At 39.2% G+C, this 113,688-nt stretch overlaps 5 protein-coding genes across 11 annotated transcripts; 4 read left to right on the forward strand and 1 right to left on the reverse strand.

The window, feature by feature from the left end:
- The first annotated feature begins 1,169 nt into the window (after positions 1 to 1,169).
- Positions 1,170 to 17,241, forward strand: LOC119790176 (transmembrane protein 237A-like). The gene is made up of 11 exons (XM_038295602.1): positions 1,170 to 1,442; positions 4,574 to 4,655; positions 4,739 to 4,867; positions 6,827 to 6,932; positions 7,897 to 8,051; positions 10,710 to 10,830; positions 14,361 to 14,552; positions 14,636 to 14,709; positions 14,803 to 14,890; positions 15,727 to 15,848; positions 16,914 to 17,241. The coding sequence occupies exons 2-11, from the start codon at positions 4,586 to 4,588 to the stop codon at positions 16,979 to 16,981; spliced, it is 1,125 nt and encodes a 374-aa protein (XP_038151530.1). The 5' UTR covers positions 1,170 to 1,442; positions 4,574 to 4,585; the 3' UTR covers positions 16,982 to 17,241.
- Positions 17,242 to 18,428: 1,187 nt separating this feature from the next.
- LOC119790187 (abl interactor 2-like) lies at positions 18,429 to 68,957 on the forward strand. Of its 7 annotated transcripts, XM_038295613.1 has the most exons (12): positions 18,432 to 18,601; positions 38,050 to 38,217; positions 50,328 to 50,504; positions 52,926 to 52,943; positions 53,574 to 53,674; positions 57,285 to 57,440; positions 61,356 to 61,480; positions 63,074 to 63,385; positions 63,745 to 63,909; positions 65,587 to 65,667; positions 65,799 to 65,978; positions 66,079 to 68,957. In XM_038295613.1, the coding sequence occupies exons 1-12, from the start codon at positions 18,485 to 18,487 to the stop codon at positions 66,252 to 66,254; spliced, it is 1,776 nt and encodes a 591-aa protein (XP_038151541.1). In that variant the 5' UTR covers positions 18,432 to 18,484; the 3' UTR covers positions 66,255 to 68,957. The 7 variants fall into 7 exon arrangements, with proteins under 7 accessions (XP_038151544.1, XP_038151543.1, XP_038151541.1 ...); XM_038295615.1 differs by lacking the exon at positions 57,285 to 57,440 and having other exon boundaries at positions 18,430 to 18,601; XM_038295614.1 differs by lacking the exon at positions 52,926 to 52,943.
- A 2,756-nt stretch (positions 68,958 to 71,713) lies between these two features.
- On the forward strand, positions 71,714 to 77,651 carry cnot11 (CCR4-NOT transcription complex, subunit 11). The gene is made up of 7 exons (XM_038295612.1): positions 71,714 to 72,462; positions 72,620 to 72,784; positions 73,521 to 73,673; positions 73,827 to 74,029; positions 75,090 to 75,292; positions 76,653 to 76,749; positions 77,221 to 77,651. Exons 1-7 carry the CDS (start codon positions 72,147 to 72,149, stop codon positions 77,416 to 77,418), a joined length of 1,335 nt encoding a protein of 444 aa, XP_038151540.1. The 5' UTR covers positions 71,714 to 72,146; the 3' UTR covers positions 77,419 to 77,651.
- Positions 77,652 to 80,208: 2,557 nt separating this feature from the next.
- On the reverse strand, positions 80,209 to 91,516 carry lcp1 (lymphocyte cytosolic protein 1 (L-plastin)). The gene is made up of 16 exons (XM_038295611.1): positions 91,358 to 91,516; positions 85,795 to 85,891; positions 85,411 to 85,559; positions 85,198 to 85,321; positions 84,940 to 85,072; positions 84,779 to 84,860; positions 84,521 to 84,686; positions 84,257 to 84,399; positions 82,411 to 82,506; positions 82,132 to 82,327; positions 81,960 to 82,038; positions 81,773 to 81,887; positions 81,562 to 81,695; positions 81,359 to 81,479; positions 81,087 to 81,211; positions 80,209 to 80,965 (listed from the first exon to the last, which is right to left on the reverse strand). The coding sequence occupies exons 2-16, from the start codon at positions 85,856 to 85,858 to the stop codon at positions 80,833 to 80,835; spliced, it is 1,860 nt and encodes a 619-aa protein (XP_038151539.1). The 5' UTR covers positions 85,859 to 85,891; positions 91,358 to 91,516; the 3' UTR covers positions 80,209 to 80,832.
- Positions 91,517 to 105,890: 14,374 nt separating this feature from the next.
- On the forward strand, positions 105,891 to 110,501 carry LOC119790196 (GDP-Man:Man(3)GlcNAc(2)-PP-Dol alpha-1,2-mannosyltransferase-like). Its single transcript, XM_038295627.1, has 6 exons — positions 105,891 to 105,978; positions 106,223 to 106,444; positions 107,039 to 107,241; positions 107,494 to 107,662; positions 107,773 to 108,416; positions 109,002 to 110,501. The coding sequence occupies exons 1-6, from the start codon at positions 105,920 to 105,922 to the stop codon at positions 109,280 to 109,282; spliced, it is 1,578 nt and encodes a 525-aa protein (XP_038151555.1). The 5' UTR covers positions 105,891 to 105,919; the 3' UTR covers positions 109,283 to 110,501.
- Positions 110,502 to 113,688: the final 3,187 nt, after the last annotated feature.

The following is a 113,688-nucleotide window of genomic DNA, read 5'->3' on the forward strand; positions in this document are numbered from 1 at the left end:
GCTCTTCCTGGCATGATCGTTCAAGTGGAGTCAGACTGAACGAGCAGAAACAACCTGTTTAAGGTAACGTTAGTTTGATTGGATTACAATCCAGTGGAAGCTTAAAACCCCAAACTGTTACCAGGATGTTCTCCTTCAGGATTGTTTCTGCAGCCATGAAGCAACTTACAGTCAAACCATCACTGCTGGTATGATGGCCGTTCCTGAAATGTCCCAGTTTTACAGCAAATGTCACCTTCTAACAGATACAGATGTCACAGATATCTCCATCATGGGGGATGTTGATGTTTTCTAACAAATACAGCAGGCTTTTGTGTTTCTTCTGGACAGCAGTGTCTTGTTTTTTGGGGTTTCTTTGTTTTTCACTGCAGAAGTCTGTCATGGATCTCCCTCATGCCCGGTTCCTCACTTATAATAGAACCCTAACCTTTATGAAGGTGACTAAACAGCTTTCGAGATTATTCTGCATTTTCCTCTAACCAGTTGGCATAATGTTGACCATTCATTGATGTTCATTTATAATCAGTGTTTTTTTTTTCATTTACGTATGATCATATACTGTAAACAACAACATTATGAAAAGGTTCATTTATTTTAGAAACTTAGTCCACTAACTGAAACAGATTATTGACACACTTCCACTTACAGCTAAAAAAAAAGGAAAATGAATTTTTAACACATAGCCTAAATATGGATGCTATGGAAAATGTTTAAAACCCTGCAGACTGTGTATGACACTGTGAGAAGTATGTAATGATTGCATGAGAAGTACCGGTATGTAGTGATTAAAAGGAAAAAAAAAATCAAAATAAAAAAATAATATCTATATATATATATATATATATATATATATATATATATATATATATATATATATATATATATATATATATATATATATATGTAGATATAATTTTTTTATTATATATATATATATATATATATATATATATATATATATATATATATATATATATATATATATATATATATATATAACAAAATAAAAGAAAAATCGTTGTAGAACAATATTCTTCTGTGTGATGAAGAGCAGGATGATTAGCATTGATGATTACATTTCAGTGCTGTACACGGGTGACATCACATCTGATCAGCCAATCACAAAGCTTCCAGAAGCTGTCAGGGCTCAGCACATGATCCATTCTAAACCCTGAGAGGAGTATCAGCTGTGCAGACCTCCTGTGTCTGTGTTTCCTTTAGGCCGTGGTTTAACTCCTCACCTTCTGTATAGGAAACAAGTTTTCCATCACAAGATGGAAGAGGCGAGTTTTCTAGGATAAATCAAAACCAGAGGACTGGAAGATAAAGTGAAGGAGGAGGAGTTTATCTCCTCTGTGTAGCTCTAAGACACTTGATAAGATCAGACACACAGAGGGACCATCTGCAGGATTTTATCTCTACAAACAGACGCAGCTGCTCAGGTGAGAAACACAAGGGTTTATTTTGTGTAGCTATAACAGTTTGTCGTGAGTGCAAGACAGGTTTTATTAAGGTTTAGTTTCCTTTCCATTCCTTTAAATTATTTAGAAAGGTATCTTGCCATGGCAATTATTTCAATTAGCACTCAAGGCTCACCTGATTGATTGTGAATGTTGATGAAAGTACCGGCCGGAATGACATTCTCACATTACTATAACTGAGTCTGGTGGTTTTTATATCAAAGTTTAAAACTTAAAGCAGTACCATGATCATGGCTTTTCTTTGGCACTAAATTTGTATTTGAGCCACAACCAAAAAAAAACTTCAGCTTTAACTTATAGTCACCCTCCAAAAGCTTGAGGCCTAAGTTAAACTCATAATTTAGAGCTCTAGTCTTTTTAGAAACATATCTCCCATGCAGTGGATGGTAAATGCACTGTATTAACAGGAAAAACCTCTGACAACCTGATGCTCCACATGTCTGTTTCCTGATGTGAAATATTTTACTGGATGGATTAGTTTTTGGCTTTCATTGGCTGAGTGTTTTTCACGTTTGCTACTACGTAACCCTTTATTAAAAGACTTTAGGTCATTTCAAAACAGATTAAAGTAGACATTGAAGCTTGTCAAAATAAGAGCCTCTCCTCTTCCTTCAATAATGTGACAGCAGTGTTTTCCTCTGCCTGCAAAGTGGGGAGGTTGCTGTAATAATAATAATAATAATTGAACTTTATTGATATCACAATGGAGAAATTTAGCTCTGCATTTAACCCATCGCCTTTGCAATAAGAGAGCTGCCATCTTGGGGTGCCCTTGGAGAAGTGTGGGGTTAAAGGTCTTCTTCAGAGACCCAGAGTGGCAGTATGTGGGAGCTGGGCTCGAACTCAGAACCTTGGGATTCCAGAGCTAGGCCCTTACCACTAGGTCGCCACTCCCCAACCGTGCAGAAAGAAGGTTCTGGATCAATTTGGTTTGCAATAAGTTTGCATATTCCTGTGCCAACCAGAAGAAAAAAAAACAAACCAATATGGCCAGACCCAAAAAATAATAGTAATAACAGGTTTAAGGCAAAACCATAACATGAAGTTCTTAAGACCTCAGGAAAAACACTAAAGATGTTAAAAATTAAACAAAAAAGCATACTTGAAGCTCACAATAAAAATAGGAAAAAAATAAAATACTAAATGAAGTCAAAGGCTCGAAGGACCCCAAATTACGACCTAAAGGTAAATGATACCAGATTCTGATTCCTGTCACACAGTGATGCTGTCTTATAGGTGAACCAAAGCACTTTCATTTCATCAGACCATGCTCCTTTAAGTCCAAGACAGGCGTCTGCAACCTGCTGCACTGGAGCTGCATGCGGTTCTTTGAACACTTTACAATGGCTCTTAATAATTGCTAAAAATAATTTTAAGAACTAACCAGTGTAGTGTAATCCGAAATGGTGTTTTTTAGAAAGAATATTTGAATAAAGGGCTGCTCAGTGACATCGTGGATAGCACTGCTGCCTTTCAGCAAGAAGGTTGTGAGTTTGAATCCTGGCCCTGGGTCTTTCTGCATGGAGTTTGAATGTTGTCCCTGAGCATGCTTGGGTTCTCTCTGGGTACTCCTGCTTCCTCCCACATTCCAAAAACATGACTTTTAGGTTAATTGGCTTCTCTAAATTCTCCTTAGGTGTGAGTGTCCTGTTTGTCTCTGTGTTACCCTGCTATAACCTGTACAGGGTCTCTTAACGGTGGACAGGTGGAGATAGGCACCAGCACCCCTTGTGACCCCACTTGGGATTAAGTGTGTCAGAAGATGGATGGATATTTGAATAAAATCCTCACAACAGAATGACACTGAAAAGAACAGGAAACATGTTTTCAGGGCTATTTTTTTTTAGATATCTTGGAAATTATGTGTTATGTTAATTTTTCTTTTTACATAAAATAATAGCCCAAAGAAGAAAATCAATGCTTCATCTTTATGAATTGTTTAATGTTTTTTCATTGTTTTCACAAGCTAAAAATGCATATAAACTGTTGGTTGTTCAAAAATTCCTACGGCAGATACTTAACAAAAATAATAGGTTGTGTTTTATTATAAGTTCTGTAATCATTTGTGACTTTAAGTTGGCCAGACTTGCGACAAAATGGCAATTTTGGTTTAAAAGGTTGCCGACCCCTGGTCTAAGAGATTTAAGACTTTGTTGCACAGAATATAGATTAATTTTTCTCATTGTTTCTTTATAGAATAAGTAATCCGTAGTTAAAACAGTCAGGCTGTCTGAGAGCATTTAGCTACAAAGCTGCACCTTTAAAACACTGTTAACTGTATGGCCATGATATGTGGTACTCCTTAAGTCTCTACATTATAAGTGTCTCCCTTGATAGTAATATTTCAGCCAGCTGAAGATCAATGCTCAGCGACAGTGAAAGCTTTGTTACTTTGCACCTTTTTAAAGCCAGAGTGAAAGTATGACACAATATATTTGTGGCTTTTGACACGTTGCGAAAGACCTAAATTCCAGAACATTCCAATATGGGCTCTGTTAGACCCGGAGGATAAATATTAATACAAATAAAATATTGTGCAGGTTATTTTCCCAGTTTCCTTAGCATACCTTTTAAAGAGACAGTAATAAATGGCATTTCTTTCCTCAAAAGCAATACCTCACAATTTCTATCTTTTCTATTTTGCTTAGAAGGTTTACTCAGGATTCATGTTAAGTCATTGAAAATCTACTTAGAAATGCTGGTTCTCTTTAAATTAATTCACGCTTTGTCTTTTCTTTTTATCGGATGCTTTAGAGGGTGAAGGTGAAACAGGATGGCTTTGGCTCTCAAACTGAATGAAGAGCAGATCTAATATCTAGTAGTATATTAGAGATTTGGCAGATGAAGCTATGAAACTCACCCTGATGGAAAGTGCACAGTTTGTGCTTTTTGATCTGTTTCCTAAAGCTCTGCTCCACCACCTGTTTTCAGGCTAATCCTGTTAACTCTAACATGCCTCACCACCTGGCTACCTCAAAATCCTCATTAAACGTTCATCTTCTAAAAAGGTGGTGACCTTGGAAACAGTCATAAGGGGTCTTCAGCATTATTCACACAAAACCAGATCAAACTCTGGCCCTTTTATTTTTCAAGGAAGCTTCAACATGCCGACAGTGAAGAGCAAGAGGAAGAAAGTGAAGAAGGAGGTGATCGAAGTGGAGGAACAGGGTGAAGGTGAGCATGGAGCACCTGCAGCTCCATCTGCACGTCTGCTTTGTTTAACTCAGCAGCATCTGTTCTTTGCCGCTCTGCTGCAGTTGGGATGGAGGTGGAGATGGAGGATATAAGCAACAGGAGTAACTCCGACAACAGAGACCATCTGACCCCAGATTTGCACGACACAGCTCCGCACAAGAAGAAGAAAAAGAAGAAGGCACAAACCATTGGTAGGAACATCTATACCAACTAGAAAGAGGATTCAGCCAATACTTTATAAAACAATAACTAGCAGATGAAGAACTAAAACCACAAAATATTCGCTGTATTTCAGGACAACAAAAAGTAAAGCAAAATAGAGCTGCATGTACAACTAATTTAAAACTGTTTAACCCACACCACTAACTAGTTGTTTCTGGCTAAAATATAAACTAGTTGATGTTTGCAGAAAATAACTCGAGCAGGAGTGGAACATACACTCACCGGCCACTTTATTAGGTACACCTGTCCAACTGCTCGTTAACACTTAATTTCTAAGCAGCCAATCATATGGCGGCAACTCAGTGCATTTAGACATGTAGACATGGTCAAGACAATCTCCTGCAGTTCAAACCGAGCATCAGTATGGGGAAGAAAGGTGATTTGAGTGACTTTGAACGTGGCATGATTGTTGGTGCCAGAAGGGCTGGTCTGAGTATTTCAGAACCTGCTGATCTACTGGGAGTTTCACGCACAACCATCTCTAGGGTTTACAGAGAATGGTCCGAAAAAGAAAAAACATCCAGTGAGTGGCAGTTCTGTGGGCGGAAATACCTTGTTGATGCCAGAGGTCAGAGGAGAATGGCCAGACTGGTTCGAGTTGATAGAAGGGCAACAGTGACTCAAATAACGCACAGTACGTCGAACTTTGAGGTAGATGGGCTACAGCAGCAGAAGACAATAGAAGATTGGAAAAACATTGCCTGGTCTGATGAGTCTCGATTTCTGCTGCGACATTTGGACGGTAGGGTCAGAATTTTGCGTCTACAACATGAAAGCATGGATCCATCCTGCCTTGTATCAACGGTTCAGGCTGATGGTGGTGGTGTCATGGTGTGGGGAATATTTTCTTGGCAGTCTTTGGGCCCCTTGGTACCAATTGAGCATCGTTGCAACGCCACAGCCTACCTGAGTATTGTTGCTGACCATGTCCATCCCTTTATGACCACAATGTACCCAACTTCTGATGGCTACTTTCAGCAGGATAATGCGCCATGTCATAAAGCTGGAATCATCTCGGACTGGTTTCTTGAACATGACAATGAGTTCACTGTACTCAAATGGCCTCCACAGTCACCAGATCTCAATCCAATAGAGCATTCGCTTCATGGATGTGCAGCCGACAAATCTACGGCCACTGTGTGATGCCATCATGTCAATATGGACCAAACTCCCTGAGGAATGCTTCCAGTACCTTGTTGAATCTATGCCACGAAGAATTGAGGCAGTTCTGAGGGCAAAAGAGGGTCCAACCAGTTACTAGCATGGGGTACCTAATAAAGTGGCCGGTGAGTGTATGTTCCACTTTATTAAACCTGGCTCTCAAAAAGAGTAAAATGATTCAATTTATTTCAGTGTATTTATATAGTACCAGTTCACAACATGTCATCTCAAGGCACTTTACAGAGACAATTCAACCAGAGTGTTTCAAAGTTTTCTATCTAAGGAAAACCAGCTGATTGCATTGACTCATTGATTCAAAGGCAATCCCTTCAACTAAGCATGCTTGTAGTGACAGTGGAGAGGAAAAACTCCCTTTTAACAGGAAGAAACCTCCAGCAGAATCTGACTCAGCGTGAGCAGACATCTGCCGAGGCTAACTTCTCTAGAAAAGTAGAAGAGCAGCCACTAAAAACTCCAATGAACAGCTTTTCAATGTTGGTTTCCTTATTTATCAGTTTTATTTAGTTTTTTAATAAAGGCACTGATTTGGTTGGTGAAGTTTGTTATGATGGTGGGTGTGCAGTAGTAACAAATAAAGGTCAATGCATTTTCTTGATGATTGTTTAAATGTTGCATCATTATTAAGATGTTTTGAAAGGGTAGAAAAATACAAGCTTAATGATCCAAAGAAAATATTGAAGAGCATTTTTTGACTGGATTAATAAAGAGGATCCTTCTTCTAATGCATGACTGTGTTGTTTGGATAGACCAGGAAACAGAACACGGGGATGTACCAAACGGGGATATGGCCGAGATGGTCGGGGAAGGAGACGAAATGGCTGTTTCTGTCATCAGGAAGACCAAAAAGAAAAGGTAAGTACCAGATGGGTCAATTAATGGCTTTAGGACTTAAATTATCTGATGATTTAATCTGATGATGTCAGAGAAAGTAAAGTGGGTATTGATCAAAGCAACCAAACTTGTAAATCCGAAAGAAGCAAGGAGATGATCAAAAGGAAAAATTAGGAATAACTATAAAATGTACTGATTCAAAGGCAAATAAGAGGTGAATCCACTCATCTGATGGAAGCACATTTGTTTTAACTAAAGCCATGCAAAAATCGAAATTGAAAAACATAATAAATGAAAGCACAGCAGTATTATATATGCGTAAATTAAATAAGCTGAACTACTGAAAATTGGATTAAATAATAAATATAGAAAAGGATTCAACATTTTGTTTACCAACAACAAAACATCTATATGTTTTTCTTTCCTTCTACACATGTATGTCTGGGGTTGTTATTCTGAACCAAAGCTGCTCTGCTCATCTTCAATACAGAGACTCTTTTCTTTGCCTATGATGTAACGTTTGGGTAGAGGTTTTTGAGGACCCACAGGCAGAGATCAAAAGGCAGAGTTGAGTCTTGCAGAATTGATAGGCAACTGAGGCAGAAATCCAAAAATACTGAGAAGCAAAATACAGATAACTAAAATGTCAGGAAAAACTCACGTGAGGAACCAGAGATGAGGAAGCAACAAAACAGCAAACCAGCACTGAGTGACTGCAGAGGGTGGGGTATATATTAGAAGACTGAACCAAGAAAAGCTAATCAGCAGATATGAGCAGGTGTGGTCGAACTAACAAGAAGGGACCAAGAGAGAAGGAAACAAACACCTGAGGGCAACGAGGAGCAACACAAGAACTAAAGAACTCAGAAACTAAAAATAAACCCAAGTAGAGGGCAGAACTCTGATATATGATCAATGTAATAAAAAACAAAAACAAAACCCTATTGGCTAATTTCAAACTTTTGTTCACCTTTCTTCCTGACAGGAAGGCAAAGACAACAGAGCATTACAGCACAGAGCTGGAAGCTGAAGATGAGGATATCATCACTGATGCTCAGTCCCCCATCCCTCAGCATTCCTTGTTTTCTGCTCCACACGGACACAGTCAGCCGGCCGGCAAAGTTTTTGTGGAGAGGAATCGTGAGTGAATCCATTATAGCCTGAAATAATTGTCTGACATTTTTGAACATAGAACTATATTAATCAACTTGTTTATATTTCATTCATATAAATACACCCTATAGGCTTGGATCTATTATGTTTTTGTTGTTTGTTGAGCCTCCTATCAATCATAATAATAACCAACCCTAGAATACTAACAGCCATTTTTTATATCAAAAAGTGCTGCTACTTTAAGGTTTGCAGGACCCAATTTAAGGTTAAATCCACACTTTCTGCACAAAATACACAGTGCTTTTAGAAAATGTTTTGTAAAGGTTTCCAAATTATGCTTTCAACCATGACAGGGAAAAAGGTAACCGAAACCATTCTGACCTTATGTGAGAACATCCTTTGTAATGTCTCTATGAAATCACCATGACAATGCAGCAGATAGCGTTTCAGGGAGGAGAGAAAGGAGGCCTCTGATTGGTCAATTCAACATCCGCTCTACTACGCCTATTTCCTGTTTGGCACCTTACCAGCTTGTTTTGTTTGTATGACCGCCATTGTGGAAAATGACTCATGAAGATGGACTAGCTACAGGTCCTTCTCAAACATTAGCATATTTTGATAAAGTTAATTATTTTCCATAATGTAATGATCAAACTTGAACATTCATATATTTTAGATTCATTGCACACTAACTGAAATATTTCAGGTCTTTTATTGTCTTAATACGGATGATTTGGGAATACAGCTCATGAATACTCTAAATTCCTATCTCACAAAATTAGCATATCATCCGACCAATAAAAGAAAAGTGTTCTTAATACAAAAAAAAGTCAACCTTCAAATAATTGTGTACAGTTATGCACTCAATACTTGGTCGGGAATGATTGCTACAATGCAGCGTGACATGGAGGCAATCAGCCTGTGGCACTGCTGAGGAGTTATGGAGGCCCAGGATGCTTCGATAGCGGCCTTTAGCTCATCCACAGTGTTGGTTCTCGCATGCCTCAACTTTCTCTTTACAATATCCCACAGATTCTCTATGGGGTTTTGGTCAGGAGAGTTGGCAGGCCAATTGAGCACAGTGATACCATGGTCAGTAAACAATTTCAGGACTGTGAGCAGGTGCCAGGTCGTGCTGAGAAATAAAATCTACATCTCCATACAGTTTTTGAGCAGATGGAAGCATAAGGTCCTCCTAAATCTCCTGATAGCTAGCTGCATTGACCCTAGCCTTGATAAAACACAGTGGATCAACACCAGCAGCTGACATGGCACCCCAGACCATCACTGACTGTGGGTACTTGACACTGGACTTCTGGAATTTTGGCATTTCCTTCTCCCCAGTCTTTCTCTAGACACTGGCACCTTGATTTCCAAATGACATGCAAACTTTGCTTTCATCCGAAAAAAGTACTTTGGACCACTGAGCAACAGTCCAGTGCTGCTTCTCTGTAGGAATGCAGCGACTGTACCCCATTTCCTGCAAACCCCTGTGCACGGTGGCTGTGGATGTTTCTACTCCAGACTCAGTCCACTGCACCCGCAGGTCCCCCAAGGTCTAGAATCAGCCCTTCTCATCAATCTTCCTCAGGGTCCAGTCACCTCTTGTCGTCATGCAGTGTTTTCTGCCACACTTTTTCCTTCTCACACACTTCCCACTGAGGTGCCTTGATACAGCTCTGTGGGAACAGGCTATACGTTCAGAAATATCTTTCTGTGTCATACCCTCTTGCTTGAGGGTGTCAATGATGGCCTTCTGGACAGCATTCAGGTCTGCAATCTTACCCATGATTGGGTTTTTTCTGTGATGAACCAGGCTGGGAGTTTTAAAGGCCTCAGGAATCTTTTGCTGGTGTTTAGTGTGAGTTTGTTGATCCGGATGATTAGGTGCACAGCTCGTTTAGAAAGTGCGCATTGGTTCAGTCGCCATTGTTGTTGAGTGACCTCTGTAACCGGAAGAGAAACATGCCACCCACCACACCTTCAATCCTAGTTGGTCCGTTAGTGTCCCTCTTGCATTGTGGTGTGGAATAACAGAGCAGACCACGCATAAAAATTGGGCATAAATCAAAAATATCATACCTGCGACACAAAGGACCATACACAGCCCTTTAGTCAGTGATTCAGGATGTGGCCTCTGGGTGTGACATGTTGCACGCTCTTCACCACCATTAACCAGATAATTACGTATCTAAACAAAAGACCTTTGTAGCCGCAGCAGCAAACTACTGTGTTTTTCCGCTTCTTCCATTCTTCCATGTCTCCACAAGAGACAAACCATCAGCAAAAGCACATTCTATCCTCCTTCAAGGTCAGGGATCATGATTTAATAATAAGAAACTCCAAAAAACACTGCTGAGCAAAAGAACACATTTACCAAAAATCCTTTTGATGATCTCTAAGACCTTTAGAAAACAGATGCCCAGTAGGTATGTGTTGTTGGGTTTTTTTTTTGTTTGTTTGTTTTTTAGAAGGATACCGGTGAGTGGCTCACTACCATTTCACAGTTATGCTATTGGCAAACAGCAGACCTCTGCTGACCGTTGACATTTTCTTGAATTCTGGGTTAACTGTGTTCGTATCGGACAGACACTCAAAAGGGAAAGAAAAAATGTCTCCAACTCCATGTATAAAGGTTGTTTTTATGATGTTTCCTCTGAGTTTGACGGTAGTTTGCATCCACAGGGCGTTTGCAGGCAGATCGAGTGGAGCAGCTCAGACACTCAGAGCTGACAGATGACTACTTGGATCCCAGGCAGAACTGGACCACAAGGGATGTTGCTTTGAAGGTCCACAGCAGCTTCAGGTTAGCTGATACTGTCAACATGTATGTAATCCATCAACTAAAAAACACAGGCTTTTTTTCATATGACAGGATGTTACTAAGAAGTATAGACACAGCAAAGATAGACCTGTTACTATTGTTGGTTTTGGGACAGAAAAGAAAACAGAGACTGAGCCTTTCTAAGCACTGTGTTTTACACACAAAAAAACTCAAACATTGCTGTGGTTCATTCAATGTTTCTGCCAAAGGCCTCAGTCAGTCAATTAAATTGTCCTGTAAAATTTTAAACATGCAGATAGAGAATTGATCCCACAGAAAAATCAGTTCTATAAACAAATCAAGGCAGTTACAAAATTTACATGCAAATTATTACTCTGCAAATTAAGCCCTTGTTAAATTTTTTCAGCACACTTAGAACCCCAAGTATATTTTCCTGGATTTTTATTTTAAGCACTCAAAAAGAAAAATCTGTCTATTATAATACCAATAGAATTTTACAATGGAATACTAAATGGTGAAGTCATCTTATAACTGGTCTTTTCCGAAGGTTTGCATCCCAACGGTGCCAAGCTGGAATTCACTGAACTCTGTCTGCCTGTAGGCGCTGGATCTCGTAGACCTGTGGTTGTCTTATGGTTAAAACACCTAAAATCAGTTTGTTTTAAACTGCAGCTCATGTTAGACTCCCTCGTCAGGGCCACAGAAAGAGCTTCAAAGGCTTTGCGTTTCTTAAAAGAAGTTTATATATATATATTTATATATATATATATATATATATATGTATATATATATATATATATATATATACATATTTAATTTTTTTTGTATATTTTTTTTACTTTCATTCATAGCACTCTATGATAGGTTATGTACAGTTTCTTCCTGTTGGTCCACCTTAGCAACCAAACAAGGAGTTATCAGTATCACGCCCCACAGTTTTCTCCAGTGGATTTAACATTGTGAGAAAGTCCAGAAGGCTCAGGTAGGGGCATCAACAATGGATCAAAGACCACCTGACAAACAAACCACATTCCAGACCAATCTCATTCCTATCTCCTTCTCCCAAAATTGTTTTTAATACTTGGAATGAAGATTGTCAGTATATTATAAAATTCACTAATTTTCCCTTTAATTGTGTTAAAGAATAACAGAGTATCCTCCTTTTCTGATACCTTTAATCACAGTTTATTTTTCTTGAGGATTTGGTAAAACTGTGAATTTGTGATTTCAAAACGTGTTCATTAGAGATATCAATTTTTAAGCTTAAATCAATAAATTGCCATTCCCACTTATTCCAAATGGGTGGACCCCTTCGTCTATTCCAGTTTGCATGTTTTCAAAAAGGCTTTTTTGGGCTAATGTATAAAACCTTAAACTCAACGCAAATACTGACAATTTCAATTGAAAAAGCTTCCTGGATGGGAAGCAAAATATCTTCAAACTTGAAAACAAAGTCCAGTGGATTGTTTTTCATTTTCTTTTTTGGAATGACTATGACCTGGATGACTGAGAACCTTCAGTAGCTTAAATCAATAAACAATTTTCATCTATTTTAATTTAACAGATCTTTGAATCATTGTAAATAAGAATACATGAACATTATTATTTGTGATTTGATGGTTAAGTCTAGGTTTAAAAAAAAAAAGGGCGAGTATATTGAAGTACACACAGTGATTCCACTTTTTTTCCTACAGTCTTTCCAAGTTTTCAGGGTATTGATTATGCAAAAAAATGTCTATATATTTAATTTCCTTAAAATGATTTACAAATAGAAAAGAAGTGACAATCTGACGTACAAATATCTTTAGTTCAATCTGGACCCGTCCTTTCTCTTTATTAACCATGACACTACATTCCCTAAATAAGCTGTTCAGAAATAATATGGGTAATCTAAGACCCCCTCATTTTTTCAAGCTTCATTAGTCCTTAGAGTAATTTGAGGTAATAATAATGGGTCCAAATAAATCTAAATAATTAACAAACAACTAAAAGAAAATACAATACAAACAAAAATCAAGGAAGCATTTGGAAAAGGAAGGTAGATCTTGGAAGAATATTCATCTTAATTACATTTATTTTGGCCCAAGAGGGTAGAATGGGAGGTTTTCCTTCCATGGGAGGAAAGACAAATTTAGCAAGTCCGACTTGACCTTTAAATATGACTTGACCTTTGTTATTGAAGCCAGTTCTTCTGGTTTCATATTTAAGAAAACAGCATCAGACCTATTGATGTAAATCTTACCTTGGACTTCCAGCATCAGACAGAGTCGTCCTGTCATCTGCAGAAATATTTGGATTACTCTGCAGTCATTGGGTGCATCAAAGCTGGACAAGAAGCTGAGTCTAGAGAGCTGGTTAACCCCTCAGTTAAAATTAAAAACAAATATTGGATCCTGAATTTCAACAAAAAAAGGGCGATGATTGTAGATTTCAGAACAAACAGGAAGAAGATGAATCCTGTTAACCGTTGCTCCTCACCTACTACACTTTAATGTTAAAGTAAATCCACCTGTATATAAGCCATCCGGATTGTACATATGTCACCTCAAACCTCTGTGCTACTACCTTGTATTTTTTTATCTTTTTATTTTTTATTTCTTATTTTTATTTTATTTTGTTTTTCATTGTGTGCAATACATGTGCACTTAATCCTTATTTATCTTGATATACTGTATATACCTAGATATACTGTATATATATATATATATATATATATATATATATATATATATATATATATATATATATATATATATATATTGTTTATTCTTCTTAATGCACCTTTTTCCTCCTTGTTTGCACCTTCTTTAATTACTATGCCAATATGTGACGAGTGAATTTCTCCGCTGTGAAATCAATAAAGCTCATCTAATCTAATCTAACATCATGGAAGAAGAAATAGAGGTGGTAGAGGAGTATAAGTACATTTGTGTTCACCCGCATAACAAACTATACTGAAGATGCAACAACTGTGAAGCCATCTACAAGAAGCTTAGGTCGTTCAGTGTTTGAAGAAAGATGCTACATATTTTCTACAAGTCTTTTGTGGAAATTGTGACCTCTTCTGCTATCCTCATTAGAGCAGATCATGTAACAAAAACCTGTGAATTACTAAAAAATTATTTTTTTCTTTTGGGATTAATAGTGGGTTTTTTTTTACTGAATTGAACTGAATATAATGACATTTAGTTTTATGATTGTTATCATTTTTAACATATTATTGTAATTACTACCTAAAACAAAATGGCTTAGAACTTCCTCTTTCTTTCGTGGCGTCTCAATCTGCTAGTAGAGCCCTCAATCTGAACCAAAGCATGATGTGCATCTTCACATTATTCACAAAAAGTATTTGTAAATCATCTTAATCACAGCCACTTATTTAATGTGCAAAAAAATTATTTTGCATGTGCAATTTAATGCACCTTATTTGGAATCGTAGAATATTAGGCCCATAAAGTACATTAACAGAACCAGGCAATCCAGGCATCCTGCCAATAAATGAAGAATTAGGGGGATATATGATAAATGAGGTGTTTTTATTTCATCTTCAGGGTAGTAGGGCTGTTCTCTCATGGGTTCCTGGCTGGCTTCGCTGTGTGGAATATCATTGTCATGTACGTGCTGGCAGGTGAGCAGATGACCACGCTGCACAACCTGCTACAGCAGTATCACCTTCTGGCCTATCCAGCTCAGTCTCTACTCTACCTGCTGCTGGCCATCAGCACTGTGTCTTCCTTCGACAGGTCTTTGCACAAATTTGGACAAAAAAGTATCCAGAAGTTTACATTTCTGTCTCATAACATTTGAAAATCTGTTTGTGTTGCAGAGTCAACCTGGCTAAGACGTCCATGGCCCTGAGAGGCTTCCTCACTCTGGACCCTGTGGCTGTGGCTTCCTTCTGTGAGTGAGACGAGTCAAAGGAAATGATCTTGCCATTGATAAAGATGGTGGAGAAAATAACCAGCTTTTCATAACATCTCTGTGTGTATTCAGTGTATTTCATAGCCCTGATACTGTCCCTCAGCCAGCAGATGACCAGCGACCGCATCAACCTTTATCCTACTGCCAATGAGACGCTGTGGTGAGAACCAGGGTTGATGTTTATCATACCTTAGTGAAAACTCAGCTGGTCACAACTGAGAACTCTTTTGTAATGATAAAAAAAAATCCAGATGGATCTTAGACATCTTAGCCAGTAAGTATTTACCAGCACCTGTAGCCACTCATGTAATCTAAAAGCAGAAACCTTAAGGTCAGGTCACACCGCCTACATCCAGCTCTCCAACCTTTAATGTAATTTTTTGCTGTCAATGCACAGTTGCAGAGAAACATGTGCATTGACAAGCATATATCATAGCTGCAGGTGGCTGAGCGGGTTTTTGGACCGTAAAGCATATCCAATAAACCATAATGAGCTCCACCTACTTTTTCATATTTATTTATAACAGTTGTGACAATCAACTGTGCCTCAATAAAAACCAATTCACTTATGGATAATACTGAAAAATGAAAGTGAATGAAAGTGACATCTAAAAAAGTTATCTATCAGAAGAAAAACTTTAATTATAACAAAGATGAGGAAATGGCATCGACCAAAACAGATGGTCAACAAGGAAAATCTGCAAAAAAAACCTCAACATACAGGAAAATCTGAACACCTGATCCACAAAAACAAATAAAATACAAAACATTCACTTTGTACCAACCACAGAGCCATAAAGCAACTGTTGGCTTAAAGCTGTAGTTTGCAGACCCCAAATCTAATGGGTGAAAATCACTGTTTGAGTAAAAGCAGAAAGGTAAAAATTAGATTTGGTCTAAGTAGCCAATCAGTTGTGGTTTCTGTCCCAGTGCTTATCACCACAAGATATTTAGGAACCACCAAAGAAAGACGTCTCTTCTCCTTCACTCTTACAGGCCTCCAGGCTCAGAGCAGCAGATCTTGCGGCCGTGGATTGTAGTCAATCTGGTGGTGGCGCTGCTGGTGGGTCTGGCCTGGGCAGTGGTTTCCACACGGCCAGACATTGACTACACAGAGGGTAAGTATGGACAGGATCAAATCTCATAAGAAATACCATTTCCTTCACTACTTTTTTTTGTTTGCTTTTATTAGTAGACTTTCTTGCAAGATAGTCTCACTATGAGAATAAAATGGAAAAAAAAAAATCTTTGGTAAATCTTTGTATATCCAAAAACTCAGCTGGAGTGTGCACATTTTTTTTCCACCTTACTGTATTTAATCTGTTTTCCCCTGATATTTAGGGAAGATTTTCATACTATATAGATTAGTTATAATGGGGCAGCTTTTCTGACCTCAAATAATGAAAAAATATCGGTATGATTATTATTATTGGAAAAGATGTAATATCTGCATCATGTTTGTATGCAAACTGCAAAAGTAGCATGCAAAGTAAATATTACTTTAAAAAAAATACAAACTATTGTTTGAGAAACAGGCTCTCCCTGATGCTCGTACAGGGATTTCCTTACATCCAGAGGTGGGTAGAGTACCCAGAATCCTAGTCAAGTAAGAGTAGCACTACTTCATATTATTTTTATACATGTAAGAGTTAAAAGTAGCTGTCCAAGGAGGTAAAACAGTATTTGGTAAAAATGCTACTCAAGTTCTGAACACTGAGTAGCATCTTATACTATTATTTATGTTATAAAGACAAAAAAATCCGAAGTTATGTACAAATTTTGGTCTTTTAAAGAATATAATAAAAAATTATGACAATAATGTAATAAAAAAATAACAATCAAGGACAATTTTCCAAACCAACTGTCGTTTTTTTTTTTTTTTTTTACCATAAAACCTATGAAATCAGTGTGCTTGAAATGGAAAATATTTAATTCTGTAAACAAGTTTGTTCTTACTTAAGTTACTCAAGTAACCATAACACAGTAAATATAACTAGTTAATATCCACCTCTGCTCACATCATTAGTGTGCATTATTACGGCATTGTTTTCATTGATTTTTATCATAATGAAATATTCTTTTCAACACTAGGTGGCAGTAAGAGTGAGCTTATATCCAGCATGCTACACTGAAAAAGATCCTGCTTTTTATGTGTGTGTGTTTATGCTTGTTTGTGTGAACAGACTTCTTGATGACAATGGAGTTGGAGGGATTCCAGAGAGGAGATGAAAACCTGGACATCCCTGCCTGAAAGCAGTCATGTTAAATATCTGTCAGCTGCTGTATTGGACTAAATAAAAGAGATGGTTATTCCCATCCATCCATCCATCCATCCATCCATCCATCCATCCATCCATCCATCCATCCATCCATCCATCCATCCATCCATCCATCCATCCATCCATCCATCCATCCATCCATTTTCTTACATGCATATGTATGATTTTGTACCGGTATATATGTATCCATTGTTAAATGTTATTTTGTTATATAAATAAATATGTTTATCTACAGTAATGCATGAATTGGTGGCCTTTGACTGCAGGAGAACCCGTCCTACACTTCAACTGGAGCATAAAGACCAGCAATGTGGAGGATGTGCTTATATTTTTACTGTGTGATTTCTGAATCTGAACAGTAAACTAAAAGGTGGGATTTAGTTATCATGGATCTATAGACACTTGCTAGAGTGAACAAATAATAATTCATGTCGAAAAAAGGGTTCAATGCTGCTAATTAATCAAAAACAATAAAAACTTTCGTTACACACAAATGCCAAAGTTAAGAAAAGCAGTTTCTTCTAGGTTTGGTTCAAAAGCTGCACAAATGAAATACCATGAAACAAATCTTGAGACCAGTTTATTGCATGGTGGCATGTTGAAAACTTTATTTTTGCACTTTTCTAACAACATCTATTATTTAAAAAGTCTTCTGACATGCTTTGATTTATAGATATTTGGATACATTTCTCCCAAATCTTTCTGCAACTCGTCTCAGTTTTTATCATTCTTCTGTTTTGTTTTTGTCTTTAAAGTCTCTCTGGTATATAACAATATTTTAACTTCAGAGGTGTTTTGGTCATCTCTACAGTTGGTCATGGCTTTCAGGATCTTATTAGAAGTATTCCAGCTTGCCTTCCGGTTATTTATGATTTAATATCTTGTCAAATTAGGCCTTGATAAATACTGCATCTGTTTACTTAGGCTCTGAGTCAGTTTAGCCATCATAGTTTCTGGAAACATCAACCTCAGACCAGAAGTTGCTTTTGACATTTGCGATATGGCTGAGGGCGGCAGAGCTTAGACTTAGAGGTTTGCATGTCCTCTCGTTGTGGAATGGAGACTTTGCTGTGTTCTGCATGTAAAAGCAAATGTGAAAGTTTCATTTCTGCCAAGTAATACCAACCTAGATTCATTTGTATTTTCAGCTTTGGCAAAAAATTAAAAGTCTATATCTGTAAATTAAATATTAAGTTGAGCTAAAACTCTTTAAGTACGTGCACACATTTGGAGGAGTGGGTGCATGTTTGCTATAGTGAGGGACCTCGAACTGGAGGGACTGCCCAGGTTTCCATTTAAACAACAATGGCTGTCTACACACACAAGTGTTCATCCATATGAAACCTAAAGCTGACCTTTCCAAACATTTCCAAAGTATCGCACGGTGGTGGTGAAATTTCCCACAGCCATGGAATGCAGCACGGAGCATCCAGTGAGCGCGAGCCGCAGCCGTTGGTAGTAAGGACTATGTAAAGATGGCGGAGCTACAGATGCTGCTGGAGGAGGAAATTCCAGCCGGACGCAGAGCTTTACTGGACAGTTATACCAACCTGGAAAGAGTCGCGGAGTACTGCGAAAGCAACTATGTCCAGGTAAGGGAGCGGCTTTAAAAACCCAAAATGATAGTTTATAAAAAACAAAGGAACCCTGTGAGCGTTAGTGTAGAGAGTGGGCGGTGAGAAGGAAAGGAGTGATGGAATGACTGACCGTTATGTTACTGTCAGCAGAAAACAATTCCCTTCTAAATAAAAAATATGATAAGGCTACTTTACTATAAATAGCAACTTTTTTTTTTTGTTGAGTTTTTTTTTTTTTTACTTTTTCCTCGGCATTACAGAGCATTATATTTGAGCCAAACTTATAAATTAAATATGTGACAGCTTTAAGTGTTAAAAGTTTTAATTTACTCTCATTAAGACATCGCATTCTCATTACATCCTAGTCGCATAAAGAGGCTTTTCGTTTTTATGGTATGAAAATGACTTAAAGCGCAGCTTACATGATGTGACTGTTTGGAGATAATTGTTTATATAAAGTCTATTGTCACTCATTATATTGGTGATTATCACCTAAAATGTGTCAATATTTTAAATATAACATGAAAGTTTCTGACTTTCCTAAAATTAAAGGGTATGAATCAGATTGAGATGAAGAATGCCTTAGATCTGTGTGTTTCATAAAGTAAATTCTTGATTAAATCAGGTTATAGTTGGGTGTTTATATGGTGGTCCTAATGTTATGCCATTTTGTGACTGAATAGCCCTGGGAGCATGGACTACTGCAAAGCCCTGAATGTTTGCTCTGGTTTCTGGAAGCAAGATGCTGGCAGCAGATTCTCTAAATCCTGGAAGATGTGAAGTGGAGCCTCTATGGATCAGACCTGATTATTATTACAATTCACAAACATTCAATAGGTTTTATGTTTTAGAGACTTAGACAAACGTTATTGTCATTTTGTTTACACAGAGCGTATACATAACAAAATTTTGTTTATACAGCTTTCGGACAGTGACTAAGCAGCAGTTTAGCAGTGAAATAATAATCTTTTCATTTGTCAAGTGCAGCAGTGGTTAATTGTACACAATGTGGGAGAGAATTGGTGCAAAAAGGCATTGATGTTGAAGGTTCAGAGCAGTGCAAAAATAAATAGATATGGTACCATGTCATGCAAGTATCATGTTATCAGTGTGATGCAGTCTCGATTTGTGACTTGATTGAGGGGTTTTCAATAGTTTATCGCAGGCATCTCCAAAGTCGGTCCTCATTGGCCGCAGTCCTGCAGGTTTTAGAGGTTTCTCAGCTTTAGCACATCTGATTCTGATGATTGCAGTTCAGCACTGAAACAAAAACGATCTAGAAATTAGTAAAAAAAAAACTCTTAAATTAAGTGTATTTATCCTTAGTTTGAGTAGGTAAATGAGATAGTTTGCCAATGATGAGTATTTTTACTCTTAAAATAAGTTATTTAGTTGTAATAAGACAATACAATTGTGTTTTCTTATTTTAAATGTAAATTGCCTTGTTCCATTGGCAAAATGTCTCTTCTATCTCTTCAAGAACAAATGCACTTATTTTAAGAAAAAAATGACTTATCTAGATATGTGAGCAAAAGCCTGTTAATCAGCAATCAATGGAAATCAACTGTGCTGGAGCAGGGAAACCTCTAAATCCTATAGGACAGCAGCCCCCGAGGACCGACTTTGGAGATGCCTGGTTTAACAGTAGGATGGCAGTGAGGGAAAAGCTGTTACAGAACCTGCTGGTCCTGCATCGGATGCTTCAAAGCCTCTTCCCAGAGGGCAGCAGGGAGAACAGTCCATGGTGGGGCTGTGAGGGGTGACTGATGTTACGGGCTCTGGACCAGCAGCGCTGAGATGAAATGTCTTTAATGGAGGGAAGAGGATCCCCGATGATCTTCCCTGCTGTTCTCACCACTCTTCTCACCTTCTTCCAGTCTGAGGCGCTGCAGCCTCCACACCACACAGTGAGACAGCTGGTCAGAATGGTCAGACTTCCTTACTCTATGGTGCTTCTACAGAAGCACCATAGAGTAAGGAAGTCTAGCAGCCAGTTGCAGAGGGGTGTATTGAAGCCCAGCTGTTCCAGTTTTCCTATCAGATGCTGTGGGATGATTTTGTTGAAAGCTGAAATGAAGTCCAGCAAGACGAGCCGCACGGGGTTTCTTTCTCCTACAGGTGTGCTAGGCTCAGGGGAAGAGCAGAGGAGATGGCGTCCTCAGTGGAGCGGGTTTCCATCGTTAGGCAAACGGGAACGTTTTTGAGGAATTTGAAGCCAAATCATGACCTTAGACTTGTCCATCAGAGAAAATCTCTTCAGCCTTGACTGATCTGCAGCGATATGCTTACATGCAAATAACTGGGTTTCTGATTCTGATAAATCAATCAGGATATCCGCAGATCATGATACTCTCAGGACAGAAGAGCTCTGTTTGCTTTAATGATATCTGTTTATTGTTTTAAATGTTAAAGTGACTCCCCTCCAAAAGACTGTACATGTATAAATGTATAAATAAAGGCAACATTTAAGGTCAAAGGAAGTCATACAATCAGTAAATCATCTTAACAGGACAAATTCCATTCTGAAACCAAATCTGCAACTGTTAGGGTTCAATTTGAGTCTATTTGTTAAATTAAAAACAGATGCTTTTAAAGTGGTTAAACTTCCTGCTATTCAAGAGATTTTTAACCTTATTTCAATTTATTAGTGAATTAGACAGATAAGGAATTTTCTTTGATATCCAGACAGATATCGATCTTATAATCGGATAAGCGCATCTGTATTCGTTAACTTTTCATTCTATAAATCTTTTCTTTTTGTATTTGTTTATGCCTCAAATGAACTAGTGCTGTTTTTATTTTTGTTTGACTCTAAATAAAAAACAATTTCAGAAACTAAATCTAGTTTTAAACAGCACTTTAAAAAGGATATTTAATTAGGGATGTAAAAAAAAGAAATGTCAAATTAAAATTAACTGCTAATTGGTGGTTTATAAGATTGAAATATTTTCCATCTGAATAATTAAAAAATTTGGCTTAGAAAGAATTTCTTTCACTGCTGCAGTGTTACCTCTGTCTTTTAGAGAGTAAGAATGAACAGTGGCCTTCATTCTTAAGTGGGAGCTTACTGGTATTTGCTGTAAGTAATGTCAAAACAGAGGCATGCTAGTGTCACAGGCTCTGTCCAAATGTCCGCCCTAATATATATATAGGGCACTATATAGTGGTTACGCCATTTTAAATGTGTCCGAAAGTCTAGTGGAGGAAAAAGTAATAGAGTCGAAATTTCCCATAATGCACCTTGAAAAGTAGTGATCATCCATGGGAACTAGATGAGCAGATTTATTCAAGAATACTTTGCTAGGAGATCTCTCCTTGCAAAGCATTATGGGATTTGTTGTCAAAGCGGAAAGTTGACGCATAAGCTGTGCCACTACCCAGTCTGTCCAGGAAGCATGATCCGTACATCAGGTCATTTGTGCATGCGCAACCAGATATACATCTGGGTCGCCCTTGATTTTACTTTGTAAAAAAAGACTTAAAGGTGCAGTAGGAGAAGTTTTAAGGCATTTTTTTTACCAGTTCCCTATTTTTTTTACCATTTGTTCCCTACTCCTAAGTCCACAATAGTGGACTTAGGAGTAGGGAACAAAAAAAAATATGAATTTAGTTCAGTAGCTGTTAAAATATATATGTTATTTGTGTTTTTATAGTTTTCTTTTTATATGGAACATTTTTCAAAATTGTAAACATTTCTACTGGGCCAGAAAGTAATGGTTTATGTTAAAATGAACATTTGGGTAAATTTGTTGCTACCCAGTTTTTATTGGGAAGTTGGTCTTAACTTTTTATTTCAAGTGACATTAAAAATTATTAGAAAGTCTTTAATCTCACTTACCTTATCCTGTAAGAACCCTAAGCAAAACAATAAATCATAACTATTTCTGAATATCACTAAAGTCTAACCTTAAATAAACCCTTCTTGTTAATGTAGGCATCACTTTACAATGAAAAGTTTTTTTTTTTAGATCATCCTGTTGAAATAAAAAAAAAAATAACCAAATTGTATTAACTCTCATTTTCCATAAAAAACTAAATAGATCCCAGGCTATTTTTCTGTACAGGGGGCACTTTATAACACTTGGAATTTAACGAAAGCTTTATCTCAGCAAGTCTCTCAGTCAAAACAAAATAATCCATTCATACATCCCATAATTTCACAGGATGCCTCCCTGTCAGTGGTGACAAGTTTTGCTCATACTCTTAAGCTTTGCGACCAGCTGTTGCTTAACTAGGGCCAAACTTTCTAGATGGTCTGCACGCATGAATCTTTTTTCTCAGCTATCAGATACATTTGAGGGTGCAGGTAATTCAAAATTGGAGGTTTAGGCACTAATTTTGTAGCTAAAACCTACTTTGTTGAAGCTTAGCAGCTGGGCAGCACAGCCTGCAGCTGCAGAGCTCAGCTGTTTGTGGTGGACGCCATCGCTCATACAGCCGATATGCTGCAGCTCTTTATGTTTGGCTCGAATCGCTGGTCACGTAACCACTGAGTGCAGCAAAATACCGGATATGTGTTCAAATGTCATATTACTGTCATTGAATCAAATTCGTAAATTTTTACAGTCAGTCGATAATATTGATCAATTTCAGATTCATTCACTAATCCATAACTTACATCCCTAACTTTAATATTAAGTTAGTGATTAAGAAAAGTATAAAGATTTAACTAACTTTTCTGGAATGGCTCTGTTTCTAAACATTTCAGGAGACACTTTAATATCACAACCAGAAACCTGATAAAGAAAGGATGGTTACTCTTTTACTTAAACAGTTATTATATGCTGAAATATGCTGAAATATTATATTTGTATGTTATGTAGAAACATTAATATACAAGAACAATTTACATTATTAACAAATTCTTTTATAAATCCAAAGCGGTGAGTCATTCGTTTCTCCTTTTGTCAGCAGTACAGCATCCAAAGAAAGCTGGAATTTGGTCATTTGGCATCATGTTGTTTTAAGCAGAACCAAAATAAATAAAATGAGAGTCTAAATAGGAAGGCAGTTGCTGTGGTTGGCTGCCGTGTTCCTTCATGGCTGTAACATGACTGCGTGGTGTACGTGGGCAAGCAAAGCTGCTCTGAACAACTGTTCTTCCTCAGTTGGCTCACGACACACCTGCTCTAAGACACATTTCATAATCGCATTATACAGCTGTGGGTGGGAATTTCACTGTCAGTCAAGAGCGACTAGGAGAAAAATAATTACAAACAGTGGCTGAGGTGTTGCTTTGAGCTGATCCAGGTAAACGTTGCAGTCAGATCACATCTTAGCGGGATTTCTTATGGATTCCACCAATTTTACTGATATAACAGCTTTTGTTTTTTACATTGGAAACAAAAAAAAAAAAAAAAAAAAGGGAGTGTTTTTATTGATGGGAATTTAATGAATAAATCTTTAGGCAGACTCTGCTGTAAGTCATTGATTCAGGACTGAAGTCTTAAGCAGTACACACCAGTAAATCCATCCTTATGTATATTAGTCTATGTATACATAGATTTTACTTTATTTTTACATTTTGTTAAAGTTAACTGAACAACTTTCACAGAGAATTTGTACTTCACTTGGGTTTTTCATATCTCATTTAATTTAGAAATATTTACAGAAGTTTTTGAGGGTCTTACTGCAGATTTGTAGACTTTTTTCTCAGTGTTTTAAAATCAAAACTGTTGGAGGTTTCAATATACAACTAAGTCATGGTAGGAAGAAAAAAGATTGGCCGCAGCAGAGAAAAACAGCACCGTACTTATTAAAAGCAAAATGTTTTTTTTAGGTTATTTAAGGTATTTGCAAGATAGAAACCCTAAAAAAATAATTTATGGGATTAAAGCAACACTGTTTAATTTCATGCTGTTTAAAAACAAGACAGAAGGAGTCAAGTAAAACACTGCATGGTGTCACACTGATCAGCTGTTTAGAAGTTCATAGTAGGCGTTATGGTATTCCACCCAGACCTCATAGGATTCATTTTCTCCTGAGAACATGAAAACACCTGCATGTATATGACACCCAGATAGCTGAGTCCCATTGTTTCGACAGTGGTGCTTCCAGGCCTGTCATTAAAAGAGCAGAAAAGGGACAATTTTCAAGGCTGAATCAAACCATAATCTTAAAATGTTGCTGATGCTGGGCCACGGTTATATGTGCTATTAACTAACTATTAAATTATGCCATTATGGAATGATAATTTTTAAATAATTATTCCTGATCCTTTGCTTTTGTTTGATTAAAGTATTCATACAATCACATGCGAATGGCCCCAGCAGCACTAACTTGGTACTTGGCCTGTATTTGTTCTGCAAGCAGATGATGTGATCTGTTATGTAATCTTGTGCAGATCCTGTCTTCTTAATTGTGTTACTTCCTGTGTGAAGTTCTCACTGCATCTAAATCTGACTTGAGTAATTAAAAGCAAGATGCCTGCTGATTTCACAGCTGAAGCACTTAAAGTCATAGGGAAATCCTATTTAAATGTCAAATCATTCTGGCTTAAACATGTATATAAAAGTACTCTTTATTGGTTTATATTGTCCCACAATTTAGAATTCTTTTTCATTATCTTATGCAGGCCAGTTAGTTATACGTCAGCCTGTACACCTAAATTCGGCCAATCATATATCAATAGTCATAGGCGGATCTACTGGGGTGGCATAGGGTGGCAAATGCCACCCTAAATGACAGCCTTGCCACCCCAGCTGCCACCCCAGTTGGCGGTAGGGGTGGCGAGGCTTATAAATTATGGATCATTTGAGAATTACGACCGCTAATTTCAAATGTCGGACTGCAGTGAATGCAGCACGAGATGACGCGAGAGCGACTGAGACTGATTGTTTTGAAAACAGAATGGGGCAAAGGGAGGGAGCCAGGGGTCATGGGGAGAGGAAAACCGGAATGAAACAGGTAAAAACTAATTAACTATCTATCGAGAAAATAAATCATAATGAAAGCACAATGTTGCTAGCATAGCTGCAATGTTGATTTTGAGATGATAAAAATCAGGTTGCAGAACGTTTTTTCTCTAACTATGATGTTAGTTAGGCCTGACGTCTCAGGCTCATAAAGACATATTTGCGATCAACTATAACAGAAAAGAGACTATCAAGTTTGGTTGTACTCAAATCAAAACGCACAAAGGCATTGGATCTTAAAAAATTTGTGAAGCATCTTTCTGAGCAACATGGAAATCACCGCATTCAGCTGTTATAGTCATGTTAACTTTATGTTATGCTCTCTGGTGAACCTTTACAGAGCAGCTACATTTTGTTTTGGCACCTGAGAAAATCTGATATTTCCTTTAATAAAACCAAAAGTGTTAAAAGTTAAAAATGTGATACTGGTGTAAATCCTGCTTAATATGAAGCAGTGTTGTTGTTTCTTTTTTGTATATATAGTATGAAATTATCCAGAAATTACCTGTATGAACCTACTCACAAGCAAAATGTATTTTTATGTTGCTTCTTTTCAGATTTGTGGAGATTTTGATGTAACATACAGAACCCGCCTTTTTGTTGATTTGTTGATACAGCAGTATGGAGGACCAACTCTGCCATATTTAAAAATAAATAAACAGTCATAAAGGTATATAACTGTTTTTATTTCTTTGCCTTTTTAATATTTACCTTATTTATTTTTTTGTCATTTATTATCTTCAACTTCATTTTTTAATTATATTTTTAAGTATTTATTTATGTGCATGTTATAATATTTTTGTCTGTTTTATTCTTCCTTTGTATTTTTTTTACCCTAGTTATTTCTTCGCCGCTATTTCTTTCTGCCTGCCCTTTTAACATTTCTGCCTGCCATTATAATTAAGCATTTATTTATATCTGTATTTATTTTTAAATATGGCAGAGTCCTCCATATACAGCTCTATCTACAGCATATTTACATGCATGAAATGTCCCTTTCATGTTGCCGTAACTGCTGTATGTCAAGTTACTGAGGAAAAAATGGGGTAAATGTGTGTTTAGAGTAAACATTACATAGATAATAATAATAATAATAATAATACATTTAATTTAAAAAGGCGCCTTTCTGGACACTCAAGGTCACCGTACAAAAACATAAAAAGTGTCAGAAAAAATAAAAATTATAATTATAAAGACATTTAAAAACATTTAAAAAATACAGAGGCTGTGACAGTGAAATTGATATTTTTAAAGAGAATAAGCAATCTTGAACAGATGGGTTTTGAGTTGTATTTTAAAATGGAGAATTGAGTCCGTATTTCGAAGTTGGGGTGGTAGAGAGTTCCAGAGGCGAGGGGCAGAGCGGCTGAATGCTCTGCTCCCCATGGTGGTGAGACGGGCGGAGGGGACAGACAGGTGCAAAGCAGATGAGGATCTAAGAGCACGGGAGGGGGTGGGAACATGCAGGAGGTCTGACAGATATGGGGGGCAAGATGGTGAAGTGCCTTGAAAGTCATCATGATAATTTTATATTGAATGCGGAACTGTATGGGGAGCCAGTGGAGCTGTCGGATGTCCAGTACCTTGTTCGGGTGCCTTGACCCATTTATTTCTACTGTGTAGTTCTGCTCACTTTAGTGCAGCTCAGTCCATTGATCTCTGATGGGTAACTTTTTCTTTCTATAGTTTCTTCTTGTGCAAATGCTGCAAAGCTGCCTCTCTGACAGTCAGTCTCGCACATCTGAGACTCAGCACCTGTGTCTTACCTTAATACCTTTCCTGTCATAATGCCCCTCTAGAAGTAGTGTTATCATTCTTCTATCTCCTATTAAGTGAGATCACATTGTACGATGTATTATTAATATGAACTGTTTCACATGAAACACTAGTACTGTACAATCTATTCTCACCAAACTGTGATAACTGTGATTAAATTTAGTGTAAACAAATGCCATATGTTGCCACCCCTAAAAAATTCCTGCCCCCCTCTTGCCACCCCCATAAATATTTTTCTAGATCCGCCCCTGTCAATAGTCATCTGTCAATCAAATTTTTTCGGTCATAGCATCTTGATTCATCTGTCAAAGCTAATATACGCAACGGATGAAATAAGAATAAGAACTATTTACACTACCATTGAGTTACGTCCCAGTGTTCGCTGGGATGGACGTCTTTGTCTTCGGCAGGCATAGAGCTAATAGAACTGGCAGTGTTGTGAGGCAAGGGCTCAAACATGTACGGCTGTAAGCCTTCTACACCAAACCAAGCTTCTGCCGCCCTGGCGTCCTCTTCCACGACATCTTCGTCCACACTTTCCTCCTCTAAATAAAAAATTTATGACAGAGACTCATCCACGACCTCCGACACAAAACTCTATGACAGTGTCATTTCTAAGTCACCAATTTAGTGCTACTTGGTTCCAGTTCTATTTGCCATTTGGAACCTACTAGCACTAAGTTGCTAACTGGTTACCAAGATGCTTCCGAGAAAATGGCTACTATTAAAATTGCTTGCGAACCTTCTGCCACAGCAATCCCGTCCTCTTGATAAACGACCAATTACATTCACTTTATTCACTCGTGTAAAATTGGGCACCACTAGGGAGAATTCGGGAATGCAACGGTTGGAACGGCCGTTTCCCTACGACTTTAACTGTGAAAGCAGTGCTAAAAACTCATCTTGACAAAGAATTTTTGAAGATAAATTCACAAGACATCTTGTCTTGAATTAAAGGCAAGCAGACTTTTGCTCAGTGTAGTATTTTCAGAACAACTGAGTGAAAGTCCAGTGCCTCCGATTTGAGTCTGTTTTGTGGTTTCCATGACCTGGATGACTGAGACTGTACACTGAAAACTAATCTAGATTCCTGTTCTGTAGAGTAACCCAGGGTTTTCACTGGGTCTCTGTCTCTCTTCTCCATAATAAAGAAATGTCACATCCTGTTTCAAATACTATTAATTAACCCAAACCTTTCTAGACCATCCTTCTAAAATGGAATTTTGCCCTAAACTGATCCTAAATTTCACCATTTCCTCAGATTTGATTCTTTAATTTTTTTCAAATGTATTTTTAAATTTGATCTTTTAGACATTTTTTTATCAAGATTTTTTATTTTTTAGTTTTACTTTTCAGAAAAAAACATTTGTTGCAGCTTTTAATCTGTCATTTCTGTTTTTCAGATAGAGTTATACAAATTCGTATAACTCAAATTTGAAAAAAAAAAAAAACTGATTGTAAAATATAAAATCTCACAAGAAAAGATTTGAAATATAAAAATATGATTAATTCAGCTGAAAGAAAAAAATGAAAAAATACATAGACCAAATGTTTTCTCAAAACCTTTTTTTGAGAAAAACGTTTAAGTTCCTGATTGTACTTTTTTTTTCAGATATCCATTTACAAAACACGTTCTTTTCTTGCAAACATACAAAAAAATGTCTGCTTGTTTATTGTTCAGTCCTGAGAAGTCTTAGTGTTTTGGTGCACCGTAGCCCTGCTGCTTTGTTCCTGTAGTATTCAGCTGCTCCTGAGGAAGAAAAGTATCCCACAGCATAATGCTGTTAAGCTTGTAAATAGAGCTGATTCTTTTAGCACACAACCAAAGAAATCCCACTGAATACAAGCTCATCAGAACACAATACAATATAAAGTATTCAGTAGATTAGAATCTGTTCTGAAGTGAGAAGCTAAACACCTATTAAATAATAAAATAATAAATCATATAGATAATAAAATAATAATAAATAAATCATGAAATAATAACTTTGAAACAGGTACTAAACAAATCCCTGATTAGACCAACATTTCTGCTTTTAAGTCGTATCTGTTTGTCTGTCTTTTTCACAAAGAAAAATTGTGATCTAAGTTATTTATTTTTTCTTGAAATAATTCTCTGGATTTGAGTAGAAAAGTATGACAATTTATGAATGGAATAAAATTAACTCTGCTTAACATAGCTTAAAAAAACACAGCGCCAATTTAATTATCCTATTTTAATGGGAAAATGCTTCTTTTATTGGCGTAACTTATTTACCTGGTAAAATTCAACATTTTTTTCATGCTTATTTAAAATCAGTTTTTGCACTGTGTTTTCTCTCTCCCCCTTTTCCATCCTTCATACTGATCTCTCATCCCAAACCGAAAAGCTGTTCTTGTAGTTTTACACTCTTTTATCAACTACCTGCAGTTCCACAATGAGGGCTCTTCTAATGAAAGCTCACATTTTTATAAATTATGGACGTATTCAGGGTCAGGGCAGTGAAACAACAGACTCTTATGTGAAAAGTTCTTATGTGAAACCAGGAATGGCCAGATCTTTTTAGACTTAGACAGACTTTATTGTCATTTTGTACACAGAGTGTATACAAAAATAAATTTCGTTCAGTACAGCTCTTAAGACATTTCCATTTTTAAAGTGCAGCAATGTTGAAATGTAAGCAGCAGTGATAAAATGTAAACAGTGATCAAACTTCACTTTGAATATTAGCTTTAGAGGTAAATTAAATCTCGGCAAACATCAATTTATCTGCGTCTCTTTTGGTTAAAAAAATGGACGGCTATTAACTAAGCTTTCAATAAGGCCAGCGAGGAGCATCTGTCTTCCCCCTCTAGTATCTCACATCTTGATCTATCACAGCTGGTACCAGTTAGCTGTCAGCAGAGGTAGCTGGAATTATGCTAAGCCTCCAACTGCTCATTAGTAACACATGGCACCGCTGCAGGAGGCTGCATGTGGAAGCCCAGTGTGAGCACGTGTGTATTTTGGGTTGGAAACCATGGTGATCGCGTTCTCAGTTGAGTCAGTGTCAGCCTTCACTTTCAGTGCCAATGCCAGGAACAGCTCCTGCGGGGGCAGAACCGGCTGAGCATTTGGAAACATGGGTTTGTGACTTTTGGCAAACCAGGGATGAACCATTACACAAGCTGACGTGGGATTTAGTTTCACCAAAGCAAGAATCGGGCTGATTTATCCAAACCAGTTAGTGTCAGTCATGTGATCCAGTTCTCGCTGCTATGAGGTTAAACTTTCCTCTATAAACCTTAATTTATCTGTGATTTCCTTTTATGCCTGTTATAGAAAAGTGACTCTAGATCTCTTAATAATTGTTCTTTCCTGCAGTAGGACTGTTAGGAAAAAGTATCAAACACACATACTGTTGGCCAGCTGAGAGACATAGTCCGTCCAGCGTGTCCTGGGTTGTTCCCTGGACCCTTTCTCCTAGTGGAACGTACCTGGAACACCTCTCAAGGGAGGCGTCCAGGGAGCACCCAAAAAAGATGTCTGAGCGACCTCAGCTGAGTCCTCTCGAAGTGGAGAAGTGGCTCTACTCCCCTGCAACATCTAGCCGGTCAGCCAGGCCAACAATGCCTCTAACGACTCCCCCCTTTCAGAGGCACAGTCCAGTGTTGGGTATTGCAAGCCAACAAAAGACCTTAATGACTCCCCATTCCTAAGAGGCGAACCTGTTCTTCTGGTTCAATTTTCATGTTTTCTAAGCTAAAACATGGATCTGTTTGGGCTACTCTATAAAGCTTGGAATTCAATGCTAAATCTCACAATTTAAATTGCAAAAGCTTCCTGGATGGGAAGCGAAACGTCTTTAAACATGGAAAACAAAGTCCAGTCGATTGTTGTTTAACTTTTTTAGGAATTACTGTGACCTGGATGACTGAGAATCTTCACCAGCATAATTATCAGATCGCTCTCTTGTCTTTTTGCATAAAAAAAAAATTCTCCTGACTCCTGGAGTTTAACCCCTTTATGTATGTAGTCATCTTAAATAGATTTATGCTGACAGCCCTGTAGAGGTGAATTCAGATAGCTCCTGAATTAGTTTTTGTGATTGTTTGATGTGCTGCATCCAGCTTTAAAGGTTTAGATTTCCTAACCGAAGCTTCAGCTGCTCTAGACGCTTGGATGCCTGGTAAACCCTACACCTGATGGTGACAATACTGCAAGACTTTCCTTATTAAAATTTTGCCGCTGGACTTTTTGACTCACCTCAATGCCGTGTCCGACAGACTTTTCACGTAAACCAGACATCCTGATGCTCAGAGCCCATTTGGTGTGAACGTACCATTAGACTTTTTGGATTTTGTAGCCGCCATGCTATTAGATCCTGTTCATTGAGATGGTTCTCCATCATGATGTAAAACAAATCAAAAGGTGTAGAGCAGAATCCACCATAAATAAATTGGGTAGAATATTTACTAGTTGAAAAGGGGAACATTTCTTCATGCAGAGCTAGGGATGCACAATATAATCGGCCCCCTATCGGTATCGGCCTGTATCGGCCTTAAAACTGAATATCGGACATCGGCCACCCCACCGATATTTAACCCGATATTTGATCAGCTTCTGAGTTTCTAAAGTCTAAAAAAAAAAAAAATACTACTTCTTTTTCCTTCTCAAAAACTTCTTTTTTACAGACTTAAAAACTTCTAAAGACGAGGGAAAAAATACTGATACATTAAAATATCACAATATCTTCATATGCTGATATATTGCCATTTAAAAACACCATATCAATCTCTTTCACTAATGAAATATTGCTATATGTCATCGTTATGCTACGAAATCCCCCGAAAATTCACAAATTTTGCCATATTTTTATATGTTGATATATTGACGCGGTATCGATCTATTTTACTAAAAAAATCTCACAAGAATTTGCAAATAGAGTTAGTAAAAGAACGATGAAATTTCACGAGATTTTGAAAGTAAAATACATCGATACCACGTTTTTAAAAATCAATTTCATATCCGCATATGAAAATATATTTGAGTATATTATTTTTCAAAGTGTCAGAAATGGATAACAAAACTGCTATTTTCAATGACTACTTATTTTTGTCCAGCTTTAACATCGGTATCGATATCGGTTATCGGCTACATGAGTTTTAAAATATCGGCATATCGGATATCGGCCAAAATCCCAATATCGTGCATCCCTATGCAGAGCGGTTTTCTGACGTGGCAGTTATTGTCCCAATGATAATTTGACATGTAATATATTTCCGCAAACCTGCAGAAAGAGGAAATCCTGGTGTATAACTTAGCAGATGGCTTCAAATGTTGAAGTTTCCTCAGGAACTCTGATACCAATCAGTAAATCTCAAGTTTAAATAACATCATCTTACTGCTTACGTTCAGTTATTAAGCTTTGTTTTCAGCTTAGTATAATGTCCATCCATCCATTGTCCTCCGCTTATCTGAGATCTGTTCAGGGACAACAGGTACAGAAAGGAATGGAAGCTTAGCCATCCATCTCCAAGCTGATTCTGAGAGATCCCAGCTATTTCCTGGACAGACAAGATATACGGACGGTCCTACCATATCCAGCGGGCTGTGCCTGGTAAACCTCTGATGCATTCCTCTGGGTGGAATATTCACCAATCTCTCATAGTTTACACTCATGCTGATCACACAGAACCATTTTCTACAGAACATTTCATAGAAAGGACAATCTCTTTTTATTCCAAAATGGTTCTAGAACCAGGAAACCGGTGACATACCTTCTTTTACAAAGCAAGAGTTTACTGCACACAGGTTTCTTCTCTCTAAGGAGACAAAGAGTCACAGACCATTAGCCATAAGTCTATATCATCCTACTTTTGAGCTACTGTTTTGCCCGAAGTGTTACAGTAAACCTTAAGTGATTATAAAAACATTCAGGCTGTAAACCTTGCCTGCCACAGAGCGGGACATTTCCTTCTACGGTCAAGGCAGGCAGCAGGCTGCTGGTGACTGTCTCTGAGGGCTCTTTGGCACCAACATAAGTGAAGAACCAGGGTCCACAGCTACTTTAGTAGATATGCATTTAAACACCACTAAGCTGCATTGCACCTGTTCTAACATACAATCTAAACTTAGACAAAAGGACTGATTTTACAATGTAAACATGGCAGTGATGGTGTTGGTTTGGTTTGCTGCTTCAGGACAAGAATAACATGTGGTAATTGGTAGGAACTTGCACTTTGCTCCTGAAGGGCTGTTTGACGACCTTGTTCTGACTTTAAGCCCATGCACACCTAGGTTGCGAAGCTGAAAGTTTATCTCTGAAAGGTTTGAAAACAAAAAAATTCCACTCGACTTTTGTTTCCAAGTTGAAAGACGTTTCTCTTCCCATCCAGGAAGCTCTTTCAATTCAAAATGTTTCAGGATTTATAAAGTGGACCAAAAACAAAGTCTTATTTTGGCTTAGAAGACATGCAAATTGAACCAGACGAATGGGTCCGCCCTTTGGAATTGGGGTGGTTTGTTTATTTTGTTAGCCTGTAATACCTGATACCTGTCTATGTCTCTGAAAGGAGTGTTGTTAAAGGAAATTGTTGGTCTGCCTGAACATGCAAGACTTCTATTCCCCTGTAAGGTGGTGGGAGTTGCGATGATAGTAGGAATGAATCAACTCAATCGCTTAATATTAGATCTTTGAAAGCTGAAAAAACTTTCTATTCAGCGATTGAGTTGATTGCATGTTTTCTGAGCCAAAACAAGGCTTTGTTTTGGTCCACTCTATAAATCCTCGAACTTATTGCTATTTCTGACATTTTCAATTGAGAACGCTTCCTGGATGGGAAGCAAAATGTCTTCAAACCTGGAAAAAAAGTCCAGTGGATTATTTATTTACTAACTATTTTGGAAAGAAAAAAACGAAGGTGTTCTAATGGCCTGCTAAAGTTACACACTTAAATCTATTTAGAAAATGTTCTATAGACAGATACACTAGAGACTGGTCCTATGTTTATGTTATTATTCAGCATTTTCCCTACTTAGATAATGTTTGTTGTATCCTTTCAGGCAGAAGCTTCTTTAAATTTACAGCATCAGTTGCCACACCCAAAGCTTTTTTGTAGGTAATTTTTTGTTGTTGGTGTTTTTGATTCATTAAAAACCTCAATATGCATCACAATGCAGCAAGAAGCATCAAAATATGATTCATTGGATTGTATACTTTATGCTAATAAAGTGTAAATGAATTTCCCTTCGGGGATTATTGAAGTATAATTGAATTGAATATGCCTTCATTAAAAAAGAGGTCAGAGAAATCAGAGCGTGCATAGGAGTCCATGTAGATCTAATATGATTCATGTTTGTGAACTTAGTTGGAAATAAAAATCGGTCTTTATTAACAGCATCTGTACGTGTCTATATGTGTGTATGTGTTGTCTGCCCTTGCGCTAGGCCAAATAAGGCAGCAGCCCAACTAGGTCAGTGCTAACGGGACATTAGAGGGAAAAAAAGGCTGCAGAGGAGATGTAAAGATGTCGTAATACATTTATGGAGGATTTCAGACAGAATGGGAAGGAAACATGCTGAAAAACATGAGAAAAAAACATTTAACCAACTAGTGCAGAATGGATGTAAACAAAACAAATTCCTGAATGTCAGGATATTATTTCTTTTTTAGTTTTTGGGGACTCAAATGAGCTTCAAGCTTCCCATCATACACTTTAGTTATTTAATGCAGCATTCAAAAAAAAGAAAAGCAATGAAAGGTCATGGTACTATTGTTACAGCTGAAGGCATGCTCATGGCTGAAGACCTCCACTGGTCAGCAAAATCAACAATGTCTAATACCGACCTTGTTTCCATTTGAGTCAAGGTTAGACGTATATCTCAAACCCATAAGGTGCAAATGATGGACTTAAGTGTTTTATACGTGTTTCACAGGATGCTTCTCTCTATAGCGGCAATAGAAACAAACAATGCTATCAGGCTGTAGCACATAAATATCCATACAAGGCCTACAGTTCTTACACAGTAATATGTACTACATTTTCCCATCAATTTGCATGACCAACAGAAAAAATGCTTTCACCCAATTTTCCTTTCCATCAAATAGAAGGAGCTCCTGACTTCTAAACTAGCAAAATTAGCTTTGTTTTCACTGCAGGTTTGGCCTCTTCCCTCATTTTAACTATTAACACTAATGGCACCATTGGCATTGCTGGAAACTAGTTTCGCTCCTGAACGCCCCTCTAAAGCAGTCAACGGTAAAGGCAAAGGTCATTACTAAGGTACAAGGTCATCATCTAAAGTATGAATTAATGAAATTTTACATATAGTTTAAATACAACAAATATTGTTTTCATCATGATTTAATATTACATACACTCTCATAATAATGATAGATTGATGTTACATAATGAAGCCCTCTTATAAAATTAATTTCATGTAACTGCAGTTTAAACCGTCTCCACTAATGACATCAAAATCTCACAATGTTCCACCTTTGGAAAGTATACAATATACAATAAAAATATTGTATGTATTTGGGAATGATTTAAGGGAGCAAGCAGGTAGAGAAACTGCTGTGATGGGACAGAGAGGCAGATGTTTTTTTTAGTTTATATAAATACTACGTAAAGGTCGAGAGGAACTTGCTTATTCATAGATGTATAAATACCAGATTGAGGGTAAAAAAAAGAACTTTATAAAGTAGAATCCCATTTAATGAACTGTTGGGCTTGCTTGTTACCCAAAGAAGGATGTTAATTCAGCCAGTTATAATAATGCCTTAACTACTGCTGTGTCTCTGTGACCTCAGGTAGCTTCCACCGGCAGTTTGCCGTATATAAAGTTTAAGCTTTTCTGCAAGCTGCTGGCAGGACTGAAAGCAGATTTTAAGCACTTCCTTCTGCTGTTATCTGGTTCAAGAAATGTGGAATTCGCCTTGGACTGCAAATGTAGGGCAATGGGTCATCTGAAGTCATGACACAAACTGGGTGTGTGTGTTTCTGTTTGCATTGTCAGTTATAATATGTCTTGACTCCATGTATCTGTGTGTGCAAACACACACACAAACGCACACCGTCGCGTTTCTCTGTCCTAGTGGGGACTTTCATTTATTTCCAACCCATTTCTCTGACCCTTACCCTAAACCTAACCAATACAGATTCATAGCTTACCCTAACCCCACCCTAAAATCAATTCACACCTTAGTCCTAAACCTTACACCCAACCCCAAACAGCATTTTTACCCATGGGGACGGGGCATTGGTCCCCACGATGTGCTATGATCTATGGAAAATGGTCCCCATTAAGAAATACCCACCCACACACACAAACCCACACAGATAGATACACACTTGAGTGTCAGTGTGTTTCTTGTCAACTTCAGGCTTGAATGAGTTTGCACTGACCTATATTGGGCTTCAGCACACACACCCACACACAGATGATATTTTTATGCTTGTGAGGACTGAAATGGGTATATTTTCCATACATCCACTCAACGTGATCTCTTTACATTTAGGTTCAGATTATTTGACTCATGATGCTTCAGAATGCTCTGTTTATAATTCAAGAATGTTATCTGTGTTTTATAATAACAAATAAATCCACCTTGTGTGCATATACATGTTCAATTCAGTTTATTTATATAGCGCCAAATCACAACACATGTCATCTCAAGGCTTTTTGCAGGGACAATTTTCCCATTTCATACATAAATGTACATAAAGTGTGAATATAGTTTAGTTTATTGGTGTGATTCCGAAATGTTCACTCCGATTCTCAGCATCTAAGCAGCCACTTTAACCATACACTTTTTTACCTTCGCTCATACCATTTGTTTTATTTTTTATTTATTTGGACCTGAGTTGGATATAGTTTTGCTACACTCACTCAGGTCCAGTTATTTGGCTGCTCCGATACGTGTCAGCATATTAGGCAAATCAACAGCACAACTCGAGACTAGGATCCAGGAGAAAATTGACAACCTAAAACTCCCACATCCATGAGCAAGACTCCAATCTTTAGCTCATATTTCCTTAACCAGACATCACATGTCGACAGCTCTAGTTGTTTAGGAGACTGATTCCATCCTGATGAAAGATATCATAAATCTTGGAACATTGTGATTTATATAGAAAGAAAACCACCCATAGATCACTAGTTTCCCGACATTTCAGCCTCTAACCCCAAAAATAACAATGCAAACTGACGACCCCATAAAATTATGTCTCTTTATTAAATAATACATGTAAAATACTAATAGTATTTTTTATACCATTTAATAAATTAACTGTGGAATTTAAATGTTAATGGTATAGTAAATGTTTGAATTATGTATTGGATAAATAACTAAAGGGGGTCATTGATGATGTTAGGGGCTCAGGACACGCAGTGCCTGGATGAAATGTCTTATGGAGGGAAGAGGAGCCATAAAAGACATTTCATCCCAGAGCTGCATATCACTCAGCAATCAGGTTGCATTGATTGTGTTAACCATCTTATAACCACGACTTAGTGTCTCGCTTTCCCCGACCCCCGACTTTGGATTTTATTGGTAGATGAGCCAATCAAAGGAACTGCATGTTTTATATTGATATCTTGTCCTTTGTGTTTGACCCATCTCATAGTAGTAGTGGGCCGCACATACTGGCTTTCTTTGCTCGAACATTAATGGGAGTAAAGTTATCTTAGGTTTTCTTCATCCCCTAGTTTTTTTATTTAGCTGCTCTTAGTTGCTTGTATGTTTTTTTAAGTTGTTGACCCTGTCTGACTCCAGTCCCAAATCTGTCTGTTGCCCCCTCTACCCACAGTCTGCAGACAAACACCGAGCGCTGGAGGAGACAAAGAGCTACACCACCCAGTCTCTGGCTAGTGTCGCCTACCTTATCAACACCCTGGCCAACAATGTGCTGCAGATGCTCGACATCCAGGCCTCACAGCTCCGCCGCATGGAAAGCTCTGTCAACCACATTTCACAGGTCAGATGATCCTAAATGTTCCTCTTTCAGTGGTGGGAGGGGTGACGTGTCCCAAGTGTATAGTAAACTTCTGTTTGCACAATTCTTTCTTATTCAAACAAAAAACTGTATGCATTTAATCCTGATTTCCTCGGATATAGGAATTCTTAGTCACCCATATGTAGAGTCCATTTAAGTGTAAAACTGCTGAGCTGTGAGGGCTAAATATAAGCATTAGATAGAAAGACTTTATTCAGAGAACTGCGAAATGGTGACTCTGTTGGAGCTGCATGGAGCCTACTACTAATATGTAGATGAAAAAATCCCTAATCTGGTCTCGAACACAGACATTGATATATGTCATGAAGTATGGCGGAAATTTTTTTCCATTATTGTTCTTTTCAGCAAAGAAAACATTTTGTAAAAGAAAAAAAAAACATAACCCAGAAATGAAACGTTGAAAAAGCTTTTTAAAATCATTTTAAAATTAATGATAATAATATATGATATTAATATATTATGATACATTTTTATATTTTATAATTTTTTATTCTATATTCTATAAATTTATTCTTTCAAATGTTATTTTCCAACCTTTTTTCTTTTACTAATTTTATAGTTACACTTTTTAGTTTTTCAAATGAATCTTCTTGAGATGGATGTTTATGAAATTTTCTTTACTTTAAGCGCAAATACAAACATTCACACTTGACCCATAAAATGTTTTCGCTAACATCCATGCAGATCAGTACATCTGTGTCTTTTCTCCTCACTCCAGAGAAAAGCCAGTCCTCAGAAGTGAAGAGAATGTTATCTGTAAGCCCAATTTTAAAAGATTGCAATTTAAAAAATGTATCTGAAAAATAGATACTCAGAAAAAAAAAAATTTGGAAAAAACATTTAAAAATAATACAGTAAAAAGAAATTGAGAAAAATAAATGAAAAAAAGTAAAATCTTAGAAAACAGAAAAGTTTTTAATCAAAAGGTTTTTGATCAAGAATTTTACACTTTTTTGTTCCTGGATTTCATTTTTTTTTTTTTTTTGCATTAACAAAATATGTCCTTTCCCTGCAAAAATACAGATTAAAGAATGGTTCTGCGTTTAACCTGCAAAACAAGGGTGTAATGTTGTAATTAAATTTGGTGGGACACTCGGTTGGTGGCTGATGGAACCCGAACGCTTATTTTAGGTTTTTGTATTTTCCAAAAAAGAGCTCAAACATATATTTATTGAATGCTTTCCTATTATTGAGAACACAAGAGAACCATAATACACTGATATTTATATTTATCGATAGTTAGAGAGATGCCCTTTAGTGCATTATAAACTCACCGGCCACTTTATTAGGTACCCCATGCTAGTAACGGGTTGGACCCCCTTTTGCCTTCAGAACTGCCTCAATTTTTTTTCTATTTCGGACCATTCTCTGTAAACCGTAGAGATGGTTGTGCGTGAAAATCCCAGTAGATCAGCAGTTTCTGAAATACTCAGACCAGCCCTTCTGGCGCCACGTACAAAGTCACTCAAATCACCTTTCTTTCCCATACTGATGCTCGGTTTGAACTGCAGGAGATTGTCTTGACCATGTCTACAAGCCTAAATGCACTGAGTTGCCGCCATGTGATTGGCTGCTTAGAAATTAAGTGTTAACGAGCAGTTGGACAGGTGTACCTAATAAAGTGGCTGGTGAGTGTATATATAGGGCCCAAAAACATTCATGTATAAGAGAATAACGAATAACAGACGATTCTGATGCCAAAATCGATATATCTCTCATCCCTAGAATGTACAATTTCAATTCAATTCATCCATCCAGAAAAATATGGATATGCTGCATTTTAAATATAGCATTTTTTCCCTGTAAACCTTCTGGTAAACTTGGAGATATATTTTATTTTTTCTTGCATATCCCAGTAAATCTGATTCATCCCTATTTCTCTCTGTGCTGTTTAAAAAGATTTATGAGCCCCTTTACTAATATATTGATTAGGGATGCACGATATTGGGATTTTGGCCGATATCCGATATGCCGATATTTTAAAACTCATGTAGCCGATGACCGATATCGATACCGATGTTAAAGCTGGTCAAAAATAAGTAGTCATTGAAAATAGCAGTTTTGTTATTCATTTCTGACACTTTGAAAAATAATGTACTCAAATATATTTTCATATGCTGATATCAAATAGATTTTTAAAAACGTGGTATCGATTTATTTTACTTTCAAAATCTCGTGAAATTTCATCGTTCTTTTACAAACTGTCGTGATATTTTGCAAATTCTTGTGAGATTTTGTTAGTAAAATAGATCGATACCGCGTCAATATATCAACATATAAAAATATAGCAAAATTTCGTGAATTTTCGGGGGATTTTGTATCATAACGATGACATATAGCAATATTTCATTAGTAAAAGAGATTGATATGGTGTTTTTAAATGGCAATATATCAGCATATGAAGATATTGTGATATTTTAATGTATCAATATTTTTTCCCTCGTCTTTAGAAGTTTTTAAGTCTGTAAAAAAGAAGTTTTTGAGAAGGAAAAAGAAGTAGTATTTTTTTTTTTTTAGACTTTAGAAACTCAGAAGCTGATCAAATATCGGGTTAAATATCGGTGGGGTGGCCGATGTCCGATATTCAGTTTTAAGGCCGATACAGGCCGATACCGATAGGGGGCCGATTATATTGTGCATCCCTAGCTCTGCATGAAGAAATGTTCCCCTTTTCAACTAGTAAATATTCTACCCAATTTATTTATGGTGGATTCTGCTCTACACCTTTTGATTTGTTTTACATCATGATGGAGAACCATTTCAATGAACAGGATCTAATAGGGGGCCGATTATATCGTGCATCCCTAGTAATGGTTCCAGAAACAAAATTTCAAGATATGTAGAAGCTCTGCAGTCGGATTCTGTCTGTTCAATAAGAAAACGTGTACATTTTTCTGAGAAGCGAAGCCTTTTTTTAACTAGTAAAGAAGAACAAAGCATGTATGTTTTCCAAAGCTTCTAGCATTATAATACTAACTTGTATAAACTTACTCTCTGTTGCCATTTATAACTGAAAAAGCTCCTCATGTCTAACGAACAGATTTTTTTGTTTCATCTCAAATTTTTTTAACCAACCCGTCTTCTATCTTTCACTTAAACATACATCGAAGTAGCTGCAGGTTAATGCTGCTGTGTGTCTTTCCTTCAACCTACTTTGGAATGCGACCAGAAGTCAGATGTCTCAAAGTGACAGATCTGATGATGTTACACCGAGAGGCGGGACACTGGGGCAGCACGAGAGAGAATAAAAACACTGACTAAAAATGCTCTGAAGACAGCTGCATCCAACCTCTGCTACCTTTGTCTTAAGTAAATGAGCAGAAATAGGAAAAACAGCATAACTTTTAGGTGGGGACTGTCCTTCAGAAAGTTACGCCTGTGCTATAATGGATTAACTCTGAGCACAATTTCTCATCACAATCTTCCAGTTTTTGTTTGTAGAAATGCTATAATTTGTCATTTTTATCTCACTTCACAATTATTTACGACTTTATTTCATTTAATAAAATCCAGCTCAAATAGTTTCAGAAAACGAACACCTTGTAGTACCAGTCTCTATCCACCAGCACCTTATAAAACAGAAAATTGTCTTCATGTTGGGTCATTTAAAATGTTAATTTTTTGAACGCTTTTAGGCACGAGTGTACATGGGGAATCAGACATGGTTCAGTCATCTAAAGGAAAAGGACTCATGGGTGTCAGCATTTAGGAATCATGTATGCATCCATGCAGGTTCAACTCTGTTAGCTGCTCTCTGGACATCACTGTGTGCTGCAAAGTGCAGCAACCCTGAATCTAAGTGAGGCTGAAGTGCAGAAACATGTTTTCTTTCCTCAGACATAAGTGTTATAAGCTTGATTTGGAAAATAAATTTTTTATCACATCATGTTGAAGTAGACCGAACAGTGTTGAAACATCATGTTCTTTTTTTACATACAGAACAGTTTTTTTTATCATGGCTTTTAATATATTAGCTGTTCTTCGAATCTAAATGTCATGATGTGAAGATGAAACAGAAATTGGTGCATTCTGGTCATTTCAGTAAAAAATGGCCACGATTTAAGTTTAAAAGCACCAATAAACCGAAATCTACAGAACAGAAGTCTAAAGTCCCTGTCACTTCTTGATGATTTAGATTTGAATAAGTTATGAGTATGTTTTGTATAAGTTGCTGCTGAAGTACGCTGGAAAACGCTGAAACACGCTGGGACACATCGACATAGGGCAAGTACGTCAAGGAGTTTTAAGCATGCTCAAAATTTCCCGACGTACGCCAGCGTCTGCTCATACAGGGGCCATAATTTACAGGTAAGTTATTTAATAGTTGACATACGTTAAGTGAAAGTTACTCATAATTCGTGGTGTCTGGCTTATCCAAAACCTATGAGCAACATGTACATAACCTATGTTTAACTTATCAAGACCTTATCTCCAGCGCCTAACGTATTTGACGTGTTCCAGACGACCTCTGAACGTGTTTCTAAATCACAGCTACTGTATAATGATGTATTGGATGCATTTTGGTATAAAAGGGGGTTCACAGGAGGAAACCATCAGTTCTCTTCCAGACTGCATCCCATCATAGGGTGATGGATCCACCCTGCGTTCACGCCCACGGTCACGACCAACAAACTTCCTAGCTGACAAAAAGCTGAATCTGCTGCAACTCCGAAGCTTCTTTCTTTCTTTCTTTTTTTTTTCTTTTTTTTTTTTTGAGGGGGGGATAAAAAAGCCATTTACTTATTATACTGTGATCAAAGACATTTTTTATTAGGGTGCCTCCGGGCGCATGGCTGCCCCCCTCAGGACACTGGCTTGTGCATCATTTCATGGGCATTATGCTATCACAAAAGTTCTGGACTTTCTATGAATACACAATGTAACTTGAAAAAATACATCAAAAGTTCGTGTATGCCGCGTTTTAGGAGATTCTGGGATGTCGGGCATACGCTGTCTAAATCGGCAAGGTGTGACAAAGTCCTAATAAAGGCTTAAACCTTTAGAGCATTTTGGTGCGACAGATTCAATTCCAAGCTTATTTTCACAAATGGGAAAAAATCATATTTTTTAAATCCTCCATACAGCAAAACATTTAAACTGGCATGAATAACCATGCAGATCCTGGTGAGTGAGTCTAAACTGGCCACATTAATACAGTTCTTTCAAAGGGAAATAATTACGTCATGCACCAGGCCCAGGCACAAAGATAAAAGAGGATTCTGAGTGTTTGAATGATAAAGAGTTTCATAGTAAACTATTTAGAGCTAAATTGATTGTTAATCTGATCTTCCTGTTGGAAATTTAGATTGTTCCTTTATAACCTTCAGACAGTTTAAACCCGGGAATTTTTTTAGAATATGATCAAAAATATAGGGTTTGTACATTCAGTAATACCAAATCTGAAAAGATGAAACAGTCTTTATTGTGTTACTCAGCTGTGATATGTGAGCATCCAGTGTTGTCCTAGGTGTGAAGCATAGTGATCCAGTGAGTTACACTCAGCTGCACTCCTACACAATGGCAGCTCTGTCAAGAGCATTTATCTTAGACAAACCCAGTCAGCTTCAATAAGAAAGCAAGCTGGCATGTTTTTTTTGTGTTTTTTTTTTTTTTGTTAGACTGCATAAAGGGATACAGATCTACCTTTCAGTGCTATAGAAGGTTCATTCTCTTGCTTTGACTTCTGGTTCATCCAGATGGTCTCCATGCAGTCAGAACAAGATGCTGGCTGAGTTTATTTGTTATAATCAGCACTTTCTGTTCAGAAATGGTCACATCTGTTATGTAGGCGAATATTTTGCTTCTTCACTTACAGAAACACTAACAAGCTCTTAAATAATGCCTTTTTGGTTTTTATGCAGCTATAATCAGCCAAAACATTATTCATGGAACATCACAGACTGCTAAAAACAGCCATTGCTCGGAGGAGGAAGGATATAAAGCTTGTTTTCCATCAGAAGGACTCAGTGCTTAAAAATGGAATTCCTTCAGTCTATAAATGTCCATTATGTGCATGCCTTTGCTTAGATAATGTTCAAAACTACAATACGTTTTATCCCAACACTATAAACACTATGAGAAACAAATATTTGTTTTCATTTTGAGATTCTTTAACAGGCCAACTCAGGGACATCTCTCTCTCCCATTTTTCTGACCCCAAACCAGCTTCCGGCTGACGAGTCTAACTAAAAGATCTGTGATGTTGTGTCTCACACCATGATATCAACCAAGAACCTTTAATCTCTGAGTGCAATCACTGGGGCTGCATATCTGGCTTATTCATGCATACCTACCTTCACCCATGGGACGTACATTGAAGGAAGATCAATTGATCACTGAGGCTGACCCTGAGTGGAGAATCAAACTTCAAGCTTTGATTTTTCACTCCCTTTTTGCAGCTGTCAATACATCTTTGGATTCAGAGTCTCTCAGATTCGGATTTTCTGCATAAACACTAAATCACCTGAAAACTAATTCTTTCTTCTTTCATAATGTTTAGGTTTCTATCAGAAAAAAACTTCTGGGTTAAATACAAGGATTTTCCAGGGTATAAAAACATTTTTCTGCACCTGTACTTGCAGCTGTAGTGATGTTTTAAGCAATTTCTTGTGCTTGATAGAATAAACAAGGCCTGGGCAATAAACTGAATTATATTGTTATCGTCATTCACTATGACAACCGGCGACAATTTTCCCATGTTTGTTAAGAAATAAACTTAATTTTGCTGTTTTTCCTGTCTGCGTTGGTGGCGGTATTTCCATTCCCCTTTACGACAGTGCCGCATGTGTGTAATCACGTGGCTCCACCCATCCAGTCAGTAGTGTAAACAAAGAGAATGGCGAATGAGCCCACTGAAGAAGCCCTAAATCAAATTACATCTGTTTATCCTGTGAAGCCAAGCGAGCGCAGATAAGAAGCTGAGCGAGTAGAGAAGAAATCGAGCGCGCATTGTCAGAGTTGAGCGCAGGGAAGCCAGATTTTGAGCGGAGGTGTGTGAGTTTAAAGCAGGGCTCCCGCGGGTCCTTAAAAAGTCTTAAAAGGCATTGAATTCTTCAAAATAAAACTAAGGCCTTAATTGGTATTAAAATGTCTTAAATCAGTCTTTCGTAGGTCTTCATTTTTAAAACATCATAAATAATTTTTGTAATCTAAATAAAACATTAAAATTGAGAATTTTTTTTTATTTAAAAAAAATAACGACTTGCCATTATTGCTTCCGTCCCGATAGTGGAACCAATAAAAGCAATGTTGCGGCCGTGACATTTGGGAGATGCACCATTAACTTTTTGTCTGGAAAATATGAGCAAGTGTAAATGTCACAAAAATTGGCTCCAGCCAAGAGTTTTCTCCATGGCTAAAACCAGTACCAGGGAACATACATGAGGCACAGTGTATTTGTGCAAGAAGCGATTCAAGCTCGGAACCATGGGAATTAAGGCAGTGGAGTCACATGTGAAGCGCGAAACACAAATCGTCAAAATCGAGTTACAGAGAAACAGCCGGTATTTCTCAGTTTTGTTTCCACCCTTGTCTCTGCAACGCCTCCACTTATCACCAAATCAAACATACTAAGAAAACGATACAAAGAAAAATAGCTGCAAAAAAGACTTAGCACTGGTTATGTTGTGGCTTTAAAACTGATTTGTTTTGTTCCCTGCTAAAACAAAGTTTGTGAATTCAGTTAAATAATTATTAAAATATATCTGTCATTTCTGTGTTTTTAGCTTTCTTCCTGTATGCTTTTAAATTTTGAAACATTGGTGCAGTGGTTTATGTTAAAATAAACCTTTGGGTTAAGTTGTCGCACGCAGCTTTTTCTTGTGTTTCTTGTGAATTTGGTCTTAAATTTTTATTTCAAGTGGCATTAAAAAGTCTTGAATTTAACTTGCCCTATGCTGTAGGAACCCTGTAAAGATTCACATCGTTCTCATTGCATGTTCAGTTTGGTGGCACAAAAATGACTCCATAGATGTTGAGCAAAAGAACAAGAAATGCAAAGTTTGTCTGAAAACTGTCGGGACTACCCAAAGTAACACATCCAACCTCCACCTCCTACAGCACAGCTACGCTGTTGAGTTCAAAGATGTGCAAATAGCTTCATTACCTTTACACAAAAATGTTTGCAAAAAAACAAATATTTTTCTCCTGTTCAATGAGACAGTGTTGAATGTTTAAGTTTGAATGGTTACAAGACTTTTATATTTTATTGAAAGTAATGTTATGTAATCTGATTTATTCAATAAATAAATGAAAAATAAATCAGGTGCATTTCCTGCACATGCCATTATTTTTCACAAAAATTTATCATGCATTTATCAAGGTAAAACTACCTAATTCATTGTGATATTGATTTGAGGTCGTGTCGCCCAGCCCTAGTATTAACCATGAATTGCAATTCTTTAGGTAACCCATGCCACTAATGTTGATTCAAAATATCATATTTACAACACAATTTATGGAGGCTCATTAGCAAGTGCGAAAGCAGCAGATGGAGCACTGGAACTGGCTTTGCTTTAACTCCTCTTCTCCGCTCAGCTTCCTTACAGCTGATCTTCCCTGTGTGAGAATTCTTATCTAGGAGATCAAAAGAACACTTCCCAAAAAATGGTTGCTATTGCTAAATTATTACAGTCTCATCATGTCTGTTTCACATTAGAAACACCCCTGTTGTCGTCACGGTAAGACTGCAGTTTGTGTAGCAGTTGCACTATTAGATAAAATACTGGCTGCATGTTTAATGTGGGTAATCCAAACATACAGACTGAAAATGAATGCACCAATATGAGCAACAACTCCAGTTTCTCTGCATGCAGTATATTCATCCAACACAGAGCTTAACTCCTGAAAAAGGTTTAGATGTCCAAAAATGGAAAGTGCAGCAGTTTTATTCTTTTTAAAATCCATAACAGTTATTTTAATCTGACGTCCACATTGTTCTCTGACTTTTACTGTACGAACAATGGAATCCTACTGTTTTGCCATAATCTTCCATAAATGATCAAAACTGTTTTGTATGTTTTTTTTGTCAGAGAAAACCCTTAAAAAATCTCCTTTTTCTTTAAACAAACTCGACTTTCCTTGATGAAGAATTTCTGCTGTGAGCTTGAGCAGTTTTTTTCTATTTAGAGATGTTTTCTAGTTTTATAAAGAACTGCATATAGTAGTTCACCTTCATACAAAGCTCACATGGATTGTGCTTTTAGATAAATCCTTCCAAATCCACTAAAGTCTCTTACCATTTTTATCCAAAAGCACATTTTTCTGTCTCCAGGCTCCATGAGAAGGTTATCATTCATCTCAAAACTCTCCAGAAATATCTAGTGTGAGAACAGAGAGCACTTTTTTCTCACACTGAATACTCTTCAGGATTTGAACAGCCAGTAAGAAAATAATTGATTCCAAGAAAAGATTTGAAAATAAATGTCAAACATGGAAACAAAAAGGATTTTTTTTTTGTTCTGTAATTTTTTTAAAGTGATAAATATAAATATCATGCCATTTATGCATAGGTGGGAGATGTTCAGATAATATTTTTAGTAATCTATAGTGTTTCTCATAAATAAGAATCATGCCGCCAATCAGCCAAACCAGTAAGACTGCTTGTTGTTCTTTCCATCTAACATGAACATTAGTTGATAATTGTTTACTGACTCCTGTGTTACACCATGTCACAATCATTGTGCTTCTTTTAGCAGGTGTTTGTGAATCGTTATACCCCTTCAAAATAAAAGTCAGCTCTCTGTGGCCATGTGGAATCATGGAGGGCATGAAACCAGTCGTCCTGTGCTAGGAAGTTGATCATTATACACTATATTGCCAAAAGTATTTGCTCACCCATCCAAATTATTGGAATCAGGTGTTCCAATCACTTCCATGGCCACAGGTGTATAAATTCAAGCACCTAGGCATGCAGACTGTTTTTACAAACATTTGTGAAAGAATGGGTCGCTCTCAGGAGCTCAGTGAATTCCAGCGTGGAACTGTGATAGGATGCCACCTGTGCAACAAATCCAGTTGTGAAATTTCCTCGCTCCTAAATATTCCACAGTCAACTGTCAGCTGTATTATAAGAAAATGGAAGTGTTTGGGAACGACAGCAACTCAGCCACGAAGTGGTAGGCCACGTAAACTGACGGAGCGGGGTCAGCGGATGCTGACGCGCATAGTGCGAAGAGGTCGCCAACTTTCTGCAGAGTCAATCACTACAGACCTCCAAACTTCATGTGGCCTTCAGATTAGCTCAAGAACAGTGCGCAGAGAGCTTCATGGAATGGGTTTCCATGGTCGAGCAGCTGCATCCAAGCCATACATCACCAAGTGCAATGCAAAGCGTCGGATGCGGTGGTGTAAAGCACGCCGCCACTGGACTCTAGAGCAGTGGAGACGCGTTCTCTGGAGTGACGAATCGCGCTTCTCCATCTGGCAATCTGATGGACGGGTCTGGGTTTGGCGGTTGCCAGGAGAACGGTACTTGTCTGACTGCATTGTGCCAAGTGTAAAGTTTGGTGGAGGGGGGATTATGGTGTGGGGTTGTTTTTCAGGAGCTGGGCTTGGCCCCTTAGTTCCAGTGAAAGGAACTCTGAATGCTTCAGCATACCAAGACATTTTGGACAATTCCATGCTCCCAACTTTGTGGGAACAGTTTGGAGCTGGCCCCTTCCTCTTCCAACATGACTGTGCACCAGTGCACAAAGCAAGGTCCATAAAGACATGGATGACAGAGTCTGGTGTGGATGAACTTGACTGGCCTGCACAGAGTCCTGACCTCAACCCGATAGAACACCTTTGGGATGAATTAGAGCGGAGACTGAGAGCCAGGCCTTCTCGTCCAACATCAGTGTGCGACCTCACAAATGCGCTTCTGGAAGAATGGTCAAAAATTCCCATAAACACACTCCTAAACCTTGTGGACAGCCTTCCCAGAAGAGTTGAAGCTGTTCTAGCTGCAAAGGGTGGACCGACGTCATATTGAACCCTATGGATTAGGAACGGGATGTCACTTAAGCTCATATGTGAGTCAAGGCAGGTGAGCAAATACTTTTGGCAATATAGTGTAGAATAGAATAGAATACCATAGAATAGAATACCATAGAATAGAATAGAAAATCCCTTTATTGTCCCAAAATGGGGAAATTCTGGTGTTTATAGCAGCAAAAAAATTATAGAAAAAAATTGTCAAACAAATTTAGACCTTAGAAAAGTGTATAAGAATAACATAATAGTGAAGAGTTAAAAAATAAACTATAAAATACTGTACTTTAAAGTGTTTTAACAGTATAAAAACTGTGCACCTGGATAATAAATAACCAATATTCAGCTGTGGACATTTTTACTGTAATGGGTATTTGAAAATAACAGCAACATCAGAGATGTGCAAAAAGAAAGCAGCATGTTATTTAACTGAAGGGAGAAACTGTGCAAAATCAGCATGAATGTAGCAACTTATTGAGGTTGTTGGGAACAGTGGTGGTTATAGAGTCTTCCCGCTGCTGGGAGGAAGGATCTGTGATAATGCTCCCTGGTGCATTTAGGGTGCAGCAGTCTGTCACTGAAGGAGCCTCCAGTTCTGCAACAGCTTCATGCATGGGGTGGGAGACATTATCCAACAGAGATGTTCATTTAGTTAGGATCCTTTCGTTTCCCACCTCCTGTATTGAGTCCAGTGGGCATTTTATCATGCTGGCCATCCTGATCAGCTTATCCAGCTGATATCTCTCAGCTACATATAAGCCACTGCTCCAACAGACAGCTCCATAGAAGATGGCTGATGCCACAACAGAGTCATAGAAGGTCCTCAGTCTCCTCAGCAGGAAGAGTCTGCTCTGACCTTTCTTTTACAGTGTTGTGAGTCCAGTTCAGTTTGTTTTTCAGGTGAACATCTAGGTACTGATAAGAGTCCACTGCCTCAATGCCCCTTCCCTGGATGTTTACCAGTTTCAGTAGGGTGAATCTGCATCTGTGAATTTCCACCACTAGCTTCTTGGTTTTCCCTGCATTAATCAGAAGGTGGTTCTGCTGACATCAGAAGTTCAACGAAGTATAACAGTCTCATCTAACCCTAACCCTTACAGACAGTCGACATCCACAAGGAGAAGGTGGCGAGGCGAGAGATTGGCATCCTGACTACCAACAAAAACACTTCCCGCTCCCATAAAATCGTCGCTCCAGCCAATCTGGAGAGGCCTGTGCGCTACATCAGGAAGCCCATTGACTACAGCATGCTGGATGACACTGGACATGGAGTCAAGGTAGGCGGCAGCAGAGAGAAACTGGTTACCACTGTTTGCTATAACTTCAAATTAGACAATATACCCCATGCTGGGTCAGAGGTTTGAAAGGGGAGGCAGGAAAATCACAATAAAACGATAGCCTAGCTGCATGCAGTTAGCCAAGCTTAAATGATTACAGTATATAAACTTGTCAATCACACTTTATGTTAGAGTACTGTGACGTCAGCGCTGTGGAAGGAGTTGGTGTGCAAATAAGTTAGTTTTCAGCTCTGGATGGTCTTTTCTTTTGCATTTAATAGGAGCAACTACGCATGGGCAACTTTTAATGAGAGTCTATGGGCAAAAATGTTTGCGCCCCAGGGTGGAAAAACGTGACCAATCCGATGATGAACGAAACAGCTTTACTCAGCATTAAAGATTAAATATTTGTCCTGCACATCTAAAAAATATATTAATACATTTCAAAATATTTTATTGGCCAGCCGCCACTGATTAAACTCCCAATTCAGTTTAGATTAAAGTAAAACTGCTAAGTAGCTCTTTAATTTGATCATCTTGAATAAATCGCTATTATAAAAGTCATTATGTAGGATGTCATATTCGCTTCTAAACTGTATACTGTAGGGATGCACGATATTGGGATTTTGGTCGATATCCGATATGCCGATATTTTAAAACTCATGTAGCCGATCGCCGATATCGATACCGATGTTAAAGCTGAACAAAAATAAGTAGTCATTGAAAATAGCAGCTTGTTATCCATTTCTGACACTTTGAAAAATAATATACTCAAATATATTTTCATATGCTGATATCAAATAGATTTTTAAAAATGTGCTATCGATCTATTTTACTTTCAAAATCTCGTGAAATTTCATCGTTCTGTTACAAACTCTCGTGACATTTTGCAAATTCTTGTGAGATTTTGTTAGTAAAATAGATCGATACCGCGTCAATATATCAACATATAAAAATATGGCAAAATTTTGTGAATTTTCGGGGGATTTCATAGCATAACGATGAGATTTAGCAATATTTATTAGTAAAAGAGATTGATATGGTGTTTTTAAATGTTTTTAAATCAGCATATGAAGATATTGTGATATTTTAATGTATCAATATTTTTTCCCTCGTCTTTAGAAGTTTTTAAGTCTGTAAAAAAGAAGTTTTTGAGGAAGAAGAAGTAGTATTTTTTTATTTTTTTTAGACTTTAGAAATTCAGAAGCTGATAAAATATCGGGTTAAATATCGGTGGGGTGGCCGATGTCCGATATTCAGTTTTAAGGCCGATACAGGCCGATACCGATAGGGAGCCGATTATATCGTGCATCCCTAGTATACTGTGCAGAATACAGTTGACATCCAGTCAACATGGTGTCCTCTCCCTGTTGATTAGACATAATTAGACATAATTCTAGGTAGACAGCCATGCTTTCAGTTGCAAAAACATTCATTCTTTAGACCTAAGCATAACTATGGTTGTTGTTTGTCAGTAGAGTATACTCTAAATGATCTACTTCTGTTTTCTCAGACCTTTATTTAGTTGCATTCTTCAGTATGCTGCTTCAAGTGTGTTTATCTCTGATTGGAATGAAATTTGTTCAATTATTGTTGGAAACAGAAAAAATACATTTTTTGAATTTAAATATGGAAAAAATTGAATTGTTTGATTGTTTTTTTTTTCCTTCAGCTTTTATTCAAAATTCCCTCTTTTCATTTAACTCATCCCCTTTGAGAGCAGTGGGCTGCCATTGTGCGGCGCCCAAGAGCAGTGTGGGGTTAAGGGTATTTGCTAAGAGACACAGACTGGCAGTCTGTGGGAGTGGGGCTCGAACTCAGAACCCCAGGGTTCCAAGCTCTATGCCCTTACCGCTAGGCCGCCACTCCCCCAGCAAATCTGCTGTTTTCTCAGATGTTCTCAAACTTATTTTTTTGTATTTTTCAGGGGGGTATTTTTCAAATTATTTTTTTGCAGGTTGAGGTTTATGCATTCCTGATGGTCTGCGTGGATGTTAGCAACAACATTGTACTGAATTGAATTCAGCTTATCGGTCAATGTGCACATCTACAAAGAGAGGTTGTAAGACTCAATATAAAAAAGAGATATATATAAACAGGAAAAATGTAATTGAAAAATAAATATATGGAAAATAAAAAGATTAAAAACCTTTTTCAAAGTTTCAATTCTGGATTCCATTTGTTTCAAATTTCAATTTATTATTTGTGTTCTTTTGCTTTCAACAATAATGGAACAAAGTCCACTCCATATGTTTCTATCTCTGTCTGTTTGTCTGAAGCTCTTCTTCTGCTTTGCATTTTCTGACTTGATGTCTAATGAAATGTCCAGCATGCAGTCGCACTCTGCCTAACCTTTAGATTAAAATGTCTTCTGTTTCTTCTTCCTCCTTCTGTCCCGTCTGCTGTCACTGATGTGTTAAGTGGTTGATGAGGTTCAAGGTAAGGCTGTACAGCACACCTACACACAATGCAGAAGCAACTGCTTCTGATGTGTCTCAGCTGGTGATGGGAGGGGGTGGAAGAGGTGTCAGATTTTATACTCCATAGTATATGACTATATGGAACAAAATATGGCTTAAAGCTCTGAGGAAACTTTCTGACATGATTTATTGATGTGATTTTATTTTAAATCTTAATGTATTCTTACTTTAATAGGTGAAAAATATGCTGAGGTTCTAAAATGTAAACTCTGCTGTATTTCTCATTCATAATGGTTTAATCATAAAATAATTGTTGGAATCTGAATGTGCTCTTATATAAAGTAGCCTAATCCGTCATCATTGTTATTACTCTGTAGTTCGTCCCCTGGCCTCTACAGCTCAACATATCCTCCAACCAATAGTGAACTCTGGAGTGATCTGTCAATCAAAGAGTAGGAGCAGCAGTGTGGGAGAAAGAGACAATGTACTTTTATATATTATTTAATGTGAAATCTTTTCTATGGAACACAAAATATCATACTGTTTGGCCTCAGGGCTACAGTGTGAAGAGTTTTGGGTCAGGTTGGTATTTTTTATTATCTATGCTGGAACTAAGCCTTTGTACTTCAGGCTGTTTTTGTTGCCACAGGTAAACGGCCAGCAGAGTTTAAAACTAGGAGGTCTGTCCCGGTCCAACCCACCGACCCAGAAACCGCCCAGTCCTCCAAGAGCAGGGAAAGGAATTCTGGGGTATGTACATTTATTTGTTTTTCTGAATTTTAGCCAACTTAATCTCTTTACTTTTCTGTAAAAAGTTTTTGTTTTACAGTTTCTGTGCTCTGATAGATTTATGGTTTATGTCAGCCTCACCTGTTCATCTCTGCTTAGGATTTATAGGAAGGGATGTTTTAAAAAAGGCTTCAGCCTGTGCACGTTTATGTGCTGAGAAATGCCGGTGTCCTGTGATGAGGTTTTTACAGATTTGAGGCGGCAGTGGGAAATCGCATTCACTCACACGCCCACACAGACTTGTTCTGAAACGCAGTGCTCTGAGGAATAACGTCATCGGTTGTGAAAGCTTGTTGTGTTCTCTGCCCTTAAACATCTGGGTCACCAAGCTATGTCTATCCTTTTTGTCTCCTTATGTCATAAAAGGCAAAATCATACCTGCGAGGAAATAATGCCAAGGTAGTATTAATCACACAATATTTTATGGTTGGGTTTTTTTCTTTGTTTTTTGTGAGTGATTGGAGACAAATAAAACATATGGGTATATTTAATTCATTCCACAGCCCTGCTGTAAAGTTATTAATGGTAATATAAAACCAATCAAGGGATTTTGAGGCTTTTCCTCAGATTTAATTTTTCTGTCTGTCTACATAGCTTTTAATCTAAATACAGTAGCAGCCATTCAAAATGGACCTTCCCAGCAAAAGCCACCCGAATGGCAGCCGAATGGCAGCAAAATCCCCTCCAACCTCCAGTCACTGGCCTTCTCATGGGCATATATATATTCTTTTATTCTGACTTCATCCTTTCACTGAATTAAAGGATCTGACCAGGAGATAACGCTTCTCTTTAGATCTTGATGTCCACAGATGTTTAAAAATGTTTAAAAAGGAATTGTAGGGGTCTGGCCAAGGAAAGTGGGGAGATTTTGAATGGCTGCTACTGTAGAAACATGTTTTTCGTCTGCAAACACTGTTCTAGTGAAACATAAACCAGTTAAAACACACCATCTCTAAGGAATCTCTGAATAGCTTCAGGAATTTTCAGAATTGAATCATTAACATCATTCAGGAGATTGTTTTTACTACTGAATATTTCTTGGGTCTGTTTGTTGAAGGTTTTAGATTCAGGGATGGTGGACCTCTGCTCTAGTCTTTAGTCCTTCCAGTATTGAAGTAAATCTGTGTCGCTGGGATTTGAATTAAAAATGCCACTGAAATTTAAATGTTGTATGTTTGTACTTGCTGTTTCAGTGTTAAAGTATATTCAGAACACATTTTTGACCTAAAAAGAAGTTAATTGTCATTATTTCTACACAGTTGAAATTTCATTTGTTATTTTCTCTTCATGCTAAAAATTCACATTACTATTTCAAAGTGATTACATTTTCAATACTTATTTTTCAGTTTAATTTTTCAGTGTTAAAAAAAATCTGCATATAAAAAAATTCAACTTTCATTCAAAGTCAGTATTTTCAGCCTCCTGAGATTCAACTGTCTTTATTTCACCGTCATAAATTTGGCATCTAAATTCAGTGTAAAAAGGGAAGGGTTACTTCAGGTCACAGACATTAGCAGTGGATTGTGATGTCCAACACCTAGCCAATCCCGTTACGTTTTCTAAGTCATTTGAAGTGACGCTTGTGGCGCTCATAGGGAAGGAAAACCAGCATGACGGAGCCGGTCATGCAAGCTAACGCTAACTCAACTACAGAAAAATGAAAGTAATAAACTCACCGTTGAGTTAGCATTAGCTTGCATGACCGGCTCCAGCATGCTGGTTTTCCTTCCGTATGCGTCACGTGACTAAGAAAACGTAACGGGATTGGCTGGGTGTTGGACACCACAATCCATTGCTAATGTCTGTGACCTGCCCTTTTTACACTGAATTTAGACGCCGAATTTAAGACAGTGAAATAGAGCCAGTTGTATATATTTATTTAACACTGAAACAGTAAGTACAAACATACAACATTTAAATTTCAGTGGCATTTTTAATTCAAATCCCAGCGACACAGATTTACTTCCATATTCCAGCCTCTAACAGGTATTCTGCCAGGATGTGGTTCTATCCAGCTTCCCTGTCCTAGGTGAACTGGTGCAGTATGATGCTGCCATCACTATGTTTCACCACAGGGAGTGTGTGTTGAAGCTAAAATCCAGAAGAATGTTTATGCTACTTATAACATTTTCAACTAGGCCAAATAGTTTTCTTTTCGATCCCCTATGCGGAGAAGAGAAAACTGATGATGCGACTTGTTAAGGCTTTCTTTGAATAATAGTTGTCCTGTTAAAGGCTACCTTCAGAGTCACAGGGGACTCTTAGCTGCTTCTATGATTAAAGCCCTCCATGCATATGGAGCTAGAGCTGCTGAGCTGCCAGAGTCAGCGGGCTCCTCCTGTTGTCTCTTCCTTCTAGTTTCCTGTTACCTGCTGATCTGCCGCCTGTCCCCCTGAATCAGAAGCATAGGAGGATTATTTTCTATCGTTCCTCACCACAGCACCTTTAATCCATCATACTCCATTAAAGGCTGTGTTTTTCTTGCTTTATCTCATTTCCAAAGGTGATTAATACTCTAAAAGTGGAGAGACTGCATCTTTTTATTAAGGTCTTTGCATCTTTATATTTGGTCCAACGTGTGGCCATGTTTCTAGGAAAGACGAACAGAAGCAGCTTAGCAGTTGGTCAGAACTAAGCTGTGCTCATCGAGCCAAGTTTGCCTGTCTGTGCTCACAGACAAACATACATGGGGAGCAACGGGACAAACACACAGCAGAGAGCTGGCAGCCTGCTGCACACAGCCATCTCTCTCACAGCTCACACCCTTTTTTCTACATTAACCACTGAGAGGAACATTCTGTCAGTTTGTTCATTCTGAGTCTGTTCTGTTCCTGTGAAAAGTGCCATTCAGACGGGATTAAAATCTTCATTTATGAGACCGATAATAGAGACCTCCACCCCCGCCCCGGGGCTGCTCAGACCAAATGGATGTTTTTTATCTTGCCAGAGAAATGTTCCATTTATCAACAGCTTTGCTTCTGTTAGTAATGACTCTTTTGTTCAGCGTTCTGTTTGTTCAACCATGGGTGCAGAGTTCTAACTGTGAAAATGTTTCCTTTATATCGATGTCTAACTGATCTCCGCTGGTTTAACTTTGGCACCTAAATCAACTTGAATGTATAATCAAACTTGGTGTCTTTAACGTTTTTTTTTTTTTGTCTTGTTCTGCTTCTATTTCTTTCTTGGATGCTGCAGGAGTTGATACTGTTTAAAAATACTCCCTGACCTTTAAATATGGCCTTAACAGATTTCTGTATTTCTTTTGCAGCAAGAAGGAGCCAACCCCTGGCCTGTTAACTCTTTCACACTGCATTAGTTATTACCCTCGCTATTAAACAGCAGGAGTTGTTTTTATAGTTAACTTTGTATTAGAAATGCTTATAGATTCTTTTTCCTAATGGGAGGAAATAATGTGACTTCAGCTTTTCAGCAGGATATGGTGCATGGAAATGTTCCCAGCTCGCTTTTTGCATAATAGCAGAAGGATGATCTGAATAATGGGACAGGTCACCAGCACCACCTTGTTTTCCTGTACAAACGTCTTCCCTACCTTTACATCTTGCATGCACAGGCACAAGAACTCCCCCTACAGGACACTGGAGCCAGTACGCCCCCCTGTGGTGCCCAACGATTACGCCTCCAGCCCGACAAGAAACAATATGGGTGCTGGACAACTTCCCAGTCCCGTCCGCACCGCCACCCTGAACCAACGACCCAGAACATACAGGTAGTCGGGTCAGAGTGTAAACATGGTGTCTTACTAACCAGAAACTTCTGAAAAAACACAAAACTCCTGAAATGGGTCAAATCACAGCTGACAGGGAATAACTGATATGACTGAAAACAAGGGAGGTCAATAAATTAGAGTATCATTTAAAAAAAATCAATTTATCTGAGTAATTCAATTTAAAACTGGCCATATTTCATTTTATATATTATAGCTATTTTTTTTTTTTTTTTTTTGATGACTGTAACTTACACTGCCAATGAAAAACCCTATTGCACTGACTTGGAGAAGTTTAAATTAAAAAGGACCATTAAAAATATAATTTCTTATACATCTGAGATCACAGTAATGGAGAGGACTGCTAACCTGACGATCACTGACCCCCCATAATCAGGTCAGAGTCAAAGAATCTGCCTATACACAGAGTGCTGTATCCAAGCAAAGAATGGAAAGTTAAGTGGAGGAAAAAAGTTTGGAAGAAAAATGTGCCAAAGCATAAAGACAACAATATCTGCAGCCTTTAAGGGATATAAGATGTATCATAGACATGAGCTAAAACTGTTACGTTGAATAAAAAACCTTTTAGCCGTTGACATGTTGAATATATAGTTTGCTAACATAATGGCTCAGCTGAGGCTGATAGTTGCATTTTAAATCATCCTTATTTGCATCTTGCATGTTTTACGCCTCTGCTTCTCCATTTACAGCCAGTCTAACCAAACAGCAGCTGGGCTGAAAACATGAGCTAACATTTTGAATCTGACAGACTCACATTTTTAGACAAAAGGTATGAAATTCTTCCACATCCACTGATATGTTTGAAATAGGTGAAAAAGATCAGACTTATGTGAAACTGGACAGATATGAGGAGAAATTCCCTCTTTATGCTAAGTAGGCTGAATTATACTTCCAAAAAGCTGATATTGAAGAAAAAAAAACACAGAAAAAAGCCTTGAAAGCTCCTTTATATTATTCATCCTAAAAGATTTCTTCCCAAATCTTTGCTCATGGTTCCACCATCTTCCTCTCAGAGTTCTTTCAGCCTGGTTTCCTCACACTACGCTGCTGCTTCCAGACTTTCCTCCATTGTTTTGCTTCTATGCTTTTTTCTTCCAGTTTTGTTTTGCTAAACTGTCTGAGAACATTAAGGTCATACTTTCTGTTTGCTGACATCCAACTAACCAATTTTCTTTATCTTCATGGATTCATCTTCAGTTGTGTGTTTATTCAACCTCATAGATTTTTTTCTTCTTTAAGGAATGCTAGAAGGCCAAAGTAAACATCTTTAGTTTTCTACATAGCTGTAACAAAAACAAGTGCCTTTTGTGATTGCATAGTTATGGCCTGAAAACAACTGATTTATATTTACTACATGCTTGTTTTGATCAAGTGGCATACATTCAAGTTTTGCTTACTTTAAGCCAGTAGGTATTTCCTAAGGTATAACTCTAAGGCCCTTTTTTCAGTTTGTCTTCTTATTTGTCAGCACGTGGATGAAGGATTAGGGTTTAACTGTGTCATTTCTGTTTTCTCATATCCAGAACTTTAAAGATTAATGCTTTAAGTGACACAGCCATTTGTTTTAAAGGTAGTGATAACTGCTGCGGTTGACAAGGTGAAAACCTTAAAACGTGATATTTGCTACTCAACGCCATTTTTTTTTTATGCCACAAATAATAAAGCACACATTTCAATAATGATATGACAACAGTTTAGGTGCATTCATTTGGGCCAAACTAAAAAGCAAATATTAAATTCAATTCAACATATTTATATAGCGCCAATTAACAACATTTCGTCTCAAGGCACTTTACAGTTCACCAGATCATACAGTCAAATTGATTCAAAGTTTTCTGTCTTCGGAAAAACTGTTGATTACATCAACTCATTGACCCAAAGGCAAATACTCACACTAAGCATGCTTGTAGCAACAGTGGAGAGGAAACCTCTGGACAGGTGAGGTTTCCTCCAGCAGAACCACTGAGCCTGGTTCTGCTGGAGGTTTCTTCCTGTTAAAAGAGAGTTTTTCCTCTCTAGTCTCGCTACAAGCATGATTAGTGTGAGGGATTGCATTCAAGCCACGAGTCTAGTTTTCATTAGATAGAAAACTTTGAACCAATTTGACTGCATGAATTTTAAAGTGCCTTAAAATGACGAGTTGTGAATTGGTGCTATAGAAATAAACTGAATTGAAAACTGAATTGAAAGAATTCTATGGTGTAAACTTTGTTCCATTGTTGTTGCAAAGCCACGAACAGGTTTTGGAAATGGAAAATTAAAAAAATATGCAATGTAGGAATAAAACTTTACAACACTTCTTTATAAAAACAAAAGGTTTTAAAAGTACTTTGCTCTTTTCTAAGATTTGTAGTTAAAAAAAATGATGTTTTTTTTCTCAAATCAAATTTAAAAAATCTAATCAAATGAAAAATATATAAAAACAATATATATATATATATATATATATATATATATATATATATATATATATATATATATATATATATATATATATATATATATATATATATATATAAGAAAAATAAAATATGCTTTTTGTTTAAAGAAATAAACATCAAAATCTGAGGAAACTGAAAAGTTACCTTCAAAACCTTTTTTGATGAACAATTTTCAGTCGTTCATGCAACAATTTGCATTTTCTTTTTTATTTCCGTTTACAAAATGTGTTATTTACACAAAATTCACTCCACAGAATGTAGTCATGTTATTATTTGATATGTACACATGGTGTGTTTGCACTGTGATGCTTGTGAGTTGCAGCTCCATTTATGTGGTGATCATATGCTATATGCTACAGTTTCACATGTAGTAGACGATAGTGAACTGCTGTTTTTTTTTTTTTTAGCATCATCCTTCCATACAGCAGTGAAATGAGAAGTATTACTTTGGGCAGGAGTAGAAATACATGGCTGTCAGTATTTGTTCTTTGTTGTTGGGTCAGATTCAATTTGGGGTTCTTAAAATTTCTCTATTGCACTTCTCTTTGAGTACATGGTCTGATCACATAATTCTTGTATGCTTTAGGTGTTATTTATAAACTGTATGTCGATGGAGAGACAGATGTCTGCTGCATTGAATAATTGATTCATAGTAGACTAAATCACCTCATTCTTTCATCCTGAAGCCTTTAACCAATCAGTTTGCACTTTTTCTGCTTATTTCATTGCTCCTTTGCTGCTGCTGTTCCCTCAGCTTCTTCTCATCAGGCGCCTGGCTTGTTTACCATCCCGCCTCCATCACTCGGCCGCTCGCTTTGATGTTTTCCAGTTTTTCCCAGTTTTGTTCTGTTTCTGATCTTCTGTGAAACCACTTAATTAATAGCAGTTTTTGATCAGCAAGGCTTTTGAAAATTTTTGAGGTTTGAAAAATACCTGTTACATCTAAGAATGACCTATTTCTGCTTATCAAACCTTTTCATGTTGATTCAGGACATGTGTCGACAAGCATATAACTTTTTAGCTGTTTTCAGTGTTTCATTCCTAATCTGATTAATATCATAAGAGTTAATTTAACTGACTTATGGATTAAAAATAAGTAGTGCAGATGATACCATCCAACCTAATCAAGCACGAGTCTTATTTTCTGTCCCTTAAAGGCTTTTTTGTTTTCTTAGACTCTGTGGAGGTTTGTAATCTGTTCTTGTCAGTTTATTTAGCCGAAAGATGGCGTGTTCTGATCACAACCTTTTAAACTCAGCTTTATGTACTTTGAAGCAAAATAGACGAGTCCAATATAACATGAGGGTTAATCAAGAAACGTTAGTATTTCTAATGTTTTTTCCGTTTGTGTTGCTGGACTCGGAATAGAACACATCTCCATCTGCAGCACTGATTTTCTTGTTTGGGTGTGTGTGTGTGCGCGTGTCTGTGTGTGTGTGTGTGTGTGTGTGTGTAGTGGTAGCAGTGGAGGCAGCCACCCCAGCAGCAGCAGTCGCAGCAGCAGCAGAGAAAACAGTGGAAGCGGCTGTGTGGGGGGTCCCATCGCCGTGCCAACGCCGTCTCCACCCTCTACCTTCCCAGGTAACAGGGTAACACATTGGCATGTTACATTATTAGTTCCTTTACTGCGTTTCTGTAACAAATGTTAATGAAAAGGTAAATATAAAAGTTCAATACCTCACTAAAACATAAGTCAGGGTTAAACTTTTTCCGGGCTCTTCTGCTGAGAGGAAGCATCAAAGCTGTTGGAACTATGCCTCCGAAGAGAAGCTCAGTGTTTAGTAGAAAACTTCATTCAAACCTTCAAACTTTTGCAACCTAAGTTAGGATATTTATGGAAAACGGTTCTCTTACCCATGAATGATGGATGTTAAAGGCATCGACTGAAGCCTCAGATTAATCTTCATCGTCCTCCATGTCTGCCGTCATCATAGTTATCTGTTGCTGTATGCTCATTCAGGAGGAGCAGATCCTGCAAAGTTGATGACTGGATGCTATCAGCGGGTTTCCCTTAGATGGAAAACTTTAAGCCAATCTGTCTGGATAATCTGATTTCTATATAGAGTCTTAAGATGATGTATCGTTAATTAGAGCTTCAGAAAAAACTGAAGTGAACTGAATCTATTTGTAGGTGCAGCATTGCACACTGCAAATAGGATTGATGGATGTTTATGTGTGTATTAATTAAATTCAGACTAAGGCTGAAATAATAAATCGGATGATCAAGATCTATCAATTATTGAAATAATTATCGACCAGTATCAAACTATTAATCGTAAACTAGAGTGTAGAGACAAACATGCTAGTAATTGAAAGAGCAACTTACTCAGAGCAATAATTGTGTAAAAATTGTTTAAAAAAACACATGCATTTTAAGATTTTGCATTTACGATGAAAATACATTTTTGTCTGTGAATATATGCTCTATGCAGAGCTCCTCATGTGGCAAAGTTTTAGCTTTTAGTTTAAATTCTGTGAAATGAGGCACCTTTCACTATCTGATTATTAAACTAAAAAAAAACTATTGCCAGATTCATTGACCATTTTGATAGCAAAATAATTGTAGTTTGCAACTCTAAGTCCAAACTTGAACAAAGACGAAACTGAGCTAATTTTAAGAAATGCTATTTAGAAAATCCAGCTCAGTTCAGATGATTTGGGACCAAAAGAAGCTGCATGTGAGCATGTAGAGACATCAAACCTTTGATTTAATTTTTTTGTTGACTATACAGTAATCCCTCACACTGAGCATGCATGCAGCGACAGTGGAGAGGAAAAACTGAACTTTAGCAGGAAGAAAACTGCAGCAGAACCGGAACCAGGCGCAGTGAGAGCAGCCTTCAATCGAGGCCGGCTACAGGTTCAAGGAGATAGAAGCAAAAATAGAAAAGGATAGAAGCACTGATCTATAAATAATTTCTATGTTAGAAGTAGTAATTGTAAACTAGCTCCATAGGAGGCTCTGTCTGGCAGCTCTGTCGGGGAAAGATATGGATACGCTGAAGAGCTCTGAGTCAGTTTTCATGTTAAAAGGATAAAAAAGAGAACATCCAGTCAGTAGATGTTTTTCTATCAGCTGCTGCAGTGTCTTGTTCTTCCCCTCCTCTCTGCTCTAACCCTCCTTCCTTCCTAACTGGTTCCTCTTCTTTTTCCTTCCTCCTCCCCTTTCTAAAGTCTCCCCGACTGCCGGACCATCTAGCTCCTCCTCCACAGCTCCAAACTCCTCCCCTTCTCCCTCGCCAACTCCTTCCTCTTTCTCCTCTTCCTCCTCCACCACAACCTTAACCAAACCTAATGTACCTCTGGCACCAAACTCTCCTGCTCACCAAGCTGACTCGTCTCCTCACAGAAACTCACAGACAAACTTACCAAACACCTCCCCCCCTCCTAACCCTCCACCTAGCACCTCAGAGGTCCAATCACAGCTGTCTTCTCTCCCTCCTCCTGCTCCTCCTCCTTCACTCTCCTCCTCATCACCTGCTGAAGGTGAGTGTGTCTATAACACGAGTGGCCCCTAACCTGACTCTTGTTAGTTTGTTCTGCATTTTCTTTTCTTTTTTTTTTTTTTTTTTTTGATAGCTCTGCATTAAAAATATTTTTTTAAAACCTTAAAAAGAAAAAAGCTGAACTTTTTGTGTTTCTCATAGACAAACCAGATCTCTGTAGGAACTGTAATTGCTTTCTTTACCATAAGAGGGAGGCAAAGCTTTGATATTACAGCTCATTCACTCCACCTCTAAAACAGCCTTGTTGACCTGATGCTTTTATGATAATGTAAAGATTTCGGTATATTAGCTGTGTTTAGGGATTCTAGTTTCTAACAGGGTTCCTCTCTGCTGCCTCAGGTCCCATCGTCCCTCAGTTCTACAGCATGAATCGCCCTCAGCCTCGACAGCAGACCCCACAGGTGGGAGGGTCACTTCCATACCGCCGTCCGCCCTCTGTGACCGGTCAGCAAATACCTACGCACAACCACGTCAATGGAGGACCCTACTACAACCAGAGCCCAGGTTGGGTCGCTAAAACAAACTTTTACTCCAATGCAAACACAGAGATGCAAGGACTTGTTTAAAAAAGATTTTTGAGTCTTTTAAAGATGCTGAGACTTGGATGGCTCTACGTATTTTGAAAAATGACAAAACAGAAGTCTGTTATTTTTGGAAGGAATGAAACTTCAGTTTTAAGTAACTATGAGGTTTAAATAGAGATCTGAGAAATGTTCTGGTCTCAGTTTAACCTCTAAGCTCTACCTTCTCCCTCCCTGTGTCCCTCACACCCCTTTCAAATTACCCGTCTTCTTGGTCCAAAATAATCACATTTTGGATAAAGAAAACAGCTGGTTTGAAAGGAGTGTGAAGGAAGCCATTTGTTAAGAGAGAAAAAGCTACCTTACACGGAGGGGGGGGGGACTCAACTTTCAGCTCACAAAAACCTCCAACAGATAGATAGAGTTGATTCCTTCCCTTCTATCATCTCAAACCTCATCGCCATGCAGCGGACCAAGACATCTGGCCTGGTCAGTCAGGCCAACAATGACCCTCACAACTCCCCTTTTCAGAGGAATAGACCAGTACCACGTATTGCAGGCTAACAAAGACATTAACAACTTTTTATTACTAAGGGTTGGACCTGGTCTTCCGGTTTAATTAGCATGTTTTCTAAGCGTTAACAAGGCTTTGTTGGGCTACTCTATAAAGCTTGAAACTCAACGCTTATCCAGACATCTTGAATTGAAAAAGCTTCCTGGATGGGAAGCGAAAAGTCTTCAGACTTCGAAAGCAAAGTGCAGGGGTTTGTTTTTTGTCTTTTTTGGAAGCTCAGATATCTGGTAATGTCAAACCTCTGAGCTGAGAGTATTGTAGGTGGAAGGCTGAAAACCAGCAGGTTGTTCTATTTGTTTTTCTGTTGGCAGGAAAGGAAAAGGTCATATAGTCTGATTTGTTTGCTTCTCTGGTTATGTGAGATAGAAGTAGTAAAAAATGGTTTATGACAACAAACTTCATACATGTTTCATATGAATGGCAGCCATGGTGCTTTCACACCAAATATGTATAGTCGCTCCGAACGACTGATTTACAAGTTCTCCTTAAGTTCCGGTGTGCGACAGGATGCATAGTGATGCAACAGACAGGTTTCTAGCGTCGCCATGGGAACAATTTTAGTTATCCCATTGATGGAGAAGTGAACTCTGGAGCTACAGGAGGACAAGTGATGAATGATTGACAGTACTTCTAGCGCTAAACCTTTTAACTTTTATTCCCTACTTCATTCAATGTCAACATTATTGGTTTTATTTCTTCGCTGTTCTCCTTTACTCACATCACATCCACATCCGTCCCTGATTGGTTGGCACGCTAGACACAAAAAAAGGAGATTAGAAAAGTGAGAAACTCCCAACAGCCGTCGCTTTGTTCCCATCACAGGTGTCTTGCTGCCGCATAGCCAAAAACTATGCCTGCCGTATCTCTAGAACTGCGCCTATTCTACAGCTTAGCATCGCATTGCTCCTGAACGCGCCTCTACAGGATAACATGTAAATCTGTTGCTCTAGTTGCTGTAAAAACACCGAAAGGTTTATTTTGTTTATTTTAAAGTGGGACCTCAAAAAGCTTAACTGATTAGATCTTTTCCAGTTTTTACTGAATCTTATTTTCTTGATCCTAATTCCCCTCTGAATGTGTCTGCAGCCTCCCCTCCGCCCCCATCGCTCCTGCAGTACACCCCTCAGCTGCCTCTGATGGGCTTCGTCGCTCGAGTTCAAGAATCTAGTGAGTCTGTCCCTGTTGACTATTGTTCACTCCACCAGCCTGTGGTAGTTCTGAATGCGCTTATGTGGGGTAACTAAAACTGACCGTTAGCGTCTCAGTCCTCTCACTGAAAAATATCCCTTTGCCAACAGTTACAGACACTCTTCCTCCTCAACCAGCAGCAGAGAACCAATCAGGGCCTGACGACTCTCTGTCCACGCCAAAGCCTTCAGAGGAAGGACACGCTGAGGACGACTCCAAAGTGGTGGAGTACAGCGATCCATACGCTGAAGAGGACCCACCATGGGCCCCCAGGAGCTACTTAGAGAAAGGTTTGTCTCTGAAGGCCTCTCAGGGTTTTCAGTTCTGGTCAGTATTCTTTTAAGACGGTTAGTGTTGAGAAAGAAACGCTGGCACTTTGTGTCCTTCCAGTTGTTGCCGTATACGATTACACAGCAGACAAGGAGGATGAGCTGTCCTTCCAGGAAGGAGCCATCATTTACGTGGTGAAGAAGAACGAGGACGGCTGGTTTGAAGGGGTGATGAACGCCACCACCGGCCTCTTCCCCGGGAACTACGTAGAGTCCATCATGCACTACGCCGACTAAAGACCCCGCCCCTCCAGGTGGACCTCATCGAACCTGCAGTTCTGTTCATTTGTCCAGAACCTGAACAGTAAAGGTGACTTTGTTCTACTTTTATATTTTCCTCCTGTGGTTCAGTTTATCATAGTTAATATTCATTTATTGGAATATTCTTATTTATTGGATCAGTTTAGCTGGTTTGTCTGAAGCCTTCTGGATTTTTCTAACATCCACTATGTTGAAAATGTTCTGTTCTTTAGGTGAATATGGTGTGAATTTCAGGTAGTTCAGCCTGGTCCAGTTTCCAAACCCTTTTCCTGATAAATAAATCAATAACTGCTACAGATACAGGATGTTTTAGCAGTGAATAAAACCATCGGTCAGGAAGCTGTTTTTCATTTCTTCTGGTTTAGGTGAAGAAGGATCTATTTTAATGCTGCAGACACCAACAGTAATGTTACTGATTCTTTGTCTTTGTCTCCTGTACAGCAATAAGAAAAAAAGTTGTATTGTGTGCCTTTTAAAAACCTTTTCATGTTTTCTCATATTAAACTTCATCCTCAGATTTTGTTTCAGAGAAAAATAACACTTGTGCATAATTGGAAGGTTGAGGAAACAGGATTCCAAAGTTTTCAGTTTCATTTTTCTTTCCCTTTACATTCATGCTCTACTTTCTTTTGTTCTGACCGATAAAATTAAATTATTAATACCTGAGGCATCATCTGAGGTGTTAGTAATCCTGCTTTTAGTTTCTATTGATTTTATTCAGATAATTTTTCTTGTTTTAGTCCTAAAAGTAAAATTCAGACAAAGAGTCTTTATTCTAATGAGATGAAGACAGCATATCTGCTGTGTTTGATGAACCTTTTGAAGGAGTGTGAGGAACTCAGTTTAGATTCTGTCCGCTTCATCTTTCCTCAGTATTAGACTTAGATTTAGACAATATAAATGTTACTTTACATAACTTTCTATTGTACATTTTTTTTTTTTGCATTTCCACATCTATAGAGCCAAATGATAAACAATTAAGATGAAAATCAGAGGATTCCTGTCAAACATATCTGTTCTTCAGACGGTCTTCTCTTCCTGTGAAGGTTTCTGTTTTTTTCTTTCCAGTAAATAACACTAAGATTTTACCAAACGAGCCAATGAATCAGAACACAGACTAAATTATCCTGCAAAAAACAATCTTATGTTTAGTCTGTGATTCAATTTATTATGATTTTAGCATAATTTCAACCCTGCAGACTTAATTCATTGAACAGCAACAGTTGAACCGAAGGAAATGCTTCCTTCCTGTTGCTACAGAAAACTCTGATGAAGGAAGAAGCTGCTGGACGAGTCCACCATGTTAAAGACAACCACAGCTCAACTTAGCACATTTTAGGCTGCGCTGCCTTCACACTTAAACCTCCAGCACTTTTATGAACCCAAACCAACCAATGATTGGGAAAACAAGCACTTAAACGTTAGAACGAGGACGTTTTCCTTGCATGATTTAACCTGTGATCTTTTGCACCACCAGATCCCTCCATTTTCTCAGAGCACAAAAAGAAAGCAGACGTTTTATATTTAAAACACCTCAAGAAAAAATGTGAATCAAGGTTACGATCCGGTCTCAGGCTAACGGCGAGAAAAAAAAAAGCACCAGAAAGCAGAACTTCTCCTGATGTGTGAACTCTGAGCCTCTTGTCTTTGTTTGTGGTGAAATGAACCTGAACCAGTTTGCCAGGTGGAGATTCTGTTGCCAGTTTTAAAGTTTACAGTGTGCTTCTCTGCATGCCTGATATGTAACTGACACATGTATTTACATTTTTAATAGTATTTGTCTTTATACTGTTTGTTTTTTTTTGTTACTGACTTTATCGCATTATTTTCTGATTCTTCATCTAAAGGGTCGTTATGTTCTTGTGAAGTTTACTGTTTGCTCTTTTTATTCGGGCTGTTTACGTACACAGGGCTCGGACTTTGCATTGTATCAGAGAGAGAGGAGGAAACTTTGTGCCAAATGGATGTTTGTGTTTGATGTGATTGTGATGTGAATGCAGATATCTGTGTGTGAATCAGAATCAAACCTGTGAATATGGACCTTAAAAGAGTTCATCCCTGTGCAGCGTATTCAAGAGGCATTTCTCAGCAAAGCTATAAAGTATGATTTAAAAAGCAGAATGCAACCTTTAGGAGAAGCTCATCTGGTTTCTGATCAGCACATCATCCTGGAAGCTCTTCTTCAGCCGCAGCATCCCTTTAAAGAAAGATGCAGATGGAGAAATGAGCTTTGAAATGTTCAGACTTCTTCCCCAGCGCTGATGTTCAAACACATCATCTTTAAAATGTTTTCTGCATCCAGGATCTTAATAATCATATTTAAGCTTGTTTAGGTTGTTTTTAAATCAATGCTAAATATGTTTTGTATTTTAAAACAACTTTGTGATTGAAGCATTTTTGACTTTCTGATTTGAAATCAGTATTTGTAGATTGATACAAAAAAGCTTTAAACTGAATTTTTTTGCTTCAAGCTAACATCTAAAAATCATCACCTGTGTTTGTTTTTTGGGGAGATTTCCGTATCACCTGTCCTGCTGTGTTCCCTCTGTGCTGCATCTTCTTTTTAGAACATGTTTTCAAGACAAGTTTCCTTTCAAAGCAGAAACTTAAATCTCAGCGTGTTACTGTTTTGTAAGACGGAGGGAAAAGGAAATAACTAATAAATGTTTTAACATCCTTCCTCTTGTCTATTTGTGTCATATATTTACTGCATGAAACCGAAAGCTATTCATAATTTTTTCTATAGATATTCAGCATTTTATTAAGCACCACGTTCCACTGCCGCTCATAGTGAATTCATACCATGTTTTATTTTATACTTTTCTCATTTTACAAAGTTCCAAAGTCAAAAGCTACTAGCCTGAGTTTTCTTTAAAATCAGCAAAAACCTTCAAATAGGACATTTCCATTTCAGTGGAAATTGTTAACTTCTTGGTTTGCTTTATGAATCTTTTAAATCAAGTAGTTTCTTGAACACCTGAACTTTGACTTTACTTAGTTTCAGGAAGTTGAAAAATAAGTATACTAATCACCATTTAGTAACATCAACATGTTTCTCAATAATTTGATGTCATCGACCCAAACAGGAAACTCAAAAGCAGAAACTCTCCCTTCAGATTACATTTTTGTTTTTTTCCAATGGAAATTAGTAGCATTTCACATCAGATTTTTTTTCTTTTTGGCAATGACAAAATTCACATTACTGAACACTCTGTTTAATATTTCTTGTCCTGCAGCTTAACAGATTTGTGTAGAACAGTAGATTCCTGATGCCGTCTCCAACCATATCCACACAAGTATTTTGATGGCTTCTGTGCCCCGCAGTTCCTTTTTTTAATGTTTGAATTTTAATGTGGAGCATTCAGTTTAACTCAAGAAAGTGGATTCTTCGGTCTATTTGTTGTGGATGGCTTATAGGCTCTTCCTCTGTCTCACTAGTGGTACTTATTCTGGGTAACTTAAAAAGGAGCCTGGGTCCTGGTTCTGCCGGTCTTACAATTAATACAGTCGTTAGGAGCTTAATTTCAAAACGCTGATTTTTTGGTCCTATTGTCCAAACTAAGATTTTATTTTCCTTTTTGCAGGATGGTAATGGGTACAGTAATGAGGCCTGGATTATCTGTAGTAGGAGGCATCACAAGCTGGGCTGGAATGTCCACCTGTGTACACGGTTTGGTGTCAAATCGTGCCCATTTCTTCCTTACTGAATTCTCGTCATTAAAATCTGTCATTCTTTTAGGATTCCTTCTCAGGATGTTATTGAATCTGCCCATCTTCATTGCAGCAGTGAATAAATAGAGATCAGCGAATTTGACAGGAAAAAAGGGAAACACATGGGAAATTAAACCGCAAGGACCCATTTTGAGAGCCAAAAGTTTATTCGACTACTGTCACCCATTCCAGGTAGGCAATAAATAGTTCTACTGGATTCACTTTGTTTTAGTCTTTTTCCTGCTTCACAAAGGTAGGCAGCAGCTTGACAAAGCCATGATGGCAATTATTTTACATCCAAGTAGTATGCAGTTCCTCATATATATACACACATCAATTTCAAACAAATGGTATCGGTATCGGTCAATACTGCAAAGCCAGTAATCTGTATCGGGGCCAAAAATGGCATCGGCGCAACACTAATAATTACTAATAAAGTGATAATTAAAAACTGTGTTACAGTCTCTGACCTATAGGGGCTTTCTTCATGAGAGAGCTATATCTTTGTGTTTCAGTTGTGGCTAAAACAGGTGCAATATGTTAGAGCTGGTCAGAAACCCTAAAAAGAGCTTCATACCAAACTGTATTCACACTGGGTTGATACTGTCGCAGAATACTGACACCTGCTGGACCTTTAAAAACACTACAGGCATCTTATTTGATTTTATGATGTATATATATATATGTATATATATATATGTATATATATATATGTATATATATATATATATATATAGTATATATATATATATAGTATATATATATATATATATATATGTTTAAATTGAAGATATTTTTAGATGCAGTCAATAAATAATGTAAACATATAATGTGAAAACTCAGTGGAAGCTGTGAATGTGGATGCTTGTGGACTAGGATTTAGAATCATATTTTTAAGATAATAAGTACATGAAAAACAGTAAATAAAATAAGACTCCATTTGAAATTTTAATTAAGATAAGTTGAGTGATAACTGAAAATCAAATAAAACGCAATGGCTGAAACGTTGCCATTCCTTTTAGGCGGCTCCAAAATTGTTGATAATTGTAATGATAAAACTGAAAAGATGAGACATTTTTTCAGCAGATGCATCATGTTGACAGATCAGTTTTTAAACACAGTTTAGTGAGTCAGTCCAACAACTCCTGTATCAGTTACATGTCTTTCTTCAAACAACACATGCACAGATTTTGCTCTATAATAATTAAAAAGAAATAAATCGAAAGATGGCAAAAAACTTGGGATGAAGATGAGAATGAAAGAAGATTATATAGGGTTCAATCAGACTAAGAACTGGACACACCTACTTTAATGAGTTATTGTTTATATTAGGGAAGAGAAACAATGATTTATGTGAGGGTTGTGAAGGAAAAGAAAATATGGATCATGCTTTGATGAACTGCTATAAATATGCAACTGAAAGAGAGGATGAGGGAAGTAATTAGGCAAAAAAAAGGAGAAAATTTAACATTAAAGGAATTTTAGCGACAGATGGAGATAGGGATGAAATTAGGGTCATTAATAAAGCATTATTTTTACATAACACAAAATAAAAAAAAAATAGAAGGTGGAACCTTAAGGGTACACACTCTTGTACAGTAGGTGGCGGTACGCACCTAGAAGTTGCTTGCAATCCGCCAATCAAATGAAAGAAGAAGGATTTTGCTCTATGGGCTCGACGCATCGCTGTTGCTGGACCAGTTGTCGCTACCTTATACTTAAAACTACATATCCCATGATGCATCCTAACGGAAGTGTCCTATCTCGAATTGAAACGACTAGTTGTTACTGTTTGAACTTTTAAGGCCGCTAAAACGCGTTTTGACTTACATAGCCCATTCAAATTGAGTATTTTGCTTTTATACGAGTGGTTGTACTCACGGAAATGTTAAAAAGGTATTTTAGGGATCGGAAAGTAAAGTTTTGTAATGACTTCTACGCTTATTTTTAGTTAGCATTAGCATGTAAACTAGGCTAAGGGGTTGCTAACAGTTCCGGCGTGGGAAGATTTATATTGGGATGTTTTTTCCAGATTTATTCAAACATGAATTGAGTTTTATTCGCGGACAAATCATTCTACAATCGTTTATTTAAATAGAAGCAAAAGGAAGCTAATTTTGCTAAAGGAAGACTCCTCCGGTTGAGCAGAGCACAGCCATGACCCTCGCTCCGAAGGAACTGACCAACCTGCTGAGCATCATCTCAGAGGAGGCCTGCTCCAACACCTTTGAGAGCCTCTCCACCCACTTCCATCATTACTTCGGGAAGGCAGAGCACTTCAGAGTGGGCTCGGTGCTGGTGATGCTCCTTCAGCAGCCCGATCTGCTGCCCAGCTCCCCGCAGCGGCTCACCGCCCTCTACCTGCTCTGGGAGATGTACAGGACCGAGCCTCTGGCTGCCAACCCGTTCGCTGCTGTATTCGCCCACCTGCTGAACCCTGCACCCGGGGAGGAGCAGGAGAAGGTGCTCTCAGGTACAGATCTGGTTGGTTTTTCACAAAACTCCATGAGATGAAGAGAGTGTAATGAGATTTTAAATCATCAAGAGGATAAATGTAATCTTTAAGATGTTAGCATTAGTTATTTTGTCCCGTGTTTCATCTAAAATTTTCTCCATTTGGTCTATTTTAGGTTTCTTGCCCCCCATCACCCAGCCTGAGAAGTTCTTCCTCTCCCAGCTGATGCTGGCACCGCCCAGAGATCTGTTCAAGAAGACGCCCAGACAAGTGTCCTGCATGGACATCACCAACATGCCCCAGTCCATCGACATCAGTGGGCTGCAGCTGGCGCTGGCAGGTCAGCCAGCATCATTCCTCACTTGTTTGGATCCCAGCATTAAAAGTCATGAATAAACCTAGCCTAATAAACTAGTCCCTGCCGCCAGCGGCCAAAATCATCTTTGTCTGTGAGTTTGGTCGATCAATGCCCCAGGCCCTAGAACTGGCTGACCAATCACAATGCAGAGATGTGATTTGAATTTCTGGATGAGGGCATGATGACAAAGCTGTGCGACGCTGGAGAAAGCACAACAAGGAAGATGGCAGCAACTATTGAACAGTTCTCGTTTTTATTCAGCTTTGGAATCAGTTTTGGAAGGATTAGACTTTGGGTTTTTGTTGAAACGTGAGCAGGAAGAGGCTCAACGCTCATTCATTTTTAAGAAGGACGTATTCGCGGTTTTACCGACAGGCTGTTTGTTTACACTCCCCCACCAGCTTTCTGTTGCGATTTTTTATCAGAATCAGATTCAGAAATTATTAAAGTATTTCTGATTCTGATGACTACGTCACAGTCAATTGCACTCATTAGTCAGAGCGTTGGCCAATAGGCACAGACATGGTTTGAAAAACAACCGGTTGTTCTCATCAACAATCTTCCGATGTCTCATTCATCGGGGCCAGACTTAATTACACATTTAATCTTGCATTTAGTCTGGTTTATCAGGCTAGAATAAACCTTGAAGAACTGATTTGTTTTTCTGTTTTAGTTTCACCTCATCCTGAATGTTTTCTATGTGTTTTTCATCCTGCAGAGCGTCAGTCAGAGCTCCCTACCCAAAGCAAAGCCAGCTTCCCCAGCATCCTGAACGACCCCGATCCAGACTCCTCCAACTCAGGCTTTGACAGCTCTGTGGCCAATCAGATCATAGAGTCTTTGGTCACAGGGCCACGCCCTCCCCTGGAGAGTGAGTGTTTGGGACAGAGTTCAGTTGATTTGATGTGTTTTTAATAACCCTCCTGTGGTGCGAAACGCCTGTATGTTGAAAGCGGCTGATAAATCGGCAACAAGTTCACTGTTCAGTAAAGTGATAAATTCTGATCAAGTGTTTTCTACTCAGGTCACTTCCGGCCTGAGTTCATCCGGCCTCCGCCCCCCCTCCATGTTTGTGAGGACGAGCTGGCGTGGCTGAACCCCACCGAGCCGGATCACAGCATTCAGTGGGATCGCTCCATGTGCGTGAAGAACAGCATGGGTGTGGAGATCAAACGCATCATGTCCAAGGCCTTTAAGAGCCCGCTGTCCGCCCAGCAACAGTCACAGGTAGGTCACCCCTGCATCATGGCGGAGAGGGGTGTCATTTAGCACAGACGCCACAGGACAGAATGTCCTTTACAAAAAAACGAAGGGAGCATCAGCTGCATGTTTCTGATTAACAAGATCCCTAAAAAATAAACTCATAACTTCATATTCAAATTCTGAAAACTATGGATGTAGTTACCTTGACTTTCTTTTCACTTGCTCCAATTTCTAGTCTGTAAAGCATTAGCTTTCTGATTTCAGAGATCCATTTTCTCTTTTAGGACTAAGGAAACATAAAAATGGTTCTCTTGAAAGCTTTCCTGCCTTGAGCAGTCAGTGGTCATTTATCTAAGAAGCAGAGGCTTCTAAGAAATTTTGCCTTTCTGAGTCTGTGAAGGCAAATCTGTGTTTTACATGGTCCAAAATTGTGTCATAAAACCTAAAAAAAAATAATGTACCAGTTTAATAATGGAGAATCTATTTTATATCTTTTTAATACATAAAAAATAATTATTTCCTGAAAATGTGTTTATTTAAGAGCAACTATGCAAAGAAAAAAAAAACAAGCATCTAGAAAAAGGACACTATGTAATATTATTTCCCATGTGGATCCCAGATTGTTCATTCTTCTTTGCCTTTCTAAAACATGCTTTAAATCAGTCCAACCTGACTTTATCCATGCTGGGTCAGATCCTAATGTTTGAAAAAGGAGGCAGAGAAAGCAGAATAAAGCGTTAGCCTCCCTTCATGCAGTTAGCCAAGCCTTCTTGCTAAACCAGCTCCTGGAAAAGGATGTTTCTTGCGCTCTCTCTCTTTCTCTCTCTCTCTCCAATCCGACTAAAAATTATGCTTTACCTCTGATTAAAGATCAAATATTTATCTTGTACAACTAAAAATACATAGCAAAATATTTCGAATTATTTTAGATTTTAATTTAAAATTGAATCATAAAAATCAGGGTCGTTGAGTGGGGGGGGTGGCGTCCTCTATTGGCCACTGAGGGACGATAGTTTTTTGAAAAGCCTGTTTTGTTAAATCTTGTTGCAGTGTCTTATTTTAGCTGTAATTTTTCTGCCTGCAGCTGCTGGCTGAACTGGAGAAGGACCCCAAGCTGGTTTACCACATCGGCCTGTCGCCGGCGAAGCTGCCCGACCTGGTGGAGAACAACCCGCTGGTGGCCATCGAGATGCTGCTGAAGCTGATGCAGAGCAGCCAGATCACAGAGTACTTCTCAGTGCTGGTCAACATGGACATGTCTCTGCACTCCATGGAGGTTGTCAACAGGTGAGACGACGGTTTACTGCAGAAAGGAAACAAAGGCCAGAAAAACCGCCTGGGTGTCGATTTAAAATTCATACTTTCCTAATTGGATTTCTGGTGTTAAAAACATTTGTTTCTTTTTTTTTTAGTTACCTGAATTACACAAATGTATAGTTATGTAACAGCAAATTGATAAAATAATAAATGTTGGCTGTAGGGACTAGCCTGGACAACCAGACACAGGACGGTCTGATGAGGCATAATGCTCTCAATCAGACCGGACCAATCAGAGCGCAGGAGGAGGGCCCAGAATGTTGCAGTACGTCTCTGTATAAATAACAGTAAAGATTGCTGCACCAACGCTGCATGACAGTTTAGCCTAAGAACATGCTGGCCAACATTTGATATGAAAGTTGTTTAAAAAAAAAAAAAGAGTCTCTAAGATTAGTTTGAGTTATTTAACTTTTCAGCCAAATCCGTCAGGTCTGGATTACATTCATATAAACTGCAGACTTAAAGGTATTGTGGAGGATTTTTGTGAATTTCTTAAAAAGACTCTCCACTTTAAAAAACAATGAACGTGTGAGAGCGTGCAGGAGCCCATTTCGCCTCGTGCACACTTTAAAAGTCACTGTTTTTATAGCTCATACAAGCTTACTGTGTCTGAATGTCCGCTCTAACCCCGAAATCCCTCAAATGCTACATAGAGCGGGGACTATATAGTGGACTTTATGTTGACTTAGTAAACTCCTCCTCCTGCACGCGGTGCTTGCCTCATCTTTGTTGTTAGTAGCTGCTGTAGGTTAGCGACAGCGGGCTGCTGTGACAGTGAATCCTATAATGCTTTCGGAGGATAGCTCATTCTGGGATATATCTGCCTCTTCTAAGGCCTTTCTTTTCTTAAACACCCTCGTAGACACTTTTTCTCTTACAACCCTCGGCCATTTTCAAAGAACGGCGATGAGAAAGGTGAGCTTCATTGACTGTCTGAAACCGTAGCTCACCACAGATATACGCCTGAAAGTGCGCACACGCAGAAAAAGATCGCTAACGGGGCGAACACGTAGGACGGCCTTACGTAAACATATCACCAGAATGATTGACACGTAGGAGGACCACTTAGACGATCCACCCGGACATACAAGATTGTCCTCTATACCTTTAACTCATGGTTTAATGATTTAAAATGTCTCATCACCTCTAGATTCTGCTTTACATTTTAACCTGATGCTGTTGGTAAAACCTGCTGAGAAGAAATGTAACTTTAGGTCCTTTGAAACTTTTTCATAATTTTTAACCGTTCAGGGTTACTGGACCGTATTTAATCAATCTCTGAAGGAGATATTTAGATTTTTTCTTTCTCTTTCCTCATTCATTCAATCAGATTGACCACAGCTGTGGACCTTCCTCCAGAGTTTATCCACCTTTACATCTCTAACTGCATCTCCACCTGTGAGCAAATCAAAGACAAGTACATGCAGGTACGTCCATCATCAAACCTTAATCAGGAGTGAATGTGATAGATCAAGTAGAGCTCTGTAAGGGAGAAGGACAGACTTATTTTCCACATGAAACATTTGTGAACAAACGGCTTGATGCAGAGCAGAGCCATTTGTGTCTCTGCAGTGTCAGGAATGATGCCGTAAAGAAGTACAAGCAGAGTTTTTTTGTAAAAGCAAAGTTTGTTTCTGACTAAGCAAGAGGAGAAAAAGACTGTAACCTACATAAAAATGGTTGAATTTATTAAACAGAGTAGGCAAGAAAGAATGAGCTGCAGAGATCCTGCAGAGTTACTGCTGCTCATCTGGAGAATCATCAATGAGTTAATTATTCAGCTGTCCTGTTTTCTCCAAAGAAAATACTGAAATCCATGGTGATGATGCTCAGAGGTGTGAATACTTCTGGAAGCCATTATCTCTGGTTCCCTCACGTTCTGTGTCTGTATGTTCCAGAACCGGCTGGTCCGACTGGTCTGCGTCTTCCTCCAGTCGCTGATCAGAAACAAGATCATCAATGTTCAGGACCTGTTCATCGAGGTCCAGGCCTTCTGTATCGAGTTCAGCCGTATCCGGGAAGCCGCCGGCCTCTTCCGGCTCCTGAAGACTCTGGACACCGGAGAAAACCCATCTGAGGCCAAACCGGCCAAATGAATGCAGATCGACAGAGACGTTGCTCTGACGGAGGGACATGTTAGAAACATGGCTTCCTTTAGGAGGCTCACTATAAAACCTGTGACTCAGACCTGGATCCACCTCACTGTACTCAGAGTAAATAGTGTAAATATGTATTTTTTTATCTGACACTCTTCTGACTCATATCTCACCAACTGCAGTTTGACCTATTTTCTCTCTTACAAAAGTAAAGAACTCGTCCTCCTCCTGAATTTTGTTTAATGTCTTTTGATTCTGAGCTTGTTACTGAAATATTTTCTGAAACCTGTTAGAGGAAAAAAGCTTTGAGAAAATTGGAGCTGCACGGACGAGTCTGATCACTAACCAGCGCTTCAGATGATGTCCGATCGTTTGAATCACCAGCATGATTAAAGGAGTCGAAATAAAAATCAGATTTTCCATGAATAAAAACAGAAGATCTGAGTCCAGAAAGCAGCTAAGCTTAGAAACCAAACGGGTTTATGAGACCAGATTCAGCTTTTCTGTCACATTTCAAGGTTTTAGCTCAAACAGGTTTAATTTCAGATGAGACGTAATTCTCGTGTCATTTGCATCACTGGAGGAATTTCAATTCATTCTTATTTCCTTTTTTTTTTTTTTTTCGACACATTAGAGACTTAAAGGATAAATGCTGTGATTAAGCTTATACCTCCAGATTTAACTAGACCAGAGATCTTCAACCTGTAAAAGCACCAGAAATATGATTTTAGAGTTTCTCCTTTTAATTAGCTTCAAAATTGTGTTTTATTATCATTCACTTTAGCATCAAATAGTAGCCTATAGAAAATCTATTATTCAGCTTTATTAGTTTTGGGGGTTTTTTTGTATTTTAAAAGCTTAAAATACATTTAAGCTGTTCCATTTCCCAAAGAGAGTTTACTCAACCTCTGTTTCTGTTACAATAGTAACATTTTCCCCAGAGCGAACCTGGTTGTGAGCAGGTTTTCCTCAATACTCTGTCCTCTGTCTCCGCTCTCCTTAAGCCAATCACATCGTTTTAATTCCTGATTTATTCAGGAGAGTGTCATCATCTTGTATGAACAATAAAAGGCAGTCAGTAGGTCCATTAGGCATATTGGGTGTTAAAAACACAAACCTAGCATGTCCATTTGACAAGGATCCAATTAAAGAATGATCAGCATTAATTCAGAGTATTAAATTTAAAAGAAGGTTCTCAGACTGCATTTAAATGTCCTTTATATTCAGGTAACTGCAGCTACCGATTAACCTCACAATGTCAGACTGCACAGTCAGGCGCTTATTTACTATTAAATGGAAGACATAAATAAAATGAGGAATCCCATGAAATGATGCTCATGTCCTACCTGTTTGAACCACTTTTATATACTCCGTCTTCACCTGCTGACAGGTGCGCTTCTTGCCAATGACATTTCACCTAAATAGATGCATCGATCCACTGCCATTGGATCACTAAATACATTTTTCTCAGTAATGTTATCGTAATTAAAACAGGCTATGGCAGGCCATTTAGATATTTATTAGCTTGTCTGAATAGGTATTTTTGATATCTGAAATACATTTTTCCTTGTCTAAATGAACTTTTTAAATAAAATGACACTTAATTTCTAAGAAAAACATTCTGGATGTCTTAAAATTAATTCATGATCTCTATATTCCTATTGTTACTGGTTGTAATTTGTATTATTATGATCAGAAAGAAACATCAGATATAAATACATATTCAGTCAAGCTGATTCATGTCCAAACAGCCGCTTAAAATGTATAAAAATTTCAAGGTATATATTAAAACCTACACTTACAAACATATTAAGGCTGTTCCATGTGGCAGGACTTTAAAACTGGCAGGTTATTTAGAGACAGATAATCTCTGTTTAACTTTGTATTGGGAGAAAAATAATAATGTCCTGGCTTTAATGCTAACCTGTAAGCAGTTTGAGATTTTATAAGAGTTTTTTATGAAAGAACATCAACAAAAACATCCGGGGAAGCAGTGGACCACTCCTCACTATGAAGCTGGTCCTTGGTTCGGCATCAGACACATTTATGGATCACACCTGATTGAAATGATGGTTCATAACCAGAGTATCCCCAGAATATCTGATTTAACCCTTTAAATCATCTGTATGATGGTGGGGACACATCTGGAACAGAGCCTGCTGCTGTAGCTGCTCCTCTGAAGCTCTGAGGTCTGGATGGCCAATCACCTAAACCTTGTTTATTAAAGAAGCCATATTCAGAATTCAAACTTCAGAAAAAGAACTTTACATATAAAACTATTACATACTGTTCAATAAATGAGAAGGGCTTTTAATTAAGAGTAGTTTTCATTTGAATGTGCTTTACTGGAAGCATCCAAGAACACTACTGCCACCTACTGGTTTGTGACGTCACGTGGCGGTATCAGCAGTTGAGCAAGTCCCAGAGCTGTATCTGGTGTTTGTCACAAAGCGCCATTATCCAAGTCATCTTGCAAACATTCTTCTTAGAAATGTTGGCTACATCTACATGTTTTTTTCTCTGACCAGCAGTTCTATGGCGAATCCTTCTCCTTTAATGGCTGCCTTGCTGCTGGAGGGAGAGGAAGAACGTTCCTGTCCACCACTCAACCTCAGCCTCCCTTCCACCTCTTAGATGGACTTTGTTTTGGATCCTACCATCATATTTCTACCATTCGCAGTGATCAATTCTACCAGGAGTTAAATGATGGACTGTCTGTGATCTGATCTGCAGCAGCTAAATTACTGCTTTTAGTTTCTACCTGCAGGATACAGTCACACAACAACAATCTTCTAATAAAAAAGTCTCTTTATTTGGTTTATACACTTGTGAAAAGCTGTAAATCAATGATGGAGTAAATTTGCTCTGGACCGGAGTAACAGGAACTCATGTTTCGAGCTGTACAGCTTTGGTACTGAAAGATAAGACTTAGTGAAATGAAATGGAAGTAGAAATTCTTCATGTTTAAAAAGCTAATATGGCACCTTTAAACTGACAAGTCAGATCAGCTGGACCCAAACAAATAAATAATACTGAGTTTAAATCTGAAGCCTTAGATTCCTTCCTGAGGCGGCATCAGGTAGCCATGGGTGATCGGCCTGGTTGGACTGGAACTTTTGGAGGGATTTGTTCTCTATGTTTTAGGCAGAATCTGACTGAGTTTACAGATGTTCAGAATTAACTTCATATCCCTTAAAGAAACGTTTTAGACGCAAGATTAATTCTGCTTGATGAGCGTCGACAGAAATCATCTGAGTCCGGTCCGTGTTTAAGGAAATGACATTTAGAAATCTAAACGTATGAAAATGTAACAGACTGTTTTTAAAATGTGTCAGAGCCTGCATGCTTAGAAAGAAAAGAGATCTTCGCTCGGCTCTCTGGTTCTGGATGCGTCGGGTCAGCGGTCCGGTCCCTCTAGGCCCTCCTCATGCCGCGCGCCATCAGGCAGGCGAACACCGTCATCACCATTTTAGGCTTCACCTCCACCAGGTCCTCTGGGAGCGCGTACACGCGGGCGCCGATCTTCCTAGCCATGGAGATGGCGTACCTGGTGGCAAAAATTTCACAGCTCAGGTTCTAATGTGACCTAAATCGGCCCTCAGACCTAAACCCATGGAACTGGCTATGATTTAAATCTGCTGCAGGGAACACAAAAACTCTCTTCCTACTTTGCATTGTTGAGTTTCTCCTCCTCTTTCAGGTCTTCGGTCTTCAGCAGGTCGTATCTGATGGATCCGGGCTGGATGGCGTCGATCAGATCCAGAACCGGTATGCTGTTGCTAATAGACATGTCCTGGACAGACAGAAAACTTTTATGTCAAAACAACTAGAGTCTCATTGGATCCTTCATAAGAAACTAGAAATTTTCTGGAATGTTTTGGTGAACGGTACCGCCATTTGCACCTTGTTAGATCTTCCAAACTTAAGCCAGAAGTTTTACCTTAAAGCTGGAGATGGTGCCTTTTCCAGCATTTGTGAGTGTTCCGTTGACCCAGGAGACGATGGTGTCATCCACCACTTTCTGTCCGTCGCCCAGATCCTCCAGGATGTTGAGTGTGTATCTGAGGAAGAGACGGACGACGTGGAGGAGTCTGACCTCATGCTGCTAAAGATGCTTAAAAAGTCTCCAGATAATTTTGTTACCTCCTCATGAGCTGCCAGAGCAGAGCCAAAGTGAGGGTTCGATTCCCTGCATTTAGGTCTTGACCGGCAATTCCAACCAGAGAGAACTTGGCCTCCTTCTTGCCGAGCTCCACTGCGTAGTTACAGTTCTCCAGCTGAAAACCAGACAGCAGGTCATCCCTTTAGGAACCTTCTACATGATAACTGGAGCAGACAAAGTTTCCTGCTCTACCTTTTTCATGTTGCTGCCAAGTTTAGGGTAGGGAGGCTTGTTGACTCTGTCCCAGTCTACTGGTACTTTGATCTTCTCGTACAGCTGGAAGATAACCAGGGCATCATCGATGTCTCTGTAACAAACGGGAGACGTTAGTCTCTGGGACATCCAGCTGGGTGGCTGACAGGCCGTGGAGCTTTCTTACGCATAGAGGTGGTTGACGCGAGGGTTGACGCCCAGAGAGTTCATCCAGTTCCTGAAGGTTCGCTCCTCCCGGGTTTCACCTGCAGGAAAATGAGTGGAAAAGGATCAGGCCTCCACAAATAATCTGAAACACCAGAGAAGATGGGAGTCTCTGTCTGAAAGAGAGGAATGACCTTCGATGGAGCTCCAGTCGATGTCCTGGTTCTCTGGCTTCTTCAGAGCTGGGTACTTGTTGAACAGATTGGCAACAAAAGCCAAGTTGAGCTTGGGGTTGCCGCGGACGACGTCTGCGGGCATGACGAACTGCCTGCAGCCAAGCTTGTCGGCCTCATCCAGCATGCACTCGGCCCTCTTCAGGTCATCTTTCTCCTGCAGAGGCAGCAAGAGGTGGGGGCTAAGAGAAGCGGCGGTCTCTTTGTTTCCAACGTTTCTGATTTGCTGATCAGTCTTACCCTGATTCCTGACATGTCCACAGCGATGGGGGGGATTCCCTCCTCGTCTCCTTTGGGGGCCACCTGGTTCAGGATGTTGTAGTACGCCTTAGAGTCCTGGAAAGACCAATTTAAGTGTTACTACTTCAACCAGACTCATGTCAGCTTCTAACAAAGTTATTTTCTCTGACTGTTCACGGTAGTCTGAACATCTGACATTACCTCACAATATTTAAGCAGCTGGAACAACAGAAAGTAACAATACCCCTAAAATCCACTGCAACCAGATGCCTTGAAAACATCTAGTTAGTCAATAAACACTGGGAAGTTTAATTTGGAGAGCCTCAGTGTGAAAAACTGGAGGCTGAGGATAACTGAGGAGCTGCAGAGATCCACGGCTCAGGTGGAAGAATTTGTTAACTGCTAGTCAAAAAAACCTGAGCTTTATGGAAGAAAGAAGGAAACCATGTGACTGTCTAGTTAGACGTTTGCCAAGAGTCATGGTGGGCACTCAACAAACGTAGTAAATAAATTTAAGATTATTTCACATCACCCAGAACACCTGCTGTAACATAAAACGATGGCAGGATTATGCTGTAGGAAGTTCAAAGGAGAAGTCCGGTCATGTTCAAAATTTAAACTTCTAAAAGGACTTTAAATATGAAATTATTACATACAGGTTAATAAATGATAAGTGTTTTTAATTAAGAGTCATTTTCATTTGAATGTGCTTTACTTCCATGTTTGTCAAAGAACACTACTGCCACCTACTGGTTTGTAACATCACGGTGCGGTATCGGCTGTTGAGCAAGTCCCAGTGCTATATCTGGTGTTTGTCACAACGCGCTATTATCTAAGTCATCTTGAAAACCTTTATAAAACGAAATGTTGGCTACATATTACGGGTTTTTTCTCTGGCCAAAAGTTCAATGGCAAATCCTCCCTCTACAAGTTGGCAATCCAAAGATAAACCCGTCCGTGGAGGATCATGAATTGGAAAGGTGAAATAACACATTTTTTTGCACTCTACCCGATTTATTGCACATCCAACTGTCATTCACGTGCGCATTTTCAGTTTAACTATAGCTCTGGTGAATTAAAATGGTGAAGTCCTCTGGAAATCTTCATAATTGTTGTTGATTGCAGATGTGTCTAGTAGTTCCCATTGATTTTGCTTGTAAAGCGGGGAGAATGGCGCTAGGCTTACCGCACCGTGACGTCACTGCCGGAAAATGTCAGGAGTGAGGTGTTACTATATTTGGGCAAAAATGGCCGCTCCCAGACTCAGTGATCGCAAAGAAAATTATTGTTTGTATTTTTTACTGATTACAGCTAAATTGATTAAATCACCTCAAACATATTATTTTTAGGTTTAGATAATGATCCATTGATTATTCCTTGCTGACTGGACTTTTCCTTTAAACTAATTAACAGACCATCTGTGAAGGAGGCCCCTAACAGATCTGAGGTTGGGATAAAGGTTGGCCTTAGCAGGACAAACCCTTTAAATGTCCAGTCAGAGCTGCAGCTGAACATTTTAGATCAAAGCATGTTTATGTGTTAGAATGGCCTCGTCAAAGTCCACACCCACATCCAAGAATTTTTTTGGCAAAATTTGAAATTGGATGCTTAGTCTGACTAAGCTGAAGGTTGGGAAGAAAAGATCAAGCTAAATGTTGCAAAGTTGGAAGAGGTATTCATAAAAAGACCTGGATCTACAGAGCAGCGACCTACTGCTGCTCCATACGTATGAATTCCACACTTTTCAGATTTTTATAAAAAAAATGATAAAATAAAAATCCACCAAAGTTTGTGGTTGTTTTCGTGGGATCCATTCAGGCCTCTGCGTCTCGCTCTCTATTCTCACCTTGATGTCTGAGCTGAAATTGTTGATCTTTCCGCAGCCGGCCTCCTCCAGGTGGTAGTTGGCCCAACGCAGCAGCAGCTCCTCAGGGGAAAGCTTCATCAGATCCTCCAGACTCTCTCCATCCCGTAACAGAGCAATCAGGGCTGCATAAACAATAAAAGAAATATTGTAATAGTGGGATCTACAGGCTGACTGGACACGTTCAAATGGAAACAATCCAACATAATGATTCAGGTTCAACCTCAGATCCACATGAACACCGACCTTCATTCCTGCTAAGCTCGATGTCGGCAAACAGGCCGATCTTGATGACCTGCCACAGCAGACCCAGGACCAGATGCTGCCTGCCCTCCTTCAGGTCCTCGGCCCCGATGTTGACCACGTGGCATCCGATGGCCGACGCAGAGTTCAGAGCCAGGTTCAGGTTCTCCTGTCAGGCCAAAGGACGCAGCAGGGACATGTTCAAGGGAAGCTGCAGAAGTTTGAATAAAACTGGACATAGGAATGAAGCCGGAGTCTTACCTGGATGGTGAAAGGAGTGAGCTTCTTCTTGTTGATGGTTCTCTCATCGATGGTGTCGGGGACTGACAGGTTGATCATTTTACTAACAGGAGAGAAGGAGCACATTCAGGCTGATTTCAGTCAATTAACCTAAAAGTTTGAGCATTTAGAGTGTAAAGTACCAGACGACGATTCCATCTCCCATCCCGGTGAACAGGTCGTCAGTGTCGGGATTCATTGGGAGAACATGTTGACAGTCTGGATCCTTCTCCAGAGCTTTGTTGATCCAGTTCACAAAAGCCACCTTCTCCTCCTCTGCAGACGGAGAGAATCAGACATCAGACCCCAGATGACGGCATGATCAGCATCACAATCACACACTTTGAAAGAGACGAGAGCTCAGAGGGCAAAGGCCCCTCCCTCTGTGTGAAAAGTATTACCTGAGTATGAGTGCTGAGTGCCGGACTGCTCTGAGGTTCCTGCCACGTTACGAATTCCTTCCTTCTTATTGATGGCTTTCCTGAAGGTTTTGGCCACTTCAGAGCTCTTTAGACCGTGGACAATCTGAAACCAAGAAAGAAAAAGCTCTAAGTCTGACAGAACAGTGATGAGCAAATGTGGGGAAAATGTGTTTTCTCTGTGGAGTTGCTTACCTCAGTGAACTCCTCGAAGGTGAGTTTGTCGCTGGTTTTGGTCAGCTCCTGGACGATCTCCCTGATTCTGTATCCCGGCAGAGCCAGGTTGGCAGCCCTGAAGAGCTCGGTGAGCTCATCCTTGCTGATGAAGCCATTGCCGTCCACATCTGACAAAACGAGAAGGAATCCGGTTGTCAGGGTATTATTGAAATGGATCAAACAAAGCAGTTTCAGGGACCAAAGTAAAAAATAATCTGAAGGTAAGTAATCACCCTATTCTTAATGAGGCATTTAAAGTACTGGATAGTTTGTTGTTAAGAAAACCAACAACAGTTCCTTCCTTACCCTTCCTCTATTGAAAACACAAGAGGAAATGAGAGCAACAAAGTTTGATCCTCTTACCAATTTTGGCAAAAGCTTCTCTGAGATCTTCCATCTCCTCAGCAGAGATCGGTGTTGTGGCCATGGTGGCAGCTGGAGTCAGATGTGGACCTTAAAACTGACCAAAGCAGAAACACACAGAGCTTTAATAAAAAGCTACAATGGGGGGTGTGGTGGGGTTCGGTGGGGCGCTTGTCATTCAGGCCCGACATGCAGAGCAAGTCAGGTTGAAACTAAGTGATGATATCTCTTCATTTAATGCTGTGATGAAAGGCCTTCACAGTTCTCACTTTTGCCACTCTGAAACTTCCTCCTTCTGCAGCACTTCCTGTCTGAAAAACAACACTTCTTTATGTCTTCTTGATGTACACACCATGGCGTCAACCAGTGGACAGATAAAGCACACATCCTAAAAGAGTCACATTACAAGAACAGTTCCTTAGGAACTGGACCAAGATCTTTTTTTTTTTTTTTTTTACACATTTTCCATTTTAAAAATACTTCCTCTCTGCTTGGTGGTGATTTGTTTATCCCCAGCGGGTCTCTGATCAGAAGCAGCAACACAAAAATAAACTGAAATCTACCTGATTATTACAGAACTTTATAGTTAAAAAACTCCAACTACAAAGATTGATCAGCGTTTTTTTAACCATGGTAAGAGCACTAACAGATTTATTTATACATGAGTCATGCTTTTTTATTAGACTATGATGTAAGTAGCGCCCCCGCAGCTGCATTTTAGTGGTGCTCAGAGGAAATGTTGGTAACAAGTTAAAATACATTAGGCTGACATTAGCTTTAAAAACAGTAAAATCATGTTTGTCCGTTGTTTTTTTTTTTTTTTTTTGTGGGGGGGGGGGGGGGGGGGGGGTGGGGGGGGGCATGTTCTCTGCAGTTTTTCAAACGTCCATTTTGGTCCCCTGCATGTTTTACTTCTCAAAAACAATGTTACACTACCGTAAGACATTTGTCGAGCACTAGGACCAAGCGGAAACAGCTCAAACTGAAGCCTGCTTCCCTGAGTTTAGACCGCCCATAAGCTCCTGATTGGCCAACCATCTTTCTTGTGGCATTGGCTGTCATCACTGTCACTCCTGAGGAGCTCCCTTTACAAACATCTGATGCGCCACAGTCACAGTTTGTGATTGGACGGTCAAACACGCTGAAGATAGTTTTATTAAAGAATACCTGCAACCCCCCACTTCTGAAATCAAAATTTCATCCATGGCTGAAATAAAGGTCTGTTTTAAACAAATTGAGATTATTCTGGAGGACCAGGATCAGCAGAAACTGAAGCAGATGAACCCAAAGAGTGGGTGGCGTTACATTAGCTAGAGGGAACATGCTAACTGCAATTAGCTATACAATTTAAAATTGTCTCTGGTTTTCGGCTTAAACACAAACTAAACATGTTGGGAAATAAAGGTTGATAATTTATTATTATAATAAAATACACATTCTCAGTGGTATAATAAAGTGTTAAGGCGCTAGTTTGAGTTAGCACATGGCGGCCATATTGGATTTTGTTCTTCTGGATCGTATTGGGAAACCTTATTTTTTAACTTGTAGCTCTGACTTCAGTAGAACTTTCTATTTCTCCTTTAAACCTGGAACTGGGATTACTTTTTGGTCGAACAGGGTATAGGACGTTCTTTGGTTAACTAGTTAGCCAAAAAAACAGGAAACAGTCAACTTCATGTTGCGCAACTTAAAAATAAGAGCAAAGTTATGTTTTTCTAAAATAAATGTGAATCAAAGAGAAGTGTAAAAAAAAAAAATCAGCAAATGTGCTACCATGAAAAGGATTTCATTGTGTTCAGCCTTAAATTAAAACAGATCACTCAGAGAATGACTTAATTAGAAAGCCACAGAGGAAGACCTGTTTTAAACATAAATAATCTGATCTGTACATTTCATTAGGAATATTGACACCGGAAAGCAAATGTGAAAGACTGTTACTGTCCTGGTGAGAAATTTTCAGTTGCTGACAGTGCAGAGCTCAGCCTGCAGCAGACACTGGAACATCACAATATTGCTGCAGAAAAGTAGAAGTGCAATAGCTTAGATTTAGTTTTGTTTTATTGTTTTTTTCTGCTTGACCCATTTTTTTTTTTATTTTCTACTGCAATATTGGTTGATACTATCTGTCATCATAAAGAGTCATAAAATCTAAATGTCAGTTCAGAGAAGAACTAAGATTTCTTTTATCTTGTGCTAAAATCTAAGCTAATGTTACCTGCACACTAACTGATCATACATGTCTGGCTTTTGACCTCTGGTTTCATATTAAAGCATAAAACAAAAAAAAGGCGAGGAAGATGAAACACGTCTAAGTGTGATGGAGCTGATCACATGACACATGGGACATTTTATTTTAGGGTGTGATGATTCACCCTGAATGCGTCTCTGTATTCGCAGATCCTTTTTTGGCAGTTCAGAGGACATTTGAAGCCACCAAAGGGACGACTCTGAGCTCTTCAGCTTCGGTGATTGAACTTCCTGCATCTCTGCAGTGAAGGAAACCATGATGGTGAAACATGATTTAAAAAAGATCAATCATCAGATTAACACTACTGAGCTGAAGGTGAATTTTGGCTCTAAGATGAGACGTTTCTTAGAAAGTGTACCCTAAGACAATACACTTGCTAAACGGTCCTTAAATGCAGATTAGAAGCGGATTAAATCTGAAGAACTGGAGTTTTTACATTCTAACATTTTATTTGTTTCGGGAGTGTCGCATTTATTCAAATGACAAACACCCATTGAGCTCAGTTTTTTTCTTTCCAGGGGTTTAATGAAACCAGAGCTCAGACCAGAAATTATTTGCTAATCAATTAATCTGAGGATTATTCTTTGGATTAACAAACCAATAGCAGTTTGGTTTTTTTTTCAGCTTAAGTGTGAATCTTCTATATCTGCTGGTGAGGATTCTCAGTCATGCAGGTCATAGTCATTCCAAAAAAGTAAAAAAAAAAAAAAAACAATCCACTGGACTTTGTTTACAAGTTTGAAGATGTCCAGGAAGCTATGGGAAGTGAAACATCTTCAAACTTTAAAACAAAGTCCAGTGAATTGTTTTTTTTTTTTTTTTTACTTTTTTTGGAATCTTCTATATCCTTTTATACATTTGCAGGTTAATTTATGCTCTGAGTTTGTTTTCCTTTCAGCAATTTACACTTTTTAGAAATTAAATAATCCTTCTAATGATTAAACACTAAATATATTAGTTTATAATGATTATTTCAAATAATTCTTTTAATTCCTTTTCATCTGTTTCAGACCCTAAATGTCAGAAAGCTTATATGGCAGCTTGACTGATTCATTTCAACAGTTTTGATTTTAGAGCAAGAAGCGCTCGAAGAGGAAGTGCTCCTTTCTGTTGAAATTATATCCTGTCATAACATCCCTGTCAGAGATTCATTTAAATATTTACCCTTTCCTCTTGTATAGCAAGAGGCATGCTAGGAGACAATACCAGTTAGCTAGATGTCAATTTAAACAAAACTGTTTGAGGTAAAAAAGGACGACAAATACTTGATTTTTATTTTTCAGGTTTGGGGCTAAATCTTTCTTGTTGGGTGCGGATTTGTGTGAAGATAAAAACAAGGATAGCCTTAAAAGGAAATAAATATCATCTTGATAATATAATGATAATAAGAAGACACCCATTCAGTGACGTTTTTGGGGACATTTGGCTTCGCTGTCCCTAGCTCTCCAGGCAGAGACAACAGGGAAGTTGTTTCTTGCAGCAGACAGCAGATCAAAAGCAGAAATGAAACCAAGCTCAGCTAAATAGCAGGTCTGACCAGTTTGAACATTTGCTTCTCGTCCGCTTTGAGTGTGAAAACTGAAGTTGTCGGACGTTTAAAATGTGAAATTACTGATTAAGACCAAACTGCTGCTTCTCTTGGGTTTATCTGCTGAGATGATGAAAACTCTCCTGCTTCCAGCCTCTGAGTTTATTAAAACACTGCAACAACAGCTTCTTAAAGCTTTCTTCCCTTTTTACTAAGGATTTAAATAGTCCTGCAGAAAAAAATTTGAGCTGATTGGTGGTCAGTAGTACAGCCTATTCTGCCAGATCTTTGTATTATGGAATAACCTTTACACCAGAATGTTTCATGTTATGTTTATTCCTGAACCGCAGTTTGCCGAAAAGGCCTGAAAGAAGTGAAATTTAATCTAAAGGCTGTGAGTATTTTTTATATATTCAAAGACTGTTTCAGTTTGGGTAGAATGGAGCTGGCTTTGCGCCATCGCCCTCTGCATGCAGCAACGATGAGAGATTTAGACATAAAAATAAAGAAACAGCTGATCACAGTTCTGTCCATTGGAAAAAATATAGTGAGCTTTACTTTCATATAAGATCTGTGTTGAAATAAATGTTTTTAATGAAACGCATCTCCTAAACTGATACCATTCAACTTTTTCACCTTTTTTGGTCTGATACCATGATAAAATGATTCTGCTGGGTTAAAAATGAATGAAATATAACAGACATTGTTTGGATTCCTTCTTGCATTGATAAGGTGAGAGTTAACACATCCAAATATTTATTTGAATCCACTTTCTTCTAGATATTATTTAATGAAGAACAGGCAACAGGGGGAGCTACGACTCATTGAATGAATCAAAGCACCATAGAAGAAGAAAACATAAAGCCTCAGTGAAAAATAAAATGTCTTTAGATCTGGTTGATATTTGCACATTAAGAAACGACCTTTGACTTATTCAGTCTCTGTTTCAATCTGTGGGATATATCTTCTCAGCAAACATGTTTTATTCCTTTAATGCAACCAATGAAATGCAAAACAAGGCAAATGCCTCTAACTAGGTCATGTGACCCACAGTTATGACAGACTTTTTGTATAAAAATGGATTTAAATGTTAAGATCCCTGTAGATCTGCATCTGTTAGGCATCAGATTAACCAGCAAATTTAAAATGCATCGAAGCAGAGGTAGAGTAGTAGATCTAGATCAGTAAACTCTGTGCACCAGGGTTAGTACTTGTGCTAAACATGTGGTACGCCTCTTGGTGATCTTAAATAAGTACTACCAATCAAAGATGAAGTGCTGAAAGTCCTGATCTGGTGCTTCTTCAGGCCCACGCTGCCTTAGAGGAAGTTTTTTCAGTTGAAGCTAAGTTAACCACAAACTTCCTTTCCTTTTAACTGCACCTTCAGCTTCTAGTTCCTCTCCTCGTAGACTTAACTCTGCTTCTAACTGCTCTGATATTCTTATTTATACATGAGCAGATTCTAAATCATTTAAGTAAAACTTGCAGAGGGCTTCGAGAGTAAGCCGTGCATTTCTGGAGTTGCATATGAAAGATAATTTCAAACATAGAAACAAAATCATATAATGTTGAAGAAACTCGGGGTTAAGAATTTCAGGAAGTGTGCAACAATATAAGTCGTATTAAATAGTCAGAGACACATATTCTCTATTTTTTATGCCATTTTTTGAATCCTTTCTGCTGTTTTATTAGAGGAGTTACTTCCCCAGATAAACCTGATATCTGACTTTGATGCCTTCAGACGACACCTGCACCAATGTGCAGCCACCTGATCTCCATCTCCTTACCTGACGGTTGCAGTGAGGGAGCTGATGATGGTGTCCAGGAGGGCAGGGTACAGTTTTCTTTCTTCGGTCCTTCTGGTCGCTGTGCTGCTCAACGCTTGACAGGCACCGCTCTGAATCGGCACAGACTGAAGGGCCTCAGCTCATCTATTCAAATCTACGAGGAAGGAAGTGACATACCACACTTCAGAAACAGGAATCAAAGAGCTTTTGTCTTTATATGGCAATGCACGCGGGCTGCAATTCAGGTGACCTCCAGCAGATAGTTTTACGGAGCTCTGGTGACACCCCCAACTCCATTTGGGGTTGATTGGCGAGGCATTCAGGAGGTCCCAAAAACGTATTCAGATAGAAAGTAGTTCACAGAAAAAAAGATTGGTAGTTATATGAAAGATTTATGAATTAGACACAATTGGATGCTTGAAGTCTGCTTTTGTGTGATTCACTGGTGATTAGTGATGAATAATGATTCATCCATAGAAACAGAGAAGTACAAGAGAACCCAGTCAGGAGATGTAACAGGCCAGACAGAGTATCGATGAATGAGGAAACCCTGGGGAGGCTGACACGGACATGTGAGAGCAAGATATTGTTTTTCTGCTGATTTATTTGCAAATCATCATCCCCTTAAGACGATTTCAGAATAGTTTCAAATGAAAATGGCAAACTTCCATGATCTATCTGATGGAGCAACACAAAAAGGGGCAAAAATAGAAGAAAAACATGTTTTTGTTTTGTTTTGTTTGGTTTTTTTTTTTCAAATAGAAAGCTAAAATTAGTGCCACCATCTGATTAGTAAATGGAGTCCACTTTATACAATTTCATTGTAGGAGAAATACAGGTTTTCAGAGAAGAAACCGACAGCATCCTAAATACTAAGGAGCACCAATTGCATCATAAGTTAAAAGTTCAGATTCTTTGTAAGAAGTAGAAGTACTGATTGACCTTTAATTATGTATAAGTAAATGAATAAAAGGTTCTACTTTGTGCTTAACAACTAAAAAGAAATTATATATTACTTAGCCTTATATAATACTTAGCCATCAAAAAATCTTAAATACCTTTTAAAGTACAGTTAGAAATATATATACTTATTGGTTTTAACTTTTTCTTTGAGTAGCACATCAAGTCAGCTATAAGACTGGAATGAATGAGACCAACACTGAACATCTGACCAACAAATCCATGGTAAAACACGGCAATGGTAGCATCATCCTGTGGGGAGGCTGTTTTCCAAACCTGGCCGGATAGAGTAATATGTCAAGCACTCGGTTTATTCTTAAATACGAGTGATTCACATGTTTTTACTCTTAGGTTTTGAGAGGGGAAACTTATTCTGTACATTATTAATCTGGAGCTACTCCAATCGAATCTGTTCCTGGAAAGGAGGGACGTTCAACAGAACCTTTGGAGCTGATTGGGCGAGGCGATGCCCAGTGCCTGCCTACCAAAATTTCGTTTTAGACAATTAGGGTAACAAATGAAATAACAGCAAATGCCATTAGAAAATACAATAGCTTAACCTTTTATGCTCTTTCTGTTCCTCTTTCAAGGATGAAATCCAGGATTGTGATCAAACAGATGTGAATGGACCTGCTACGTGTTCATCCTCCTCTGCTGCCATTTTTATTTTGGATCCGCTGTGGGCTCAGAGCTATACATCTTAAACAATAATACAAAAACCTGATTAGCCAATCTGCTTTGTGTCTTTCCTGAATGGCTAAAGGATGAGTGGGACAAGACGGGTTGTTTGCAAAGCACCAATATCGTGATTATTCAGCTCACAGGTCCGGTTCCTGCTCTCCATCAGTGACGGGGAGGCTGGTCAAAGCTCATGAAGGCTGGGAATGGTTGAGATAAAAGCATTATCAGGTCTAAGAATGGTCCGGTCAAAGCACAAGCAGATTAATCCAAATGTAAAAATTAGTCACGGTGAACGTATCTGTAAAGATTCTAGAAGAAGCTTCTCCATCCAAGAGGCTTCTTCAGTTAACTGAACAAGGGATGTTCCTAGAGAACTTCACGTCCAGTTGCCTAAACTGAACTTTTCAACCCTGAGTCAAGGAAATTTAAGTTCTTTGATGTTTTTCGTCCAGTTTACAGGAATTGAGGCTAAACTTTCAATAACTGCATATCCCATGTCTCATGGCCTTTCTATTTAACATTTATACTTGGTATTAATCAAAACCCATCTTTGGGAGTGTTTTCTATTTTTGGGGGGATAAATGATAAATGACCTGTACGTATATAATGCTTTTTCAAGTCAGGAGACTTGACCAAAGCGCTGCATTCAGTCATTCACCCATTCACGCACACACTGATGGTGGCAAGCTACAATGTAGCCACAGCTGCCCTGGGGCTCACTGACTGAAGCAAGGCAGCCGTACACTGGCGCGACCGGGCTCTCTGACCACCATCAGTAGACAATTGTCTTGCCCAAAGACACAACGGCTCTGAAAGCCGGAGCCGTGGCTTGAACCATCAACCCTTTGATCTCAGAGCACACAGTTGACCTGAAAGCTTTAAACTGCCAGGAGAGTGAATAGCTTTGGCTCATTCATATCTTCAGGGGGAGTTTCTAAAAAGGCTTACTAAGCATATGACTATAATGAAAAAGTATTTCTTCCTTTTACTAAACATGAGTCCATTGATATGTCATTATTTTTCACTACAAAGTTACGATGCAGTTTTAAACACAAAGACATTGTCGTTCATTCCCTCATGGTGCTGTCATGTTTACAGAAGGTTGGAGGTGGAAATCTCTATGTGCCTCCTGCTAAGCAGAAGCTCCTGTTTCCAACCAATCATCAAACTCCAGCAGATTAAACCCAGCCAGTTCTGTCAGTGGTGCACGGCTCGCTTGATTTTGGTCACGTCAGGTCTACTTTTGAGTCTTTGTTTCACTATAGGTTACTGCTGAGGTTTTCTAAAACCCGTCTGCTGTCGTCTCTGAGCTAACACCATGGGTCCAATATCTTGTCCTTTATATCTAAAAACATTGATGAATCTGTGAAGCTTGGAAGGGTAAATATGCAAAGACTTTCATCATGTCTGCTTACAACATCAGGCTCCTGCAGATGTTACCTAACAGATTCTGTCTGAAGGAGAAATCTACTTCTGCTGCTCAACTATGAGCTCTTAGGCTAGTTTAACGGGTTAGTTTAATTCTTTAAATAACTCTTAGTATAAGAAAAACTAAAACAAGAAGACTACTATTTACGACAGTACCAAGCATCATCAGCATTGTCAGTCTTGTGGTCACCCTGCAGATGGTTCTCTGGTTTCATGTAATATATTGCATAAGGCTTTTACCATTAAAGGGATCTTACTTAATAATATCTTGTTCTTACAACAGTAAAAAACAAAACAGTTATATTATAGGAGCTAGGATTATGAATCAGGTTCAATCTCTGTACTTTCCTTTTAAACTTCTGTTGCTCAAGAACTCAGAGTGAAAATGAGGCAGGATGTTTAAAAATAAAAAATATAAACCAAAAGCATTTTTATTTTTTAATTTAAACCTTAGGAGATTATGGTAAGATTGCATTAGAGTTTCACTTTAATCGCTATAGAGCTCAACTAACATTCTGCAAACAAATTGGGATAAAGAGGGCAACCGCTGGATTCACTGATACACCCTATTATGAGTTATAATAAGGTTTGGATAAAGCAGTAGAAAGACAACTAGAAATCTTCCTAAGGAAACTTTGGAGGTGTCTGCCACTGGGGCATACTCAAGTGTGTACAGTACAGTTTAATTTCAATTCAGTTTATTTATATAGCACCAATTCACAACACATGTCACCTAAAGGCACTTTACAGTTCACCAGATCATACAGTCAAATTCACTCAAAGTTTTCTATCTAAGGAAAACCAGCTGATTGCATCGACTCATTGACCTGAAGGGATTCTCTCACACTAAACATGCTTGTAGCGACAGTGGAGAGGAAAAACCCCCTTTTAACAGGGATAAACCTCACTGTGAGTGGTTCTTTTTTGTGTAATTTTGCAGTTGGAATTAGAATATTACATATCACCTGACATTATCAATATCACATTAAATCTTAGGAAATCACAGACTTTCAAAGTGATCTTACCTTATAAAATGACATCAACCTACTCAGTGTTCTTATCTGTTCATGACCTTTATCGCGACAGTCCACTTTTGAGAAAGCAGGTTTGAATATTAGTGAAACTAGCCAGACATCGTTCTCAGATATCACACGCCTTTTAGGTAGATATTCTGATTTATAGAAAGTTAGACATGGAGCAAAAACAGATTGTTTGTGGAAATGAAACCACTCCAGCTAAACTTTCAAGGGAAGACATGGTTGACCTCCCCATCCAGGTCGACTATGATGCCATTATTTTCCCAATTGAAGAGAAGATGACAGCTCTGTCACCAGCGAGCTGCATCTCAGCCAAGCAGAAGATGGTCCAGATATCCAAGGGGAAGCAGTTTCTTATGGTGCAATTGAGGGTCCCCCCTTGGTGGAGGTTCAACTGAAATCATCTCTTTCTGCTGACTCTACGTCTCTCAGCTCAGGCTGAACAAAATGCCTCTAGAGAAGGGAAGCTAGCAGAGGCTTTTGTAGAAGAACAAAAGCTGAGTGTCATGGTCTTGGTTCTGCTGTTCTTTTCTTTGCTCCTTGTTTTCTAGATTTATTGGCCTAATTCCAGTTTTGTTGTATTTCTAGATTTATATTAGTTCTCATGTTTTTCTGTTGTCCTCTTTTGCCCTCTTGTGTGTGTATGTCCCTTTCCCCTTGGCTCCCTCGTTGTCTCCTCTCACACTTGTTCCTTGTCTGCTCTTTAGCCCTCCCTTTGTCTCTCTCTCCTATATATGCTCTCCCTCTGCTCTCACTCTTTGTTGGTTCCTTGTCTTTGCTGTCCTCCCATGCTGTTGTCCACGTTCCTCGTCTCTCCCTGGCTCCTCATGTTTGGTTTTCCCCAAATGTCTCCATTGTTCTGGTTTGCTTTTGATTATTAGTTGGATTTTTGGATTCCTGCCTTTGTTGCTGTTTTTGCCCCATTAAACTACCCAGAAATCTCCTCAGCCTGTCTGCCTCTGCATTTGGGTCCTCTACCAAAACTAACCCTGACAATAGGAACCAACCCCAATGGACCCAGCAGAGCCCAGTCTGGACACCCTGAGGGATTTTTTCCTGAAGCTGGGAAAGGCTCTGGACACTATTGCCAGTCTCAGCCCGCCTGAGGAGAGGGTGAGTGCAGCTGGCCAACTAAGGCAAATTCTCCTCACAAACTCCAAACTCATTTCTCCCCCAGTGCTGTCTGAACTGTTTGAAGAGTTGGAGTGGAACCACCAAGCAGCCAGCGCCCAACTCTTCAACAGACCTCCACCACCCAAACCATCACTTCACCTCCTTCCAACTCTGCTCTCAATCGCCTCCAGTCCGGTTCCTCCACCATCACCAGCTGTTGGTCCCCCCATGCCGTCTGCCTCCTCCAGGCGTAAGCGCCGCTGGGGGAAGAAATCCACTCCCTCTCCGGCGGGTCAGCCTGACGCCACCACTCCCTCTCCGGCGGGTCAGCCTGACGCCACCACTCCCTCTCCGGCGGGTCAGCCTGATGCCTCCACTCCCTCTCCGGCGGGTTAGCCTGACGCCTCCACTCCCTCTCCGGCAGGTCAGCCTGACGCCTCCACTCCCTCTCCGGCGGGTCAGCCTGACGCCTCCACTCCCTCTCCGGCGGGTCAGCCTGACGCCTCCACTCCCTCTCCGGCGGGTCAGCCTGACGCCTGCTTCAATCCCACTCTTCTTCAGGTCAGTTTCCCCTATGGCCTTGGCCGTCACCTCCATGATCAGCAGTTAGCTCCTCGAGTTAGAGGTTTAAAGTCAGTCACCATGATTACACCCACTGCAGTCAGAGCACCACATATTGAGGAGTCAGAGTTATGGGACTACTTTTATGGGCAAAGGGAGGATCTATTCCCTTTCCTTCCACCTCCATCAGTTCCCTGTCAGCAAGCACATCCCAAGCCCTTCAGCGGGCCAGTGTCCTTAGCTCCAGAGCCCTTTAGCAGGCCGGTTTACCTAGCTCCAGAGCCCTTTAGCGGGCCGGTTTACCTAGCTCCAGAGCCCTTTAGCGGGCCGGTTTACCTAGCTCCAGAGCCCTTTAGCGGGCCGGTTTACCTAGCTCCAGTGCCCAGTAGAGGGCCAGATTCCCTAGCTCCAGTGCCCAGTAGAGGGCCAGATTCCCTAGCTCCAGTGCCCAGTAGAGGGCCAGATTCCCTAGCTCCAGTGCCCAGTAGAGGGCCAGATTCCCTAGCTCCAGTGCCCAGTAGAGGGCCAGATTCCCTAGCTCCAGTGCCCAGTAGAGGGCCAGATTCCCTAGCTCCAGTGCCCAGTAGAGGGCCAGATTCCCTAGCTCCAGTGCCCAGTAGAGGGCCAGATCCCCTAGCTCCAGTGCCCATTAGTGGGGGGGTTTCCCCAGTACCAGAGACTCCTGAGCCCGTTATCAGGCCTTTTAGCCTAGCGCCAGAGACTCCTGAGCCCATTGGAGGGCCGTTTAGCCTAGCGCCAGAGACTCCTGAGCCCATTGGAGGGCCGTTTAGCCTAGCGCCTGAGACCCCTGAGCCCGTTCAGAGTCATCCTGATTTCCCTGAGCAGACTACTAAAAGGCTCTCTGAAATAAAGCTAAGCAGGTGCTCCAAGCCTCCACGGCCCCTCAGCGGGCGCTCCAAGCCTCCACGGCCCCTCAGCGGGCGCTCCAAGCCTCCACGGCCCCTCAGCGGGCGCTCCAAGCCTCCACGGCCCCTCAGCTGGCGCTCCAAGCCTCCACGGCCCCTCAGCGGGCGCTCCAGGCCCCCTCTGAGGCTGTTCCAGTGCCGCAGTCGGCGGCCCCCTCTGAGGCTGTTCCAGTGCCGCAGTCGGCGGCCCCCTCTGAGGCTGTTCCAGTGCCGCAGTCGGCGGCCCCCTCTGAGGCTGTTCCTGTGCCGCAGTCGGCGGCCCCCTCTGAGGCTGTTCCTGTGCCGCAGTCGGCGGCCCCCTCTGAGGCTGTTCCTGTGCCGCAGTCCGCGTCCCCGAAGGTTCCTGCGGCTGCGTCAGAGACGGCGTCACCGCCGAAGACGGCGACCTCCAGAGACCCTCCTTCGTCAGAGACGGCGTCGCCGCCGGCGACCTCCAGAGGCCCTCCTTCGTCAGAGACGGCGTCGCCGCCGGCCCCCTCCTGGGGCCCTCCTCCTTCAGAGACGGCGTCGCCGCCGGCCCCCTCCTGGGGCCCTCTTTCGCCGCCGGCCTCCTCCAGAGAGCCTCCTTCGTCAGAAACGGCATCGCCGTCGACTCCTCCTGAGCTTCTGCCTGGCCTCGGGCCCCACGGCCGCCCTCCAGAGACTCTTCCTGGCCTCGGGCCCCACGGCCGCCCTCCAGAGACTCTTCCTGGCCTCGGGCCCCACGACCGCCCTCCAGAGACTCTTCCTGGCCTCGGGCCACACGGCCGCCCTCCAGAGACTCTTCCTGGCCTCGGGGCCACACGGCTGCCCTCCAGAGACTTTGTTTGCCCTCGCCCACCTTGGGTGGGTTGTTTTGGTTTTTGTTTGGACTCTGCGTTTGGTTTTGTATTTCGTGCCCTCCTTCCTGGTTCCCCCTCCGCCCACCCAGGGTGGGTTGTTTTTTGTTTCTGGACATTTTGGGCGTCTGGGATCCGCCCTTAAGTGGGGGGCACTGTCATGGTCTTGGTTCTGCTGTTCTTTTCTTTGCTCCTTGTTTTCTAGATTTATTGGCCTAATTCCAGTTTTGTTGTATTTCTAGATTTATATTAGTTCTCATGTTTTTCTGTTGTCCTCTTTTGCCCTCGTGTGTGCATGTCCCTTTCCCCTTGGCTCCCTCGTTGTCTCCTCTCACACCTGTTCCTTGTCTGCTCGTTAGCTCTCCCTTTGTCTCTCTCTCCTATATATGCTCTCCCTCTGCTCTCACTCTTTGTTGGTTCCTTGTCTTTGCTGTCCTCCCATGCTGTTGTCCACGTTCCTCGTCTCTCCCTGGCTCCTCGTGTTTGGTTTTCCCCAGATGTCTCCATTGTCTGCCACTATGAATTAAAATCGATAAGAAGTCAAGAGAGATGAAATAATAAAAAATAAAAAAAAGTGTGTGAGAAAAGGGTTTTTGGTTTATGGATATGTATGGATATACGTGTACGTAGATAGAGATATGTGTATACTGTCTATAGTAATTGGGGTGTGTATGTATATGCATGTATGTGTGTATGTGTTTGAGATACGGGTGTATGTGTAAGTATGCATGTGTGTATATATATGTATAGGTATCTATGAGTATGTGTATGTATATATATATATGTATATATGTATGTGTGTGTGTGTATATATAGATATGTATGTATGCTTAAACATTGGTAGATGTTAATATAGAACAGGGGTAGGATTTAATAAGTTTTATTACTTCTTCCTACTCCTTTTCGAACATGATGGGATGTACATATGTTTTTTTTTTTCTTTTTCTTCTTTTTTTGTTTTGTTTTGTATGACTTTATTAATTTACCTATATTTGCTTTTTATTAAGTGTTCGAAATAAATGATCAATCAATTGTTCTGGTTTGCTTTTGATTATTAGTTGGATTTTTGGATTCCTGCCTTTGTTGCTGTTTTTGCCCCATTAAACTACCCAGAAATCTCCTCAGCCTGTCTCCCTCTGCATTTGGGTCCTCTACCAAAACTAACCCTGACACTGAGGCTCAAATATGAGGAAAAGCTGAAGACTAAAACTGAAAATGACTCCAGACTCAAGGAACAGGAGGAACTGATCAAATCTCTGAAAAGTCAAGTCTCAGAATTGACAACAGAGTTGAAACTTTCTTTGAAAAAAGAACATCATGAAGCTTCCTCACAAACAGAGGAGTCCACGAAAACTGAAGCTTCCAGTCAAAAAGAGGCACCCATGCAAAACAGGCCCCAAAGAAACACATGTGGTCCCACAGTTAGAGGCCCCCACCATGAAAACAGGAGACAGAATACAAACGGAGGCTTCAACGCAAACCCAAGCGTCTACATAAATGCTGGCCATCATCTGCATACAAGCCACCATCGAGACGCAGGACTACACATGAACCAAGGCTTCCCCACACATGGAAACCACCATCCAAACAGAGGCCTGCAGGCAAAGAGAAGATTTCCTCCCTACGTTGGCTACTAGACAAACACAGGCCACCAGGCTGACAGAAGCACCTAAGAAAAATCCAAATTCAAAATGTTTTCCGGTGTAAATAAAGGCTTTCAACATGCACATTAAAAAAGACCAAAAAAAAAACTAAAAACAAACAAACAAATAAAAATAAAACAAAAAAAATTAATTATCCCCTCCTTGAACCGCCATCTTATCGCGGTGGAGGGGTTTGAGTGCTCAGATGATCACAGAGGCTATATTGTCAGGGGCTTCAATGCCCCTGGTAGGGTCTCCTATGGCAAACAGGTTTTGGGTGACGGGCCAGACGAAGAGCGGTTCAAAAGGTTCTCAATTAACTTACCAGAGCAAATACATCACTGGGATAAAACTGTGAAATTCACTTTTTGAAGATTTTAAAAGTTGTAACAAAATATTTCCGTTTATATATATATATGTGTGTATGTAAACAAATTAAAGTAAGCCAGTATAAATGTTACAAGGTTCATGTTATATTTTCCTTATATGTATTGTTCATCTTATATGACCGATATAAATGGATATTTTCATAAAAATATGTTTATTAATTCAATTGAACACAGATGTTTGTTATTTTATTGCTTTGTTACGACTGTAATTAGCTTTGCAAAGGTTATTCAGTTTTTCGATTGGGGCAGACAAAACAAGTTTTTATCTCCTTTCTGCTCCCTCAAATGTATGAGAAAGTGACTATTTTTTTTTTTTTTTTTTTTTACCATGGAGCAATAAATCTGAAGACATTGCATATCTGCACTTTCAGATAGGGTGGAGTTCTCTGACTGTTTTCAGAGGCAAAGAGCTGGGAAGAAGTGCCAGACCTCCTTTGTATCCCAGCAAAGGAGGTTTTGCACAGCATCCCTTTAGGGATTTAATCATTCTGCTCGGGAATCTTAATTCCTATCTGGAAAATAACAGTAATACCTGGAGCAGTGTGATCAGGAGGAATCGACCCAAAGCTCTGAAACCGAGTGGTTTTTTGTTATTGACTCATTTAAATCATGAATGGTCCATAATGAACACAATATTCAAGCATAAGAATGTCCATCAATGCACTTGGCACCAAGACACTCAAGGTCACAGGACAAGAACTGACTTTGATGTTGTATCTTGTGACTTTCACTTAGACAAAAATGATTATAATTATGTATGCACTGAGTTTATACAAAAAAAAAATGTTGTATACAGCTTGCAACTGTTCAAGATAGGCTCTGTGTGTGCACCCTGATGCTCTATCTCTCCGGCTCTTTTCACTGAAAAAAGATAACTTGGGACAAACTCTTTAAATAACACTTCATAACTTTTATTTATTAAATTACCAGCAGACATGACAACAGATTCTGATAGAAATTGTAATCTTCCTCAGATCAGAGAAATTGCTTAGAGTTACTAAATGTGACCCTCATTATGGATAAACCATCCATCCAAATTTACCAATCATTCAGTCACAGTAGGGAACGTCACAGGACAGGCCGGGCCGTTCTCCATCGGAAAACCCTACCATCTCTAAAAGGTAGTAAAAAACTGGGGTGACCCCAGGAAAATCCCAATCTCGGCCAATCTGAGCAAGAAAAACCCTGTTTTGAATCTACAAATTATCATTACCAACTAATTTAACAGCCTTTAAGCTAATCAGGTTCTGAGTCTTTCTATATCAAAGCAAAAGTGGCATAAAACTTGATCTTGGTTTGTCTTTGGCAAAAATGTTTCAACGTTTTTTATCAAAACAAAACCAAAATAAGTCAAACATATTAATCACAATTAGGTAAATCCAAGAATTATCCTAGTTAAAGGCAAATGATGAACATCACTGACGATGATGAATTAATTCAGTGTCTCTATTACATATCAATCTAATTAATCAACCAGAGTCTCGTATGGCCTCCTCCACAGCCCCTTTGATCTCCATGCAGTCCGATGGAAGTGTAGATGCTGAATCCACGTGGTGGTTTTCATGGAGTGTTCTCATTACAGTTCAGAGATCCATTCCTCCGGAATCCTGCGGCACACAAGAGAGTGCAATTAATGTTCTTATCAGAATAAGCAGTGTCTTTAATGAGTAATTCGTTATTAACTCAAAAACTAAGAGCAGTCACAACCAGATATTCTTATGCACAATCACTTTCATTTTATCTCTTCAATCCTCATTAAATTCATTACATTTAAATTATCTGTAGACTATATTCATATTCAGCACCTTGTTTTAGGGTCTATTCAAAAAAATATTAAACATCTTACCTTTCAATGTCTGGCAGTTGAAAGTTATTTATAACAGAATGTATTCAGCCTCAATCCTATGATGTTTCAGCTCATTATTTTTTTCATAGAAACTCAAATTACTGGCACCTATTATAATCTCATAATATAATATATATAATCATTTAACCCTGTTTTACACATGGTAACATTTAATTCATGGCAATGTTTTAAAACTATTTTCTATATCACAGCATATTAAGTTTTAGCTTCTTCTAAACTTATAACTGCATTTTTAGTAAATTCTTATCCTCTCCCCATTGAAGGTGATTAAAGTTCTTTAATCTTTGTAGCTTTGAATGTTAGTGTATGAGAAAACATCATTCCCATGTGGACCCTTGTGCGTCCTACAAGTCCTTAACCATGTGTGTGGGCGTGTTAGTAAGTGAATGTATGTGTGTGTGTGAATCTATGTGAGTGGATATATATGTGGGAAACTAGTCAGGAACCATCCTGTTACTGGTCTTGGAAGAGAAAGTTTGATGTTAGGACAAGTCCATCAGGTTACCCTGTGTTACCACAGCAGCTTTGAACCATAAGAGTCTTGGAACCGAGGTGTGCCCACACCCCCTAAAGGATAAGTCTTTACCTGTGTCATTAGCAGTATCACATAGAGGCAGAAGGAAACTGAGCGTCAAATCAGTTATCCCTCAGGCCAGATCCCCCCTCTTTTGGTAATAGTTTCAATAAACAGAGACAAATAGTTCTTTGACTGATAATTAATAGCTCTGCTGATAACCAAGCCCAGGTCACTAAATCGGTGGGGATACCTGGATTTTAACAGCCGTTCAACGGAACCATCCAAAGGTGAAAGGCATAAACCCTGGTAAGTAAGCAAATTAAAGGTAAAAATATTCAACTAAGAACACTAAATTGATTTCAACTCCAATTTTGAATAAGTGAAATAATCAACTACAAATCCAGTTCTGGTTAATCATTTATTCATTATCTGCAGAATATCATTTTGCACAACATATTGGCATGACCCTGGGTGGGCCTGAGACTGAAACATTCGCTATATTGTGGATTGTTGCATTGCATAGGTTCTTAAAGTCACATCAAACTGGGTCAGTGTAGGCCACATTGACAGAGATCCACTGAACAAGATTTTTGTCTCCCTCTAGTGGTAGCCTGTGTAATTACAACTACTCAGTTGATCGCAGTGTTTTGAGATCCAAATTGTGTAGCGCTCTTTTGCGCCATCTGGTGGTGTAGGCGTGTCACTGCAACTACAGTTTGAAATTCCCAGGCGAAGGTACCCTGTCTTGTGACAAAATCCATGTCCACCTGAAAACTCCTCACAATTAGCCTATACTGACACCAATCTCCAGCTCAATCTGATCCATAACTTAGGATCCGACACCAAAGCTAAGATACCTATTGGATTTACACAAAACTCTATTCATAGAAATGACTGCACAGATGCTATGCAATGTCCATCCTACGGTTCGTCTTATTTCCAGGATCATCACTACAGCAACTGCACACACAGCGTACCAGGGAATAAGAACTACAAACTAGACACCCTCACCTGAACCGCGTGTCTCCCATCCACTTTTCTATTTGATGCTTTAAGTTAATCATGTGTTCATTATATGCAGGATATAATTTTGCACAACAATCCTAACACAACAATGTATTGATAAAGTGCAGCAGTCATCAAAATGTAAACACTGTAGGAGAAAAAGAAACCGGTTTGAAAATAAATATTGTGCACAACCACATATCTTTACACTAGTCAGGTATGTATTCAACTACAGAACTTCTCTAAGGTTCTAGGGGAGACAGTGGTTTTCGGATGAAGGAGTTTAAGGCGACCAAAGATGACAACTCTTGGGTGACGAGAGGAGCAGAGCTGTTCAGAGTTGTGGATGCGCTTGTAGAGATGGGAGCCAGTCAGCCTCTGGAGGCCCAAGCGAGTAGTGAGGGTTTTCTTAGAATGTCAGGCTGTCTTCTATCAGAAATGTATTTAACTCCTACTTCTGGAAGAGATTTTCTCAGGTTCTTGAGGAAGCAGGCAACAGAGTCTGAGGGGAATATGTCGTCTGCCTCTAGTGTTGATAAAGCCACCTGTAGCTGTGGCCATAAGGTCTGCTGTGCCTGTTGTGCAGTGCTGGACACCAGCAATAAGGGATGCCACTCGCTAATACTATATTCAGTGAGAGCGGGAGCTTCTGAATTTAACTGAATACATTGTCAGACAGTGGAATTAAAACTTTGAGGATTTCCTTAACCCAGCCAACACTCCTTACCTGGTGGAAGGGAAGACTGGATGTTTTGGTTTGGACTTGTTCATTACCAAACTGCAGTCACCAGGTGGTCAAAAAACTCAGGGCAGGGCTTCAGAAGTGGATGAAGTCTGTCCCGACTACCATAGGTCTTTGGATGTTCTTGGGCGGTGACTGATACACCTCATAAACATTGAGTTTTATTTTGTAGAGTCCCTGGAGTCTTATTTTGAAAGTCTATCATGGATGTGTGTCAAGGGAAGGGTAATGTCAAGCAGTGATTTTCCCTGTTCTTAGGTGAATAGATGCATTATTACAGTGTAAATTGGAGTAAATAATATGTATATAATACATTGTATTTCCTTAGAGTGGGATAAAGAAATTTTACACAGAAACTATTAGTAAAGGTAAAAAAAAAAAGGCAAAAATCTGTTTTTGGCAAGTAATACAGTCATGTTTTGTCTATTTTGTGGATTATTTTAATGTTGATGAGTAAGATGTGTAAGGTATATTACAGAGTGGAATAAAGCAATTTTGTGCAAAATTAGATTTTACTGATCAATAAATTAGCAATAATCTCTTTTAGCAAGTAAAACAGCCTTTTGTTGTGGATCATTTTAATGTTGTTGGGGGTAAGATAAGCAATATATATTTAATATGATGTCTTTGAGTGATTTTAGGAAGTAATTTCATTTTAATATTCATATAGTAATTCACTCTTTGGTAAGCTAAGGTTTTCTATTTTCTCAATTGAATACATTTTTTAATAAATAAAAGTGAGCAGGCTCTGCCTCCCCTAGGAGTCAAATCACATGTGGATGACGTTGAAGTAAACAAACTCTGAGCCAATCACAGAGCGGAGGCTTGGTCAGCTGACAGGTTGTGACGTCAACGTCAGAAGCTGTGTTGTCAAAATGGCAGGACACGGACATCATCATCACCAGTTCTCTCTGTGTTTTTGCGACCTAATGAGGTTTGTATGTTTTCATTTTTCAATATAAAGGATAAAGTTGTATAGAAATAAAAGCTTCTTTATAGCAGATAACAGTTGAGGTGAGATAAAGGAATTTAATTCCTGAAGTTGATGACAGTGCTAGGTTTAGCATAGCTAGCATGTAGCAGCTGAAGGTAAACAGGATTTAAACTGCTTAGGAGGCTCCAGCTGACCGCCATGGTGTCTCCGACGCGCCCTCAGTTCTCTGTCTGCTGCTCTGCAGGCTGCTGTGGTCCCTGGTTGTCCCCTGCGTCTACCTCAGCCTGGCCCTGAGCCTGCTGCTGCTCCTGGTCCTGCTGGGGCTCCGTATGTGGCTGCAGGGTCGCCGTAAGTCCCGCCGCGCCCAGGACGGCGGCCCGGCGGTGGCCTTCTTCCATCCTTACTGCAACGCCGGAGGAGGCGGGGAGCGCGTGCTGTGGTGCTGCCTGAGGGCCCTCATGAACCGGTAACTCACTGCTCCAACCGTCCGGATGTTCAGTAGACAAAAAGTTTAGTCACATTAGTTTCATAACAGCCGCTTTGCCTCAGATGTCAATAAAATCTGCTCAATTTAAACTGTCAGACTGCAGCAAAGTTTCCTTTCATTGTTTACACAACTGGAAAGGTGAGCAAACAAGTGTCAGGTCATGGTGAGCCGCCTGTCAACGTGGCCCTCTGCAGCAGATTGGATAACATCACCTAATTCCATTTGAGAAACATTTTTAGACCCCAAGATGAATATGTTTTTACGGAAGAGGATTAGGGCCACTAGAAATTCAGTTTATTTCAGTTTAGTATGGGAAAAAAGTCAGAATTCTGACTTTAATCCCAGAATTCAGATTTTTTCTCCTCAGAATTCTGACCTTTAACTCAGAATTCTGACTGAATTCTGACAATACAAAAAAGTCAAAATTCTGACTTTTTCCCATACTAAACTGAAATAAAAGTCAAAAATCAGTAAACTTTTTTTTTTTCTTTCCTGTGGCCCTAATCCTCTTCTGTATGTTTTAATCCCAGTCTTGGAGAATTTATTCTCGGTGCATTTTTCCAATCATCTCAGGTACCCCAACGTCTCATTTGTGGTTTACACGGGAGATCAGGGGGTGAGTGGGGAGCAGATCCTGGAGTGGGCGCGGCAGCGTTTCAACATCACACTGCCTCGACCGCCCACCTTCGTCTTCCTGCGTCACCGTGGGCTGGTGGAGGCTGCCTGCTACCCCCACTTCACCTTGCTTGGCCAGAGTCTGGGCTCCATGTTCCTGGGTGAGATGTCGCTACTACCAATCATGGGAAGAAGCATATTGAAAGATGGGTTTTAACTAATAGAGGAAAAAAAGGAGTCTAGATTAGCTTAACTTTATGCTGTTAATATCAGGGATTTTAATCCTTACTACATTTATTATATTTCTCACACAAACCATTGGTTAATATTGGTGCTTTTGCAAACAGGATCCCTCTCTGGTTTTCTTATTTTTATCATCAAACCAGCTTTAATGGTGTGTTTTTGTGTTTTAGGGTGGGAAGCTCTCACAGCTTTTGTTCCTGACCTCTACGTAGACTCCATGGGCTACGCTTTTACACTTCCAATTTTCCGATATTTGGGGGGCTGCAAGGTGGCGAGCTATGTTCACTATCCCACCGTCAGCACGGACATGTTGTCTGTGGTGAGAGAGAGGAACCCCAGGTACAAACCTGCACCTTTCCCTGCTTCCACACTAAATGTTTTCAGCTGATTTAACGCAGTAAAATTGAAATATTTCCCATAAACCCCCTTTCTTTCATTAATTATCCCAGGTTCAATAATGCAGACTTCATCTCCAGAAACCCGGTGCTGAGCGCACTGAAGGTGGTGTACTACTGCTGCTTCGCCCTTCTCTACGGCCTGGCTGGCTCCTGCAGCGATGTCGTTATGGTGAATTCCACCTGGACGCTTGGACACATCCTGGCTCTGTGGCGCTCGCCCAGCCGCACCAGCGTCGTCTACCCGCCCTGCGATGTCAGGGCGTTTCTGGAAGTTCCCCTCGATGGAGAGGACGAGGAGGAGCTGGAGGAGGGCTGGGAGGAGTTGGGAAGCGAGCTGGGGAGTGAAGAGGAAGGTAGAGGTGAAGGAGTAGACAGGAAATGCCACTCCATCGTCTCTGTGGGTCAGTTCCGGCCGGAGAAGGACCACCCGCTGCAGATCAGAGCGTTCCGTAAGCTGATGGACAGGAAAAGGGAGGGGACAGGGGGAAGGGAGGCGCTGCGGCTGGTGCTGATAGGAGGCTGCAGGAATAAAGAAGACGAGGACAGGGTGCTGATGCTGCGAGGACTCTGTCAGGAGCTGGGCATCTCAGACTGCGTAGACTTCAAACTCAACGTTTCTTTCGAGGAGCTGAAGAGGGAGCTGGTGAACGCGAGCATCGGGCTGCACACCATGTGGAACGAACACTTCGGCATCGGTAAGGATCCCAGGGTTTCATCTCGCAGGTTGCATTTCAGGTGGATTTTAGAGACTAATGGTACAAACAGTCTGTAATGTTGAAGGGGAAATATTGTTAGGTGGTTTTCTTCCTACCCCCCCTCTCACCCATTGAAAGCTGGAGACGGGTACGAGCATCTCAACGACCCCAGCAGGGATAAAGATGATGGATGGATGGATGATTTTCTTCCTTCCAGATCATCTTCAGCTCAGTTTTCCTTCACAATCCCTGAGTATTTACCCCCATATATATCCCAGTAGAGAAAAAAAAAGCACTCTATAGCATGATGCTGCCTTCACCGTGTCTGCAGTAGGGGTTGAGGTGGTCAGAGTGATAACCAGGGCTAGCTTCTGTTTGGATAAATGTCCCCTCTAACCATACTATGACCAATCAATGGATCTCAATGGAAAAACAACCATAGGTATAACATGGAGGTTACAGAGAAAATGGGCTGAAAACACAAGCATGCCACACTGTTCAGATGTTTGCCCTGTAAACTGATCCGCTTTGTGATGAGTGGATCAGATCCCCTGGTTAAGTCTTCCACCCCTTCTCTGTCTCCAGGTGTGGTGGAGTGCATGGCTGCAGGCACCATCGTTCTGGCCCACAAGTCAGGAGGTCCGAAGCTTGACATCGTGGTGCCATACGAGGGCAGGCAGACGGGCTTCCTGGCAGACAGTGAGGACAGCTACGCCGCAGCCATGGAGACCATCCTGTCGCTGACGCCTTCGGCTAAACTGGAGATAAAACGCGCAGCCCGGGAATCAGTGGGTCGATTCTCAGACCAAGAGTTCGAAGCTTGTTTCCTTGCTGCCACTGAGCCTCTGCTGAACCAAGTGGTCTGATGAGGAAGAACAGGTGGTGTCCACTAGGGAGCAGGAAGGAATTGGGGGGTTTTCTGTCTGTGCAGAAAACCATCAGGCTGAATTTGTAGTGAAGGTGAGGAAGATTGAACAGAATGGTGGCACAGATCTAACTTCCCCTCTGCTTTCTTTTCATGACCTCACTGGAACTCTGGACTCGTTCAAAGCTTCCCTGCTTCCTTCATGTCTTTTCCTGATGTTGCTGAATTGGGATTCATGTCCGGTTAAAACAGAATAAGATGGTGTAACAAGGTGCCTCATTATTAGTTTAACTACCAGGAAATAAGAACAAATGTAAAAAAATTAATCAATTTCTTTGTTCACCAGAACTCCAGTTTAAAAACGGATAAAACATCCACTGTGTGCAGAATGAGAAGAAGAAGCAGATCCTCCCCTGCTGCTTCACCTCATGCTTCATGTTCTGGTTTAAACAGGCTTGCAGGTGGATGTTTATTCCCTGAACAGTTTAAAAATAATTTAGGAATAAAGACATAGATATTTAAATCCCCTCCAGGAATCCAGGTATAGTTAATTTTTTTGCATTGATATTTGATCCCAAAAAAGATAACAGAACTTTTTGTAATTGTTTAATAGGTCAATCATCTGGTTCCTGCCTCCAAGTATAGGTATAACAGGCTGACTTATGCAGCAAGATTTTTGGTGTTTGTGTCTAAACTAAGCTGGACTTAGTGCATCTCTGCACTGGAGATCAAATTTATGTTGATTCTGGGTAGAATAACAGAAGATTGTTTCTTAAAATCTGCTCTTCTTTAGTCTTTCTATCCAAAAATAATATTTTTTTTGTATTTACATATTTTTATTTTCCTGAATGTGTCACCTTCTTTAATGATCTCTAAAACAGAAATTTAAATGTTATTTTTATCTCAGTGGATTTTTAGTTAAATGGGGCTTTTTCTGTTGCTACTTTGTGCAATCTCTGTTGTTTTATTGAAGATGAAGGTTTAGTTGAGGTTATGGCCAAATCTATCAATATTGTCTGAATGATTTTTTTCTCTGCATTCCTTCACCAATTTATAAAATCCAGGCATGATATTATTATAAATGGTAAAAATAAAACCATTATTATTAAAGAGGCATTAAAGCTATTTAAGTTTATGTAAAGAAAATGTTTATATTGTTGGAGATATGAAAATACACTTGAATAATACTGTAAAAATAAAGAGTAAATTTTTGTGTGCTGCCCCCTTGTGGTCAGAGACTTTCATTACAATATAAAGACCAGGAAAAAAAAAAACATTTTTACTCCTGGTATAAAAAGTAGGTAAAACCAAATACCTCCTGAACATGTTTATTTTTTTTTTCTTTACTCATGTTGCATCTGTTAAAAAAAAAATCACAAAACACACAGTACCAGGCAAATATCTGGAAATGTCTCCTTTTTGGATTTCTAAAATAACTACTGAATATATTGGTGTGGATTTATTACCGCTTAAAGATCACAGACACACATCTTTTTAACAAAAGAAAATGACACAGATCAGTAGAAATGATGCAAGCAGCCATGTGCTGGATCAGGCAGATCGTTAAAAAAACAAAAAAGTGATCAGTTCCCAGGAACAAGTTTTTAATGATGATGAATGACTTTAAGTTTTTATTAACAGTCTTAAATAAGACTGAAACTATTGAACTCTACTGTTCTAAGCAAATAAGCAGGTGTTATTATTATATAATTAGAGCAAAAAGGCTTAATTTCTGTAAGCATGAAAAAAATAAAGTTTAAACTGCAATGTTTTTGTGTAAAAATTAGATGTAGTTTTATATCAGTCTTTAATAGAAAAGAATTTCGGTGTGACGGGTTTTTGCATTTGGAACTGCAGATCTATAAGAAAACATGCCAAACACTACAAAAAATAGAAATTGAAGTGTATTTTTTTTTTTTTTTTTGTAAATAAGCCTACTTTAATTTGAGCAGGTAAGTACGATAGTTTGTCGATGGAATGAGATTTATATTAAAAAAAAAAAAAAAACACATTTCATAATCTTTTATTATTATATCCAATCTATTTTAAGTAGCAATATACTCATTCAGTTGGCACATCATGGATGTACCTATTAATATTCACTTAATTTAGGAAACTTTAAATTATTCTTAGATGTTTTTGTAGTGAATGATTGTGTTCCACATATTGTCAGTGCAGACAGTGATGAAAGAAGCTTGCTAAAAAATAAATAGATGAAAAATCTCAGTGTTTTTTTGTCAACCGAAAACAGTCTCTTTAAAGCACTGTCCTGTCACAGTTACAACAGGTCGAGCAGGCAGTAAACAGCCGGACCATCAAGGTGAGAACAGGTGTTTTTAAGCACATAATCCTACATAAGAAAGCCTAGCTTCTCTTCCTTCACATTTCATGCAGTCAACAAAAAGAAAACAATTTTAGATAGAAAAGGAACTCTGGGCTTAAAATACTGAATGTTGCTCAAATTAAATAACAGGATATTCTTTTTCCACATTGCCTCCCTAAGATTAATTTAGTTGACACAGTGAAGTCATGACTAAGACTTAGAGATTTAGTTCAAGACATTTATTTATCAATGGATAAGGGAGACTGCATCTCCTACCTGTTTCCCCTCAACCTTCAGAAGCAGTCAGAGGCTTTCTAAATCACCTCATCTTTTGGAAGATTCAGTGCGTAAACTCAGTCTGTTCCCACAATAAAAACCTTGACCATGACTCCCTTTATCATCACAAGTATCCAGGTGTCAGAGGGAGTTATGTTATTCTTTTAGGTCTGCATCTGCGAACAGCAGTAGCTGAATCTATTTGCACGGTTACTCTTAAGGCCAAACCTTCCCTCACACTGGTAACAAACTAAGGTTTGCATATTCACAGTTCTTCAAGCAATGGTACATTTGAAAGGTAAAATATAATGTACTGCAACACAGTCAAGATTGCATGTCTGATTTTTACTTTTCGCCAATGTCATTACAGGACAGAAACACACATAGGTGATGTGAGTTAAAACAGAAGCTACTAAAACAAAAGTAGCATGTGTAATAAACAGCTGAATCATTATACAAACCAAAACATGAAAAAATGTGTATGTGTGACACAGGATTGTGGGGAATTGTATAGCTTATATGTCGGGAGCTCCCTATGCTAAATGAAATATTGAAATGATGAAGAGAGGGCATGCAGTTAGAGTCAGAGAAACCGGACTACACTGAAAAATATAACCAAAATATGAAATGGCTGAATACTTTTCTTTTTTCTAAAATGCCTTTATTTCATTTTCTCTCTCGTGGTATTGTGATCCAGTCAGACTTTTCCCCCATCAATGTTCTTGTTTATTCTAATGTGTGTTTTTGAGTCATCTCCTCATGTCTTGCACATGGCTTATTGCTGTTTGAATTCTACACATTTATTGCATTTATAGGGTTTAAAAATTGAGCTCCTGTGCTGAAAAAAACAGTTGATTTCAGGTGATTATCAAAATAATTTATATTTTATAGATAGAAACTTTGAATCAATTTGACTGTATGATCTGGTGAACTGTAAAGTGCCTTGAGATGACATGTGTTGTGAATTGGAGCTATAGAAATAAACTGAATTGAATTGAAATGTACTATATACAGTGAGGAAAATAGTTATTTAAACACCCTGCTATTTTTGCAAGTTCTCTTAGTTGGAAATCATGGAGGGGTCTGAAATTGTCACCAAAAGGTGCATGTCTACTGTGAGAGACAAAATCTAAAAAAAAATCCTGAAATACAATATATGACTTTTTTTTGTATGATACAGCTGCAAATAAGTATTTGAACACCTGTCTATCAGCTAGAATTCTGACCCTCAAAGACCCGTTAGTCTGCCTTCAAAATGTCCACCTCCACTCCATTTATTATCCTAAATTAGATGCACCTGTTTGAGGTCGATAGCTGCATAAAGACACCTGTTCACCCCATACAATCAGTAAGAATCCAACTACTAACATGGCCAAGACCAAAGAGCTGTCCAAAGACACTAGAGACAAAATTGTACACCTCCACAAGGCTGGAAATGGTTACGGTGAAATTGCCAAGCAGCTGGGTGAAAAAAGGTCCACTGTTGGAGCCATCAGTAGAAAATGGAAGATGCTAAAAATGACTGTCAATCTCCCTCAGACTGAGACTGCAGGAAAGATCTCAGCCTGTGGGGTCTAAGTGATCCTAAGAAAGGTGAAAAATCAGCCCAGCACTACAGGGGAGGAACTGGTCAATGACCTGAAAAGAGCTGGGACATGGCACAGATTCCAGGTTCCCCTGCTTTTACAATCACCATTTGGATGATCCAGAGGAGTCATGGGAGAAAATCATGTGGTCAGATGAGACCAAAATATAAAGAATGATGAGTACCATCCCAAAAGCACCATCCCTACTGTGAAGCATGGGGG

Source organism: Cyprinodon tularosa, unplaced genomic scaffold (genome assembly GCF_016077235.1).
Source record: "Cyprinodon tularosa strain WSP-4 unplaced genomic scaffold, ASM1607723v1 ctg357, whole genome shotgun sequence".
In the NCBI taxonomy this organism is placed as follows: domain Eukaryota; kingdom Metazoa; phylum Chordata; class Actinopteri; order Cyprinodontiformes; family Cyprinodontidae; genus Cyprinodon; species Cyprinodon tularosa.

What these genes read in the sequence shown, in the direction of transcription:
- lcp1 (XM_038295611.1), bottom strand. Translation starts at nt 85,858, where the DNA reads ATGGCCACAACACCGATCTCTGCTGAGGAGATGGAAGATCTCAGAGAA. An exon ending in GGAGATGGAATCGTCGTCTG is followed by an intron (nt 84,861 to 84,939) that starts GTACTTTACACT and finishes CTCTCCTGTTAG; the next exon opens with TAAAATGATCAACCTGTCAG. An exon ending in ATTTCAGCTCAGACATCAAG is followed by an intron (nt 82,507 to 84,256) that starts GTGAGAATAGAG and finishes TGGTCTTTCCAG; the next exon opens with GACTCTAAGGCGTACTACAA.
- LOC119790176 (XM_038295602.1), top strand. Translation starts at nt 4,586, where the DNA reads ATGCCGACAGTGAAGAGCAAGAGGAAGAAAGTGAAGAAGGAGGTGATC. An exon ending in AGTTTTTGTGGAGAGGAATC is followed by an intron (nt 8,052 to 10,709) that starts GTGAGTGAATCC and finishes TTGCATCCACAG; the next exon opens with GGCGTTTGCAGGCAGATCGA. An exon ending in TGTGGCTGTGGCTTCCTTCT is followed by an intron (nt 14,710 to 14,802) that starts GTGAGTGAGACG and finishes GTGTGTATTCAG; the next exon opens with TGTATTTCATAGCCCTGATA.
- cnot11 (XM_038295612.1), top strand. Translation starts at nt 72,147, where the DNA reads ATGACCCTCGCTCCGAAGGAACTGACCAACCTGCTGAGCATCATCTCA. An exon ending in GCAGGAGAAGGTGCTCTCAG is followed by an intron (nt 72,463 to 72,619) that starts GTACAGATCTGG and finishes GGTCTATTTTAG; the next exon opens with GTTTCTTGCCCCCCATCACC. An exon ending in GCCACGCCCTCCCCTGGAGA is followed by an intron (nt 73,674 to 73,826) that starts GTGAGTGTTTGG and finishes TTTTCTACTCAG; the next exon opens with GTCACTTCCGGCCTGAGTTC.
- LOC119790196 (XM_038295627.1), top strand. Translation starts at nt 105,920, where the DNA reads ATGGCAGGACACGGACATCATCATCACCAGTTCTCTCTGTGTTTTTGC. An exon ending in TCTGGGCTCCATGTTCCTGG is followed by an intron (nt 107,242 to 107,493) that starts GTGAGATGTCGC and finishes TTTGTGTTTTAG; the next exon opens with GGTGGGAAGCTCTCACAGCT. An exon ending in GAACGAACACTTCGGCATCG is followed by an intron (nt 108,417 to 109,001) that starts GTAAGGATCCCA and finishes CTCTGTCTCCAG; the next exon opens with GTGTGGTGGAGTGCATGGCT.
- LOC119790187 (XM_038295613.1), top strand. Translation starts at nt 18,485, where the DNA reads ATGGCGGAGCTACAGATGCTGCTGGAGGAGGAAATTCCAGCCGGACGC. An exon ending in TCCACCCTCTACCTTCCCAG is followed by an intron (nt 61,481 to 63,073) that starts GTAACAGGGTAA and finishes CCCTTTCTAAAG; the next exon opens with TCTCCCCGACTGCCGGACCA. An exon ending in CTACTACAACCAGAGCCCAG is followed by an intron (nt 63,910 to 65,586) that starts GTTGGGTCGCTA and finishes ATGTGTCTGCAG; the next exon opens with CCTCCCCTCCGCCCCCATCG.